At 44.3% G+C, this 144,179-nt stretch overlaps 1 protein-coding gene across 1 annotated transcript; it reads left to right on the forward strand.

The window, feature by feature from the left end:
- The first annotated feature begins 13,315 nt into the window (after positions 1-13,315).
- wnt11 (wingless-type MMTV integration site family, member 11) lies at positions 13,316-89,392 on the forward strand. Its single transcript, XM_063052975.1, has 6 exons — positions 13,316-13,482; positions 65,766-65,951; positions 70,505-70,740; positions 73,069-73,346; positions 75,508-75,800; positions 88,416-89,392. The coding sequence occupies exons 2-6, from the start codon at positions 65,869-65,871 to the stop codon at positions 88,588-88,590; spliced, it is 1,065 nt and encodes a 354-aa protein (XP_062909045.1). The 5' UTR covers positions 13,316-13,482; positions 65,766-65,868; the 3' UTR covers positions 88,591-89,392.
- The last annotated feature ends 54,787 nt before the right edge of the window (positions 89,393-144,179 follow it).

Consider the following 144,179-nt stretch of genomic DNA (forward strand, 5'->3'; position numbering starts at 1 on the left):
TGTACTGGCTGCCTATTCCCTTTCCCTCTTCTGACAGTCACCCAGCTACCTGCCTCCTGCAACATCAGGGTTACTATCCCCCTTAGTTCTGATCCATCACCTCCTCATTCTCCCGTATGAGCCAAAGGTCATCCAGCTGCAGCTCCAGTCCCTTAACACAGTCTCTAAGAAGTTGAAGCTCGATGTGCCTTGTGCAGATGTGGTTATCAGGGAGGCTGAAGGTCTCCTAGAGTTCCCACATCTGACACAAAGAAAATTCCACTAATCCAGGATCCATTTTCAATGTACTAATAGACAAAGAAAAAGAAAAAAAAAACTTGCTGGAAACCAATTTAGAGTTTCCACCGAAGCATTCTTCTAGGGTGCATCACAACCTGGTATGGAAGTTGTCCTGTCCAAGACCGAAAGAAGCTGCAGAAGATCGTGAACACGGCGCAGCACATCACACAAACCAATCTTCCGTCTGTGGACTCACTTTACACCGCACGCTGTCGGAGCAGTGCTGCCAGGATAATCAAGGACACAACCCACCCAACCAACACACTTTTCGTCCCTCTTCCCTCCGGGAGAAGGCTCAGGAGCTTGAAGACTTGTACGGCCAAATTTGGGAACAGCTTCTTTCCAACTGTGATAAGACTGCTGAACGGATCGTGACCCGGATCTGGGACGTACCCTCCAAATATCTGGACCTGCCTCTCGGTTTTTTTGCACTACCTTACTTTCCATTTTAATATTTTCTATTTATGATTTATAATTTAAATTTTACTAATTACTATCCATTTGTAATCCAGGGAGTGGGAAGCGCAGAATCAAAGATCACTATGATGATTGTACGTTCTAGTATCAATTGTTTGGCGACAATAAAGTATAAAGTATAAAGCCTGCTGAGCGAAAGCTTCCTACTCTAACCCTGGCCCACTCACACAATAACTGCTCCCACAATGGCCATTCTGCCTACACTTTGCTTGTTCTTATTGGCCTTTACTAACACCCACCATTTCCCGCTCCGCAGACTGGTCCCAACAGGCCCTACTCGCTTTTAAAAATTGGCGCGTAAATTCCACGAGGAACTGTCTCCTACTCTCTCTACGATCTTCTGCTCCACAGACAAGTTCCGACAGGCCCCGCTTACTTTTGAAAACTGGCGCGTACGCTCCACAAGGAACTGTCTCCAACCGTCTCTGCGAATTTCTGCTCCGCAGACAAGTCCCAACAGGCCCTACTGGCTTTTGAAAATTCAGAAGTTAACAGGAGCACGTGAACCACCTGAAGTGAATGACCCACTCTTCTGTTTGCTTGACGTTTTGCTGTGTATTCACTCACTATAACCCAGGATATGTGGTAGCCAAATTGTGTGCGGCAAGGTGTCACTGACAGCAATGTGATAATAGTGATAATGGTTCTCTGATATTGTGTGAATGATGAATATTATCCCAAGACACAAAGGAGCACTCTGTTGTTCCTCAAGAGTATGCTGAGGAATCTTTCTCAGATGGAACATCATTTAAGCCCAATTTATACTTCTGTGTCAAATGTACGCCGTAGGTATGGCGTAGCCACGTACCCTACGCTGTACTCTACGCCGTAGCCTAACGCGCACCTCTCCCAAAATGTAACTACGCGTTGCAGCGACGCAGACTGCAACAACTGTGATTGGTCTGCTTGGTAGCATCACGTTTCCTTCTACGCATTTCCGGTTGCTTCTTCGTCTCTGCCATTTCAGAATTGAGGGAGAAGAGAGAACAACGTGACTTGAGCGTGAAAATGAACCAAACTGAGGAGAGGTTAATTGAGGAAGTCCGAAAATTTGTACATTTGTATGACTCTTCGTATTTGAAGAGTCGTACAAATATCTGAAATATTTGAAATGCATTTCCTCGTCCATGTCTCTCAGTGGCCGGACAAGCACAGAAAATTCACCCTCCTTCTGCCTCAATCCGTTCAATGGTCGCACACACCATCTCCTCCGACGTCTTCTCTCTTCTCTGCCTTGCAGTAATTTCAATAAAAGTAACTCTTGTTCAACATTTATCAGCTCCAACTCCAACATGATGCGCTCAGTTTCAATTGCCATTGTTTGAAGTACAGGAAGAAACTCAACACAGTGGCATAGAAACCCCACCGCCAACTAGCGTTTTGGCGGTGAATTGCAGAGCGACGCAGACACACCAACACACAAGTGTAAATGCTCACAATGGTGTAGGCCACTTGCGTAGGCTACTACGCAGAAGTATAAGTCAGCCTTTAGCGTTTCGCCAAGATACCAGTGGGGCTGAAGGACCTGTTTCTGTGCTGTGCTGAATGACAAATGTTAGAGTTATATTGTACATGCATATTTGACAACAAAATGAACCTTTGAACTTCTAATTTTATAAACTTATGAATCTGTGTTCTGGTAAATAGGATTAGTATAGATGGGTGCAGAGTGGAGATAAGTCTCTACCAAAGGAGGTGTAAGGCTCTCCTTCCCTCCACTAGCCTGCGGGTCACCCTTCAGTAGCGCCTGCTTAGACCCCCGATCAGGGTCACGTCAAGCCTTGCGAGCAGATGGTGGATAGTCATATGAGCAGCTGGTGCAAAATCATGTCCTGGTTATGCGACCACTCAATCAGTCAGACAATCTCTAAGGGCGATTGAAAATGGCTAGGGTCACCCATCTTGTAAAGACACTGCCCAGAAGATTGCCCAGGGTGCAATGGAAAACCAGTTCTGTGGAAAAATTTGCCAAGAACAATCATGGTCATGGAAAGCCCATGATCACCTATGTCATACAACACAACACATAATGAATGAATGATAGATAGATACTTGATGTTCAGTATGGACACAATGGGCCGAAGGGCCTGGTCCTGTACTTTAAGACTTGACTGTGTGACACTGACACCACTTTAAAGGTTTTATTGGTTATACTTGTCAATCATCATATATATTTAAATCCAGAAATGATTTAAAGGGTATGAAATTTAAAGGATATTAAATCCAGAAATGATAAAAGGAATTGCGACAGTAACTTGCACAGAAAATTGCGACTTGATAGAGGTGTATGAGATGAGAAGAGGCATTGATTGAATGGGCAGCCAGAGGCTTTTTCCCAGGATAGAAATACCTAATATGAGGGATATAATTTTAAGGTGATTGGAGGAAAGCATAAGGGATGTCAGAGGTGAATTTTTTACACAGAGAGTGACAAGGGCATGGAATGCTCTTGAGTGGTGGCAGAGGTAGATACACTAGAGACATTTTAGAGATTCTTAAGTAGGCACGTAGATGAAAGAAAATAGAGGGCTATGTAGGAGGGAAGGGTTAGATTGATCTTAGTGAAGGTTAAAATCTTAGCACAACAATTTGGAATGAAGGACCTCTACTATGATGTACATCCTATATTATATGTTTTTTTTAAAAGCAGGATTTTCTTCAAAATAGAGTCATGAGGTCTTTAGAAACTCAAATTCCTGGAGGAACTCAACTGGTCAGGCAGCTTCTATGGAGGGAATAAGCAGCTGACGTTTTGGTCTGAGACCCTTCATCAGGACTGGAATGGAAGGGGAAAAAAGCCAGAATAAGAGAATGGAGAAGGTGAAGGAGTACATATTCATAGTGATAGTCATATTTTATTGATCCCAAGGGAAATTGTTTTTCGTTACAGTTGCACCATAAATAATTAAATAGTAATATGTAAATTATGCCAGGAAATAAGTCCAGGACCAGCCTATTGGCTCAGGGTGTCTGACCCTCCAAGGGAGGAGTTGTAAAGTTTGATGGCCACAGGCAGGAATGACTTCCTATGACGCTCTGTGTTGCATCTCGGTGGAATGAGTCTCTGGCTGAATGTGCTCCTGTGCCCACCCAGTACATTATGTAGTGGATGGGAGACATTGTCCAAGATGGCATGCAACTTAGATAGCATCCTCTTTTCAGATCCCACCGTCAGAGAGTCCAGTTCCATCCCCACAACATCACTGGCCTTACAAATGAGTTTGTTGATTCTGTTGGTGTCTGCTACCCTCAGCCTGCTGCCCCAGCACACAACAGCAAACATGATCGCACTAGCCACCACAGACTCGTAGAACATCCTCAGCATCGCCCGGCAGATGTTAAAGGACCTCAGTCTCCTCAGGAAATAGAGACGGCTCTGACCCTTCTTGTAGACAGCCTCAGTGTTCTTCGACCAGTCCAGTTTATTGTCAATTCGTATCCCCAGGTATTTGTAATCCCCTGGATGGAAACAGGGGTCGCCGGTACCTTCGCTCTCCTCAGGTCTACCACCAGCTCCTTAGTCTTTTTCACATTAAGCTGCAGATAATTCTGCTCACACCATGTGACAAAGTTTTCTACCGTAGCAAAGCTTGAAGGTGTGGACAGATGGAGAGCAGAATCCCTTTCAATAGATGCAGCCTGTCCTGCTGAGTTTCTCCAGCATCTTGTATGTGTTATCTATGGAGGAAAATACAGTAGATGGTCTATTTTTTGGGATGAGGGCCATCAACAAGACTGAAAAGAAATAGCCAGTATAAAAAGGTTCTGATAAGGATTGGGGCAAGAGCTGGCATGTGATAGGTGGACCCAGGTGAGAGGGCGGTGATGGGCAAATGAAGGAGGGAGGGAGGGAGATTGAGAATAATGTGAGAAGCTGGGAGGTGACAGGTGGAAGTGACAAAGAGCTGAAGAGGGTGGAATCTGACAGGAGGGAACAGGAGACCATGGAATAAAGGGAAGGAGGTGGAGCGGGGGATTGGCAAGTGGGGGGTAGTAGAAGGAATGTGAGGGTGATGGGCAAATGGAGAGTATCGGGGGGGTGCGTGGAGAGGAAAGAGATGGAATGAAATAGTAAGGGCCCATTTCTAGATAGTAATTTTATAGATTAATTTTTAAATGGTGGCACTATTTTCATTTCTGCCTGACGCTTTGGGTGGGGGAAGATTCAAGCTTATTTATCATGTGTACATCAAAACATTCAGTGAAATGTGTCATTTGTTTTAACAACCAACACACCCGAGGGTCGCCACACATTGCGGCACCAAAAGAGCATGCCCAGCGTGCTCGGCTGAGCAACACAGATCACAACAAACAACCGATCAAACTCCATTCCTCCCTCGCACCCATGTCCATGCACAGCACTTTAGCCCCAGGACAGGCCTGCAGCGGACTCAGACCTGCAAACACCGGGCTTCAAACTCGCCAGCAGACTGGCAGAGATCCTCAGATTCGCTTCAGCCAATTGGCCTCCACTTCTGGACTTCCAATTCATCCCTGGGCCTTGATCCTTGGCATCGATTCCAGGACACACTAACTACCGAGCACCAGGCCTCGAAATCCAGACTCGCTGATGGTGAAAATCCAAACTCCGGTCTGATCAATTCATATATCCATGGGGGGGTGGGCAGGGGTCATCGGAACTCCTTCCTCCTGCCCACATGGAAGTCTGACTCTGGAGCCCGCCGACAACTCGCTGACCTGGTGGGGCTCTCGTCCGCCCTCTGCTCATTCAACATCTGACATCCAACCACGGATGTCTCTTGTCTGTATCGCCGGTCTTTGAATGCAAAGCGGAGACTTAGACTCTTGTCTGACCTCTGATTCTCCACAACACTGTTCCTAAACCCTAATTCCCCTATAAAACTAAAAATTACTCGCTGGGGTTTACACGAATGAGGAGGGATCTCATTGAAACCTATCAATGTTAAAATGCCTCATTCGAATGGATGTGGAGAGAATGTTTCCCATTGTGGGAGAGTCTAGAACCAAAGAGCACAGCCTGAGAATAAAGGGACATCCCTTTAGGAAAGAGATGGGGAGGAATTTTGTTAGCCAGAGAGTGGTGTATCTGTGGAATTTATTGCTAAGGAAGACTGTGGTGGCCAAGTCATTGGGTATATTTAAAGTGGAGCTTGATAAGTTCTTGATTAGTAAGGATGTCAAAGGTTACAGCGAGAAGGCAGGAGAATGGAGTTGAGAGGGATAGTAAATCAGCCATGACAGAATTGTGGAGTAGACTCAATGGGCCAAATGGCCTGATTCTGCGCCTGTGTTTTATGGTTTTAAAGCAGTTAAGTCTGAGCTGTGATTCAATGGCAGTCAATACTCAGCGCCATCTTGGAACTGTATGGAAGTCTGGAACTCATCGCCTGATAGGAGAGGTGGACATAGAAAGTAGACGGGTAAGCTGTAACATGCAGGGCCACAGACCCAAAGCTGCGTTAACTATCACTGGCGTCGATAACGTAGGCCGAACATTTCTGTGATCCCGAGACTCTGTGATGGTAACCTGAATTAGCCAGACATATCAAATAACTCACAACGACAAGACTGTGAATGAGTTTAAGGGAGATATGTAAATCTAAAGCACTGTAGGATTCGGAGTACAACCAGAGGCTCAAATTCTGAAGCTTGCTTTGATGCGGAATAAATTTCAAAGATAAGTAATGTACCTGCATCATCAAAAACAGCAATTAAATCCTTCTATTTCATAAACATTCTTTGTGTGCCCTGGTATGATTACAGAAGCCAGATTCCTCGTATCATGAGCTTAAACTGCTTAATGAAAGGCAAAGAGAGTGGTATTACAAACTCAACAGTAAGTGCTTGCTTTTTATTAACATTCCCAGAACTCGTCTTTGTAGCTATTGTGCCAAAGAGCAAAGAGGAGGGAAAAGGCTGGGTAGGTATTCATAAGTCTGGGACCGCCAAGAAACTGCAGAGATTTCTGGACACAGATCAGCACATCACCGATATGCCACCATCCAGAATGTGCCCTCTTCTCATTCGGATACACAGGAGCCTGAAGAACAACTCTCCCTCTTTTAGGAACAGCTTCTTCCCCTCCAGCGTTGATTTACGAACAGTCCACGAACCTTTGAATGCTGCCTCACCTTTTACTTATTTTTTATATTTCTTATTGTAACTTGTAGTAATGTTTTGTGTCTTGCACTGCACCGCTGCCACAAAATAAATTTCACAGCACACGTCAGTGATAATAAACCTAATTCTAATTCTGATTCTGATTTTGAAACCAGCCTCCCTCCATGGATTCCGTCTACATTTCTTGCTGCTTCTGTAAAGCAGCCAGCATAGTTAAAGACCCCACCATCCCAAACATTCTCTGTTCTCCATCCCTCTCATCAAGCTCAAAAGGCAGATACCACCAGCCCTCAAGGACAGCTTCAGACTCCTGAACAGACCTCTTGTACAATAAGATGGACCCCTGACCTCACGATCTACCTTGTTACTCCTCAGCCATCAGGCTCCTGAACCAAGCAACGCACGCAAAATGCTGGAGGTACTCAGCAGGCCGGGCAGCATCTATGGAAAAGAGTAAACAGTCGACATTTCAGGCTGAAACCCTTCAGCAGTCCTGATGAAGGGTCTTGGCCCGAAACGTCGACTGTTTACTCTTTCCCATAGATGCCGTCTGGCCTGCCGAGTACCTCCAGCATTCTGTGTGTGTTGCTTGGATTTACTTTACTTTATTGTCACCAAACAATTGATACTAGAGCGTACAATCATCACAGCGATATGTGATTCTGTGCCTCGCGCTCCCTGGATTACAAATCGATAGTAAATATTAAAAATTTAAATTATAAATCATAAATAGAAAATAGAAAAGGGTGAGTAAGGTAGTGCAGTATCTGCGTTCTTTCTCTCATTTGTGATTAAGCTCCTGAACCAGAGTGAATAACCCAAACACAGAACTGATTCCTCAATTTATAGACTCATGTTCTCAATATTTATTGTTATTTTTTTATTTATTATTATTTCCCTTTTTTTGTATTTGCACAATTTGTTGTATTTTGCACGTTGGTGATTTGTCCATCTTTGTTCTGGGCAGTTTTTCTTTGATTCTATTGTGTTGCTTTGTGAATGCCTACAAGAAAATGAATCTCAGGGTGGTAATGGTGACATTTGTGTTCTTTGATAATAAATTTGATTTGAATTTGAATTTGTTATGATCTTGCACTTTATTACTTACCTGCATTGCACTTTCTCTGTAGATTTTCCACGTTATTCTGCGTTGTTATTATTTTACCTCGTTCTGCCTCAATGCACTGTGTAATGATTTGATTGTGTAATGAATAATCTTTTCACTCCACCATGGTACATGTGACAATAATAACCCAATTCCAATTCTAGTTCAATTATCACTGAGTATAAAAGATGGGAGGTGGTGGTTGTACAGAACACTGGTGAGGCTGCACTTGGAGTACTGGGTTCAGTTTTGGTCCCCTGCTGTATGAAAGATGTTATTAAACTAGAAATAATGCAGAAAAGATTACCAGGACTCGATGGACTGACTTATAGGGAGAAGTTGTGCAGGCTAAGACTTTATTCCTTAAGAGGTAGGATACTGAGGAGCGATCTGCGCTACTGGGGTCACGGTAGCGTAGTGGTTAACACAATGCTATTTCAACCTGGGCTGGCGGAGTTTGGAGTTCAATTCTGATGTCATCTGTAAGGATGCCCACTTCATGGAATGTGTGGATTTTCTCTGGGAGACACACACAAAATACTGGAAGAACTCAACAGGTCAGGCAGCATCTATGGAAAAAAGTACGGTTGACATTTCAGCAAACATAGATGCTGCCTGACCTGCTGAGTTCCTCCAGCATTTTGTGTGCGTTGCTCGGATTTCCAGCATTCCGCAGATTTTCTCTTGTTTGTGATTTTCTCCGGGTGCTTTGGCTTCCTCCCACAGTCCAAAGATGCATTGGTTAGTAGCTTAATTGGTCATTGTAAGTTGTCTCATGATTAGGCTAGGGTTAAATTGGGGGTTTGTGGGCGGTGCAGCTTGAAGGGCTGGAGGGGGCTATTGTGAGCTGTATCCCAATAAATAAATAAATTATAGAGGTGCATAAAATCATGAGGGACATAGCTAGGACGAATACACTCAATCTTTTCCCCAGAGTTCAGGAATCAAGTACCAGAGGGCACAAGTTTAAGGTGACAGGGGTAAGATTTAAGAGGAACTTTTTTACCAAAGTGCGCTATCTATGTGAAATGATCTGCCTGAGGAAGCGTTGAGGCGGATACAAGAACAACTTTTAGAAGACAGTTGGACAGCTGCATGATGAACACAAGAGATTCTGCAGATGCTGGAAATCTAGAGTAACACGCACAAAATGCTGGAGGAACTCAGCAGGTCAGGCAGCATCTATGGAGGGGAATGTACAGTCGATGTTTCGGGCTGAGACCCTTCAGATGGTGCAGCGGGTAGAAACCCAGTTACGGACAGAAAGTACAAATTTGTGTGTGTTTTGTGCCCTCAGCCTCTCTCCCAAAATCCAGTTGCCCTCGGAAGGATGCCGATGAAGCTGCTGTAGGAACAATGCCACCCTGGAAAGAGTGCAGAAGAGATTTATGAGGACGTGGCCAGAACTCAAGGGACTGTTATGGAGGGAGGGTGAGCAGGATGGCAGTGTTTTCTTCAGAGTGTATGTGACAGAGGTGAATTTATCAGGCTGCATACAGGGGCTTGATAGAGTGAATGCACAGTTTATTTTTTTCCTGGAATTGGGAAAGAGGAATTAAGGTGCAAGGGAAGAGAATAAACAGGAACTCGAGGGGCAGAGGGTGGTCAGTGAGTTCCCAGAGGAAGTGATTGAGGCTGATGCATTAACATTGAAAATGTACTTGGACAGGTACATAGTTCTGTTTGGACAGATTTAGAAGAGGGATATGTGGGCAAATTGGACTAGATCAAAATTCAAATTTCAGAGTAAATTTATTATCAAAGTACATATATTTCCGAAAAAGCCGGAAACTGGAACTAGATGGGAGAATAGTTTAGCTCATGGTGGAGTGGCGGAGCAGACTCGATGGGCTGAATGGCCTACTTCTGCTCCATTGTCTTGTGATGTATGTCACCATATACAACCCTGAGATTAATTTTCTTGTGGACATTCACAGTAAGTATAAGAAACACAAAAGAATCAAAGAAATACCATTCCCAACAGTATGGACAAACAACCAACATGCAAATGACAACAAATTGCAAATACAAAAGGAAAAATAATACTAATAAATCAATAACCAATAAATATCAAGAATGTGAGAAGAAGAGCCCATGAAAGTGACTCCATAGGCTGTGGGAGCAGTTCAGTGATGGGGTGAGGGAAGTTATCCCCTCTGGTTCAAGAGCCTGATGTTGAGGGTAATAACTGTTCCTGAACCTGGTTGTGTGGTCCTGAGTCTCCTGCAGTTTCTTCATGAGCACAGGCAGTTGGGCTGAGGGTTCTGCCAAAGGGTCTCAGCCTGCAATGTCGACTGTCCTTTTCTCCATAGACGCTGCCTGGCCTGCTGAGTTCCTCCAGCATTTTGTGTGTGTTGCTCGGATTTCCAGCATCTGCAGGTGTTCTCTTGTTTGTGGGCTGAAGGTCCTCCTGCCATCCCTTATTACTCCATGACTCTATTTCCCTTGCTCTCTCAAAGAGAGATAAAGCTGCCATGGAAACTTTGATGATCTCCTTTGGTGTCCCCTTGGCAATTTGTCATCTTTTGCACGTTGGTTGTCTGTCTTGGTTTGTGTGTGGTTTTTCATTGATTCCATTGTGTTTCTTGTATTTACTGTGAATGCCCACAAAGAAAATGAATCCCAGCTGGCATATCTGTAAGTTGGTAATAAATCTACTTTGAATTTTGGTATCCTGTGCCCAGTTATGTGTGACTCAAAATGAGGGGCAGAGTCTATTTATTTTTATTTAGGGTCATTGCAGGGGGAAACATTATGAATTGTCAACAATTCCTTCCCCTGTGTAAATGCTGAACAACCTGCCAACATCCAACATTACAGCATAGTACAGACCCTTCGGTCCGTAATATTGTGTTGACCTTCTGACCCGGGATTCTTAAAACTTTCTTATGCCATGGACCCCTTTGCAGTCCAGAGAAGCCTATGGACCCCCTTCTCAGAATTATATGTTTAAATATATAAAATAAAATACATAGTATTACAAAAGCAATCAATTACATTAAAATAAAGTTATCAAAATATTTTAAAAGCGATGAATTGAAAGAAATGCTAGATTGTAGTTAGAGGTTAGTGAAAATAAAGGCATTTTTCCATCCAAGTTCACGGAACCCCTTTAGTCTATCCATTGAACATAGAACATAGAACATAGTAAAGCACAGTACAGGCCCTTCAGCCCACAATGTTGTGCCGACCCGCAAACCCTCCCTCCCATATAAGCCCCCACCTTAAATTCCTCCATATACCTGTCTAGTAGTCTCTTAAACTTCACTAGTGTACCTGCCTCCACCACTGACTCAGGCAGTGCATTCCACGCACCAACCACTCTCTGAGTAAAAAACCTTCCTCTAATATCCCCCTTGAATTTTCCACCCCTTACCTTAAAGCCAAGTCCTCTTGTATTGAGCAGTGGTGCCCTGGGGAAGAGGTGCTGGCTATCCACTCTATCTATTCCTCTTATTATCTTGTACACCTCTATCATGTCTCCTCTCATCCTCCTTCTCTCCAAAGAGTAAAGCCCTAGCTCCCTTAATCTCTGATCATAATGCATACTCTCTAAACCAGGCAGCATCCTGGTAAATCTCCTCTGTACCCTTTCCAATGCTTCCACATCCTTCCTATAGTGAGGTGACCAGAACTGGACACAGTACTCCAAGTGTGGCCTAACCAGAGTTTTATAGAGCTGCATCATTACATTGCGACTCTTAAACTCTATCCCTCAACTTATGAAAGCTAACACCCCATAAACTTTCTTAACTACCCCTTGGGAATCTGTGAACCACAGTTTAGGAACGTCTGTTTTAACCTCCTCTAAGATCAATCTAATCCTTCCCTCTTGCATATCCTCCATTTTTCTATAATGTGCTATAATTTTTTTAAGTGTTTCTTAAATGTCCCTACTTTATCTGCCTCTAATGTAGCCACCCCTGGCAGCACGTTCCATGTACCCACCACTCTCTGTGTAAAGAACAATCCTCTGACATCCCACCTATATTTTCCTCCAATCACCTGAAAATTATGACCGTTTTTATTAGTTATTTCCACCCTGGGAAAAGTTCCTGGCTGTCCACTCGATCTATGCGTCCTATTCCTCTGTCAAGTCACCTCTTATCCCCATTAGCTCCAACAAAAAAGCCCTAGATACCTCAACATATCTCCACAAGACAAGCCCAGGCAGCACCCTGGTAAATCTCCGCACCGTCTCTAAAACTTTCACGTCTTCCCTATAACGAGGCGACAAGAGCCCGAGCAGATTCTTTATTGCTCCGGATTCCAGAGTCTGCATTCTCTGGTGTTGTATTATTGCGCGTGGGACCTTGCTGTGCCGTTTCTCCTGCTACTTTACCACAGCGCCTGAACTCCATCCATTCTGAGGTGGGTTGAGATGTACTGAGGGGCGCTATCCACATCTCGGAGTCCCGTTTACCAGCGTTGCAGTCATGGAAGTTTCTACGATGCGGATTATTTTAAGGGGGGGGGGAGGGGAAAAAGTTAGAGAGAGGGATGAGAGTGACCGGTACATATCCAGGCAGAAATTCATCACTTACCGGCTTCATACTCTCGTCGGTTAAAGGGGGGGGGGGCGGGTGACAAGAGGAGTTACAAACGACGAGAATGAACCTTGCAAGAGAGAGAAAAAAGGAGAGAGAGAAGGGGGAGGGAGTGAGGAGAGAGAGAGGGGGGAGAAAGAGAGAGAGAAAGAGGAAAAATAGAGGAGAGAGAAAAGGGGGAAGAGAGGGTGAATGAGAGGGAGAGACAGAGTGAGGGTAAAAGGGAGAGGGGGAGATAGCATGAGGGGAAATGGAGAAAGAGAGGAAGAAAACGAGAACAAGGGAAAAAGAGAGAAAGAGCAAGGAAAGGAGAGAGAGAGAGAGAGAGTTAGATGAAGGGTGATTTATGTGGCCGAAATTCCAAGTTTTCAAGAGGAAATATTCTAACAGGCAAATTCCACATTCATAAAGATAACTCTTGCATGAATTCCAACCCTGACCGAGGACCTCAGGTAGTTTGTTTCTCAACTGTGATGTCCTTCCAGAAGGTGGTATCTTTTTTTTAAAAAAATGTATTTAATTCAGCGAATTAACTGCGGCGAGTTTGCGGATGCCGGTGAGTTAGTGGCTGGATTCGGGCTAGCGCTCAGTCCCGAGCCGCCACCCGCCCGTGCGACAAACTAACTCCACCCAGAATTTGTGTTTAATTTTTTTTAAAAAAGCAGGGAAACGAACAGGGCTGGCGCTTTTTTAAACGCTAAAGCGCTTTGTTATGCTAATATCGCCTGACATCATCCACTTCAAAGGAATTTGTGTAGTCGATATAACCAGGATCTGGCACTGGAGAGAGAGAGAGGGAGAGAACGAGAGCCGAAGTGTAATGGTATTCAGTGTAAGTCACAGCGGAGAGAGAGAGGAGAACGCGGCTGTGGATTTCAACAATAATCCTCAATTGATGGACTAATTCGGGTTAGAATTGAGTCTTTGCGCCTTTCCGAACTTTTGCGAGACACGTTCCCTGGAACTTAACAGGTAAGGAGAAAAAAGTTAGAAAGAATTTGCAAAGATTTTATTTTCCGTCCGGCTAAGCTAATCAGATTGCCACATCTGTCTTTTATTGCGCCCGTATCGATCACTCGCCGCTCTCTTTGAGAGGGACAATCGATTACAGTTCCGGTGCGCTTGTCCGCACGGTGCCCGCGAGTTTGACTGTAATTGACCAGTGACCTGGCTGTACTGACCGAGAATGGGCAGGGGGTTGGGTGAAGGCTTGAGGAGAGAGTGGAGTCTCTTAGAAACCAAGACTCTCACAAATCCGGTGTTCCGAACCCGAAGGGTCCCGATATCCGACTCGGTTAGGCTTAAACCAGTAAACTGAGATCTTGAAGTTGCGGGGAAGTCTGCCTTGCTTGAGGTTACTGTGGTGTGCGGACACGGAGAACCCTCTCAATGTGTTCCCGTTACCCTGATGTCCAACGGCGCTGAGCCGTAGCGATACTTCTTAAAGAGGGACAAACTACTCATCAGGTGCTTAAAACGCAAGAGATTCTGCGGATCATAAACACGAGATTCGGCAGATGCAGGAAATCTAGAGTAAATCGCGCAAATGCTGGAGGAACTCGGCAGCAAACGTCTCGGCTCGAAACGACGACTCTTTATAGATGCTGCCTGACGCGCTGAATCCTTTCCAGCATTGTGTGTGTGTGTGTGTGTGTGTGTGTGTGTGTGTTGGTCAAATTCTTTCCCATTCATTTTGCAGTTGCGATTTTAATCTACTGATCTATTACGTACGTGAACTGAAAGCCCTCCATTAGAAACGCGGCAGGCAGAGGGACAATATATATCGAGCAACACGCACAAAGTGCTGGAGGAACTCAGTAAATCAGGCAGCATCTAAGGAAGGGGATAATCAGCCGACGTTTCGGGCCGAGACCCTGGGAAGTAACGGGGTAGAAGGATGTGGCTAGATGCTGCCTGATTTGCCGAGTTCCTCCAGTATTTTGTGGGTGTTGCTCCAGATTTCCAGCATCGGCAGAATCTCTTGCGTTTACGATTATATGTTGACATGACCGGGACGGTGAAATAACAGCACGGAGAGCTAGATTCGAGCACGTCGAACTATCGGAATCTCTCAGACTACTATATCCTTGCTGGGAGAGTTGGTGATGGTTTTGAAGCCGTAGTGGCAGGGACAGAGAGCGATTGCAGATGACGGGAAGTGTTCCATCTGCCCCGAGGGGAACGACGCGGGGATCCCGCTGAAATTTCAGAGCGGAATGGTCTCCTCGTTTCGTTGTGGGCTGTGAGCGAGGGGCAAGGGTAGATTCCGCCCGGGACGGATCTGTGCAACTCCGGGGAATGAGGGGCCGGCTTCATTCCAGAAATAGGTGCCAGTTCCCCGATTTCTCCGCTCCATAACACAAGCTGTGTTGTAACTAAATACTTCAAAAGTGCAACGCACTCAAAATGCTGGGGTGACCCTGTACTGTATGTCAGGCAGCACTCATGCCTGACATGGCCGAGACCTTCATCAGAACTTGTGCAGATGCTGGGAATCTGAAATAAAAACGGAAAGGGCTGATCAGGAGGAGTTTCACCACAGAAGCTGCCTCACCTGCTGAGTGTTCCAGTATTTTTCCCGCTCGTATAATCGGCATTTTAACCCGTTCGCTGTCCTTTAAAGGTCCAGTGCCGCACCGAGGAAGGCGCCGTCCTTACAGAGCTTATTGCTCTCTCTCTCTCTCTCCGTCTGTCTCTCTCTCTCCCTCCATCTCTCTCTTTCTCTCTCTCTCTCTTTCTTTCTCTCTCTCCGTCCGTCTCTCTCTGTCCCTCCATCTCTCCCTCTCTTTCTCTCTCCCTTCTTCTCTCTCTCTCTCTCTCTCTCTCTCTCTCCTTCCCTCCCCTCTTATCTCCCTCTCTTCCTCTCGCTCTCTCTGGTGGGACCGCAAAGTTGCGCTCCGACCGCGGCCAAAGACTCAATGGCTTCCCCGTTCGCCCGGGAATTACGGAAATCCCATGGGATTACTCCCAAGCGCAGGGTACTTCCCCTGGTGACCTGGCAGGTATTTACGCTAACGGGAGATTTCAGAAACAAAGTAAGGATCTGAAATAAAAGTAGAGAACGCAGGAAAATCTCCATTGAGCTGAAAGTCACAGAGTACTTCCTTGCGAGCATTTACAGGAAAATAAAGGAATACAATAGAATTTATGAATTTGAGGCTGTACAGTCCTGTAGTGGGTAGCACAACAGTATTACAGCGCCAGTGGCCCGGGTTCTAGTCACTTCGCTGTCTGTAAGGAGTTCAACCTTTCTCCCCGTGACCACGTAGGCTTCCTCCGGGTGCTTCGGTTTCCTCCCGCATTTCAAAGACATACAGATTAGTGGGTTTGTTATTCACATGGATGCAATTAGGTGGCCCAGGCTTGCTGGGCGGATAGGCCTGTTACTGTGCTGTATCTCGGAATTTAAAAATAAACTACATTTAAATAAAGACTGACAAACAACCAATGTGCAAAACAAAAAGACAAATCGTTCAAGTCAGTAAAAAAAAATACTGAGAACATGAGTTGTATGGTGCTTGAAATTAGGCTGTGGTTGTGGAATCAGGTCAGGGTCAAGGTGAATGAAGTTATCCACTCTGGTTCGGGAGCCTGATGGTTGTAGGGTAATAACTGCTCCTGAACCTGGTGGTGTGGGATCTACCAGGAAAGCTGGAGAGAGTACAGAAGAGAGTTGTGAGGATGTTGCTGGGACTGGAGGGAGGTTGAGCAGGGTGGGACCATTTCAATGGACATAGACAGGGTGAATGTGTGCAGTCTTTTATCCAGGGCTGCGGAATTAAGAGCTATTTATTGGTTTTAGTTTATAATTGTGTTCTTTACCTTACTGTGTTTTCTTTTGTGCTTCACTGGATTATGGAGTAACAATTACTTCATTCTCCTTTACATTTATGTACTGGAAATGACATTGAATAGTCTTGAACCTGGAGGTCACAGGTTTAGGGTGAGAAGCTTCAAAGTTTAAAATTTTGAAATAAATCTATGATCAAAGTACATATATGTCATCATAGGGGTGTGTAGGCACGTGGCCAAGTGGTTAAGGCATTGGACTAGCGACCTGAAGGTTGTGAGTTCGAGCTCCAGGAACGTGTTGTGTCCTTGAGCAAGGCACTTAATCACACAGTGCTCTGCAACGACACTGGTGCCAAGCTGTATGGGTCCTAATGCCCTTCCCTTGGACAACATTGGTGTCGTGGAGAGGGGAGACTTGCAGCATGGGCAACTGCCGATCTTCCATACAACCTTGCCCAAGAGAGTGAAGATTTTCCAGGCTCAGATCCATGGTCTCGCAAGACTAACTGATGCCTAAAAAAAAGGGTGAGTGAAGTTATTCCCTCTGGTTCAAGGGGCTGATGGGTGGGGGGAGAATAACTGTTCCTGAACATGGTGGTGTGGGATTTGAGCCCAACCTAGAGGCTTATGAATTCCTTTGCCTATGGTGTGCCAATGTTGTGCATGTATGCAGTGAGCACTGCACGACCAGATAGTATTATAGATGGGATATTAAATCAAGGCCCTGTCTATACTCTTTATTATATGGTTTTGGTTGTTCTTGTCTTATCATCGTGCATATTTGAACTAGTAAGGACGATGAAGGTAGTGGGGAGAAGGCAGGAGAATGGGAGAATGATGAAGTGGTGGAACAGAATCGATGGGCTGAATATCCTAATTCTGCTCCCGTGCTGACCCTCTTCACCTCTGGATCAGAGCTGGAAAGGATCAGCAACTTTAAATTCCTTGGTGTTATTATCTCAGAGGACCCGTTTTGGGCCCAGCACATATGTACAATTATGAAGAAAGCATAGCTACACCTCTGCCTCCTTTGGAGTTCGTGAAGGTGTGGCACACCTGTAAAACTTTGACAAATTTATATAGATATGTAGTGCAGAGTATATTGACTGGCTGCGTCATGGCCTGGTATGGAAACACCAATGCCACTGAATAGAAAATTCTACAAAAAGTAGTGGATACAGTCCAGTACATCACGGGTAAAGCCCTCCCTGCTGTTGAGCACATCTACACAAAGCATTGATGCAAGAAAGCAGCATCAGTCATCTGAGATCTTGACCACCCGGGCCATGCTCTCTTCTCACTGCAGCCATCAGGATGAAGATACAGGAGCCTCAGGACTCACACCAACAGGTTCAGGAACAGTCATCACCCCTCAACCATCAGGCTCTTGAACCAAAGGGGATAACTTCACTCAACTTGACTTGTCCCATCACTGAAATGTTCCCACAACCTATGGACTCGCTTTGAAGGACTCTTCATCTCATGTTCTCAATATTTATTACTTACTTATTATTATTGTTTCTTCTTTTTGTATTTGCACAGTTTGTTGGCTTTTGCACACTGATTGAATGCCCTATCGGTGCGGTCTTCCATTGATTGTATTTCCGTTATAGATTTATAGAGAATGCCTATTAATTATTATTCTGTTATAGATTTATAGAGCATGCCCACAAGAAAAAGAATCTCAGGGTTGTATATGATACATTATTTGTACTTTGATAATAAATTTATTTTGAACTTTGAACTTAAGGTTTTATGGTCATCATCATCATTATCTGCCGTGTCATATGACGTGGGCGATCATGGTCTTTCCATGACCATGATTGTTCTTGACAATTTTTTCTGCAGAACTGGTTTGCCATTGGCTTCTTCTGGGCAGTGTCTTCACAAGATGGCTGACCCCAGCCATGATCAATACTCTTCAGAGATTGTCCACCTGGCATCAGTGGTCACATAACCAGGACTTGTGATATGCACCAGTGGCTCATATGACCATCCACCACCTGCTTCATGTGACCTTGACTGGGGGCTAAGCAGGTGCTACACCTTGCCCAAGGGTGACTTGCAGGTTAGCAGAGGGAAGGAGAGCCTTACACCTCCTTTGGTAGAGACATATCTTCACCCCTTCACTCATGAAGGAGGATGAGAGGTGACAACAGAGGTGTATAAGAGACGTAGATAGAGTGGGTACCCAAAGACTTTCTTCCAAGGTGAAAATGGCTAATACCAGGGGGCATAACTTTAAGGTGCTTGGAGGGAAGTATTGGGAAGACACCTGAGGTGATTTTTACCCAGTGAGCAGTGGGTGTGTGAAATGTGCTGTCCGTGTTGGTGGTAGAGGCAGATACATTAGGGACATTTAAGGCATCATCCTCCATTCAAGTCTATGGATGATGCTGGCAGACTTGCTGATTTCCGCCAGTATTTTGTGTTTGTTGCTCAAGGTTTCCAGCATCTGCAGAATCTTGTTTCTGTTTTACTCCATCAGCGATGTTACCCAACATAGCAACACATCTCCTTGTACACAACTATAAAAGTCAAACCATATGTTCAAAGGATTGTTATCAAAAAAAAAACTGGCTTTAAGCCACATAGGTAGTTAATTGGGCAGACAACCAAAACCTCAGATAAAGAGATAAGTTTTAAGGAGGAAATGAAATGTATTTATACTACATTAACTTTCAAACCATGTGTGCGCAATGAAATGTATTTAAAAACTGTTCTGAATATAAAATAGAAGGCTACGCTTCAAGGCAGAGTTGAAGTAAATGGAACGTGACTGACTTGTTCAGGATAAGCCTTTGGATTCAGCTTAATGTACTTTTCTCTGTGTTATATGTTTTTTATGTATTTTTGTGCAAGTTGGACGAAGTACTTATTTATTTATGCACATTTTGTTCCATATCTATCTTTTGTTGGCTTTGAGGGTTCCGTGGCTCTTTGGCCTATATTTGCTGGAGTTTAGAAGAATGGTGGGGGAGCTCATTGAAACCTATCGAATTTTGAAAGGGCTTAGACAGAGTGGACGTGCCGAGGACATTTCCTTTAGTGGGATAGTCTAGGACCAGAAGGCACAGCCTCAGAATAGAAGGATGACCCTTTAGAACAGAGATGAGGAGGAATTTCTTTAGCTGGAGGGAGGTGAATCTGTGGAATTCATTGCTGTGGAGGTCAAGTCATTGGGTATACTTAAAGCGGAGGTTGATATGTTTTTGATTGGAAATGCTGTCAAAGTTATGGGGAGAAGGCAGGAGAATGGGGTTGAGAGAGATAATAAATCAGCTCTGATGGAATGGCAGAGTGGACTTGATGGACCAGATGTTCTGATTTTGCTCCTAAGTCTTATGGTCTTTACTGTCTAACTTTACCAGCTTTTATATATATATTTATACATAATTCTTTATAATTGTTGAATGTTCACAGCAAATTCACAATACATAATGTTGGTCCTTAACGGAATTATACAGTATCTTTACATTTGTTGCCAAAGATATGTAGAACTGGAAACCTTTTGTTGTTGATTCTGATATGGAGTTATCACTCCTCGTAGTCCTGATGCAGGGTTTGAAACCCTGAAATGTCAGCAGTATCTTTCTTTCCTTATAGATGCTGCTTATAACCATATAACCATATAACAATTACAGCAAGGAAACAGGCCATGCGGCCCTTCTAGTCCGTGCCGAACCCTTACTCTCACCTAGTCCCACCGACCTGCACTCAGCCCAATGCTTAACCCATTGAGTTCCTCTGGCTTTTTGTGTCTTGCTCCAGATTAATGACTCAATGTATTGAGTACAGGATGTTATGTTGAAGTTGTGTAAGTTCAAGTTCGAGTTTGATCATCGTTCAACATGTATACAGCTAAACAAAACAGCGTTTCACTGGTGCCAAGGTACAACACACAGTACATGCAATCACACCCAGCACATATGGTATCGATAGCACACACAGTCACAAGGTAATATTAGCACAAGTCCCTGAGTGGCAGGGCCTGAAGGTTGATGGTACATGGGATGTTGTTCTGGAGCCATGTTTCTGCAAGAACGAGCTTGCAGCAGTTCCTCATCTCGCAGTGGGTCAGCCACAGGCTAAGACAATGCAGCTTGTCTTCCAGGAATGACCACTGGAGAGAAGCCCAGACGGGAAAGCCGGCCTGCAGTGGCCAGCCCCTGGCCCAGCGCGGATTCCAGCACATCCGCCACACCTCTGCTCTCTCCCACACTGCCACACCGCCTCCGGCACCTCCTCCTTTGGTGGCCGCGGCGTTGAGGTCCTGGTCCATGCAGCTGCCCTGCCACCGGTCTCACCAATGAACTAAGCTTGCAGTATATTGTATTACCAACAGCATCTTGCAACCACAAGGAAGACATTTAAGGCAAACATTTGCACCATTTGTTGGACCCAGAGAGGCCAATGCAAGCAGGACGTATGATCATTGGCGAGGCCAGATTTAGAATATTGTGTGCAGTTCTGGTCAGCTACATGCAGAAAAGACATCAAGGTAACTGAAAGATGACAGAGAAAAACTTTAAAAGAGATTAACTTTATTTGTCAGAAGCACATTGAAACACAGTGAACTGCATCATTTTGTGTCAAATCAATTCAGCGAGGATTGTGCTGGGCAGCACATAAGTGTCTCCAGACTTCTGATACCCACGTAACATGCCCACAACTCACTGAGCCAAACCCCTACACCTTTGTAGTGTTGGAGGAAACCGGACCTGGAGGAAACTTGCAGAGAAACTTGGGGGGAACGTACAAACTCTTTAGAGGCAGCAGCAAGAACTGAACCTCGATTGTTTTGCCAGGACGTTGCTGGAAACCGAGAACCTGAGTTATAGGGAAAGGTTCAATAGGTTTGGAACTTACTCCCAGGAGCATAAAAGTACGAGGGGAGATTTGATAGAGGCATACAAAATTATGAGGGATTTAGATAGGGTAGATGCACGTAGGCTTTTTCCATTGAGGTTGGGTGACAGTAGACCCAGAGGTCATGGGTTAAGGGTGAAAGGTGACATATTTAAGGGGAACATGAGTGGGAACATCTTCACTCAGAGGGTGGTGAGAGTGTGGATCGAGCTGCCAGCAGAAATGTTGGATGTAGGTTCGATTCCAACATTTAAGCGAAGTTTGGATAGGTACATGGATGGGAGAGGTATAGGGGGTTATGATCTAGGTGTGGGTTGATGGGACTAGGCAGAACAATAGTTCAGCACAGACCAGATAGGTCAAAAGGCCTGTTTCTCTGCTGTACTGTTCTATGACTATGACTCTCCATAGTCACGACTGTTGGAATCTGGTGTTTAAAATCCAAAGTCCTTTTAGAAGTCAGGGACAAGGCACAAAACGTGTTGCTTCATGATCATTATATTAGGATTTGATAGAACTGAAGAAATTGAACATAGGGTGACAGGGAAAGCTAGGATCCAAGAACGGAAGGTGATACCTTGCACGAAACCCATAGGGACATTCTAATTTGTAGATACAGTAGTAATAATAATACAATTATAAAGTACCTAGTCAATACTGCAGTAAAAAAAAATGACCAATCACAAACAACTTTGTCACTTAAGGCAAAGTTTTCAGAGCTTTCCAGAATTATACTTTGGAGGCATATTGAACTGTTATGCATATTATAGCCACTAGGGGTCATGGTAGGCAGTTATTGTATATAAGTAATTATATAAAATATATAAAATATCAAGCCGTATCGGCCCTTGCCCTTCCCTTGGACAATATTGGTGTTGTGGAGAGGGGAGACTTGCAGCATGGGCAACTGCCGGTCTTCCATAGAACCTTGCCCAGGTCTGCGCCCTGGAGAGTGAAGACTTTCCAGGCGCAGATCCATGGTCTCACAAGACTAACCGATGCCTTAATTAATTAATATAAAATATAAGCAGACAATTAATTGTTAAACTACAAAGAAAATTATAATTAAACAGTTAGATCCAACACATAGACTGTTCCCAGTCCTGATGAAGTGTCTCGACCCAAACTGTCAGTACTATCCTTTCCATTGATGCTGCCTGACCTGCTGAGTTCCTCCACTGTTTTGTATGTGTTACTCTGGATTTCCAGCATCTCTTGTGTTTACATTTACCCTTTCTATAACCCTCATAATTCTGTATCCCTCTATTAAATCTCCCCTCATTCTCCTATGCTCTGGGGAATTAAGTCCTAATCATGAAACAATTACAAATTTACCTCTGTAACATCTTTATATTCATATTCTCCGTGACTGTGAGGGTATTCACAGTCTCGGAGAGTTCAAGATTATTGTTATCTGACTGTCCATACATACAACCAAATGAAACATAGTCATAGTCATACTTTATTGATCCCGAGGGAAATTGGGTACATTTCCCTCAAACAACGTTCCTCCAGACCCTGTTGCACCCACACATATATCACACACAGCACATAAACCAAAATGTTATCACATATAAGTTATAATACAATCCAAAATACATGCAGTGTGCAGCAAAGGTAAACAGTAAACAGCTCACTGTCCTAGTGACAAGACCTTGGTGGTAGCAGGGTATTCTTAGCCTGAGCGCCCAAGAGGAGCAGGGGTGAGCTGCCCTAATGACCATCCTCCAGTAGTATCCACATTTATGGTGATACAGTACTTTGAGAGGATGGTTATGGCTGGAATCAACACTTGACTGATCAAGGACCTGGACCCACTGCAATTTGCCAATCATCACAATAGGTCTTCAGTGGATGCAATCTTAGTGGCTCCTCACGTGGCCTTGGATCACCTGGACAATATTAATGTTACGTCAGGGTGCTGTTCATTGACCACAGCCCAGCATTTAACTCGATCATTCCTACAAGTCTGGTCAAGAAGCTCCAAAATCTGGGCATCGGTACCTCCCTTGGTATCTGGATCCTCAACTTCCTCACTGGAAGACCACAGTCTGCAGATTGGAAAAAAATATTTCCACCTTGCTGCTGAGCAACACACCTGCACCTCACCTGCCCATTGCTCTACTCTCTTTACACCCACGACTGTGTGTCTAGGCATAGTAAGACCAAGGAATTGATTGTGGACCAGAAAGGGTGAGGCAATGGCACCCACACCAGTTCTCATCGAGGGATAAATAGTGGAAAGCGCGAGCCATTTCAAGTTCCTAAATGTCAACAACTCTGATGATCCACCCTGGGCTTAACATATCGATGCAGTTACAAAGAAGGCACAGAGTGGCTATATTTCATTTGGAGTTTGAGGAGATCTGGTATGTCACCAAAGACACTCACAAATTTATACAGATGTACCATGGAGAACATTCTAACTGGCTGCATCACCGTCTGGTATGGGAAGACCACTGCACAGGATCGAAATAAGCTGCAGAGAGTTGTAAACCCTGTCAGTTCCATCATGGGTGCCAGCCTCCCCAGTATCCAGGGCATCTTCAAGGAGCCATGCCTCAGAAAGGAGGCGTCCATCATTAAGGACCCCCATCACCCAGGACATGTTCTCTTCTGATTGCTACCATCAGGGAGGAGGTACAGAAGCCTGAAGGCACACACTCAACAATTCAGGAACAGCATGTTCCCCTCTGCCATCAATTTCTGAATGGACATGGAACCCAAGAACACTATCTCACTCACAAAATAATCTGCAGATGCTGGGGTCAAAGCAACACTCACAACACGCTGGAGGAACTCAGCAGGTCGGGCAGCAACCGTGGAAACGATCAGTCGACGTTTCGGGCCGGAACCCTTCATCAGGACTGAAGAGGGAAGGGGCAGAGGCCCTATGAAGAAGGTGGGGGAAGGGTGGGAAGGAGAAGGCTGGTAGGTTCCAGGTGAAAAACCAGTAAGGGGTAAGATAAAGGAGTGGGGGAAGGGAGGCAGGGAGGTGATAGGCAGGAAAGGTGAAGAAGGAATAGGGGAAATCATAATGGGTAGAAGGAGGCGGAACCATGAGGGAGATGGTAGGCAGCTGGGGGAGGGGGCAGAGTGACATAGGGATAGAGGCAGGGAGGGGGAGGGAATTACTGGAAGTTGGAGAATTCTATGTTCATACCAAGGGGCTGGAGACTACCTAGACGGTATATGAGGTGTTGCTCCTCCAACCTGAGTTTAGCCTCATCATGGCAGTAGAGGAGGCCATGTATGGACACATCTGAATGGGAGTGGAAAGCAGAGTTGAAGTGGGTGGCTACCAGGAGATCCTGTCTGTTGTGGCGGACGGAACGGAGGTGCTCGACGCTATCTCGCTACTTTTTTTTTCTTTTTGCACTATTTATTTAATTGAATTTTTTTAACCTTCTGCAATTTAGTTTTTTTTTAAATTTTTATGCATTGTAATGTACTGCTGCCACATAACAAGAAACTTCATGACATTTGTCAGCGATATTAAACCTGATTGTGAAGAAGTTGTTTCCCCAGTCTGGGAGTCCGAGTCCTGATGCTCCAGTACCTCCGTCCTGGTGGTGGCCGGTCAGAGATCGTGGATCCTCAACAATCCCTCGAGTCCTCAGAAATGGGCCTTTCAGACCACAAAGTCTGTGCCATCCGCCTCCAATATCTCATTACATCAGGCAACTATATAAAGCTGTGACGTGGGTGCCATGCTTTTGTAGCCCGTGCTGACGTAATGTGAGAGGTTACCGAAGGAACTCGTTCCTGTTATGCTAACAAGACAATCCCTTCTTTTGTCCCTGCCCTGCATTTTTATTCAGTGGTGTTCATGTCCTCAGCAGGGAATGTGATCAGGATCTCCAATAAACAAACCATTGCTTTTTCTTAAAGGCAGGAAACTTTACACATCAGTAAGGTGATGAGCTGACAGATTGGCACATTAAATATTTCCTATCATGAATTGCAAAGCATCCAAACAATTTAATTCTCCTCTCCAATCAGATTTCTTCTTCTTCTGTCTCTTCCCTCTCCCACCTATCACCTCTCAGCTTCTTAGTTAATTCCCCCACCCCAACCGAAGCCACTCACCTGGTGTTATCTATCTCACCAAGTTAGTTTGTACAGTACTCGTTTCCCTCCTCCACCTGCTTATTCTGGCTTCATCCCCGTTTCTCCGGTCCTGATGAAGGGTATTAGCCCAAACCATCAACTATTTACAGTATTCCTCTCCCTAACAAACTGGAGGAACTCAGCAGGTCGGGCGGCATCCGTGGAAACGATGAGACCACAAACTGCCCGACCTGCTGAGTTCCTCCAGCGTGTTGTGAGTGTTGCTTTGATCCCAGCATCTGCAGAGTATTTTGTGTTTCCTCTCCATAAAGACTGCCTGATTTGTTGGATTCCTCCAGCATTTTGTGTATGTTACTCTGGTCTCCCAGCATCTGCACAATCTCTTCCGTTTAATTTGCTTCTCAGTTCTCATCAGTTTAAGTCTTGGCAAGCAAGAAATCAAGCTCATTATAACATCTTCATTGCTACTGCCTTTTAGAAGAGCCTTTCTCTTCCCCTGGTGTCTGTCAGGGGAAAAGATTCTGACTGTCTACCCTAGCATCTCATAATTTTAAAAAATCTCAGTCAGATCTCTCCTCAGCCTCCAGTGCTCTAGGGAGAATCGGAATCAGGTTTAATGTTACTGGCGTATGTCGTGAAATGCTTTGTGGCAGCAGTACATTGCAATACATAATTATAAAATCTATGAATTAATTGTAAGCATATATATTTAAAAAGTTAAATTAAATAAGAAGTGCAAAATAGAAATAAAAAAGTAAACACGAGGAATTCTGCAGATGCTGGAAATTCAAGCAACACACATCAAAGTTGCTGGTAAAAAAGTAGGTAGTGTTCATGGGTTCAATGAATTGAATTGACTTTATTTCTTACATCCTTCGCATACAGGAGGAGTAAAAATCTTTATGTTATGTCTCTGTCTAAATGTGCAATGTAGAGTAATTTGTCATAAATAGTATGTACAACATGACAGTCAATATAGCATAGAAATATAATTGTATCAGTGTGAATTAATCAGTCAGATTGCCTGGTGGAAGAAGCTGTCCTGGAGCCTGTTAGTCCTGTCTCTAATGCTGTGGTACCACTTCCTGGATTGTAGCAGCTGGAACAGTGTGTGGTTGGGATCCATTCAGAAATCTAATGGCAGGGGGAAAGAAGTTGTTCCTGAATCACTGAGTGTGTGCCATCAGGCTTCTGTACCTCCTCCCTGATGGTAACAATGAGAACAAGGTATCACCTAGGTCTTAGGGATCCTTAATGATGGATGTCACCTTTTTGAGCCATCGCTCCTTGAAGATGTCCTGGATACTATGGAGGCTAGTGCCCATGATGGAGCCGACTAATTTTACAACTCTCTGCACCTTATTTCGATCCTGTGCAGTAGCTCCCTCTCCTCATACCAGGCGGTGATGCAGCCAGTGAGAATAGTCATAGTCATACTTTATTGATCCCGGGGGAAATTGGTTTTCGTTACAGTTGCACCATAAATAATTAAATAGTACTAAAAGCATAAATAATTAAATAGTAATATGTAAATTATGTCAGGAAATAAGTCCAGGACCAGCCTATTGGCTCAGGGTGTCTGACCCTCCAAGGGAGGAGTTGTAAAGTTTGATGGCCACAGACAGGAATGACTTCCTATGACACTCTGTGTTGCATCTCGGTGGAATGAGTCTCTGGCTGAATGTAATCCTGTGCCCACCCAGTATATTATGTAGTGGATGGGAGACATTGTCCAAGATGGCATGCAACTTGGACAGCAACCTCTTTTCAGACACCACCGTCAGAGAGTCCAGTTCCATCCCCACAACATCACTGGCCTTACGAATGAGTTTGTTGATTCTGTTGGTGTCTGCTACCCTCAGCCTGCTGCCCCAGCACACAACAGCAAACATGATCGCACTGGCCACCACTGACTCATAGAACATCCCCAGCAACGTCCGGCAGATGTTAAAGGACCTCAGTCTCCTTAGGAAATAGAGATGGCTTTGAGCCTTCTTGTAGACAGCCTCAGTGTTCTTTGACCAGTCCAGTTTATTGTCAATTCATATCCCCAGGTATTTGTAATCCTCCACCATGTCCACACTGACCCCCTGGATGGAAACAGGGTTCACCGGTACCTTAGCTCTCCTCAGGTCTACCACCAGCTCCTTAGTCTTTTTCACATTAAGCTGCAGTGTGAAGCACATTAAGAACGCTCTCCATGGTACATTTGTAGAAATTTGCAAGTGCCTTTGGTGACATACCAAATCTCCTCAAACACCTAATATAGATATCATCCTGCCTTCTTTGTAACTGCATCGATATGTTGGGCCCAGAATGCAACAAACTGAGTTTGTCCAAACTTTGCTTATAGTTCATACCCTCTAATCCAGGCAGCATGTTTGGTGAACCACTTCTACACCCTCTCCATAGCTACCACATCCTTCCAGTAATGGTTGGTCATTTACATTAGCTTAACTTTGTCACGTGTACTTTGAATCATGAGGTGAAATGTGTCATTTGTGGCAATAACCAATGCCAGTCGAAGAATGCGCTGGGGGCAAATGTCACCACGATTTTGACGCCAATATATCATGCCAGCAACTGACTAAAGTACCAATTATGTTACCAATCTAAACTAATCTCATCTGCCGACATTCCCTCTAATTTTTTTATAGCTGTGTGGAACAACCATTGCTCTGAGCAGGAAATTTTTACATGGCTTGAAAACTGCACAGCACTTTAAATGCTTTATTTTATTGTTAAATACACATCAATCAAAGAAAAACCACAGCTCTCAACATATGTAAATGGTGTCTGACAGTCAAGATGACTGACAGGCACAATGGTAAAAGTAAAATATTTTGACTAGACAGCGTTGGCGTTCAGTGGGCTGACGGTTTATTGACAATGAACGCCAACATCCATTCTGTGTTCATTGTTACAATTTGTAACAGTGTTGTAACTGGAAACACTGACGATGTAACTATTTTGAAGCTCTAAAATGGCCTGCCAGTGGTGTAGTGGCATCGACACCAGACTTCAAGGCAGGTTCCCGGGTTCAAATCTGGCTGGCTCCTTGCATACGTTCCATTATGCTAGGTTGGGCACTGAGTTAGCAAATCGCCTTGTGAAAAAATACTAAAGAAATGTAAGGTTGCTGCCCAATGCACCACAAAGCACAGAAAGAAACAATAACTTTTATTATTAGAAAATTTATGGATAATATTCATGAACATAATTAAGTATTTGAGTACAGGCTATTTCACAATTATGTTAACAGACTTCAAAGTTCTCTTAACATAATATAAAATAAAATTCCAGCTGGGCGGCAACAAAGGCTATGTGCACGGGAGCTTTCCAGTTACTGACCAGTCACATACCCATACATCTTAGAGGAAACAGTGCTGACTGCTCTCTGCGTGGAAAACCTTGCCTCATAAATCTCCTCTCAACCCTCTCCTCCTCATCTTAACCCTATGGCCTTGAGTATTTAGATTAGATTAGCTTTGCTTGTCACATATATATCAATATCTATGTTGAAATGTGTCATTTTGTGCCAAATCAATTCAATGGGGATTGTGCCAAGAGTCTGCAGGTATTGCTATAGTTCTGGTGCCACTAAATCACCATGGTTTATCCTTATCAGTGATAAAGGATTAATGAGGTAGTAGATTATTGGGTCATTCAGAAATCTGACGGCAGGAGAGGAAGGAGCTGTTTCTAAATTGCTGAGCGTTTGTCTTCAGGCTCCCTGTACCTCCTCCCTGATGGTAGTGAGGTACAAGGACATTTGTTAGTGTATAAGGACACTGCCACTGTTGGACTGGATATGCTGTAGGTTGAGTACGAGTAAATCTACTGGAGGAACTCAGCAGGTCAGGCAGCGTCTGTGGAGATGAATAAACAGTCGACACAGCACTAGACTGAACTGAATTGAGCTGAAAAGAACATTGCCGGACTGTTAAAAAATGGCTTTGTGGTTTTATGTTTTATATTCTGCGTTTTCACTTTTCTTTGACATCTGTGTGATTTTTTTCCTGCATGTTTTTTTCGGGGAGGGGGTTGATATTTTTCTTCGAGCGGGTTCCATGGTGTTTCTTTGTCTTGTGGCTGTCGGTGGGAAGGCGGATCTCAGGGTTGTACGCTGCATAGATACTTTGATAATAAATGTACTTTGAATCTTTGAATTTCAGCCTGTGACCCTTCATCGGGGTAAACTGATGGAGGAAAGCAATGGGTCGAACAGTGTCTGCTGGAGGAGGGGATGTGTCGATGTCTTGGGTCAAAACCCTGCATCAGGACTGCTTCGTGTTCCAACATCAGTTTTATGGTCACTGACATACATTCTGAAATTTGTGGTTTTGTGGAAACTTTATAGTGCAAGATAGAAAAATAAATAAATCACAAAAATAGCTCCAGAGTGCAGAAAAAGGATTAATGAGGCAGTAGGCTCTTGGGTCATTCAGAAATCTGACGGCAGGAGAGGAAGGAGCTGTTTCTAAATTGCAGAGCGTTTGTCTTCAGGCTCCCTGTACCTCCTCCCTGATGGTAGTGAGGTACAAGGACATTTGTTAGTGTATAAGGACACTGCCACTGTTGGATTGGGTATGCTGTAGTTTCAGTACGACTAAATCCAAATGTAAGCATTGTGATTGTTGTTTTGTCCTACTCAGAGTGGTGATTTTAGAACATAGAATATAGAACAAAGGTGGCGTCCATCATTAAGGACCTCATCACCCAGGAGATGCCCTCTTCTCATTATTACAATCAGGAAGGAGGTACAGAAGCCTGAAGGCACACCCTCAGTGACTCAGGAACAGCTTCTTCCCCTCTGCCATCTGATTCCTAAATGGACATGAAACCCATGAACACTACCTTACTTTTATTATTTCTGTTTCTGCACTATTTTCAATTTAGCCGTTTAATACACATATACAGTGTGTATTAAAAGTATTCGACCCCCCCCTTGGAAGTTTTCATGTTTTATTGTTTTACAACGTTCCGTATTAAAGTGAAAACAAATTTTGACAATTGACTATTATTACATACAAGGTAATTGATTGCATAATGACTTACTCCACCCTTCAAGTCAGTATTTAGTAGATGCACCTTTGGCAGCAATTACAGCCTTGAGTCTGTGTGGATAGGTTTCTATCAGCTTTGCACATCTGCACACTGCAATTTTTCCTCATTCTTCTTTACAGAACTGCTCAAGCTCTGCCAGATTGCATGGGGATCGTGAGTGAACAGCCCTTTTCAAGTCCAGCCACAAAATCTCAGTTGGACTGAGGTCTGGACTCTGACCTGGCCACTCCAGGATATTAACTTTGTTGTTTTTAAGCCGTTCCTGTGTAGTTTTGGCTTTATGCTTGGGGTCATTGTCTTGCTGGAAAACAAACCTTCCCCCAAGTCGCAGTTCTCTTGCAGACTGCATCAGGTTTTCCTCCAGGATTTCCCCGTATTTTGCTACATTTATTTTACCCTCTAGCTTCACAAGCCTTCCAGGGCCTGCTGCTGTGAAACATCCCCACAGCCTGATGCAGCCACCACCATGCTTCACAGTACGGATTGTGTGTTTCTGATGATGTGTGGTGTTTGTCTTATGCCAAACATAGTGTTTAGTTTGATGGCCAAAAACTTCAATTTTGGTTTCATCAGACCATAGAACCTTCTTCCAGCTGACTTCAGGGTCTCCCATGTGCCTTCTGGCAAACTCTAGCCAAGATTTCATGTAATTGTTTTTTCCAACAGTAACTTTCTCTTTGCCAGTCTCCCATAAAGCTGTGACTGGTGAAACACCCAGGCAACAGTTGTATGTGCAGTCTCTCCCATCTCAGCCACTGAAGCTTGTAACTCCTCCTGAGTTGTCGTAGGTCTCTTGTTGGTCTCCCTCACTAGTCTCCTTGCACAGTCACTCAATTTTTGAGGACGGCCTGCTTTACACAGATTTACAGCTGTGCCATATTGTTTCCATTTCTTGATGACTGACTTAACTGTACTCCGAAGGGTATTCAGAGACCGAGAAATTTTCTTATATCCATCTCCTGACTTGTGCTTTTCAATAACCTTTTCATGGAGTTGTTTGGAGTGTTCTTTTATCTTCATGGTGTCAGTTTTACCAGGATACTGACTCACCAGCAGTTGGACCTTCCAGATACAGGTGTATTTTTACTACCATCAATTGAAACACCTTGACTGCATACAGGTCTCCAAAACCAGATCTTCAATTAACTAATTATGTGATTTCTAAAACCAGTTGGCTGCACCAGTGATGATTTGGTGTGTCATATAAGAGGGGGTGAATACTTATGCAATCAATAATTTTGTGTTTTATATTTGTAATTCATTTAGATCACTTTGCAGAGATCCATTTTCACTTTGACACAAAAAGAAGTATTTTTCTGTTGATCAGTATCAAAAAAGCCCCACTAAATCTACTGTGATTCAATGTTGTAAGACAACACAATAATATATGAAAACTTACGGGGGGGGGTGAATACTTTTTATAGCCTCTGTATGTATACTTACTGCAATTTATTTATCTATTTTCTTTCTATATTTATCATGTATTGCCTTGTACTGCTGCCACTGAGTTAACAAATATTAAACCTGATTCTTATTCTGAACATACATCACAGTTGCTGGTGAACGCAGCAGGCCAAGCAGCATCTATAGGAAGAGGCGCAGTCGACGTTTCAGGCCGAGACCCTTCGTCAGGAGTCTCGGCCTGAAACGTTGACTGCGCCTCTTCCTATAGATGCTGCTTGGCCTGCTGCGTTCACCAGCAACTTTGATGTATGTTGCTTGAATTTCCAGCATCTGCAGAATTCCTGTTGTTTTCTTATTCTGAACATTATTATTGTGTTCTTTATCTTATTGTGCTTTTTTTTGTGCTAAAGCAGATCTGGAGTAACAATTATTTTGTTCTTCTTTACACTTGAGTACTGGAAATGACATTAAACAATCTTGAATCCTCGAATCTTTGAAATGTTTTGGTTTGCAGCAGCAGCAGTACCAGGCCAAGACATGAAAATAACTTAAAATTCTAAAATAAATGTGAGGTAAAGGAATAGTGAGGTGGTGTTCACGAATTCATAGTCTGTTCAGAAATCTGATGGCAGAGAGGACAAAGCTGTTTCTAAAGCATTGAATGTGGATCTTCATGTTCCTGGATCTTCTCCCTGATGGAAGCAACAAGAAAAGGGTACATCTCAGGTGGTGAGGGTACTTTGTGATGGATACCATCTTGCTGAGGCTTTGCCTTTTGAAGATGCTCTTGTTGCTGGCGAGGTTTGTGCCTCTGAGGAAGCTGGCAGAGCCTACAGCCAGCCTCTTGCGACCCTGTGGATTGAAGCCTCCACGCCAGGACTTCAAATCATTTTTGTTGCTATCTTTAGCACAGAGTGTGACCAGTTTGCATTCATTCATGCCTGTGCTAATTTAACAGGTTGTTATCTCATTTACGCTAATGATTATGTTAACGATTGTATTAAAAGACTGTGAATGGGATCTTCTGTCAGAGTGGGTTAAAAATAGCACAGAGGAAGTAGAGATTGTTGTCTTTGTAAATGTCCAAACAATTGCATTCTCTATGGATATAATGAAAAGGACAGGAGGAAATGGGACCATTAATGGAGATGCAAGCAGCATATGGGCCTGTACTTGAAGTTCAAAAGTTGAAAGCTCAAAGTAAGTTTACTATCAAAATGCATATATGTCACCATATACAACCATGAGATGATTCTTCTTGTGGGCGTTCACAGTAAATACAGAAACGTAATAGAATCAATGAAAGACTGCGCACAACAAAGACTGACAAACAACCAATGTGCAAAAGCCAATAAACTGCATGCATACAGAAAAAGCAAAAAAAAACAAAATAATAGTAGTAAATAAATCACCACCACGATAGGTTCTTGATTAATAAAGGCGTCAAAGGTTACAGGAAGTAGGCAGGAGAACGGGGCTGAGAGGGATAGTAAATCATGATGGAATGGCAGAGCAGACACAATGGGCTGAATGGCCTAATTCTGGTTTTGGAACCTGCAGTAAAAAGCAAACAGCCGGAAGAACTGAGAATCAGAATCAGGTATATTATCATGGGCATATGTCATGAAATCGATTCAGTCCTGACGAAGGCTTCCGGCCCGAAATGTTAACTGATCTTTTCCACGGATGCTGCCTGACCTGCTGAGTTCCTCCAGCGTGTTGTGAGTGTTTTCATGAAATTGATTGCTTTGTGGCAGCAGTACAATGCAAGGCATAAGATATTCCACAAATTACAATAAGTATATACTCAGAATCAGAATTAGCTTTAACATTATTGCCATGTATTGTGAAATTTGTTATTATGAGGCAGAGGGACATTGCAATACATCATTATAAAAACTGTAAATCACAGCAAGAAGTATATGTGTACTTCGTAAGGCCAGTGATGTTGTGGGGATGGAACTGGACTTTCTGATGGTGGTGTCTGAAAAGAGGATGCTGTCCAAGTTGCATGCCATCTTGGTCAATGTCTCCCATCCACTACATAATGTACTGGGTGGGCACAGGAGTACATTCAGCCAGAGACTCATTCCACCGAGATGCAACACAGAGCGTCATAGGAAGTCATTCCTATCTGTGGCCATCAAACTTTACAACTCCTCCCTTGGAGGGTCAGACACCCTGAGCCAATAGGCTGGTCCTGGACTTATTTCACAATTTATTGACATAATTTACATATTACTATTTAACTATTTATTACTATTTTCTATTACTATTCTATTACTAGTTATTATTTCTATGACTATTACTATTTACTAATAGTAATATTACTATTACTATTTCTATGGCTATTTATTACTTATGGTGCAACTGTAACGAAAACCAATTTCTCCCAGGATCAATAAAGTATGACTATGACTATGTGTGTTAAATTAAACATGTAGAGAAAAATGAGAGGAAAAAGTAGTGAGGTAGTGTTGATAGGTTCAATGTTCCTTCAAAAATCTGATGGCAGAGGGGAGGAAGCTGCTCTTGAATCATTGAGAGTGTGTGTTCAGGCTTCTGTGCCTCCCCCCTGATGAGAGCAATGAAAGCCGGGCATTCCAGGGTGACGGAGGACCTTAATGATGGACGCTGCCTTTTTGAGGCATCACTCCTTGAAGATGTTCTGGATTCTGGGGAGGCCAGGGGCCTTGATGGACCCGACTGAGTTCACAGCTTTCTGTGGCCACTTTATTCCGGCAGAACGATACTGTAGTGGCTCCCACAACGCTTTACAGTACCAGCGACCCAGGTTCAATTCCTAACACTGCCTGTAAGGAGTTTGTAAGTTCTCCCTGTGACCATGTGGGTTTCCTCCGGGTGCTCAGGTTTCCTCCCACGGTCCAAAGACGTACTGGTAGGTTGGTTAATTGGTGATTATAAATTGCGCCATGATTAGGCCAGGGTTAAATTGGGGGATTGCTGGGCAGCGTGGCTCGAAGGGCCGGAAGAACCTACTCTGCGTTGTATCTCAATAAATAAACAAGAACATCCGTGCACCTTGTTAATGCAAGTATCTAATCAGCCAATCATGTGGCAGCACCTTGTTAATGCAAATATCTAATCAGCCAATCATGTGGCAGCACCTCAAGACAGGAGAGCATGCAGACATGGTCAAGAAGTCCAGTTGTTGTTCAGACCAAAGAAATGTGACTTTGAACATGGAATGATCACTGATTTTAGTATCTCTCCTGGGGTTTTCATGCAGAACAGTCTCTAGAGTTTGCAGAGAATGGTGCAAAGAGTGGGTAAAAATGCCTTGTTAATGAGAGAGGTCAGAGGAGAATGGCCTAACTGGTTCAAGCTGACAGGAAGACAGCAGTAACTCAAGTACCACGCGTTACAACAGTGGTGTGCAGAAGAGCGTCTATGAAAGCACAACGTGTCTAACCTTGAAGTGGATGGGCTACAGCTGCAGAAGGCGTGGTGTGCCTATTAAAGTTGCCACTGACTGTCTATAAAAAAATAATCCGTGCAAGAAGAGAGCAAAAGTAATGAGGTATTGTTCATGGGTTCATTGGTTAATGGTCAATGTTTCAAAACGCAGAAATATTGCTCATCCCTTTCCCTCCACAGATGTTGTTTGACCCCATGAAATCTCCCAGCTGTTTGTTATTATTCAGTTTAGTCTGTTCTCCCTGGAGAGTGGAGGTTAGGAGGGGATATAACTGAGGTATGTAAAAATATGTGGAGTATAGGTAGTGTTTTCAACAAGAAACTTTCTATAGATGTGTAGTGGAGAATATATTAACTTCGTGCATCACAACTTGGAATGGAAACACCCCAATGCCCTTGAATGAAAAATCCGACAAAGAAGTAGTAGATACTACTTAGCGCATCACTGGTAAAGCCCTTCCAACCTTTGAGCAAATCTACATGAAATGTTGTTTCAGGAAAGCAGTATCCATCGTCAGGGACCCCCACCACCCAGGGCATGCCCTCTACTCGCTACTGCCATCAGGAAGGAGGTACAGGAGACTCAGGACTCACACCACCAGGTTCAGGAGCAGTTATTACCCCTCAGCCACCAGGTTTTTCAACCAAAGGGGATAACTTCACTCAGCTTCACTCGCCCCATCACTGAAATGGTCCCACAAACTATAGACTCACTTTCAAGGACTCTTCACCTTATGTCCTCGATATTTATTAATTATTATTATTTCTTTCTTTTGTATTGCAGTTTGTTGTCTTCTGCAGTCTGATTGATTGTCCTAACTGGCAGTCTTACATTGATCCTGTTATGGTTATTATTATTACTCTATAGATTTATTGAGTATACCCACAAGAAAATTAATCTCAGGGTTGTATATGGTGACATATGTGCAGTTTGATAATAAATTTACTTTGAACTTTGTCATAGACAGATAAAACTAGAAGGCATAGACTTTTGTTAGTAAGTGTGGAGCACTTCCAGACTGAAAAATATTTTTTTCCCCAGAGCTATAATTGTTCTGAACCAATTGATCAAGCATCATCCATAAATTTGTTATACTGTATTGCTACCTTAATACTGGTTTTATGGTTGCTGGTTGGACTGGCTGGTTACTTGATTTTATTTATTGTTTATTTATTTTATTTGTTGTTTTATAGCATTGAGTACGAGAGTTACAAACTCATTTTCACTGTATTGGTGCATGACAAATTGTACTATGCAATGACAATGAAGATATTTCATTTTAATTTCATTTCATGTTGGGTTCCAGTGATCCCCATCCACCTCAAAGTTGGACGTTTTGAGCATTCAGAGATATCTTCTGCACACTACTGTTATAATGTGGTTATAACACATTCGACCACATTCCACCGTGATACAACACCTGGCGGCACAGGAGGTTGTTCCTGCCTGTGGCCATCGAACGTGCAGCTCCTCCCGTGGAGGGTTAGACACCCTGAGCCAATAGACTGGTCCTGGACTTATTTTCCATCTGGCATAGTTTGTATTTTGGTGTTTGATTGTTGGGGTTTTTTGTATTGCTATATTTACGCTCTATTCTTGGTTGGTGCGGCTGTAACGAAACCAAATTTCCCTCGGGATTAATAAAGTATATCTATCTATCTATCTATTTGAGTTACTCTCGTCTTCCTGTCAGTTTGAACATGTCTGGCCATTCTCCTCTGACCTTTCTCATTAACAAAGCATTTTGGATACCCTTAAGGTTAACCTCCAGGTTGAGTCGGTGGTGAAGAAGGTGAATGCAATGTTGGCATTCATTTCCAGAGGAATAGAGTATAGGAGCAGGGATGTGATGTTGAGGCTCTATAAGGCGCTGGTGAGACCTCACTTGGAGTACTGTGGGCAGTTTTGGTCTCCTTATTTAAAAAAGGATGTGCTGACATTGGAGAGGGTACAGAGAAGATTCACTAGAATGATTCCGGGAATGAGAGGGTTAACATATGAGGAACGTTTGTCCGCTCTTGGACTGTATTCCTTGGAGTTTAGAAGAATGAGAGAGATCTCATAGAAACATTCCGAATGTTGAAAGGCATGGACAGAGTGGATGTGGCAAAGTTGTTTCCTATGATGGGGGAGTCTAGTACGAGAGGCATTACTTAAGGATTGAAGGGCACCCATTCAGAACAAGATGTGAAGAAATTTTTTTAGTCAGAGGGTGGTGAATCTATGGAATTTGTTGCCATGGGCAGCAGTGGAGGCCAAGTCATTGGGTGTATTTAAGGCAGAGATTGATAGGTATCTGAGTAGCCAGGGCATCAAAGGTTATGGTGAGAAGGCAGGGGAGTGGGACTAAATGGGAGAAAATGGATCAGCTCATGATAAAATGGCGGAGCAGAGTTGATGGGCCGAATGGCCGACTTCTGCTCCTTTGTCTTATGGTTTTATGATCTTACGGACCCACAGAAGTGAAGTCGGTGCTGAAAATGTAGACCATAAGATATAGGAGTAGAGTGAGGCCATTTGGCCCATTGAGTCTGCTTCACCATTTCATCATGGTTGACACAATTTTCCCTTTCAGCCCCAATCTTTTGCCTTCTCCCCACATCCCTTCATGCCCTAATTAATCAACAATCTATAAAACTCTTCCTCAAATATACATAAAGAAGTAGCCTCCACAGCTGCCTGTAGCATCAAATTCCATAGATTCACCACTATCTGGCTGAAGAAATTCCTCCTCATCTTGGTTCTAAAAGGACACCCCTCTAGGTGTACTTTGGCCCTAGACTCCCCACCATAGGAAACATCTTCTCCACATCCGCTTTGTCAAGGCCTTTCAACTTTCAATAGGTTTCAATGAATTTCCCCTATTTCTTCTGAATTCCAGTGAGTACAGGTCCAGAGCCATCAAACTCTCCACGTATAAGCTTTTCAATCTTGGAATCATTTTCGTGAACCCCCTGCGAACCCTCTCCAATGTCAGCACATCCTTTCTTAGATAATGAAGGATCCCCGTGGTCAAGTACCGCAGCTGGCGGATCCAAGGACAGTGGTTGGTGACCCCTGGTGGGGGTGGAAGGTGTACGAAGTGTCTTGGCCTAAAATATCAGCGCTTCATTCCTTTCTACATATTCTGCCTGACCTGCTGGGTTCTGCCAGCATTTTGTGTGTGTTGTTTGTTTTGCTGTTGTCGTGTCTGTCTGGTAATCTGACTGCGTGTACTGGAAGCTGAGACATTTATATAATGGTACAATCGCACTATGGTTTGAGAGTAGAGAATTAGCAGGACAAGAGAATACAGGCTTGTCAGCCGAATACTGCGGACAGGCAACGCAAGAGATCCAGCAGATGATTGAAGCCCAGAGAAGCATCTAAAAAACGCTGCAGGAGCTCAACAGGTCAGATAGCACCTATGGAGAGGAATAAACAGTTAATGCTTTGGGTGGAGACCCTTCATCAGGACTGAAAATGAAGAGGGAAGAAACCAGAATAAGAAAGAGGCGGGGGGAATGGTAGGAGGACAAGTTGGAAAGTGATAGGTGAAGCCAGGTGAGGGGGAAGGTGGGTGTGGGAGGGGATGATGAAGTGAGAAGCTGGGAGTTGATAGGTGGGAAAAGGTAAAGGGCAAAAGAAAAATGAAGTGCCACCCACTTCAACTCTGCTTCCCACTCCCATTCAGATATGTCCATACATGGCCTCCTCTACTGCCATGATGAGGCTAAACTCAGGTTGGAGGAGCAACACCTCATATACTGTCTGGGTAGTCTCCAGCCCCTTGGTATGAATATCGAATTCTCCAACTTCTGGTAATTCCCTCCCTCTCCCTTCCCCATCCCTTTTTCACTCTGCCCCCTCCCCCAGCTGCCTATCACCTCCCTCATAGTTCTGCCTCCTTCTACTATCCATTGTGCTTTCCCCTATTCCTTCTTCACCTTTCCTGCCCATCACCTCCCTGCTTCCCTTCCCCCACCCCTTTATCTTTCCCCTTACTGGTTTTTCACCTGGAACCTACCAGCCCTCTCCTTCCCACCCTCCCTCCACCTTCTTTATAGGGCCTCTGCCCCTTCCCCCTACAGTCCTGACGAAGGGTTCCGGTCCGAAACGTCGACCGATCATTTCCACGGATGCTGCCCAACCTGCTGAGTTCCTCCAGCGTGTTGTGAATGTTGCAAAGAAAAATGAATCTGGCAGGAGAGGAGAGTGGACCGTGGGAGAAAGGGAAGGAGGAGGTCACAAGGTGAGAAGATAGGCAGGTGAGGAGAAGTGAAGAGAAGAGGTAAGAGGGTTGCCAGATTGGGGAAAGGAAGAAGAGGGAAGGGGGAGGAGGAGGAGGGGGAAAATGACAAGAAGTTTGAAAAATCGATATTCATCCCATCATCGTAAGGCAGTTCAGATGGAATATGAGGTGTTGCTTCTCAAGCCTGAGACTGGCATTATGCAGTAGAGGAGCCCATGGGCTGACGCATTGAAAAAACAGCAAATTATTAGATGTATTTCTTTAGGGCAGTATAAATGATTACCTGCCATTTGGTTATAAATCAGTACATTATCGTTACATAGAAACATAGAAACATAGAAAATAGGTGCAGGGGTAGGCCATTCGGCCCTTCGAGCCTGCACCGCCATTTAATTATGATCATGGCTGATCATCCAACTCAGAAGCCCGCCCCAGCCTTCCCTCCATACCCCCTGATCCCCGTAGCCACAAGGGCCATATCTAACTCCCTCTTAAACATAGCCAATGAACTGGCCTCAACTATTTCCTGTGGCAGAGAATTCCACAGATTCACCACTCTCTGTGTGAAGAAGTTTTTCCTAATCTCGGTCCTAAAAGGCTTCCCCTATACATATACAGAAGTTCAGTGAAAACTTCACTTTACAAGGTGTCTATACAGATCATTTTTATCACATCAGTACATCTGAGTTGTCAAAGGAAAACAATAACAGAATGCAGAATAGAGTGTTACAGTTACAGAGGAATTGCACTGTAGGCAGGCAGTAAGGTGCAAGACCATAACAAGGTAGATTGTGAGCTCAGATCTCCACTTTACTGTATAAGAGGTCCATTCTATACTGCGGTTTTGTAACAGCACGGTAGATGCTGTCCTCGAGCCTGGTGGGTGTCCATTCAAACTTTTGTATTTTCTGCCCAGTGGCACCAGGACTACACACGTCACCTCTAAAGCTTCTTTCTTGCAGCTATCCAGCTTCTCAACAAAACTCCCCCACGAGTAATACCCCGACTGTCCCTGCACAACATCCGTTAAAACGTCTTTCCTGCCCTCCTTGTTCTGTGAATAATTATTGAGCCGGTTCATGAGTTCACAATTATTTCAGTTTGATTATTGATGTTTGCGCACGTGACCACTCTGTTAATTGTAGACTGCTGCTGGCTGTTTGCACTATTGTCTTGTAAATAGTTGTTGCTATTGTGTTGTCTGTTATGGTATTGTCCTGTGTTTTATGCTTGCCACCAAACCACAATCAATTCAGGTATGTTTCACATCCTGGCAATAAAGGGATTCTGATTCAGAAGAGAGAATGTCCAAGGTAGGTAGGGTCTTTGATATACTGCCTGCTTTACCAAGTGTGAATGAAATATTTTAAAATTCATTGTGTGTTCTAGAAACATAGAAAACCTACAGCACAATACAGGCCCTTTGGCCCACAATGCTGTGTCGAACATGTACTTACTTTAGAAATTACCTAGGGTTACCCATAGCCCTCTATTTCTCTAAGCTCCATATACCTATCCAGGAGTCTCTTAAAAGACTCTATTGTATCCACCTTCACCACCGTCGCCGACAGCCCATTCCATGCACTCACCACTCTCTGCGTAAAAAATTTGTCCCTGACATCCCCTCTGCACCTACGTCCAAGCACCTTAAAACTGTGCCCTCTTGTGTTAGCCATTTCAGCCCTGGGAAAAAACCTCTGACTATCCACACGATCAATGCCTCTCATCATCTTATACACATCTATCAGGTCACCTCTCATCCTCGGTCGCTCCAAGGAGAAAAGGCCAAGTTCATTCAACCTATTCTCATAAGGCATGCTCCCCAATCCAGGCAACATCTTTGTAAGTCTCCTCTGCACCCTTTCTATAGTTTCTACATCCTTCCTGTAGTGAGGTGACCAGAACTGAGCATAGTATTTCAAGTGGGATCTGACCAGGGTCCTATACAGCTATAACGTTGCCTCTCAGCTCTTGAAATCAATCCCATGGTTGATGAAGGCCAACGCACCGTATACCTTCTTAACCACACAGTCAACCTGCACCACAGCTTTGAGTGTCCTATGGACTCAGACTCCAATATCCCTCTGATCCTCCACACTGCCAAGATTCTTACCATTAATACTATATTCTGCCATCATACTTGACCTACCAAAATGAACCACCTCACACTTATCTGGGTTGAACTCCATCTGCCACTTCTCAGCCCAGTTCTCTCCTGGTTCAGCTCAGGGTATTCGCAAACATAGGAGAAGACACACATGTTCAAGGCCACGGGAAGACACTATTAGAGCCAGTACAAATACAATACAGAAACAAAAACAAATCTCTATAGCAGTAGGTAGTTGGTTGGTATACCTGTTGCACCATTTTTTGCTGGCACTTAGGTCTCCTCATTGCTGTTTCCATAACAAATTTGTTTTACTAGTCAGGGTTGTTAGCCTTGAGCAGGACCCCCAAACCTGGAGGACAGGTGGACCACTCTTATTCTGGCCTCTACCCTTTGACCTGCTTGGCATGGGTGACCCTACCAAGAATCAAAGCACCAGCATAGCCCCCTGGGTCATTGAGGCACACAGGCCTCCAAACCCTACGACAAGGTTGTGGTCCTCTTGGAGGAGAGGTAAGCAGTAGCAGTACAAAGATCAAAATAATACTTTATTGTCGCCAAACAATTGGTACTAGAACATACAATCATCACAGCGATATTTGATTCTGCACTTCATACTTCCTGGACTAAAAATATTAAATATTAAAAATATTAAAAATAGTTAAAATTAGTAAATATTAAAAACATTAAATTATACATCATAAATAGAAAATAGAAAAATGGGAAGTGAGGTAGTGCAAAAAAACCGAGAGGCAGGTCCGGATATTTGGAGGGTACGGCCCAGATCCGGGTCAGGATCCGTTCAGCAGTCTTATAACAGTTGGAAAGAAGCTGTTCCCAAATCTGGTCGTATGAGTCTTCAAGCTCCTGAACCTTCTCCTGGAGGGAAGAGGGACGAAAAGTGTGTTGGCTGGGTGGGTTGTGTCCTTGATTATCCTGGCAGCACTGCTCCGACAGCGTGCAGTGTAAAGTGAGTCCACGGACAGAAGGTTGGTTTGTGTGATGTGCTGCGCCGTGTTCACGATCTTCTGCAGCTTCTTCCGGTCTTGGACAGGACAACTTCCATACCAGGTTGTGATGCACCCTAGAAGAATGCTTTCTACAGAATACTTACCATCCTCTAAATGAGCTGATCTGCAGAATGCTGACAGACTTTCATGTACCTTTCTCTTTCTCTCTCTGTCTAACTCTGACTCAACATACTGCCTTCCTAGCACCACTCACAGCTGTGAGCTAGACTGAGACAAAACTCTCTCCTTGCACCAAGAAGGTGTTCCTTTTGTACCCTTCAAAACCCCTTCACTGATATTTTTCCATGCATTTGGTACCTGCACCCGCACAATGAACTTGCTTTCCTCATAAAAACATGTTTTTCAACATTTTCCACTCTTTTGTGTAGACTTGTACTCCCTTAACTTTCTCCAAGCATTGTTTTATGTTTTCCAAAACGATCCCACTCCAAGCAAACAGCACTCTGGGTTCTGCAGTTTCCCCCACAATCTGAAGACATACAGGTTAGGTTTAATAAATGCTAGATCAGTACCGGAAATGTGGCAACACCTGTGGGCTGCCTCCAGCACTGTGTTGGTTGTTGACACAAATGACGCATTTCACTGTAGGCTTCAATGTACATGTGACAAACAAAACTAAGTATCAGAGTGGAGAACAGAGAGGAGGAGGAACTTAGCGCTGTGGAACTCTTCGGAGGCTAAGTCAATGCTATTTAAAATAGAGGTTGACAGGTTCTTGATTAGTAAGGGCGTCAAAGGTTAAAAGTTCAAGTTCAGGTTCGGTTTATTGTCATTAAATCGTATGCACGTACACAGCCAAACGAAGCAATGTTTCTCCGGACCAAGGTACATATAACTCACGCGAAACACACAAAGTGATATTACCACAAATAAGTTAACAAATAATGACATATATTCCAGAAAATTGACATTTAGCACAAGGGGCATTGTTGACACAAATTAAAAAGTAAAAGGTATATCGCTACTGGATCTTCATACGTGATGAGACCTGGGTGGTGGCAGGGAGTTCAGTAGCCTCACGGTCTGGGAGGGATAATGCTGTTTTCCACCCTTACTGTTTTTGTCCCAATGCTACGTTACCTCCTGTCTGATGGAAGGGGGGCCAGATGAAATTGTGGTACAGATGGGAGGGATCATTAACCATGCTAAGCTCCCTAGCTCCTGATGAGTATCTCGGATATTATGGGGAGAAAGAGGAGATTGAGGTTGAGAGGGGAAATAAATATGCCATAGAAAGCCTACAGGTTTTTTCACCCACTGTCAGAGTGAGTCTGGTATGGGAAAATCCATCACGGGTAAAGCCCTCCCAATTATTGAGCATATCTAATGGAATGTTGTCGCAGGAAAGCAGCATCCATCATCAGGGACCCCCACCACCCGGAACATGCTCTCTTCTTGCTGCTTCTATCAGGAAGGAGGTACAGGAGCCTCAGGACCTACACCACCAGGTTCAGGAACAGCTATTACCCCTCAACCATCACGCCTTGAGACAAAGGGGATAATTTCACTCAACTTCACTTGCCTCATCACTGAACCAATGAACTCACTTTCAAGGGCTCTTCATCTCATGTTCTCGATATTTATTGCTTATTTATTTATCATTATTATTTCTTCTTTTAGTATTGGCACAGATTGTTGTCTTCTGCACTATACTTGAACGCCCTAGTTGGGTGGTCTTTCATTGATTCTGGCATGGTTATTGTTCTATAGATTAATTGAGTATGCCTACAAGGAAGTTGATCTCAGGATTGTAGATGGTGACGTATATGTACTTTGATAATAAATTTACTTTGAACTTTTGAACTTTGAAAGTTGTTGAGGTAAAGTGGAGGTTTAAGTGAAATTGTTTCGGGAGGAATAATTGGAGTTCAGCATCTGTTTGACAATGTCACACATGGAAAGCAGTTTGCAAAAGTATAGAAACCATCAGACCCAGGAGAAATTGGTTAGCTGGATACAAAATTGGCCTCTTCGGAGGAATTGAGATTGCAATGTCAGCAAGTGATTCAGGGCTCAAAGCCAAATCTCTTTATGTAGCCAACGTGTCAATGATTGAGACACAAATGAAAGCGGAATGATATTTGCAGATGACACAACCTTGGCCATATGGCTAATAGGGAGCAACTTGTCAATGGAGGCATTAATAGAGCGGACAGAAAGTTGGCACATCAATGCACAAAGGCCCTTGGGGAGGACAAGCACATCGACCAAGTGCGTAATAAATGAAAGGATATTAAAGAAAATTATGGTGTTGGAGGGAAGGTAGGCTTCCTGGAATAGAGAACCTTGGAGAAACTGGTTAAGAAGCTGCACCTGCCCTTGTTGGCTGAGCAAATAGATGAGATCAGGAATGTCATACTAGGAATATTACCACCAGCACCCTTCTACCACAGAGGTCTCATCACAAGGGCAAGGGCAATTCACTGTTTGCTGTTTATCTGTGCTGCACAATTCACATGCATTTTGTGATATATTTTATGGTAATATTGTGGTATTATTTTGTTTTATGTTCTGCGTGTGATTCATGCATTGTGGTGCACTGCGGTCAGTCCCAACATGGTTGTATATAGTACAGTCAGATGACATTAAGCTTGAATATGAAATTGAACTTGTGAGGTAACGTTGCAACTCCATAAAACTCTGGTTAGACCACACTTGGGATACTGTATTCAGTGCTGGTCACCCCATTATAGGAAGGATGGGGAAGCTTTTGAGAGGGGGCAGGCAGAGGGGCAGAGACGCTGCCTGGATTAGAGAGTAAGTCTTATGAGGATATGTTGAGCAAGCTGGGGCTTTTCTCTCTGGAATGAAGGAGGACGAGAGGTGACCTGATAATGGCACAAGGTGATAAGAGGCATGGACCGAGTGGACAGCCAGAGACTTCTTCCCAGGGTGGAAATGGCGAATACGAGGTGGTGTAATTTTAAGGTGATTGGAGGAAAGTATAGGGAGAAAGGCAGAGGTAAGTTCTTTACAGTAGGTGCATGGAACACCCTGCCAGGGGTGGTGGTAAAGGTAGTTACATCAGGGGCATTTAAGAAACTCTTAGATAGGCACGCGGATGAATGAAAAATGTAAGGGCTATAAGGGGGGAAAGAGTTAAGTTGATCTTCCAGTAGGTTAAAAGGCTGAAACAGCATTGTGGCTGAAGGGTCTCTACTGTGCTGTAGTGTTCTATGTTCCATGATATAAAAAGGAAAGGAGGGCAGGTCGGTTTTCTGTATTAGAGAACCTTGGAGAAACTAGTTCAGAAGCTGCACCTGCCTTTGTTGTCTGAGGGAATAGATGAGATCAGAAACGTCATACCAGGTGTGCATTAAACACCAGTTAATGGTAAACTGAGGCTGCTCTAACCACCCCATCTAGGAAGGACATATCATCATCACAGATAGTCCAGATGCAGATTTCAGAATCACATTTAGATTTATTTGTAAGGCCATAAGACATACAGAAGGAGCAGAATTAGGCCATTCGGCCCATTGGGTCTGCTCCACCATTCCATCATGGCTGATTTATTATCCCTCTCAACCCCGTTCTCCTGCCTTCTCCCCATAACCTTTGACACCCTCACTAATCAAGAACCTGTCAGCCTCCACTTTAAATATACCAAATGTCCTGACCTCCACTGCCACTTGTAGCAATTAATTCCACAGACTCACTATCTTCCGGCTAAAGAAATTTCTCCTCGTCTCTTTTCCAAAGGGACATCCTTCTACTCTGAGGCTGTGTCCTCTGGTCCTTGACTCTCCTACAGGAAGCATCCTCTCCATGTCCTCTCTATCCAAGCCTTTTAATATTCGATAGGTTTTGATGAGATTCCCTCCCCCCATTCGTTTAAACTCCAGCAAGCGTAGGCCCACAGCCACCAAATGCTTCTCACACCTTAATACTTTCACTTCTGGGATCATTCTCATGACCTTCCTCTGGACCCTCTCCAGTGCCAGCACCCCCTTTCTTAAATAAGAGACCCCATACTCCAAGTGCAGTCTGACCAATGACTTGTAAAGCCTCAGCACTACATCCCAGCTTATCACAAGTACGTGGAAACGTCTGTCATTTGCGTTAACAAGCAACCCACCCAAGGACATACTGGGGGCAGCCCGCGAGTGTCAGCACACATTCCAGCGCCAGCATAGCTCGTCGACAGTGCTCAGCAGAATGACACAGAACACAACAGAACAGAACAACAAGAAGCAACAGAGAAAATCAGCAAAATAAGCCCTGTTCCTCCTTCGCACCCACTCACCTAGTCCTCTAACCCCAGGAAAACCATCTTCTTCAGCCGCCAGTGGATTCCGAGCCTCTGGGCCCTGACCTCCCCAGCGTACTTGCAGAGATTCACGGATCGGTCCTCGACTTCGGGACCTCTGATTGACTTTTGGGCTTTGATTTTCGGCAACGACCCAGGACACGCAGACGATGACAAATGTGGACCCTGGATGAGGTTCCGAAATCCAGGCCTCGAACGCTGGATTTGCCAATGAAAGGACTCTTAAAAACTAGGCCTCAAACTCCAATATAGGGGGATGAGATATAGGGGGATGTGGCTAGAACTGGAGAATTGTAGTTGGTAGGCGAGAGTGGCTGTTAGAACTCTCTCACTGCCATGGGTAGCGTAAACAGAGACCACCTTCCCATCCAAGAACGTTCTCCCTTCTCCAGTCTCCCATCAGGCATCCCACCCCACCTTCCTTTCCAGACCTGAAGAAGGGTCTCGACCCGAAGCATCAACTGTTTATTCATCTCCATCTATGCTGCCTGACCTGCTGAGTCCCTCCAGCATTTTGTGTGCGTTGCTCTGGATTTCCAGCATTTGCCCCATTTCTTGTTTAGAAGGTACAAAACCCTGAAAGCAAATACCACCATATTCAAGCACAGCTTCAATCCCACTGTTATAAAACTGAAAAACAGCTTCTTCCCGAGGACCGAATCATGCTACACCCCAGCTTGCCAATGGTCTCTGGGTGGGATGGTCTATCAGAGTCATTTGTTGCATGGAGATATGGAGAGTTTTAAAAAGTTACGCCATAGCGCACGCATTGTAAATATCTGATTTGTACAGACAGGAGCAGCAGCACAATCTCATTGTCTTGAGCAATGACAATAAAGTTTCATTTTATTCTATTCTTTTTACTTTAAACTATTATATATTAACTAGTGTTATCATCCCTCTGTTATGAAGAGATGGACTCTTGCCCTCACATCATACCTTTTTAAGACCTTTACTGTCTGCCTGCATTGCACTTTCTCAGTAACTGTAACACTTTATTCTGCTCTCTGTTATTGTTTTTCCCTTGTACTACCGCAAGGCGCTGATGTGATGAACTGATCTGTACGGATGCCACACAAAACAATTTTTTTCGGAGTAAATTGGTACATGTGACAATAATAAACCAATTTGCCAATTTAAATAGAAGTTAACATAAGACCATAAGCTATAGGTTCTGATCATTTCCCTCTCAGCCCCAATCTCCTGTCTTCTCCCCATATCCCTTCATGCCCTGACTAATCAAGAACCTATCAACCTCTGCCTTAAATATACCCCATGACTTGGCCTCCACAGCCACACATGGTACCAAATTCCACAGATCCACCATTCTCTGGCTAAAGAAATTGCTCCTCATATCCACTCTAAATGGACATCCCTCTATTCTCTGGTCTTAGACTCCCCCACTATAGGACACAAAATACTCAGCAGCTGCTGGGGTCAAAGCAACACTCATGGCCTCCTCTACCGCCATGATGAGGCTAAACTCATATTGGAGGAGCAACACCTCATATACCGTCTGGGTAGTCTCCAGCCCCTTGGCATGAACATTGAATTCTCCAACTTCTGGTAATTCTCTCCCTCTCCCTTCCCCTATCCCTATGTGACTCTGCCCCCTCCCCCAGCTGCCTATCACCTCCCTCATAGTTCCACCTCCTTCTACTACCCATTGTGTTTCCCCTATTTCTTCTTCACCTTTCCTGCCTGTCCCCTCCCTCCTTCGCCTCCCCCACCCCTTAATCTTTCCCCTTACTGGTTTTTCATCTGGAACCTTCCAGCCTTCTCCTTCCCACCCTCCCCCCACCTTCTTTATAGGGCCTCTGCCCCTTCCCCCTACAGTCCTGACGAAGGGTTCCGGCCCGAAACGTCGACCGATCGTTTCCTCGGATAATGTCCGACCTGCTGAGTTCCTCCAGCGTGTTGTGAGTGTTGCCCCGACTACAGGAAACATCCTCTCCAAATCTACCCTATTGAGACCTTTCAGCATTCGATAGGTCCCCTTCATTCTTCTGAATTCCAGTGAGGACAGGCCCAGAGCCAGCAAATGCTTCTCATATGATAAGCCTTTCAATCCCAGAATCATTTTCATGAATCTCCTCTGGACCCTCTCCAATGCCAGCACATCCTTTCTTAGATAAGGGACCCAAATCTGCTCACAATACTCCAAAATCAGAATCAGGTTTATTGTCACAAAAATGCCTTATGTTGTGAGATTTCTTGTTTTACTATAATTACAATAAGAAATGTATTAAAAAATACTCAGTACAAAACAATAGCAAAAAGTGAGATAGTGATTGGTTGGCAGGTGGAGATATGTCTCCACCAAAGGAGGTGTAAGGTACTCCTTCCCTCCACTAGCCTGCAGGTCACCCTTGGGCAAGGTGGAGCACCTGCTTAGTCCCCCCAGTCAGGGTCACGTGAAGCCATATGACCAGGTGGTGGATGGTCGTATGAGCAGCTGGTGCATACCACAAGCCCTGGTTATACGACCACTGCCACCAGGCAGACAATCTCTGAAGAGTATTGATAATGGAGGAGGATAGTGGATAATTGCAAAGGGAGGAGGAGAAGATGGCGGCACGACGGCAGCCACGCGGCCACTTCGGTGGTGATGTCTGTTATCTGTCAAGTAGGGGACCGTGCACAATTCTGATTTGCTGGAGACAGACGTGAGAGTACAGAGGAACATCCGGAGAAACTTCTGAAATGCCCGCTTCGCTGCCGCTGCTACTGTGTGGTAACCGGAATCTCCGGAGCAGAAGGCCCCGAAATCCTCAGCTTTGCATGTTTCAGCGGCCAGGGCAAGGTCGAAGGCGCTCGGCAGAGGATGGCGCTCGGGAGGCTGTATTGGAGAGGCTGGTCGGAAGCTCAGAGTTTTCGGACAGATGGACTCAGTGTCGGCTGTGGTCGGCTGCTTCCAAGGGATCGGCAAGTTGACGGTTCCTGGAGGTTTATGGCAGGGAGTTTTTCCCTTTTGCCGCCTGCTATCGGGGACTCAGGAGTCGATCGACTCAGGGACTTTTGAGACTTTATTTACCATGCTCATGGTTTGTTCTTCATCAAATTATGGTATTGCTTTGCACTGCTGTAACTATATGTTATAATTATGTGTTTCTGTCAGTGTTAGTCTTTGGTTTGTCCTGTTTTCTGTGATATCACTCCGGAGAAACATTGTATCATTTCTTAATGCATGTATGCATTTCTAAATGACAATAAAAGAGGACCGAGTGTTCTCATAATCTAGTGGCTGGGGTCACCTGTCTTGTAACTGCCAGAAGGCAATGGCAAACCACTTCTGTAGAAAAATTTGCCACGAGAAATCGCAGTCATGGAAAGACCCTTATTGCCCACGTCAAATGACACAGCACATGACGGTTCACAGTCCGTTCAGAAATTTAATGGAGGAGCGGAAAGCAGCTCCTGTACCTCTTCCCTTATGATAGCAATGAGGAAAGAGCATGCCTTGGAATGTGAGGGTCACAGTTCCCTCGAAGCGCGCGGCTTCGCAGTAACTGAAGTGCTCCCATGCACACGGCTGGAATAAAGGACAGATGAGGAAAAGTTTATGAAACAAGAAAGATTTTCTTTATTGTACTGTATTTTATTAAACCCTTCAGTTAATAAATAAGATCAAAAGTATGTGATTTTTCAGTTTTCATTCTAAATATTCATAGCTTTCATATTACAAAAAACACATTTAAAGTGTCCTGCAGCTTTTAGGCTGCGTAAAAATTACCTGCTCGGAGTAGTGGTTAGTCTGCGCAGTTGTTAAAAAAAAAGTAGAGGTAACCTGGTGAAGGTTCTTAATGATGGATTCCACCTTTCTGATTTACTGCCTTTTGAAGATGTCCTCTGTGGTGGGGAGACTTGTGTCCATGATTATTATGATTATGAGGACACGCAGTCCCCTCTTATTGTCATTTAGTAATGCATGCATTAAGAAATGATAAAATGATTTTCCAGAATGATATCATGAAAACACATGACAAACCGACTTAGAAAATAACAAAAACCACATAATTATAACATATAGTTACAACAGTGCAAAGCAATACCGTAATTTGATAGGAACAGGCCATGGCACAGTAAAAGTCTCAAAGTCTTTTGAAAGTCCCATCATCTCACGCAGACGGTAAACCTCCAGCGCCGCCAACTTGCCGATGCAGCATCCCGGAAGCATCCGACCACAGTCCGACTCCGAGTCCATCCGAAAACCCCGAGCCTCCGACCAGCTCTCCGACACCGAGCACCGAGCACCATCTCTGCCGAGCGTTTCGACCCCGGCCCCGGCAACAGGCGATACGCAAAGCCGAGGATTTCGGGCCTTCCCCTCCGGAGATTCTCGGTCACACAGTAGCAGCGGCAGCGAAGCGGGCATTTCAGAAGTTTCTCCAGATGTTCCTCTGCGCTTCTCACGGCTGTCTGCATCAAATCCGGATTGTGCACGGCCCCTAGTTACACATATGATGGAGCTGCCTGAGTTTACAACTTGGCTGCTTTCTACAGTGAACCAGGCTGAGCTCTTGTGTCACTAGAAGTTATTGTATGGAATCGAACTTTATATAATACCTCTCTAATGCCCTGTGGTGCTGTGGGGTTGGGGGGGAGGGGGTTACATACATGGACTGCAACTGCTTTATAATTGCCTGTAGTCATATGATTCGGGGCTTGTCATACGAGGAGCGTTTGATGGCTCTGGGTCTCTACTGACCAGAAGACGCAGCCTCAGAATAGATGGAAGACCTTTTAGAATGGAGATGAGGAGGAATTCTTTTAGCCAAAGAGTGGCGAATCTGTGGAATTCATGGCCACAGGTGGCTGTGGAGGCCAAATCATGAGCATATCTAAGAAAAAGGTTGATAGATTCTTGATTAGTTAGGGCATGGAGGGAGATTGGACCTGAGAGGGAAGATAGATCATCCATGATGAAATGTTGGAGTAGATTCAATGGGCCAAACGCCTGATTCTGCTCCTATATCTATAGTCTTATTGTCTTCCCTCCTACCAAACTGCACTACCCAACAACCCAGAGATTTAACTCTAGCCTAATCATAAGACAGTTTACAATAATCAATTGTCCTACTAACCGGTACGTCTTTGGACTGTGGGAGGAAACCAGAGCACCCGGAGGAAACACTCACACACACAGGAAGAACAAACAAGCTTTCTTACAGAGGACGCTGGAATTGAACTCCTAACTTCAACGACCCACTAACTGCTTCACTACCATGGCACCCACGCACACTCACTCCAGGTGGAAGTCTGTGCTGATAACACTGCTTCTGTTCTGAGCGAGAGAATCATACTAGTGATCGAAAAGCCGTCATCCAAGGTCCCTAACGTCCAGGCCGAGCCATCGTCTCACCGCGACCATCAGGCAGGAGGTACAGAAGCCAGAAGTCCCACAGCTGCAGGTTCAAGAACAGCTAATTCCCTTCAACCACTCAGTTCTTGAACCATCCAGAACAACCCCAATCACTACCTCAGATATGCAACACTGTGACCACAGACGTTTTGCGTTAATTGCATTTTTTTCTCTTGGAAGGATTGTGTATAATTCATGCTTAAGTTTTACTTGAGAATTCTCCCTACGTGATGCCCTGTACCTGTGATGCTCGTGCAGCAAGTTTTTCATTGAACCTGCGCATACAATACATTACTGTGCAAAAGTCTTAGGTAGAGAGTGGTGAATCTGTGGAATTCTTTGCCACAGGCAGTTATGGAGGCCAGGTCTCTGTGTATGTTTAAGGCAGAGGTTGATAGGTCAGGGAATGAAGGGATACAGGGAGAAAGCAGGTGACTGGGGCTGAGAGGAAAATTGGATCAGCCATGATGAAATGGCAGAGCAGACTCAGGCTAAATGGCCTAATTCTGCTCCTATATCTTATGGTCTTATGGTTTTAAGGTGCCAGTAATCCGCCTCTGCCCCTTCTCCTGTCAGTAGAAATGGTCCTGAGTGGAATGGACATTCAATCCCAGGCAACGGCACGAGAGACAAAAGGGATGGCCGTTGCTGAAATCTAGAGCAACAAGCAATCTGCTAGAGCTGGACTTGGTTGTCAGAGGCTGTTTGAGGTGCACATTGTTGGGAGCATCTAATAGGGAGTGGGAGCTTATCTCCACTACTCCCTCTCGCTGTAGCAAGCTTAAGGAACACCACTGTTAATATTGCCATTAAAATAAAGCAAAAAATCCAATCTCTGAATGTCAAACTACCAAGAGCTCAAGGTTTCAGTCTATTACACAAGTCAAAATATTAATTTAAGTCCGTTACGATCCACAAATAATATGTACAGGATTAGACCCATTCTAATCTCCACACAGCTCCAAGGGGCCACAACCTTGTCGCAGGGTATGGAGGCTTGTGTGCCTCAGCGACCCAGAGAGCTCTGTTGGCTGTAGTCAGGGCTTTGTGCTTAGGCTTTTGGTAGGGTCACCCATGCCAAATAGGTCAAAGGGTAGAGGTCAGGCTCAGAGTGACCCACCCATCCTCCAAGTTCAGGGGTTCAGCTCAGGGCTAATAACCCTGATTGGTAAAACAAAATTTTTACGGAAATAGCAATGAAGAATCCTTCTACATCTGAGTGTGATAGTATTCCTGAGTCTCCGCCCAGGACTTACATGACTGACTGTATTAAAATTCGAGCTTTTGACATGCTGAAGAAAGTTCTGGCCACCACCAGAGATGGATGACCTTCTTTGCTGCCCTAAATACCAGTGATGTAACAGACAGCAAATAGAGAGAGATCTCCACACAGCCCCATTAGAATCATCTCAGAATCTGAATCAAGGTTTATTATCTCTGACCTATGTCATGAAATTTGTTGCTTTGTGACAACAGTACAAGAAATAGATAAATAGTGGCAAAGAGGTATATTAAGGGAGTGCCCACGGGCCGCTTATAAATTTGATGGCAGAGGAGACGAAGTTGTTCCTAAAAGGTTGAATGTGCATCTTCAGGCTCCTGTAGCTCCTCCCTGATGGTAGTAATGAGAAGAGGTCATGTCCTGGACGGTGTGGGTACTTGATAATGAAACTTGAGGCATTATTTTTTAAAAAGATATCCCCGTTGGTGGGGATGGCGAGAATCATAGAGTCAGAGCGAAACATCACAGAAACAGCCGCTGCTAACCTGTTATTCGGCCTAGTCCTATTGACCCTCATCTGGACCACAGCTCTCCCTACCCCTCCAATCCATGTACCTATCCAAGCTTCTCTTAAATATTGAAATCAAACCCGCGTCCACCACTTCTACTGGCAGCTCGTTTCACACTCACACCACCCTCTGAGTGAAGAAGTTCCCCCCAATGCTCCCCTTAAATATTTCACCTTTCACCTTTCACCTATGACTTCTAGTCACACACAAGAGAAAATCTGCAGATTCTGGAAATCTGAGCAACACACAATATGCTGGAAGAACTCAGCAGGCCAGGCAGTGTCTAAAAAAAGAGTACGTCGCCATTTCGGCCCGAGATGCAGGCTGGCCTGCTGGGCTCCCCCAGCATTTTGTGTGTGTTACCACTAGTTCTAGTCTTAGTGAACCTCGATGGAAAAAGCCTGCTTACATTTACCCTAACTATACCCCACATAATTTTGATGGCTCCTTTGTCACCCCAATGAGAATCTCCCCAATCTCATGATCAGCTTCCAAACCAATCCTGAGCACCAGAATCTTCGGGATTTTATCGGGATGAAGAGCCCAAGCTTTCTAGGATCACTTGTGTGAAGAATTTTCTTTTTTAAATGGTTGCCCTCTCAGAGTCTTGAATCTTGCTGATCCCTGAATTATACTACTCTCCCCTTCCACCTGTGGCAGATACAATACTGAAACAGTAATTGGTCACTGGCGTTAACTGTACTCGGGGAGTGTCTATACAACGTTATTTGCTACATCTACAGAGCGCTGCCACAGGGAAGAAGCATCCCTCATCAAGGACCTCCACAATCCAGGCTATTCCTTCTTCTTGGTGCTGCCATTGGGCAAGAGGTACAGGAACACCGGTCCTACACCACCAGGCTCAGGAACCCTACAACCATCAGGCTCCTCAACCAGACCCGATAACTTCACTCACCTCAGCTCTGAACTGGTTCCACAACCTTGGGACTCAGTTTCAAAGACTCTACAACCCACGTTCCCTGTATTATTCAGTTTCTTATTTATTATTATTATTATTATCATTATGGTTTGTCTTTTTGAGTATTTGCACAGTGTTCGTTTGCACGTTCATTAGTAGTCAGTCTTCGTTTGGGTGTAGTTTTTCGTTGACTCTATTGTATTTTTTTGTTCTACTGTGAATGCCTGAAAGAAACTTAATCTCAGGGTAGTATGTGGTGATGTATACTTACCTTGAACTTTGAACAATAAGGTCGTTTTTCTTTGCTCTAGATTCCGGCATCTGCAGTCTTATGTCTGTGATTTTGATAGTAGCTTTTTCCAAGTTCTTGGGGAGAAGGGAGTTTTATCTTCCTCAGGATTACTACCTCCTTGAGGAGCTCAACAGAGCTTGGCCAATGTCCAGCAGGACAACGTCAAACACTATGAGCAGCCCACTCAGTTAGACGGCCCTTCGTCCCTTACAACTGCTTACTTTTATTTCCTTAGAGATACAGAGCAGAACAGGCTCTTCCAGCCCAGTGAGCCACATGGCCCATCAACCCTCTGTTTAACCCTAGCCTAATCACAGGACAATTTACAATGACCTACTAACTGCTACGTCTTTGGATTGTGGGAGGCAACCAGAGCAAGCTCACGCATTCCACAGAGAGATCGTAGACTCCTCACTGATGGGGTCAGAATTGAACTCTGAACTTCTGACGCCCCCAGCTGTAATAGCTGTAAAAGTAACATTAACAAATTTGCCGATGATACAAAGCTGGGTGGCAGTGTGAAATGTGAGGAGGATGTTATGAGAATGCAGGGTGGACTTGGACAGGCTGGGTGAGTGGGCAGATGCATGGCAGATGCAGTTTAATGTGGATAACTGTTAGGTTATCCACTTTGGTGGTAAGAATGGGAAGGCAGATTATTATCTAAATGGAGTCAAGTTAGGAAAAGGGGAAGCACAACGAGATCTAGGTGTTCTTGTACATCAGTCACTGAAAGCAAGCATGCAAGTACAGCAGGCAGTGAAGAAAGCTAATGGCATGCTGGCCTTCATAACAAGGGGAATTGAGTATAAGAGCAAAGAGGTCCTTCTGCAGCTGTACAGGGCCCTGGTGAGACCACACCTGGAGTACTGTGTACAGTTTTGGTCTCAAATTTGAGGAAGGACATTCTTGCTATTGAGGGAGTGCAGCGTAGGTTCACAAGGTTAATTCCCGGGATGGCGGGACTGTCATATATTGAAAGATTGGAGCGACTGGGCTTGTATACTCTGGAGTTTAGAAGGCTGAGAGGGGACCTGATTGAAACATATAAGATTATTAAGGGATTGGACACGCTGGAGGCAGGAAGCACGTTCCTGCTGATGGGTGAGTCCAGAACCAGAGGCCACAGTTTAAGAATTAGGGGTAGGCCATTTAGAACGGAGTTGAGGAGAAACTTTTTCACCCAGAGAGTGGTGGATATATGGAATGCTCTGCCCCAGAAGGCTGTGGAGGCCAAGTCTCTGGATGCTTTCAAAAAAGAGATGGATAGAGCTCTTAAAGATAGTGGAATCAAAGGTTATGGGGATAAGGCAGGAACTGGATACTGATTGTGGATGATCAGCCATGATCACAGTGAATGGCGGTGCTGGCTCGAAGGGCCGAATGGCCTACTCCTGCACCTATTGTCTATTGTCTATTGTCTATAGCATCGCGATACCGTTTAGTTCCATATGCATGGCTGTTATAGAAATTAGTTTTACTTGTCACATCTACATCGGAACGTGTCATTTTGTGTCAACGGCCAGCACAGTCTGAGGACTGGGCTGGGAGAAGCTCGCGTGTCGTCACGCTTCCAGCGCCAACAGGGCATGTGATCTTACACCTTATCGTCTACCTGCACACCCTTTCTCTGCAGCTGTTACACTTCATTCTGCATTCTGTTATTGTTTTACCTTGTTCTACCCCAATGCACTGTGTAATGAAGTATCTGTATGAATAGTAGGCAAGACAAGCTTTTCACTGTATCTCGGTATGTGACACTTAAAGGCCATAAGACCATAACATGTGGGAGCAGAATGAGGCCATTTGGCCCTTCGAGTCTGCTCTGCCATTTCATCATGGCTGATCCATTTCCCTCTCAGCCCCAGTCTCCTGCTTTCTCCCCATAGCCCTTCATACCCTGACCAATCAAGAATCTACCAACTTCTGCCTTAAATATACATAAAGACTTGGCCTGCACAGCTGCCTGTGGCAAAGAATTCCACAGATTCACCTCCTTCTGGCTAAAGAAATTCCACTTCATCTCCATTGTAAAAGGACACCCCTCTACTTTGAGGATGTGTCCTTTGGTCTTAGACTCTCCCACCATCGGAAACATCCTCTCTACATCCGTTCTATCTAGGCCTTTCAACATTTGACAGGTTTCAATGAGATTACCCCCTCATTCTTCTGAATTCCAGCAAGTACAGGCTCAGAGCTATCAAACACTCATCATACGATAAGCCTTTCAACCCCAGAATCATTTGTGTGAACCTCCTTCAAACCCTCTCCAACGTCAGCACAACTTTTCTGAGATAAGGGGCCTAAAACTTCTCATAATACTCAAAGTGAGGCCTCGCCAATGCTTGATACAGTCCTAGCATTTCATCCTTGCTCTTATATTTTATGAGGAGATCCTGTTATGTGCAATATCTCTATATAAGAAATGATACAAGATCCAAACTTTGACTCACAAGGTGAATCTGCTCTGACATGGTTCAGTGCCTGACCTGCTCGCTCATAGCTGTTGACATCCCTTTAATCCTGTGCAGGTACTAATCACCAAACAGTAGTTTTAGTCACTATTACTGCAGCCTCTATGCCACCAGTAACACTTTATGGAGTCCATGGACCTCTTGCTTAATTGTATTAATTCACAGCATAAAAAAGGTCAGCAGCCCCTGCTCTGTGCTGACGTGGTGATCGAGAGAAGCGATAAGTGGAAGTCACCCCTTTCTTCCATGGTCCACTGTCCTCTCCTAGCAGATCCCTTCTTCTTCAGCCCTTTACCTCTTCCACCTATCTACTCCCAGTTTCTTACCACCCCACTTCCCATGGACGATCAAGTGCACGCATCCATTAACATGTAGGATGAGAGATGAGGATGTTGGGGATCTGAAGGTTATGTTTAAACCTGAAAGTAAAGATGGCTTACGTTGGAACAGCCCTTCTCCTCCACAGAACTGGACCGAGTATAACAGATTTAGCGACACACACAAAACGCTGGAGGAACTCAGCAGGTCAGGCAGCATCTATGGTTGTTCTCTGGCAAAGATGTGATTGGTAGGGGGGAAGCCTTCAAAGGGGAAATTTTGAGAGTGCAGAGTTTGTATGTTCCTGTCAGGATTAAAGGCAAATTGAATAGGAATAAGGAACCTTGGTTCTCAAGGGATATTGCAACTCTGATAAAGAAGAAGAGGGAGTTGTATGAAATGTATAGGAAACGGGGTAAATCAGGCGCTTGAGGAGTATAAGAAGTGCAAGAAAATACTTAAGAAAGAAATCAGGAGGGCAAAAAGAAGACATGAGGTTGCCTTGGCAGTCAAAGTGAAGGATAATCCAAAGAGCTTTTACAAGTATATTAAGAGCAAAAGGATTGTAAGGGATAAAATTGGTCCTCTTGAAGATCAGAGTGGTCGGCTTTGTGCGAAACCAAAGGAAATGGAGGAGATCTTAAATAGGTTTTTTGCGTCTGTATTTACTAAGGAAGCTGGCATGAAATCTATGGAATTGAGGGAATCAAGTAGTGAGACCATGGAAACTGTACAGACTGAAAAGGAGGAGGTGCTTGCTGTCTTGAGGAAAATTAAAGTGGATAAATCCCCGGGACCTGACAGAGTGTTCCCTCGGACCTTGAAGGAGACTAGTGTTGAAATTGCGGGGGCCCTGGCAGAAATATTTAAAATGTCGCTGTCTACGGGTGAAGTGCCGGAGGATTGGAGAGTGGCTCATGTTGTTCCGTTGTTTAAAAAAGGATCGAAAAGTAATCCGGGAAATTATAGGCCGGTGAGTTTAACGTCAGTAGTAGGTAAGTTATTGGAGGGAGTACTAAGAGACAGAATCTACAAGCATTTGGATAGACAGGGGCTTATTAGGGAGAGTCAACATGGCTTTGTGTGTGGTAGGTCATGTTTGACCAATCTGTTGGAGTTTTTTGAGGAGGTTACCAGGAAAGTGGATGAAGGGAAAGCAGTAGATATTGTCTACATGGACTTCAGTAAGGCCTTTGACAAGGTCCCACATGGGAGTTTAGTTAGGAAAATTCAGTCGCTAGGTATACATGGAGAGGTGGTAAATTGGATTAGACATTGGCTCGATGGAAGAAGCCAGAGAGTGGTGGTAGAGAGTTGCTTCTCTGAGTGGAGGCCTGTGACTAGTGGTGTGCCACAGGGATCAGTGCTGGGTCCATTGTTATTTGTCATCTATATGAATGATCTGGATGATAATGTGGTAAATTGGATCAGCAAGTTTGCTGATGATACAAAGATGGAGGTGTAGTAGACAGTGAGGAAGGTTTTCAGAGTCTGCAGAGGGACTTGGACCATCTGGAAAAATGGGCTGAAAAATGGCAGATGGAAGGACAAACCAAGGTAGAACATACAGGGTTAATGGTAAGGCACTGAGGAGTGCAGTGGAACAGAGGGATCTGGGAATACAGATACAAAATTCCCTAAAAGTGTCGTCACAGGTAGATAGGGTCGTAAAGAGAGCTTTTGGTACATTGGCCTTTATTAATCGAAGTATTGAGTATAAGAGCTGGAATGTTATGATGAGGTTATATAAGGCATTGGTGAGGCCGAATCTGGAGTATTGTGTTCAGTTTTGGTCACCAAATTACAGGAAGGATATAAATAAGGTTGAAAGAGTGCAGAGAAGGTTTACAAGGATGTTGCCGGGACTTGAGAAACTCAGTTACAGAGAAAGGTTGAATAGGTTAGGACTTTATTCCCTAGAGCGTAGAAGAATGAGGGGAGATTTGATAGAGGTATATAAAATTATGATGGGTATAGATAGAGTGAATGCAAGCAGGCTTTTTCCACTGAGGCAAGGGGAGAAAAAAACCAGAGGACATGGGTTAAGAGTGAGGGGGGGAAAGTTTAAAGGGAACATTAGTGGGGGCTTCTTCACACAGAGAGTGGTGGGAGTATGGAATGAGCTGCCAGACGAGGTGGTAAATGCGGGTTCTTTTGTAACATTTAAGAATAAATTGGACAGATACATGGATGGGAGGTGTATGGAGGGATACGGTCCGTGTGCAGGTCAGTGGGACTAGGCAGAAAATGGTTTGGCACAGCCAAGAAGGGCCAAAGGGCCTGTTACTGTGCTGTAGTTTCTATGGTTCTATGAATAAACAACCGACATTTTAGTCCGTGTTCCTTCATCAGGACTGGAAAGGAAGAAGCCAAGATAAGAAGTTGGGGGGAGGGGGGATGAGTACAAACTGGCAGGTGATAGGTGAGACCAGGAGAGGGAAAAGGTAGTTGGGTGGGGGATGGGGAGCAGGGTGAAGTAAGAAGCTGGGAGGTGATAGGTGGAAGAGGTAAAAGGCTGAAGAAGAAGGGATCTGATAGGAGAGGATAGTGGACCCTGGGAGAAAGGGATGACTTCCTATCGCTTTTCTTGATCACCGCATCAGTACAGAGTGGGGATTCCCAACCTTTTTTATGCTGTGAATTAATACAATTAAGCAAGAGGTCCATGGACTCCATAAAGTGTTACTGGTGGCATAGAGGCTGCAGTAATAGTGACTAAAGCTACTAGTTGGTGATAAGTACCTGAACAGGATTAAAGTCTACACGGACATGTTTCAGGTGGTTGTAGAACTTCACGCTGACTATACACACTGGATGGCGTGGTAGTGTAGCGTCAACTATAAGATCTTGATTCAACTTCCTCTGCTGTCTGTACAGAGTTTGTGAAACCCATGACCATGTGGGTTTCCTCCAAGTGCTCTGGTTTCCACCCACATTACAAAGATGTACAGGTTGGTGCGCTAACTGGTCACACCGTTGTAATTGGGTTGTGCAGGCTTATTGGGCTGGAAGGGCCCAGTATCGTGCCGTATAGAACATAGAATAGTACAGCACAGTACAGGCCCTTCAGCCCACGATGTTGTTCCGACCTTCAAACCATGCCTCCCATATAACCCCCCACCTTAAATTCCTCCATATACCTGTCTCATAGTCTCTTAAACTTCACTAGTGTATCTGCCTCCACCACTGACTCAGGCAGTGCATTCCACATACCAACCACTCTCTGAGTAAAAAACCTTCCTCTAATATCCCCCTTGAACTTCCCACCCCTTACCTTAAAGCCATTGTCCTCTTGTATTGAGCAGTGGTGCCCTGGGGAAGAGGCGCTGGCTGTCCACTCTATCTATTCCTCTTGTATACCTCTATCATGTCTCCTCTCATCCTCCTTCTCTCCAAAGAGTAAAGCCCTAGCTACCTTAATCACTGATCATAATCCATATTCTCTAAACCAGGCAGCATCCGGTAAATCTCCTCTGTACCCTTTCCAATGCTTCCACATCCTTCCTATAGTGAGGCGACCAGAACTGGACACAGTACTCCAAGTGTGGCCTAACCAGAGTTTTATAGAGCTGCATCATTATCCTGCGACTCTTAAACTCTATCCCTCGACTTATGAAAGCTAACACCCCATAAGCTTTCTTAACTACCCCATCGACCTGTGAGGCAACTTTCAGGGATCTGTGGACATGTACCCCCAGATCCCTGAACGATCTAAGAAAAGATGTGTTGGCATTGGAGCAGGGCCAGAGGAAATTCACAAGAATGAAAGGTATGAGGTGTGTTTGATGGCTCTGGACTTGTACTCAGTGGAGTTTAGAAGAATGAGGAGGGATCTCATTGAAAACTACTGATTATTGAAGGGCCTAAATAGAGTGACATGTTGAGGATATTTCAAACAGTGGAGGAGTCTAGCACTAGAGGGTACAGCCTCAGAAATTTATCTTCATCTCTGTTTGAAAGGGCCGTCCTGATGAAGGGTTCCGGCCCGAAATGTTGACTGATCATTTCCACGGATGCTGCCCGGCCTGCTGAGTTCCTCCAGCGTGTTGTGCATGAACAGGATCACAAGAGTCTGCAGAGGGTTGTAGACACAACCAGCTCCAGCACAGGCACAGGAGGGTTGTAGACACAACCAGCTCCAGCACAGGCGCAGGAGGGTTGTAGACACAACCAGCTCCAGCACAGGCACAGGAGGGTTGTAGACACAACCAGCTCCAGCACAGGCACAGGAGGGTTGTAGACACAACCAGCTCCAGCACAGGCACAGGAGGGTTGTTGACACAACCAGCTCCAGCACAGGCACAGGCCAGCCACCAACAAGGACATCTACCAAAGGTGGTTCCTCAAGAGAGCAGCATCTATCTTAAAGACCCTCACCATCCAGGAAACACCCTCTTCTCATTACTACTTTCAGGGAGATTACAGGAGTTTAAAGAGCCATACTCAACAACTTAGGATCAGCTTCTGTCATCAGTTTTCTGAATGGACCACGAACTATCTTCGCTATTCCTATTTATTTATCTATGTTTATTGTAACAAGTAATTTGTCACACCCGCCTTGTACTGCTGCCACAAAACAATAAATTTCACAACTTTACAGTATGATACACAAGTCTTAGGCACATATACCATATATACAGTAGCTAGGGGACAGGGAGAGGGGAATCATGGTTGAGAAAAGGGAAAGGGAGAGGGGAGGGAGCAGGAAGCACCAGAGAGACATTCTGTAATGATCAATAAACCAATTGTTTGGAATCAGATGACCTTGCCTGGTGTCTCAGGGCTGGGTGTGTCTGCAACTCTGCCCCAACGCTCCTTCTCTGCCACCTACCCCACACCCCTCCCATGGCAATCCACTCTCACCATTCCAACATCCTTTGCTCCCCCCCCGGATTTACAAGCTTGCTGCCTGCTCCAGGTTGACAGGTACAGTACTGTGCAAAACTCTTGGACAGCCTACTCATATAAATGTGTCTAGGACTTTTGCATAACACTGTATGCCTGTAACAATAAACCTGATTCTGGTCAAAGCTGGCCTTCAGTTAAACATTAGTGTTTAATATTCACTTCCTGTGCTCACAGGGTCAGTAAAGAACAAAAATATATTTATTTTGTTCTCCATTTCACCAAGAATACCTTAGAAAAAGGTGTTTTTAATTGAATAATACATTCTGGCTTAGAAGACCAAGGGAGGTTGTGTTCCAATTCAGGTTCTTTGACCTGAATCACTAGGTCTATTTCTCTCCCTACAGATGCTGCCTAGTTTGTTGAGCGTTTGCAGTGTTTTCAGCTTTGATGTCAGAATTCCAGCTCCTGCAGCCTTTAATTCTTTCAATTTCCACCAGGGATATTTCCAGCTCCCCAGGAGCAGTCATGATCCTTCTGTTTCTAAATTACAGAGATAAATAGTGCAGAAAGGATGAATGAGGGTGTGTTCATGGATTCATGGACCATTCAGAAATCTAAAGGCAGAGGGTAAGGAGCGGTCCTAAAGTGTTGAGTGTGGGCCTTCATGCTCCTGACAGTAGCAGTGATTAGGGAAAATATCCCGGACGATGAGGGTCCTTGATGGATGCTTCCTTCCTGAGGAACCACCTCTTGAGGGTGTCCCTAATAATAGGGAGGATGTGCCTGTCATGGGGCTAGCTGATTCTGCGACCATCTTCAGCCTTCATTCCAGGCTGTGATGCAACCAATGGGAATGCTCTCCACAGTACCCTCTTTAGAGATTTGCTAGCCTTTGGTGACATATCAAATCTCAAAATCTTAACGAAGTAAAGCGACACTAGCATTTCCTTTACATGCTCCCATCAGTATGTTGGACCCAGAACAGATTCTCTGAGATGTTGATGCTCAGGTACTTGGAACGTCTCACCCTTTCCACCGCTAACCTCTTGATGAGGGCAGATGTTTGTGTGTTCTTCCGATTTCCCCTTCCCGAAGTCCGCAATCAATTCTTTGTTCTTGCTGATGTTGAGTGAGAGGTTGTTGTTGTTGAGACAACTCTCAGCCAGCCAATCTAGTTCAATCCTGTCAGCCTCATCGTTGCCACCTGAGATTCTGCCAGCAACAGTTGTGTTATTGGTGAATTTATAGTTGGTAGAGCATCCCAATCTGGGGTCCACAAGCCCCTCAGTTTCTGGTAGGGGTCCATGGCATGAGAATGGTTGGGAACCCCTTGTGTAGAGAAAGTAGAGCAGAGGGATAAGCATGTATCCTTGAGGTGTGTCATTGTTGATCGTCAGTGAGGAGGACATGTTATTTCTGATCTGCACTGACACTATCCATTGACCCCTGATGATTTCAAGTCCCAATTCAGAGGTATTTGTACATGAGCTCACTGATTTGGCCAACATGATCACTTCGGGTTGTAAATTATCATGTTTGCCAAATCAGTGAGTTTGTGCTCAACCTTTGGAATGATAGAACATAGAACAGTTATAGGACACTACAGACCTTTTGGCCTATGATGTTGTGCTGACCTCTTAACCTACTCCAAGATCAATCTAACACTTCCATCCCACATAGCCCCCCCTCCCCCTTCTCTCTTTTTTCCATTTCCCATTCTGGCTCCCCTCTTACCTCTTCTCCTCTCCTGCCCAGCATGTACCTCCTCCTTCCCTCTCTCCCACAGTCCACTCTCCTACCAGGTTCCTTCTTCTTCAGCCCTTTACCTCCTCCACCTACTAAATCCCAGCTTCCTATTTCATCCCCTCTCCCCCACCCACCCACCCTCACCTGGTCTCGCCTATCACTTGCCAGCTTGGACTCTTTCGCCTCCCCGCCACATTCTTATTATGGCTTCTTCCCCCTTCCTTTCAAAGTTCAAAGTAAATTTTATTATCAAAGTACATATATGTCACCATATACAACTCCGAGATTCATTTTCCTGCGGGCATACTCAGTAAATCTATGGAATTGTAACTATAACAGGATGAATGAAATATCAACCAGAATGCAGAAGACAACAAACTGTGGAAATGAAAATATAAGTAAATAGCAATAAATAATAGAACATGAAATAACAAGATCAAGAGTCCTTAAAGTGAGATCATTGGTTGAGGGAACATCTCAATGGATGGGCAAGTGAGTGTAGTTATCCCCTTTTGTTCAAGAGCCTGATGGTTGAGGAGTAGTAACTGTTCTTGAACCTGGTGGTGTGAGTCCTGAGGCTCCTGTACCTTCTACTCGATGGCAGCAGTGAGAAGAGAGCATGACTTGTGCGGTGGGGATCTCTGATGATGGATGCTGTTTTCCTACGACAGCATTTCACATAGATGTGCTCAATGGTTGGGAGGGCTTTACCCGTGATGGACTGGGCCTAATCCACTACCTTTTGTGGGATTTTCCATTCAAAGGCACTTGTGTTTCCGTACCAGGCAGAGATGCAGTCAGTTAATACACTCTCTAGTACAAACCAATAAAAGTTTGTCGAAGTTTTAGATGTCATGCCAAATCTCCACAGACTGCTAAGGAACTTCAGGTTCTCAGCCCGAAACATCAACTGTTAATTCTTCTCCATTGAAGCTGATCTTTGGCATTTTGTGTGTGTAGGCCTCCACTTTTCTTTCATCCATGTGCCCTTTGAAGAGTCTCTGAAATATCTGTATGTTTGATGTGTGGCTCATGCTTGAATATATAAGTGAATCTCAGAAATGTTCCTGTGGTGTGCATGTCTCTACATCTGCACTGGGATATAGAATTGGACCAGGACTGTGCTTAAAGATAAAAAAAAACAGGAATTCATCCTTTTTTAACACAGCACATGAGTACTTTCCTCCAACTTCTGGTTGCTTATTATTTCAATTCCCTCCACAGATTCATCCCGTCATTTCTGGCACTGGGCACCGAGTGGATAAGGGATTGGTTCAGACTTGTGACGATTCATCTTCTGTTCGTTGGTTCAAACAGTATCAGAGGAATGAGACTGGCTGTTGGCTGCATTCTTGCCTCCGTCTGCGCCCTGCTGCTCAACTCGAGGTTCTGTCATGCCATTCGATGGCTGTGAGTATTGTTGTGTGCATGCATGCATCTCGCATATGTCACGTGTGAACATGTATGTTCAAAAGGTATGCATCCTGCATGAAGCATGTGTGTGATGTGTGTGTGCATAGTTCTATTTGTGTGGCTTAAGTCTGAATATAGAGTAATAGAATCATAGAACACTACATCTCAGAAAAAGGTGATTTGGCCCATCTAGTCCATGCTGAGCCATTCATCCGCCTAGTCCCATTGTCCTGCACCCGGACCATAGCCGTCCATACCCCTCTCATCATGTACCCATTCTAACTTCTATGTTGCAATCAAAATTACATCCACCACTTATGCTGGTCCCTCGTTCTACACTCTCACCACCCTCTGTGAAGAAATTCCCTCTTATGTTCCCTTTAAACATTTCACCTTTCACCCTTTATCTATGACCTCTAGTTATAGTCACAGCCAACCTCATTGAAAAAAGCTTGTTTGCAATTACCCTATCAGTACCCCTCATAAATTTGTCTACCCATGTATTAAAGAAATTTTGAAGATTTATTTGTCATATGTGTTTGCACATAAAAGGCAGAAGGAGCATTTTCTACCTGGAGAAGCTGTAGATGAAGTATTGTAGATGGATTGTTTTTGGCCTGTAAATTGGTGACCAATGGTGTTCTGCAAGGATCCGTTCTGAGACCCCATATCTTAGTGGTTTTTATATGTAGCTTGGGTGAGGAAGTGGAAGAGTGGGTAGTAACTCTACAGATGACATGAAGGTTGGTGGAGTTTTGGATGACATAGAAGGTTGTCATAGGTTACAATGGGACATTGAGAGGATGCAGAGCTGGACTGAGAATAGCAGATGGAGTTCAATCCGGAAAAGTTTGAAGTGATTCACTTTGGGAGATCAAACGTGAAGGCAGAGTACAGTTTTACTGGCAGGATTCTTAGCAGTGTGGAGGAACAGAGGGTTCTTGGGGCCCACGTCCATTGATCCTTCACAATTGCCATGCAAGTTGATAGGGTGGATCAGAAGACATATGGTGTGCTGACCTTCATTGGTCGGGGGACTGAATTCAAGAGACACGAGATAATGCAGCTCTATAAAACCTGGTTAGACCACACTTGGTGTATTGTGTTCAGATCTTGTCAACTCATTATAGGAAGGATGTGGAAGTTTTAGAAAGGGTGCAGAGGAGATTTACTAGGATGCTGCCTGGACTAGATAGTACATCCTATGAGGTTAGTTTGAGCAAGCTAGAGCTTTATATTTGGAGCAAAGAAGGATGAGAGGCAACTTCACAGAGGTGCACAAGTTGTTAAGAGGTATAGATCGAATGGATAGCCAGAGACTTTTTCCCAGGGTGGAAATGGCTAAAACCAGGGATCATCAAGGTGATTGGAGGGAAGTATAGGGAGGATGACAGAGTTAAGTTTTTCACAGTTTATGGTGGGTGTGTGGACAACCTGCTGGGTGTGGTGGTAGAGGAAGATACATTAGCGACATTGACGAGATTCCTAGATAGGCATGTCATTCATTTGCACCTGTACCTGGACCATGGACCATGGCTCTCCATACCCCTCCCATCCAAGCACCTATTCAAATTTCTTGAAAATGTTGAAATTGAACCTTCAATCACCACTTGTGCTGGGCACATGGCCAAGTGGTTAAGGCATTCGACTAGCGACCTGAAGGTCATGAGTTCTAGCCCCAGCCAAGGCAGCGGGTTGTGTCCTTGAGCAAGGCACTTAACCACACAGTGCTCCGTGACGACACTGGTGCCAAGCTGTATTGGCCCTTGCCCTTCCCTTGGACAACATTGGTGTCGTGGAGAGGGGAGACTTGCAGCATGAGCAACTGCTGGTTTTCCATACAACCTTGCCCAGGCCTGCGCCCTGGAGAGTGAAGACTTTCCAGGTGCAGATCCATGGTCTCGCAAGACTAACGGATGTGCTGGTAGCTCATTCCACACTCTCACCAACTTCTGAGTGAAGAAATTCCCACTTATGTTCCTCTAAAACATTTTACCTTTCACCCTCAACCTATGACCTCCAGCTCTAGTCTCTCCCAAGCTCAGTGGAAAAAACCCACTTCCATTTACCCCATTTATACTCCTCAAAATTTTGTATACCTTTATCAAACCTCCCCTCATTCTCCTATGCTCTGGGGAGAAAAGTCCTAACCTATTCAAACTTTCCCTAGTCCGGCAAATTTCTCTGTGCTCTTTCAAAGGATAGTAGGTGCCTCATCCAATGTCTTCCACTGCATTAATATAATATTCCACTCCTGTACTTTGATTTGTGATAGCCAATATGTCAAAAGGATTGGGGTTGATTGGTTAATGGTCTGGCCTGTGTAAGTAAGTGATCCCTAGTGTGTAGCTGAGTGTAGAATCCAAGGGGTTGTTGATGGGAATATGGAGAATATAAAATGGGAATCGTGTAAATGAGTGTCTGGTGGTCAGCATGAACTTGATGGGCACTCCATTAGATACACATGTACACCTGCTCATTAATGCAAGTATCAAATCAGCCAATCATGAGGCAGCAACTCAATGCATAAAAGCATGCAGATGTGGTCAAGAGGTTCAGTTGTTGTTCGGGCCAAACATCAGAATGGGGAAGACATGTGGTCTAAGTGACTTTGATTGTGGAATGATTGTCGGTGCCAGACAGGGTTTGACTGTCTCAGAAACTGGTGAACTCCTGGGAATTTCATGTACAATAGTCTCTAGAGTTAGAACATAGAACATAGAAGTTTACAGCACATCACAGGCCCTTCGGCCCACGATGTTGTGCTGACCATGTAACCTATTCTAGAGACTGCCTAGAATTTCCCTAGCCCATAACTCTGTATTTTTCTAAGCTCCATGTACCTATCTAAGAGGCTCTTAAAAGACCCTATCGTATCCAATAGAGAGAGAAAAAAAAATCCAGCAAGTGGCAGTTCTGTGGGCAGAGTGTTTTGTTAATGAGACAGTTCAGAGGAGAATGGCCAGGCTGGTTCGAGCTGACAGGAGGATGACAGTAACTCAAATAACCATGCGTTACAACAGTGGTGTGTAGAAGAGCATCTCTGAATACACAACACATCGAACCTTGAATTGGATTGGCTACACCAGCAAAACACCATGAAAGTACACTCTGTGGCCACTTTATTGGGTACACTAATAAAGTGGTAATGGGGTATACCAGCTCATATTTTCTGACCTCTCTTTACATCCGTCTCTGCTGTTCACACAACTAATCCCTCTAATATCCAGTTTCATACGCTCATTATGCTGGATAAATACGTTTATCTCAAGTTTCCTGTGGGATTTATTAATGACCATTTATTAATGGCCTTGTCTTTAGTGTTTGGCATAAAGCCAAAGAGTTTTGTATTTAATGTTTGGTCAGGTCCCACTTGCAGTATTGTGTGCTGTTCCAGTCTTCCCTTTACAGGAAAGAGGTTGAGGCTTTAGAAAGGATGCAGAAGAGGTTCACCCATCAGCCAGGACTTACCCCCTTCTCATGACCGCCATCAGGGAGGAGGTGCCTGGGGACACACATTCAACGTTTCAGGAACAGCTTCTTCCCCTTCGCCATCAGATTTCTGAATGGGCCATGAACCCATGAATACTACCTGGATTTTTGTTTAATGCTTTGCTCAATACGACTGCCGCACAGTGTAGTGCCTTACAGTACCAGCAACCCGGGTTCAATCCCCACCACTGCTTGTACGTTCTGTCCCTAACCATGTGGGTTTCCTCCTGGTGCTCCGGTTTCCTCCCACAGTCCAAAGACGTACCAGTTGGTAGGTTAACTAGTCCTGTGACTGGGCTATGGCTAAATTGCGGGTATTGCTGGGCAGCAAGGCTCGAAGGGCCAGAAGGCCTATTCAATAAATAAATATACAGCCAACAAATTTCATGATATATGCCGGTGATGCTAAACCTGACTCTGATTCGGGATTAGAGGGCATCACCTAGAAGGAGAAGCTGGACAAACTCGGGTTATTTTCTCCGGAGCATCAGAGGCTGAAGATTCGGAGACCCGACAGAAGTTCATAAAATCACAGGAGGTGTCGATAGGACTGATGGAGTCTTTTCCCCAATGTGAAATACTCGAGGATACGGCTTTAAAGTGAGAGGGGGAAAATGTAAAGGAGATGTGCAGGGCAAGATTTTTCCATGGACAGTGGTGGTGTTGGTAGCAGGTATGATAGTGGCACTTAAGAGACTTCTATATGTCGGCAGAGTAACGTAGGGAGGCTGGAGGGATATAGACCAGGTGAAGGCAGTTACATTTAATTTAATTTGGCATCATGTTCAGCACAGACATTGTGGGTCGAAGGGCCAGTTCATGTGCTGTACTATTCTAAGTTCTTTGTTCAATATTCTGTGTACTTTGTTCTTATTAAGGACATCAAAAGTTATGGGGAGAAGGCAGAAGGATGGGGTTTTGAGAGGGAAAAGAAATCAGCCATAATGGAATGGTGGAGCAGACTTGATGGACTGAAAGGCCTAATTCTGCCCCTATGTCTCATTGTACTCTATATGTTATGTTCTATGTTTTGTGTTAAATGTTCTGTTTCCATATAGGGCTCTGGCCAGGACTGGCTCCTCAATTCCCTTCAATCAGACACAGAACTGTAAGCACCTGGAGGGACTGGTCTCTGCGCAGCAGCAGCTTTGCCGAAGTAACCTGGACCTCATGCAGAGCATTGTCCAGGCAGCTAGAGAGGTCCAAAAGACCTGCCGGAAAACTTTCTCCGATATGAGGTGGAACTGTTCTTCCATTGAACTGGCTCCCTACTTCTCACCGGACCTGGAGAGGGGTAAGAATAATTGCTGAATTAGCTGAAGGACGTCGTGGAATCATTCAGCACGGAAACAGAGTCAACCATCCATCTATGCCAATCCAATACTAATCCCGATTTATTCTCCCCATGTTCCCGTCAGCTCTTCCCGGATGTTACTATTCTCCCGTGCTTAACCTACCAACCCGAATAACTTTAGGATGTGGGAGGAAGCTGGAGCCCCAGAGGAAACCCACATGGTCAATGGTAGAGCATGCAATCTCCACATAGACAGCATCAGAGATTAGTATTGAACCCAGATCACTGGAGATGTGAGGCAGCTAAGGTGACATCCTTCTATTCTGAAGCTATGCCTTTTGGTCATAGACTCTCCTACCATTGGAAACATCCTCTGTGCATTCATTCTATCTAGGTCTTTCAATATTCTATATGTGTCAATGACATTTCCCCTCATTCTTCTAAATTCCAGCGAGCACAGGCACAGAACCATCAAGTTAACCTCATGTGTAAACCCTTTCATTCCCAGGATAATTCTCATAGACCTTTTCTTGACCCTCTCCAATGCCAGCACATCCTTTCTTAAATAAGTGGCCCAAAACTGCTCACAATACTCCAAGTATGGTCTGACCAATGCCTTATAAACCATCTTATGTTACATCTATTAACCAATTGTTAAATACATCCATCAGTAACATCAACTCTCCCTCAATCATACCACCATTAACCCTTCCAAATGGCATCTCCACCATCTTTTCACAACCTCTTTACCAACCCTTCAAACATCCTCTCATCTACCCTTCAATTAGCCAACACATTCACCCTTCCATCAATTACATGTTGTTACTGGGATGCCATGTACTTGGATTTGCAGAAGGCCTTTGACAAGTTGTCATATGTGAGACTACTTAACAAGATAGGAGCCCATCGTGCCATCGTCTGCTCCACCATTTCTTCATGGCCAATTTATTGTCCATCTCAACTTCATTCTCCTGCCTTGTATCCTTTGACGCCCTGATTAATACACCTCTGACTTAAATATACCCAATGACTTGACCTGTACAACTGTCTGTGGCAATGAAATCTACAGATTCACCACTTTCTGAGATTTTCCTCATTTCAGATCTAAATGGACGTCCCCCTATTCTCAGGTTGTACCTTCTGGTCCTAGACTCCCCCACTATAGGAACCATCCTCTCCAAGTCCACTCTATCTTTCAGTATTCGATAGGTTTCTATGCAATTCCCCCCTATTCTTCTGCACTCCAGTGAGTACAGGCCTGGAGCCATCAAACACGTGGATAAGAGGCACTAAGACCCACAAACAGGTAGGGAATGTGTGGATGTAGGTAGATCACATACAGGCAGTATCCATGATCTCATGGTCAGCATAGCCATCAATGAATGGGAGTTACTGCACTGTGACGTTCTATTTTACTTCTTTACTTAGAGACACAGCATAGTTACAGGCCCTTCCAGCCCAAAGAGTCTGCACCATCCAATGACACGCATGTGACCGACTAACCTATACGTCTTTGGAATGTGGGTGGAAACCCACACGGTCACGGGGAGAACATATGAACTCCTCACACTGAGTGACGGGAATTGGTCCAAGGTCGCTGGCGCTGCTGCTTGCTCTTTGCTCGAACAGGAGAACTCCTCTCAGAGGGCGGAGCAAGCGTGCAACGAGCTGCCCAGAGGCAGACGCGGGTTCAGTGGCATGGGCGCATGGATGGGAGGTGTTTTTAGGGGATTTACAAGGATGTTGCCGGGACTTGAGAAACTCAGTTACAGAGAAAGGTTGAATAGGTTAGGACTTTATTCCCTGGAGCGTAGAAGAATGAGGGGAGATTTGATAGAGGTATATAAAATTATGATGGGTATAGATAGAGTGAATGCAAGCAGGCTTTTTCCATTGAGGCAAGGGGAGAAAAAAACCAGAGGACATGGGTTAAGGGTGAGGGGGGAAAAGTTTAAAGGGAACATTAGTGGGGGGCTTCTTCACACAGAGAGTGGTGGGAGTATGGAATGAGCTGCCAGACGAGGTGGTAAATGCAGGTTCTTTTTTAACATTTAAGAATAAATTGGACAGATACATGGATGGGAGGTGTATGGAGGGATATGGTCCGTGTGCAGGTCAGTGGGACTAGGCAGAAAATGGTTCAGCACAGCCAAGAAGGGCCAAAGGGCCTGTTTCTGTGCTGTAGTTTCTATGGTTCTAAGTTCCAGGTCTAGGTAGATGGGACTAGACAGAAGATCGGGTTTCATGGACTAGATGGGCTGAAGGGCCTGCTTCTGTGCTGCAGTACTCTGTGACTCTGTAAGTGATTACCTGAGCTTCTCACCCCAGGTACCAGGGAGTCAGCATTCGTCCATGCTTTGTCCGCGGCTGCCATCAGCCACACGATAGCCAGGGCCTGTACATCAGGGGACCTCCCAGGCTGCTCCTGTGGGCCAGTTGCCTCTGAGGCCGCGGGGCCCGGATTCCGATGGGGCGGGTGCAATGACAACCTCAACTACGGGATCCTGCTGGGGTCCAAGTTTTCTGACTCGCCGATGAAAATGAAGAAAAGCAGGTCACAGGCAAACAAGCTGATGAACCTACACAACAGCGAGGTTGGACGGCAGGTAAAACTGGACAAGAAAAGTTTTCAAAAGCGTTGCTTTCTCAGAAATTTATTTATGATTATGATAGAACACTTGAAGCTGAACACAAGTATAATTTCAGACTACTTGTATCATGTAGAAATTTAGAGAAACAAGGAATTAACTTTTGTGGAATATAATGCATTTAATTCCGTAACGGTGCTGATGCTAAGCTAAAAATGTTTTGTTCATGATTTTCATTTGTACTTGATGTTTAAGGCTTCTCATTTAAGTGTCCCAACAATAATCAGCCAGCTTTGATGGATTCCAGTTGCCCTGATACTGTTTCTTCATGATTGTGATGCCCTGGTGAAACCTTTCACCTGCTCCTCAATGACAGTGCCAAGATTTGCAGGGAAGAGGTCAAAATGGGAATGCAGAAAATGAATCTTTAGTGACATGTTGCACTTCATGGATTTTTTAATGCTTAAAGCACGTTGACAATCAGTTGCACATAATCTGGTGCTCTGAGGATGCCAGGAAAGCCTTCCATGTGATTTTCTCTGGCCCCACTAGAAGTTCTTCAAATTGCCTGTCACCGATGACCTGTTTGATTGGTGGAACAACAAAAATGCCTTCCTTAACCTTGGCAAGGGATATTCTGACTTGAAATATGAATTGAGATAACAAATATAGGTGACTTAAAAAATAGTGCATGATGGGGAAATTTCAAGGTGATTTTCATGATCAGCAGCCCAAAATCCATAAGATACACCCAAAAGTATTCAGGAAGCAAAATCTTTGTTATTCAGTGTAACTAATGAAGGACGTAGTTATTGGTGCAGCATTTCTACATTTTTTTTAGATTATGAGACCACTCGGTCCTCTTTTATTGTCATTTAGAAATGCATACATGCATTAAGAAATGATACAATGTTTCTCCGGAGTGATATCACAGAAAATGGGACAAACCAAAGACTAACACTGACAGAAACACATAATTATAACATATAGTTACAGCAATGCAAAGCAATACCATAATTTGATGAAGAACAAACCATGGGCACGGTAAATAAAGACTTTAAAGTCCCTGAGTCGATTGACTCCCGAGTCCCCGATAGCAGGCAGCAAAAGGGAGAAACTCCCTGCCATAAACCTCCAGGCACCGTCAACTTGCCGATGCCTTGGAAGCAGCCGACCACAGCCGACACTGAGTCCATCCGTCCGAAAACTCCAAGCTTCCAAACAGCCTCTCGAGCGCCATCCTCTGCCGAGCGCCTTCGACCTCTCCCCGGCCGCTGAAACACACAAAGCCGAGGATTTCAGGGCCTTCTGCTCCGGAGATTCCAGTTACCACACAGTAGCAGCGGCAGCGAAGCGGACATTTCAGAAGTTTTCCAGATGTTCCTCCGTGCTCTCACGTCTGTCTCCATCAAAACAGAATTGTGCACGGTCCCCTACTTGACAGATAACAGACATCACCATCGAAGTGGCTGCGCGCACTGCTGTCGCACTGCCATCTTCTCCTCCATTAAACCATTTGAGAAATATTACAAAGTATGTTCATTTCTGTCACGTAATGATGCTGAAAAAAGAATTCAGCCTTTATATTGAATAGACTTTACTGCAATACACTTGTTACTGGTCTTCTAAAGCAATTAATTGACAAACTTAAACCCATTCAGAACGCCACTGCTAAACTTTTAACCAAAACCAGGATGAGGGAGCATATTACTCCATCTTAACTCCTCTTCACTGGCTTCCTGTATCTTTTAGAATGATTTTAAAGTTTTGTTACTCGTTTTAAAGCTCTTAATGGCCTGGGACCGGAGAACATCACAGAATCACTTTTGTTTTATAATCCTGCTCAAGATCTCAAGTCTTCTTCCGCTGGTCTCTTAAATTTAAACAGTCCCCCTCAAAAGATATTTGGCAGCTCAGCTTTTTTTGAACTATGCTCCTAAACTGTGGAATTCAATATCCAAAACTAGAAAGGATGCAAACTCAGTTGACACTTTTAAACACCAGCTCAAGCCTATTTATTTAACCTTGCTTTTAATTAACATCTTTTTATCTTTAACTTTCATGTTTGTACCGTATCCCATTGTAAAGCGCTCTGAACTGCACTGTCTGCATGAAAAGCGCTCTGTAAATAAAGTTATATTATTGTTATTATTAATCTTTTTTATTCTGCCACTTCCAGGCCCTCAGGGCATCGGTGGAGGTGAAGTGCAAGTGTCATGGAGTTTCAGGCTCCTGCTCGGTTAAGACCTGCTGGAAAGGGCTGCAAGAGCTCAGCAGCATCGCCCAGGACCTGAAGCTGAAGTATCTGTCGGCCACCAGGGTGGTGCACCGACCCGTGGGCACGCGGAAGCAGCTCGTCCCCAAGGACATTGACATCCGGCCCATCCGGGAGAACGAGCTGGTGTACCTGCAGAGCTCGCCAGACTTCTGCACCAAGAACGTGAAGCTGGGCTCCAACGGGACGCAGGAGAGGTGAGGCGATGAACTTAATTTCATTTAAGTGATACGGCGCAGAACAGGCCTCTCTGGTCCAGTGAGCTGTGTCGCCCTGCAACCATCAGGAGAGGGAAGGGAGATAGGCAGCCAGTGCAGAGTACTCCTGTGGCCGCTCCCTATCAAAAATAAGCACACTGTTTCGGATACTGTTGGGAAGGACAAACTACCGAGGAAGCCGCCGTGACTAAGTCTCTGGCACTGAGTTTGGCTTGAGGCTCAGAAGGGAAGGGAGGAGAGCAGGGGTGATAGGGGATTCCATAATTAAAGGAGCCGAAAGGAGATTCTGTGGATGTGAAAGAGACACCAGGGTGGTATGTGGCCTCCCAGGTACCAGGGTCAGAGATGTCTCGGATCGCGCCCATGGCTTTCTGAACAGTCAGACGTCTTGGTACACATTGATACCAACAACATAGGGGAAAAGGGAGGAGGTCTTGAAGAGAGGATATAGCAAGTTAGGCACTAAGCTGAGAAGCAGGATCTCCAGGTTAGTAATCTCTGGATTGCTGCCCGTGCCTCATGCTAGTGAGGGTAAGAATAGGATGATCTGGCAGGTGAATCTGTGCCTGAGAAAGTGGTACAGGCGGCAGAGGTTCAGATTTATGGATCGTTGGGATCACTTCTGGGGAAGGTATGACCTGTACAAGAGGGACAGGATACACCTGAACCTGAGGGGAATTAATATCCTTGTGAGCAGGTTTGGTAGGGTTGTTGGAAAGGGTTTAAACTAATTTGGCAGTGGAATGGGAACCGGAGTGTTAGGACTGAGGGTGGTGTACAATTAGATGCAGTGTGCAGTGAGACTGGAAAAAGAACAGGCAGATGACAGGGAAAAACTACAGTCAATGGGATGAGTTACAGTGTAACAGGGGGCCAAAATCAAAAAGGGTGAAGAATACAAGAGTGAAGGTGTTATATTTGAATGCACGCAGTACATGGAATAAGGCTGATGATATTGTAGTGCAGTTAGAGATTGCTAATTGTCTGTGGGCAGCTCTGATTCGTGGCTGAAAGAAAGTGTAGTTGGGAGCTTAACATCCAGGAATTCACATTGGATCAAAAGGACAGGCAGGTAGGCAAAGGGGATGGAGTGGCTATATTGGTAAAAAATGAAATCGAATCCTTATAAGTTAGGTCTTTACTCTTTGGAGCGTAGAAGGTTCAGAGGAGACTTAATAGAGGTGTTTAAAATTATGAGGGGGATTGATAGAGTTGACGTGGTTAGACTTTTTCCATTGAGAGTGGGGAAGATTCAAACAAGCGGGCATGGGTTGAGAATTAGAGGACAAAAGTTTCGGGGTAACATGAGGCTGTGTGGAATGAGCTTCCAGCAGAAGTGGTTGAGGCAGGTTCGATGTTGTCGTTTAAAGTTAAATTGGATAGATATATGGACAGGAAAGGAATGGAGGGTTAGGGGCTGAGTGCAGGTTGGTGGGATTAGGTGAGAGTAAGAGTTCGGCATGGACTAGAAGGGCCGAGATGGCCTGTTTCCGTGCTGTAATTGTTATATGGTTATATGGTTATGTGACAAAAGATCGGAAGATGTAAAATCCTTGTGGGTAGAGTTAAGAAACTGCAAGGATAAAAATACTCTGATTGGAGTTTTGTACTGTATAGACTTCTGAACAGTAGCAAAGATGTGGCCTACAAATTACAATGGGAGATAGAAATTGTATGGCAAAAGGGGAACGTTATGTTAGTCACGCGGGATTTCAATATGCAGGTAGATTGGGAAAATTCTGTTGGTACTGGACCCCAAGGGAGGGAATTTAAAGAATGGCTATGAGATGGGTTTTTAGAGCAGCTTGTGATTGAGCCCACTAGGGGGAAAGGCAGTTTTGTTTTGGGCGTTGTATAGTGAACTAAATTTGATTAGGAAGCTTAAGATAAAGGAACCCTTAGGAGACAATGATCATAACATGATAGGATTCATCCTGCATTTTGAGAAGGAGAAGATAAAATCAAATATGTCAGTATTACAGTGGAGTATAGGGAATTACAGAGACATGAGAGAGGAGCTGGCCAAAATTGATTGGAAGGGAACACTAGCAGTGATGATGGAAGAACAGCTTCTGGGGGAAATTCAGAAGTGAATGTCCTATTGGATGGACTCTCAACCACCCACCTTCCCCGTCACCTGGCTTCACCTATCACCTGCAAGCTTGTACTCCCCCCTTCCCCTTCCCCAATTTCTTATTCTGGCTTCTTCCCTCTTCCTTTCCAGTCCTCATGAAGGCTCTTGGCTCAAAATATTTAGTGTTTATTCCTCGCCATGGATCTGCCTGCTTCTCCAGAATTTGTATGTGTTGCTCTACATTTCCAGTATCTCTTGTGTTTACACTGAGTTAATAGTTTTCATAGCCTTTTTAAGCCTTCTAAACACTTCTTTGGTGTCCAAGTCAAATTGAGTTTATTCTTATATGGACATATGGACAGGACAGCTCTACAATGGCCAGTCAAAACTGCCCAACACATCTCCAGGACAAGCCTACCCGCCATCAAGGACATACATACAGAAAGGTGCCGGAAAAGGGCCAGTAGCATCATGAAGGCTCCCACCCACCCTGCTCATGGACTGTTTCTCCCACTCCCATCAGGGAGGAGGCTACGTAACATCCACACCAGGACCACCAGACTCAAAAACAGTTACTTTCCCCAAGCAGTAAAGCTGATCAACACCTCCACCACCACTACTTTATCATTTCGTGTCAGTCACCTTATGTACAGACACTCCTGTACCTAGTGTCACTTTATGGACATACAATCAATCTGTGTATATAAGCTACCTTATATATTTATATTTTTTTTGTATTGTGTTCTCCATCTTACTGTGTTTTTTTTGCGCTGTATCGGATCTGGAGTAACAATTATTTCATTCTCCTTTACACTTGTGTATGGGAAATGACATTAAGCAATCTTGACCTTAACCTTGACCTTGAAGATAAGGGAGGTACAAGGGCAAAGAGAAGACTTGCAGTGTGTCTCGGAAATGTAGATTCAGAGAACACAGAGCACATAAAGTATACATGTGTTAGACAAGACAATAAATGAAATACTGTAGGTTATAGTGAATTGGCTGGAACTGAACACAATACTTGAAGGGATATCTGGAGCGGTAATTGATGACCCTCATTAGACCAGGTGAAGGATCTCATCCCAAAACATTGTCCATTTCTTTCCATAGGCATTTCTCTTCAGCATCAAGGATATGCTCTCTCTCACTGCTACTGAGGGAAGGAGGTACAGGGGTCTCAGGACACACACCATCAGGTTCAGGAACAGTTATTGCCCCATTATCATCTTGCACAGATGGGATAACTTCACTCACCCCAACATTGAACTGTTCACACAAACTATGGACTCACTTTCAAGCACTTCTCATCTCACGTTCTCAATATTTATTGCTTATTTAGATCATAGACCATAAGACCATAAGACATAGGAGAAGAATTAGGCCATCAGACCCATCATGTCTGCTCCACCATTCAATCGTGGCTGATCCTATTTTCTGTCCTCCTCAGCCCCAGTTCCTGGCCTTTTCCCCGTAACCTTTGATGCCAGGTCCAATTAAGAACCTATGAATCTCTGCCTTAAATATACCCAACAACCTGGCCTCCACAGCTACATGTGGCAACAAATTCCCCAAATTCCCCACCCTTTGGCTAAAGAAATTTCTCTGCATCTCTGTTTTGAAAGGGCGCCCCTCTATCCTGCGGCTGTGCCCTCTTGTCCCAGACTCTCCCACCATGGGAACATCCTTTCCACATCTACTCTTTCAACATTCAAAAGGTTTCAATGAGATCCCCCCTCACCCTTCTGAATTCCAGCGAGTACAGACCCAGAGCCATCAAACATTCCTCGTATGATAACCCTTTCATTGCTGGAATCATTCTTGTGAACCTTCTCTGGACCCTCTCCAATGCCAGCACATCTATTCTGAGATGAGGGGCCCAAAACTGTTCACAATACTCAAGGTGAGGCCTCACCAGTGCCTTATAAAGCCTCAGCATCACATCCTTGCTCTTGTATTCTAGACCTCTTGAAATGAATGCTAACCTGGCATTTGCCTTCTTCACCACCAACTCAACCTGCAAGTTAACCTTTAGGCTGTTCTGCACAAGGACTCCCTAGTCCCATTGCTCTCAGATTTTTGATTTTCTCCCCGTTTAGAAAATAGACCACACAATTATTTCTACTACCAAAGTGTATGACCATGCAATTTCCAACATTGTATTTCATTTACTTATTTATTCATTTCATTGTATTTCATTTATTCTTCTTATCATTTATATTTTTTGTTTCTTTCTATTTACTATGAATGCCCACAGGAAAATGAATCTCAATGTAGTATTGAACTGAATTGACTTTTCTACTTATATCCCTCATATACATGAGGAGTAAAAATATTTATGTTAAGTCTCTGTCTAAATATGCAATGTGCAATTTATAATGAATATTATGTACAACAGGATAGTCAATATAACACAGAAATACAGTTGTGTCAGCATGAATTAAGCAGTCTGGTGGCATGGTGGATATGGTGTCATATCTGTACCTTGATAATAAATTTACTTTGAACTTTGGCTCTGATGGTGTCTGAACCACTGAGTCCCTCCAGCATCTTGTGCATTCTTCCAGATTCCTGCATCTGCATCTCTCTTCTGTCTCCTGAACTAGCACTGCCAGCCACGGTGGTAGAGGGGGATACAATAGGGTCTCTTATGAGACTCTTAAATAGGTACATTGAGCTTAGAAGAATAGACTAGGGAAATTCTAGGCAGCTTCTAGAGTAGGTTACATGGTCGGCACAACATTGTGGGCCGAAGGGCCTTTAATGTGCTGTAGATTTCTATTTTTCTATGTTTCTAAAATGCTGGAGGAACTCAGCAGGCCAGGCAACATCAGTGGAAAAGAGTAAACAGTCAACGTTTCGGGCCAAGATGGATCTTCAGGACCCTCTTGGCCTCGTTTCTTTGTTGGAACAACTGTATACCTCTTTGTAAATAAACTCAGAGTGCAAACAGGAAAAAAACAGTTCGCAAGAAGGGTTTTTTTGTGTGAAGAGGCCATTAGCAACTCTTTGTCACTTAGTCGTAATTTTACAGCGATACCCAGTGGCTGCTAAATCACTCACTGGAAATAATGCATTAGTTAAAGCTTTTGTGTGATTAACAAGAGACTTCTCTAAGTGCTGATGGATATCCTGTTCCTTACTTTGTCAGAGGAGAAACCTATATGACTTTAAAATGCTGTCAGATCTTTGTCTGTTGACAGCAACTGAGCATTTCACTTTTCAGCACCTAGATAGCTCACCTTCTCAATCAGAATCAGGTTTAATATCTCCGGCATACATCGTGAAATTTGTTTCGTATATAGTTAAATTAGTAGTGCAAAATTAAAAATAAATTAATATGTCCATTCAGAAATCTGATGGCAGAGGGGAAGAAGCTGTTCCTAAAGCATAGAGTGTGTGCCTTCAGGCTCCTGTACATCTTCCCTGATGGTAGCAGTGAGGACAGGGGATGGCTTGGTTGATGGGGGTCTTTAATGATGGATGCGTCTTTTTGAGACATCGCTCCTTGAAGATGCTCTGGATACCATGGGGCCTTCCTGATACCTTCCCCCGACCCCCCATAGAATATAGAATATAGAACAGCCTAGCACAGCACAGGCCCCTCGGCCCAGAATTTCGTGCCGACCTTTCAACCTTCTCCAACATCAGTCTGACACTTCCGTCCCACTTAGCACATTTTTCTATCACCCATGTGCCTGTCTAAAAGTTTCTCAAATGCCCCTAGTGTACCTGCCTCTACCACCACCCCTGACAGAGCATTTGTGTACTCACTACTCTCTGTGTAAAGACTCTGTGTCTCCCCTATACTTTCCTCCAATCACCTTAAGATTATGCTCCTTGTATTAGCCATTTCTACCCTGGGAAAAAGGTGATTGCTGGCCACTCAATCTCTGCTTTTACCATCATGTACACGTCCATCAAGTCACCTCTCATTCCCCTTCACTCCAAGAGAAAAGTCCTAACTTGTTCAACCTGTCCTCATAAGACATGCTCTCTAATCCAGACAGTTTTCTGGTAAATCTCCTCTGCACCCTCCCTAAAGAGGGTCCAATTAGAGACACATTAAATCACACCAGTCACCACACACTTGGCTGGAAATTGGCTTTGAGGGTCTTCCTGAAGGAAGAGAGGTAGAAGGGTTTAGAAAAGAAATTCCAGACCTTCAGGTGTTGAACATTAAAATGATGCCCCTTCCAGTCCCTGAGGGATGGAACGTATGAGAACTCAGTTGAAGGAACACTGATATCTCACAGAGTTGTACAGGTGGACTGGGTTACAGAAAAAGAGAGAGTCAATATATACCACGGGTTCGGTTATATTCAGTTCTGGTCACCTCATTATTGAACGAAGTGGAAGGTTTAGCCTGTAAGACCATTAGATATAGGAGCAGAATTAGGCTATTTGGCCCATCGAGTCTGCTCCTCCATTTCAACCCTCTCAGCCCCAATCGCCTGCCTTCTCCCCGTATCCCTTTATGCCCTGACTAATCAAGAATCTATCAACTTCTACCTTAAATATATCCAATGACTTGGCTTCCACAGCTGCCTCTGGCAACAAATTCCACAGATTTTCCACTCTATGTCTGGCTAAAAAAATTCCTCCTCAACTCTGTTCTAAAATCTGAGGTGCGAAGGGACTTGGGAGTCATTCTGCAGGATTCTCTAAAGGTATACTTGCAAGTTGAGTCAGTGGTGAGGACATCAACTGCAATGTTAGTGTTCATTTCAAGAGGACTAAAATATAAGGGAAAGGATATAATGCTGAGGCTTTATAAGGCATTGGTCAGAACACACAGAGTATTGTGAGTAGTTGTGGGCCTCTTTTCTAAGAAAGAATCTGCTGATATTGGAGAGGGTCCAGAGGAGGTTCACAAGAATTATCCAGGAATGAAACGGTTGATGTACAACAAGTATTTGATGGCTCTGGGCCTGTACTGGCTGGAATTTAGTAGAATGAAAGGGCATCTCATTGAAACCTATCAAATATTGAAAGTCCTAGAAAGAATAGATGTGGAGAGGATGTTTCCTAAAGTGGGTAAGTCTAGAACTTGAGGTCACAGTCTCAGAATAGAGGAACTTCTATTTAGAATAGAAATGAGAAGGAATTTCTTTACGCAGAAGGTAGTGAATCTGTGGAATTCATTGCCACAGATGGCAGTGGAGGCCAAGTTATTGTGTATATTTAAAGTGGAGGTGGATAGGTTCTTGATTAGCAAGAGGGTTAAAGATTACAGGGAGAAGATATGAGAAAGGTCTTCTGATAGTGAAACTGCATCAAGAATTTATAGGTGACAATTCAAGGAAATCTTGCAACCCAAGGGGCATTAAGAGAGGATAGGATAAAAGACTATTCACTAGCACATATGTTGGAGGCTAAGAAGGAGGCTCCACCATCCAGACCATGCTCTCTTCTTACTGCTGCCATCGGGCAGGAGGTACAGGAGCCTTAGATCCCACACCAGCAGGTTCAGGAATAGTTATTACCCTTCAACCATCAGGCGTCTGAACCAATGTGGACAACTTCTCTCACCTCATCTCTGAACTGATTCCACAACCTATGGACTTACTTTCAAGGACTCTACAACTAATGTTCTCAGTATTATTGATTTACTTTTTAAATTTATGATTATTAATATATTTTTTATTTGCACAGTCTGTCTTTTGCACATTGGTTGCTTGTCCGTCTTTGTGTGTAGTTTTTCATTGACTTCATTGTATTTCTTTGTCCTTCTGTGAGTGCCTGCAAGAAAATGAATCATGGGGTTGTATATGGCGACATGTACACACTTTCATAGTGAATTTATTTTGGACTTTGAACTCCATGAACACTAGCAGGACAACTCCTTCTTGTGTCTGGATCAGTAGTGTTGCCGCGTGTGGGTCTTTGGAAGGCATATGACATGCCTGCCTTTATTTTGGGTTCAAGAGTCAGGAAGAAATGTTGCAGCCTTGTAAAACTCTAGTCAGACCACATCTGGAGTATTGCCATACAGTTCTGGCCGCTCCATTAGATGAAGGATGTCGAGGCTTTGGAGGAGGTACAGAAGAGGGTTACCAGGATGTTGCCTCTTGGATTAGAGGGCACGTGCTATAAAACAAGAGGGTGGAGAAACCTGGGCTGTTTTCTCTGGAGCAGTGGAGCTGAGAGGAGATCTGATGGAGTTTTATAAGATTATGAGATGCATAGAGAAGTAGACAGGCAGTATCTTTTTCCCAGGGTTGAAATGTCTAATACCAGATGGCATGAATTAAAGGTCAGAGGGGGTAATTTCTAAAGAGATGTGAGGGGCAAGTTTTTTTTTTACAGAGAATGGTAGGTGGTTGGAATATTTTGCCCTACTTATTTAATTATTTATATACATTTCTCACTGTAATTTACAGTTTTTATTATTATATATAGCACTGTCCTGCCGCTGCATAACAACAAATTTCACGACAAATCCTGACGATATTAAATACGATTTTGATTCTAATTCTCAGTCTTTTAAGCTAAGCACTGTATAGATAGACACATGAATGTGAGGAGAGTGGAAAGATATGGACATTGTGTAGGCAGAAGGGATTAGTTTCGTTGGCCATTTGATCACTAATGTAATTGGTTAGGCACAACATTGTGGGCCGAAGGGCCTATTCCTGTGTACTATTCTGCGTTCTATCTCATATAATGATGAGCTGGAGTACAGGAAGGAGCGAGAGCTTAGTGACATAGTGTCGTGAAAACATGGTTTCAATGTGAAGAAACAAAAGAGCTGGTCATTGAGGTCAGAAAGGGACGCGGTGAACACACTGCGTCTTCTTTTTCAGTACCTTATCCTGCATTGCTATTCCTTTACATTGTTCTATCTTAATGATCTGATCTGTATGCAAGACAAGCTCTTCACTGTATCTCAGTACACATGACAATAATAAACCAATACCAAGAACTAAGAACTGCAAGAACCCCATCTTGTCTGATTATCAGCCACATATAGAAACTAGCACATTTTTTCATAGACTCCAAAACAATTACTTTCCCCAAGCAGTAAGGCTGATCAACACCTCCACCCACTAACCCAACCAACCACACCCCCAACCACCACTACTTTACCATTTCCTGTTAATATCACCATATGTAAGAGTCTCCTGTGCCTAGGGTCACAGGGACACCTTATGGACATACAGTGCCTATAAGGAATATTCACCACCCCCCCCCCCGGAAGTTTTCATGTTTTTTTGTTTTACAACATTGAATCACAGTGGATTTAATTTGGCTTTTTTGACACTGATCAACAGAAAAGACACTTTCACGTCAAAGTGAAAACAAATCTCATCAAAGTGATCTAAATTAATAACAAATAGAAAACACAGAATAATTGATTACAACAGTATTCACCCCCTTCAAACCAGTGTTTAGTAGATGCGCCTTTGGCAGCAATTACAGCCTTGCGTCTGTGTGGATAGGTCTCTATCAGCTTTGCACATCTGGACACTGCAATTTTTCTCCATTCTTCTTTACAAAACTGCTCATGCTCTGTCAGATTGCATGGGGATTGTGAGCTATGTCCCCTCTAAGCTGTGTGCGTGTGCGCGCACACACACGTTTTCAACCAGCGCACAAATTAATGTTTGCACAAAGGGTTAGTTACCTAAAATAATGTAATAATTAATAATTATACTTATAGAAAATAATCTTTTAGCTAAATGTTTCTGTTAACTAGTTAGTCAGTTTTTCAAATGCCACAATGCACGTCACTAATTTACGTCACCTCACCTTTCCTGTTCCGGTTTGTACAGCTGCATCACGGCGGCAGCCATCTTTGGCAGACAGTGTTCATATCGTAAAGTTTACAAAGATCTGTTTCAAATCCTGTAGATAGCTTACTAAGTTTTCATTGAAAAAAATATTGATTCACTATGTCGAATTCAAAAGAAGCAAAGGGTGTGAAGTGCAAAAGAACTGCAAATTTGTTTAAAGTTGAATGGCTTAACAAAATAGTAGAAACTGCTACACCAAAAGCTCATGAGGTCATGAACGTTCAGCTAGGAGAAATATTTATGTATGATTCGGAAACTGGAGTTACCTGTTTGTATTGTTGTGATGCGAAAGTTGCTGGAGAACTTGCTAGTGGAAAGAAGTGGGATGATATTTGGAAACTTGACTTTTTGAAGCGACATTTGGCAAGTAAATCACAAGTATTTATAAATAGTCTTTGTGTTCATCTAGAAGAAAGGTTTCCTGAAGATGAGGTACAAGAATGGTCAGCTTTTGATTTCTCCGCAATTGCAGATTGTGACTTCACATTTGGTGATGAACAAGTTAATGCCTTTTGTCTAAAATATCATGATTTTCTAGCTGAAAATACTTTAATAGTTAGACAGTTTAATGATTTCAAATTTTCCGTGCAAGAAAAAATTAAATCCAAACTGATTTCAAACTTTGCTCAAATGGTGGCATTTGTACTTCAAAATGAACAGTTTTGCGACCTTGCACAGTGGTTGGACATTGGGGGAACCTTTCTTGTGTCCAGTGCGGACTGTGAGCGAGGTTTTAGCCTAATGAATCAACTCTAAAACAGGCTGAGAAACTGTTTAGGTGAATGTCATTTGGATATGTTAATGAGAATCAAAAGCTATCAATTGGATGGCAGTTCTATTAGTCTAGATAGAGTTTACAAAGAATGGGTAAATGCCAAAGACAGGAGAGAGTAAAAACAACTGAGTGACCTAAATATATATGTTATTTTGTTGTTATTCTGTGCAGTTTTATGTCAAATATTTTGTAAACCTACATAAACTGTGCCATGTGTGCATCCAGTGTGCACATACTTTTGTCACAGGAAAAGATTTGTACAACATAAGATTTTTGCACACACTGTCTACTAAAAATTAGAGGGAACGTTGATTGTGAGTGAACAGCCCCTTTCAAGTCCAGCCACAAATTCTCAATTGGATTGAGGTCTGGACTCTGACTTGGCCACTCCAGGACATTAATTTTGTTGTTTTCAAGCTATTTCTGTGTAGCTTTGGCTTTATGCTTGGGTTCATTGCCTTGCTGGAAAACAAATCTTCTCCCAAATTGCAGTTCTCTTGCAGACTGCATTGGGTTCTTCTCCAGGATTTCCCTGTATTTTTCTGCATTCATTTTACCCTCTACCTTCACAAGTCTTCCAGGGCCCACTGTAGTGAAGCATCCCCACAGCATGATGCAGCCACCACCATGCTTCACGGTAGAGATGGTGTGTTTTTGATGATGTGTGGTATTTGGCTTATGCCAAAAATTCAATTTTGGCTTCATCAGACCATAGAACCTTCTTCCAGCTGACTTCAGAGTCTCCCACATGCCTTCTGGCAAACTCTAGCCAAGATTTCATGTGAGTTTTTTTCAACAGTGGCTTTCTCTTTGCCATTCTCCCAAAAAAGCTGCGACTGGTGAAACTCCTGGGCAACAGTTGTCACATATGCAGCCTCTCCCATCTCAGCCACTGAAGCTTGTAACTCCTCCAGAGTTGTCATAGGTTTCTTGGGGACCTCTCTCACTAGTCCCCTTCTTGCACGGTCACTCAGTTTTCAAGGACAGCCTGCTCTAGGCAGATTTACAGCTGTGCCATATTCTTTCCAATTCTTGATGATTGACTTAGGATATTCCAAGGGATATTCAGTGACATGGAAATTTTCTTGTCCTCACTTGTGCTTTTCAATAACCTTTTGCAGAGTTGCTTGAAGTGTTCCTTTCTCTTCATGGTGTAGTTTTTGCTAGGATCCAGATACAGGGGTATTTTTACTACAATCAATTGAACCACCTTAACTGCATACAGGTGATCTCAATTTAACTAATTATGTGACTTCTAAAACCAATTGGCTGCACCAGTGACAAATTGGTGTGTCATATTAAAGGGGGTGAACACTTAACGCAATCAATTATTTTATCTTTTATATTTCTAATTAACTTAGATCACTTTGTAGAGATCTGTTTTCACTTTGACATGAAAAAGTCTTTTTTCTGTTGATCAGTGTCACAAAAGCCAAATTTTATCCACTGTGATTCAATGTTGTAAAACAATAAGCTACGAAAACTTCCAAGGTGGTTGAATACTTTTTATAGGTACTGTTATGTATTTAAATATATTGCGTTCTTTATCTTAATTGTGTTTTTTTTTGTGCTGTATTGGATACGGTGTAGCCTTTATTTCATTCTCCTTTACACTTGTACAGGAAATGTTATTAAAGAAGGTGAATCTTGAATGAGTTTTGTTAAATTCGGTGATTAATTAAAACAACCAAGAGGTTAATGTATTCCTGTGCTGACTCGGTGTCGTTGTAATGCATGTCTGCAGTGAGCATTACACTACCCGAGAAGCTTAAAGATCAGAAGTTAAGTCAAGGCACTGACTATTCTTTTCTTTTTGGTATTTTTGGTCCTTATTATTGTCACATCATTAAAGCGGTACTTAATTAGTCAGGTCGTCAAAGGTGATGGGGAGAAGGCTGGAGAATGGGGTTGAGAAAAATAATAAATCTTTCTCTGCTTGATCCGCTCCGCAGACAATGCAACAAAACGTCGAACGGCAGCGACAGCTGTACCCTGATGTGCTGCGGCCGCGGTTACAACCCATACACAGAGAAGGTGGTCGAGCGTTGCCACTGCAAGTACCACTGGTGCTGCTATGTGACCTGCAAGAAATGCGAGAGGATGGTGGAGAGGTACGTCTGCAAGTGAGCCTGCCCCCTCCCCACATCCTACAACCCCCTCCCCTCTCCCCCCCCCCAACTCCCCACCACCCCTTGAGAACAACCCTCGGCGATACTGGCAGAACCAAAGAAGGGCACTCAGTCCACCTTTGACGGCTCAGCGTGCATCAGCTTCCAATGCCACCTCTGCAATGTGTGCACGTATGGAGATACTTGTGCTCCCCCAAGGATGGGTATCTCTCCTTCGAACATCTACTTGCACAACTCACTGGATTTTCAAGAGAACTATAGAGGAGGTGACTTTTATCGATCATCATTTGTCCTTCTATGGTGAGTCCCCCACTTCCTGCATGTTTCCGCCTACTCACTCTCCCTCTTGAGAAGACCACCTTTCCGATCCAAAATCCCAAATGCTGTTGCTTTTCCCGAAGAAATGAGTGAGTAGTCGCATCTGATTGCTGAGAGACAGAAGGTATTGACATTTGGGATTGGCGTGGGCGAAACTTGGGGGAGATACACGTTCCTGACCCCCATTGGCAAACTTATGCCTAACATCAGGAAAAGGAAAATGGGAATTTAATTCCATGCTGCCTTCTGTTTCCATGGAGACTTTCCCAAATGCAGGAATTGGAAGTCCACAAACAGGTATTGGATGAGCTTCTAGACTTTGGCAATATGTTGTTTGGGATTTCCCACATCCCCCGTGACAAATATACTGTATATATTTTTTGTATTACTGGCTACAAAATAATTTTTTCAAAATCTGAAAAAAATTACTATTTATGAAACTTTAGAATTGTACTTTTTGAGACTTTAAAAACAGAAGCGTTTGTGAAAGCAATGTCCTATTTTTTTTCAAAAGACTTTTAAATAAATAAATAAATCTTTAAAAATATTTCACATTATTCCTCCTCTTAATACTCAAAACTAATTGTTGCATCAAAGTTTACTTTAATAAGCAAACCTATTCTCTTTAATCTTTCTGCATTGTTCTTCGTTGCAGTGGGACCTCCAGTAGCAGACCCACATGAATACTCTTTGACAGAGAGGAAATTCTAACTAAGCCCAGCTCTAAAGTCAAAGTAAATTTATTATCAAAGTACATGTATGTCACTAAATACTACCTTGAGATTTATTTTATTGTGGGCATTCACAGTAAAGACAAAGAGACACAATAGGATCAGTGAAAAATGACATAATGTATTTATTTATTTTTATTTATTGCGATATAATGTGGAATAGACTCCTTGAGCCACACCACCCAGCAACCCACCGATTTATTCCTAATCACGGGAAGATTTACAATGAACAATTAACCTACTAACCAGTATGTCTTTGGGATGTGGGAGGGAATTGGAGCACCTGGAAGAAACCCACGTGGTCATGGAGAGAACGTACGAACTCCTTATAGACAGCAGCGGGAATTGAACCCGGGTCGCTGGTACTGTAAAGCGTTGTGCTGGCCACTACACTACCATGCCGCCCAAAGACGGACAACCAAGCAACGTGCAAAAGACAACAAAGAGTTCAAATACAAAAAGAAAAACAAAGTAATCATAATAAATTAATGTGTCCTCAAAGTTATTTATAACTTGAGTTGTAGAGTCCTTGAAAGTGGGTCCATAGGTTATGGAATCAGTTCATTGTTGGGGTGAGTGAATTCACCCACTCTGGTTCAATGACTTAGTTCTATTCTGGCCAAGTCAAGTCAAAGTGAAGTTTATTGTCACATGGACCAGTGCACAGACACAGTGAAAATCATACATGGGCAACATCACAGGCACACATCATCTTATAAGCAGCATTCACAAGGAAAATATGAATTACACATAAATTATACATAATTTTTACAATAATGGATAGAATTAGAACAAAATATAATGAACACAAGAGGTTTAGCAGATGCTGGAGATATTGAGATCCTCCTTGGCCTGAAGTTCCCCTCTGTTACATACGTGGGTTATGACCAAAGGAAAAGTGGCTGGAGTCGCTTAGCACTTTCCTGCAAGAGTGTTTATTAGGTGTGTCAAATATCAGGCTTACAAAAATTTGTGAAAGTTAGTGAAAAGAAAACTGCCAATATTTACAAAAAGATATCTACCAGAGAACGCAATAATAGCTCCATATTTATACTTGGCCAATGTGAACTCCTGACATGCCCGATCTCTCTCTCCTACCGAGAGCAACCACCCCTGTTTATTTGGCACCAGGACATACCATGTTTAATTACCACAAAGTTAACTTAAGACTACACATGAATTAGAAAATGATGCACCCCACAATGTAGTTACAATCATATTACAAAATGAACCGAACTGTCTACCTTAAATACAGTATTCATAAGAACATAAGAAATAGGAGCAGGAGTCGGCCACCTGACCCGTCGAGCCTGCTCTGCCATTCAATAAGTAAGATCATGGCTGCTCTGGCCATGGACTCATCTCCACCTACCTGCCTTTTCCCCATAACCCTTAATTCCCCTACTATGCAAAAATCTATCCAACTTTGTCTTAAGTACATTTACTGAGGTAGCCTCCACTGCTTCATTGGGCATAGATTCACCACTCCTTGGGAAAAGCAGTTCCTCCTCATCTCTGTCCTAAATTTACTCTCCCAAATCTTGAGGCTATGTCCCCTAGTTCTAGTAACATATTCATACAACATATACCCATTTACACATCCCCATTACCAAACAAATGGAATATTCTGCTGTGTGTGGTGGTGGGAATGGAACCTTGAAGCCAACCCGAGTTCATCAGCTCGGTTTAGGACCCATTATGAGAACGTACCGGGGAAGACAATGAAGTGCGCACACTCAGCGCAAGGACAGCAGGATAACAAGGCAATGATTGTGTGTGTGTGTGTGTGTGTGTAAGGCGTGTGTTTACTGAGTGCTCTCTGATACATTACCACCCTCCACAGGTGCTGCATGACTTGTCGAGTGGAATGTTTGAAGGAAAGTAGCTGTTTTTGAAACAGGTAGTGTGGGGCTTCAGGCTCCTGTACCTCCTGCTCACTTTTTAAAAATTTATCATGGAATAGGCCCTTCCTCCCCTTTGAGCCGCGCCACCCAGCAATCCCCCAATTTAACCCTATAGCCTATTCCCAGGACAATTTACAATGACCAATTAACCCACCAACCGGTAAGTCTTTGGACTGTGGGAGGAAACCAGGGGACCTGGAGGAAGCCCATGCGGTCTGAAGGAGAACATACAGACCCCTTACGGACAACAGCCGCGGGTGCCGGTACTGTAAAGCATTGTGCTATCCATTATGCTACTATGCCACCCCAGTGATGGCAGCTACGAGAGGAGAGCAGGACCTGGACATTCCTCACATTCGAATTGCCATACCAGACTATGATGCAACTAGTCACGATATTTTCAAGATGAATTTGCTGTCGTGTGCACAAGTGCGATGAGATACAAGTACAATGAAAAACTTGCAGCAGCATTGCAGGCATGTAGGGACAGATAACACACAGAATATGAATTGTACATATATTCTATAGGTCAGTAGTAGCTTGCTCTCCATATTGTACAGCCCTGGCTTGCATATCTAGACAGATAGGATGCAACATCCATATTTGACCCTGATCAAGGAGGCCTTCATATACAAGTTAGTGAAGAGAAAAAAAGACAATCTCATTCTAGTTCAGAATACTGTTGGATTGCCTCTATTGTTTGCATGATTTGTGTTTCTTTTCCTCTCTTTCTCTGCACAGTGTTGGTTGGTCTTTCTTTTTTTAATTGGGTTATTTGGGTTTCTTGCTTTATGGCTGCCTGTAAACAGACAAATCTCAAGGTGTACAATTTATACATTCTTTGACAATAAGTGTGTTTTGAATACCTCAGTGCAAAAAGCAAAGACACAAACAGCGACAAGTCTTTTGTAGTGCAAGTGGTGGTCCGTAGTGTTCTGTTGCAGAGGTACAATGAACATTGTGCAGTTCGATTCAGCAGCCGAATGGTTGAAGGGAAGTAGTTGTTCCTGAACTTGGTGCAGTGGGACGTCTCCTTCAGTACCTCCCGCCCAGTAGTCGCATTGAGAAGAGGGCATGACCCAGATGGTGGGGATCTTTGACGATAGATGCTGCCTTCTTGAGGCAGCACCCACTGTAGATGTTGTCAGTAGTGGGGAGAGTGCAAGAAACTGCAGAGAGTAGTGGACACAGCTCATCTCATTATGGAAACCAGCCTCCCCTCCATGGACTCTGACTACCCTTCCTGCTGCCTTGGGTAAAGTGCCAGCATAATAAAGGACCCATCTCCTCTCTTCTCCCCTCTCCCATCAGGCGAAGATACGAAAGCTTGAGAACATCAAGAACAGCTTCTACCCCACTGTTGTCAGACACAGATAGACCTCTTGTACGTAAAAGATGAACTTTTGACCAGACAATCTACCTTATCATGATCCTTGTACCTTATTGTCTACTTGCTCTGCAATTACCCTGTGACTGCAGTAATGTGCAAAAGTCTTCAGCATTATACATAGCCAGAGTGCCTAAGGCTTTTGCACAGTGCTGTAATTGCATTAATGAGCAGCTCTACAGGTGTACCTAATAAAGCGGCCACTGAGTGTTTTTTTTTGGGTCAGGTGATGCTCTTTTTTGTAAAAAGTGTATAATTTACAGTACTGTGCAAAAGTCTTAATCACATACATATAGATAGATAGATATACTTTATTGATCCTGAGGGAAGTTGGGTTTCGTTACAGCCGCACCAACCAAGAATAGAGAGTAAATATAGCAATACAAAAACCACAAACAATCAAACAACAAAATGCAAACTATGCCAGATGGAAAATAAGTCCAGGACCAGCCTATTGGCTCAGGGTGTCTGACCCTCCACGGGAGGAGCTGCAAGTTTGATGGCCACAGGCAGGAACGACCTCCCGTGACGCCCAGTGTTGTATCTCGGTGGAATGTGGCCGAAGTCCAACAGCAAAAAGTTCAATATCCGATCTTCAAACATGTTCCTCGATCGTAATATGACCCGGATAGCTAGTGTGCTAGCTTTGCTCAGAACTTAACACTGTAACACTATTTGTAGAGGTCAATTCTCTGAGTCTAATCACATATTCAAAGCTAGTGTGCTAGCTTTGCTCAGAACCTAACACTGTAACATTATTCGTAGAGGTTGATTCTCTGATTGGAGATCTAGTGATGTGTCGCAGGGACTGGTCCTGGGTCTGTTGTTGTTTATAATCTATATTAAAGATTCCGGTGATAATGTTGTAAACTGAATCTGCAAATTTACACATGACACCAAGATCGAGGGCATAGTGGATAGTGAGGAAGGCTATCAAAACTTGCAGTGGGACGTGGACCAGCTGGGAAAATGGACTGAAAAAAAAAATGGCAAGTGGAATTTAATGCAAACAAGTGTGAGGTGTAGTTTGGGAGGACAAACCAGGACAGGGCGTACTCCTCAGAGTTGGGGCATTGATGAGCGTGGTAGAATAAAGGGACCTGGGAATTCATTATCCATTATTCCTTGAAGGTGGCGTCACAGGTAGATAGAGTCATAGAGAGAGCTTTTAGTACATTGGCCTTCAGAAATCAGGGCACTGGGAACAGGAGTTGGGATGTTATGCTGAAGTTGTATAAGACATTGGTGAGGCCTAATCTGGAGTATTGTGTCCAGTCTTATTGACGGATTTCAATAAGACTGAAAGAATTCAGAGAAAATTTATCAGGATGTTGTTGGATCCTGTGGACCTGAGTTAAAAGGAAAGGCTGAATAAGTTAGGACTTTCTAACCTGAAGCACAGGAGAATGAGGGGAGATATCCAAAATTATGAGGGGTATAGGTGAATGCATGCAGGCTTTTTTCTCTCAGGGTGGGTGAGACTAGGACTAGAGGTCAAAGGGTTTAGGGTGAAAGGTGAAATATTGAAGGGAAATCTGAGGGAATTCTACTTCACTCAGAGGGTGGTACGACTGTGGAACAAGCTGCCAGTGGACATGGTAGATGGGGGGGGGGGGTTGAATTGTAACATTTAAAAGAAGTTTGGATATGGATGGAGGACTATGGTCCAGGTACAGGAAGATGGAAGTAGGCCCAGGAATCCAGTGGCCCGGATGGACTAGATGGGCTGAAGGTTCTGCTTTTGCGCTGTAGTGCTCCATGACTCCATAACTATCCTCTGCATTCTGCTACTGCTCTTCCTTTTGCACCAGCTCCATTTTGAAAGGATATCAAGCAAACATCCAAGGTGTTTCACTCTACCTCGGCACCTGCGACAATAATAAACAGATTTACCAAATACCAATTTACATACATGGCGCACTTGGAGTATTGTCAACAGTTTTGGGCCCCATTTCTCAGAAAGGATATGTTGTCATTGGAGAGAATCGAGAGGAAGTTCATGAGGATGATTCCAGGAATGAAGAGGTTAACATATGAGGAGCGTTTGGCGGCTTTGGGCCTGTACTCACTGGAATTTAGAGGATTCGGGGAGGATCTCATTGAAACTTACCGAATGTTGAAAGGACTAGGTAGGCTGGATGTAAAGAGGGTGATTCCTATGATGGGGGTATCCAGAACTAGAGGGAACAGCCTCAAAATCGAGGGGCGACCCTTTAGAACGGAGGTAAGGAGGATTTTTTTTAGCCAGAGAGTAGTAAATCCGTGGAGGCCAAGTACATAGGTATTTTTAAGGCAGAAGTTGATTGTTTCCTGATCAGTCAGGGCATCAAAGGATATGGCGAGAAATTAGGTGCATGGGGTTGAGTGGGATCCAGGATCAGCCATGATGGAATGATGGAGCAGACTCGATGGGCTGAATGGCCTAATTCTGCTCCTATGTCTTATGGTCCTAGGGTCTTAAGATTGAACCTGGGTCATTGGAGCCATAAGCTAGCAGCACTACCTGCTACAACACTAGGGCACCACGGCAGCGTAGTGGTTAGCACAACACCACTACGGCTCAGAGTCAGAGTTCAAAGTTCATTCCCAGCATCCTCTGTAAGAAAGTTTGTACATTCTTTCCATGGGTGGGTTTCTTCCCACAGTCCAAAGACGTACCGGTTAGTAGGTGAATTGTTCATTGTAAATTGTCCTGTGATTAGACTAGGTTTAAAATAGGTGGGTTGCTGGGTGGTGTGGCTCATTGGGGCAGAAAGGCCTGTTCTGTACCGTATTCAAAATAAAAGTAAAAATCAATAGTTTCAATCTGAATCAAATTTAGAGGGAACTGTCCTGAACTATGTAGAATTGCAATGGATTGATGAATTACTCCTCAGTTCCAAACTGTGTGGAATCCCAGCTCCACCAGACCATAGTTAGCAGTAAACAGTTAACAGTTAACCATTTCCTATACTGGGAGAGTCTAGGACCAGAGGGCACAGCCTCAGAATATAAGGACTTCTCTTTAGGAAAAAGTTGAGGACGAATTTCTTTAGCCAGACGGTGGTGAATCTGTGGAATTCATTGCCACAGATGCTGTGGAGGCCAAATTATTGGGTATATTTAAAGCAAAGGTTGATAGATTCTTGATTAGTATGGGCATCAAAGGTTATAGGGAGAAGATGGGAGAATGGGGTTGAGAGGGATAGTAAATCAGCCACGATAGAACAGCAGAACAGACTCGATGGGCTGATTGGCCTAATTTGCTCCAGTGTTTTATGGTCTTAAACATTGGCAAAGTTATTCAAATTTCCCTTTGCAGAAGCTGTTTTTGAAATGTAATTAGGAGAGGAACTTGGGAGTTGGAGAGACCAGGAAGGCGCAAGCCAATGTCAACAGATGAAGAAGGGTTAAAAAAGCAAAAACTGGATGGAATGAGTGACGCAAGGATGGTGTGTCTGAAGAATCAAAAAGAATAATTATTTGAAAAGCAGGGTGAAGATCAATGTGCAGACAGCTGTGAGACCCACTGTGGGAGGGTAAATACTCTCATTGTAGAGTCATACCGTTGTAGAGAAAAACAGCATGGATACAGGCCCCTCGGCCCAACCAGTGCATGCTAACCATGGTAGCCACTCAGCTAGTCCCAATTTCCTGCCTTCTGTCCATATCCTTACAAATTCCATCCCCTCCATGTACCTATTGCTTCTTAAGTACATAGACAAAGGAGAATTGGTTGATGTTGTGTACTTGGATTTTCAGAAGGCCTTTGACAAGGTGCCACACATGAGGCTGCTGAACAAGTTAAGACCCCAAGGTATTACTGGAAAGATCCTAGCACGGATAAAGCAGTGGCTGATTGGCAGGAGGCGGAGAGTGGGAATAAAAGGAGCCTTTTCTGGTTGGCTGCTGGTGACTAGTGTTCCACAGAGGTCTGTGTTGGAACAGATTTGTTTTACGTTATATGTCAATGATTTAGATGATGGAATTGATGGCTTTGTTGCAAAGTTTGCAGACAATACGAAGGTAGTCAGGGAGGGGCAGGTAGCCTTGAGGAAGTAGTGAGGCTACAGAAGGACTTAGATTAGGAGAAAGGGAAAAGAAATGGCAAATGGAATACATGTTGGGAAGTGTATGGTCATGCACTTTAGCAGAAGAAATGAAAGAGCTGACTATTTTCTAAATGGAGAGAAAATACAAAAAAACTGAAGGGCAAAGGGACTTGGGAATCCTTGTGCAGGATTCCCTAAAGATTAATTTGCAGGTTGTGTCTGTGTTGAGGAAGGCAAATGCGATGTTAGCATTCATTTTGTGTGAACTAGAATATAAAAGCAAGGATGCAACGCTAAGGCTTTATAAGGTATTGGTCAGATCACACTTGATGTGTTGTGAACAGTTTTGGACCCCCTATCTAAGAAAGACTGTGCTGACATTGGAGAGGGTCCGGAGGAGGTACACAAAGATGATTCTGAGAACAAAAGGATTATCGTATTAATGAGGAGCATTTGATGGCGCTGGGTCTTTCCCTGCTGGAGTTTAGAGGAATGAGGGAGATCTTGAACGTTGAAAGGCCTCGGTAGAGTGGATGTGAAGAGGATGTGGAGAGGATGTTTCCTATAATGGGGTAGTCTAGGACCAGAGGATACAGCCTCAGAATCGAGGGACATCCATTTAGAATGTAGATGATGAGGAATTTCTTTAGCCAGAGGTGATGAATCTGTGGAATTCAGTTCCGCAGGCATCTTTGGAGGCCAAGTTATTGGACGTATTTAAGGCAGAGGTTGATAGGTTCTTGATTAGTCAGGGCCTGAAAGGATACAGGCAGAAGGCATGAGGTTGGGGTTGAGAAGGAAAGTGGATCAGCCATGATGATTGAGTGATTAGCTGAATGGCCTAACTCTGCTTCTATCTGTTATAGTCTCATGCGCCTTAGTTTTGGACACCCCTACCATGGGGAAAAGACTGGTACTGTCCATCTCATTGAGATTGAGAGTGAGTAAATGGTGTAGGTTTAATATTTTCACCAAAAGGTACATTTCTTCACTGAAGATCTCAGAATGAGAATCAGAATCAGAAATTTGTTTTCACTGAAAAATAGTACTGTGCAATAGTCTTAGGCACCCTAGCTATATACATGTGCCTTGGACTTTTGCGCTGTACGGTATGTCGTGAAATTTGTTGTTTTGTGACTGCAATACTGTGCAATACATTTTTTTTAAATGCTATAATTTACAATAGGAAAGTGCAAATAGAGAGGGAAAATAGTGAGGTAGTGTTCATGGGTTCATGGACCATTCAGAATTCTGATGGTGGACTGGAAGAAGCGGTTCCTAAGACATCCATTGTGCATTTTCAGGGCCTCCCCCCACCCGACAGCAGAGAGAAGAGGGCATGCCCTGGATGGTGAGGGTCCTTAATAATGAATGCTGCCTTCTTGAGTCTTTTGAAGATGTCCTCGATGGTGGGGAGGGTTGTACCTGTGATAGAACTGGCTGTGTCTACAACCCTCTGACACTTCTTGCAATCCTGTGCATTGGAGATCCCTCACCAGTTGGTGATGCAACCAATCAGAATGCTCTTCACCATACATCTGTGAAAATTTGCTAAGGCCTTTGGTGACATACCAAATCTCCTCAAACTCCTAGTGAGGTACGGCCACTGGCATGCCTTTTTCGTGATTGCATCCATATGTTGGGCCAGGGATAGATACTCTGAGGTCCCTCGATGAAGACTGGAGCATATTCTCCCAACTTCCCCTTCCTGAAGTCCATATTCATTTCCTTGGCTGTGCTGATACTGATTGCAAGGTTGTCGTTGAGACATCACTCAATCAGCTGATCTATCCCAGTCCTGTAGACCTTCTCATTACCATCTGAGATTCTGCCAACAACAGTTGTGTCAATGGCAAATTTATAGATGGTGTTTGAGCCGTGCTTGGCCACACAGTCGCGAGTGTAGCGACAGCAGAGGAGCGGGCTAAGCACGTATCCTTGATTGTTAGCGGGGGGATGTTATTACTGATCCACACTGTCTGGATATGACTGGAGGGAATGTCTGAATGGTCTAATTCTGCTCTTATGTCTTATGGTCTGATGATATGGTGTCTCGATGAGGAAGTCAAAGATCCAGTTGTTGAGGGAGGTACAGAGGCCCAGGTCTTGGAGCTTGTTGACTAGAACGAAGGGGATGACAGCATTGACTGCTGATCTGTAATCAATAAACTGCAGCCTGACATAGGTATTGCTGTTGTCCACATGGTCCAAGGCCAAGCAGAGAGCCAGTGAGTGAATGCATCTGAATGCACCTGAGGACACATACTCAATGTCTCAGGATCAACTTCTTCCTCTCCGTCAGCAGATTTCTGAATGGTCATTAAACCCATGAACTTGACCTTACTATTTCTTATTGTAATTTATAGCTTTTATTATTATGTATTACAATGTACCGCTGCCACAAAACAACAAGTTTCACGCAATACAATTTTGGTTGTCCACCGTATCCGACGATGACAGGAGACCTGTGCGGGAGAGCTTTTAAACTGGAAAAGCCGTTGCACTGGGACAGTGCCACTCTCTTGACTCAGATGTCCAGGTCCAGTGGTACAGGCAAGTGGTACAAACTGGGGTCTTCCTTGGCTGCAGTGGATGATCACGAGACCTTCTGTGCCTGGTCATGCCCTTCGCTCTCCACGGAGAACCGCCTTCCTAGCCATTGGATCTCACTGTAGATCTCATCGACCCATTCTAGAATAGACATGTCCCTAACTCACTGGGATATGAGGCCTGCAGCTACCCTCACCTGGTTTAGCCCACCTGTCAAAGCGGTGTACAGGGCTTGGTCACTGTCACATGCAAACAGCTACTTGGAGCCACAGGAGTCTGGTGGGGACCAATGGTGAGTGAGCTGCCCCAGAATGGACAGGACAAGCCCCTTCACCAGAGGTGCTACCCCTCCCTGGACATACAGTATACCAGTGATATTAACCCTGATTCCGAGGTGGTGCAAGATACAAATTAGCCAGAGAAAGTGGCTCACCTGAGGACTGGGAGAAATTCAGAGTTCAGCAGAGGAGGACAAAGGGCTCAATTAGGAAGGGGAAAAAAGATTATGAGAGAAAACTGGCAGAGAACATAAAAACGGACTGTAAAAGCTTTTATAGATATGTAAAAAGGAAAAGACTGGTAAAGACAAATGTAGGTCCCCTGCAGACAGAAACAGGTGAATTGATTATGGGGAGCAAGGACATGGCAGACCAATTGAATAATTACTTTGGTTCTGTCTTCACTAAGGAGGACATAAATAATCTTCCAGAAATAGTAAGGGACAGAGGGTCCAGTGAGATGGAGGAACTGAGTGAAATACATGTTAGTAGGGAAGTGGTGTTAGGTAAATTGAAGGGATTGAAGGCAGATAAATCCCCAGGGCCAGATGGTCTGCATCCTAGAGTGCTTAAGGAAGTAGCCCAAGAAATAGTGGATGCATTAGTGATAATTTTTCAAAACTCGTTAGATTCTGGACTAGTTCCTGAGGATTGGAGGGTGGCTAATGTAACCCCAATTTTTAAAAAAGGAGGGAGAGAGAAACCGGGGAATTATAGACCGGTTAGCCTAACGTCGGTGGTGGGGAAACTGCTGGAGTCAGTTATCAAGGATGTGATAACAGCACATTTGGAAAGCGGTGAAATGATCAGACAAAGTCAGCATGGATTTGTGAAAGGATAATCATGTCTGACGAATCTCATAGAATCTTTTGAGGATGTAACTAGTAGAGTGGATAGGGGAGAACCAGTGGATGTGGTATATTTGGATTTTCAAAAGGCTTTTGACAAGGTCCCACATAGGAGATTAGTGTGCAAACTTAAAGCACACGGTATTGGGGGTAAGGTATTGGTGTGGGTGGAGAATTGGTTAGCAGACAGGAAGCAAAGAGTGGGAATAAACGGGACCTTTTCAGAATGGCAGGCGGTGACTAGTGGGGTACCGCAAGGCTCAGTGCTGGGACCCCAGTTGTTTACAATATATATTAATGACTTGGATGAGAGAATTAAATGCAGCATCTCCAAGTTTGCGGATGACACGAAGCTGGGCGGCAGTGTTAGCAGTGAGGAGGATGCTAAGAGGATGCAGGGTGACTTGGATAGGTTGGGTGAGTGGGCAAACTCATGGCAGATGCAATTTAATGTGGATAAATGTGAAGTTATCCACTTTGGTGGCAAAAATAGGAAAACAGATTATTATCTGAATGGTGGCCGATTAGGAAAAGGGGAGGTGCAACGAGACCTGGGTGTCATTATACACCAGTCATTGAAAGTGGGCATGCAGGTACAGCAGGCGGTGAAAAAGGCGAATGGTATGCTGGCATTTATAGTGAGAGGATTCGAGTACAGGAGCAGGGAGGTACTACTGCAGTTGTACAAGGCCTTGGTGAGATCACACCTGGAGTATCGTGTGCAGTTTTGGTCCCCTAATCTGAGGAAAGACATCTTTGCCATAGAGGGAGTACAAAGAAGGTTCACCAGATTGATTCCTGGGATGGCAGGACTTTCATATGATGAAAGACTGGATCGACTAGGCTTATACTCGCTGGAATTTAGAAGATTGAGGGGGGATCTTATTGAAACGTATAAAATCCTAAAGGGATTGGACAGGCTAGATGCAAGAAGATTGTTCCCGATGTTGGGGAAGTCCAGAACGAGGGGTCACAGTTTGAGGACAGAGGGGAAGCCTTTTAGGACCGAGATTAGGAAAAACTTCTTCACACAGAGAGTGGTGAATCTGTGGAATTCTCTGCCACAGGAAACTGTTGAGGCCAGTTCATTGACTATGTTTAAGAGGGAGTTAGATATGGCCCTTGTGGCTACAGGAGTCAGGGGGTATGGAGGGAAGGCTGGGGCGGGGTTCTGAGTTGGATGATCAGCCATGATCATAATAAATGGCGGTGCAGGCTCGAAGGGCCGAATGGCCTACTCCTGCACCTATTTTCTATGTTTCTATGTTTCTAAATCAGGGCTCTTGAATTAGAAGGGGACAGGCACCGTGCAGAGATTAATCTGTTGGGCTGTCGGAGAAGTGTGAGGTGGTACACTTTGGAAGGATAAACTCCAAGGCAGAGTGCAAAGTAACTGGCAGGATACTTGGTAGTGTGGAGGAGCAGAGGGATCTGGGGGTACATGTCCACAGATCCCTGAAAGTTGCCTCACAGGTGGATAGGATAGTTAAGAAAGCTTATGGGGTGTTAGCTTTCATAAGTCGAGGGATAGAGTTTAAGAGGCGCGATGTAATGATGCAGCTCTATAAAACTCTGGTTAGGCCACACTTGGAGTACTGTGTCCAGTTCTGTTCGCCTCACTATAGGAAGGATGTGGAAGCATTGGAAAGAGTACAGAGGAGATTTACCAGGATGCTGCCTGGTTTAGAGAGTATGCATTATGATCAGAGATTAAGGGAGCTAGGGCTTTATTCTTTGGAAAGAAGGAGGATGAGAGGAGACATGATAGAGGTGTACAAGATATTAAGAGGAATAGATAGAGTGGACAGCCAGCGCCTCTTCCCCAGGGCACCACTGTTCAATACAAGAGGACATGGCTTTAAGGTAAGGGGTGGGAAGTTCAAGGGCGATATTAGAGGAAGGTTTTTTACTCAGAGAGTGGTTGGTGCGTGGAATGCACTGCCTGAGTCAGTGGTGGAGGCAGATACACTAGTGAAGTTTAAGAGGCTATGAGACAGGTATATGGAGGAATTTAAGGTGGGGGGTTATATGGGAGGCAAGGTTTGAGGGTCGGCACAACATTGTGGGCCGAAGGGCCTGTACTGTGCTGTACTATTCTATGTTCTATGTTCCATCTGAAGTATTGGGAGTGCTCCCTACTAGAATTGGTAGAGCAGCTGATATCAAAGAGTTCAAACAGAGCCAAGGAGGGAACATGCCTCAGGGAAGCCCAGAGTGAAAGAGCAAGTAATGTACAAGTTCCTCCCAACCCAAAGGTGCAGACGTCACACGGGTGATCAGTAGTAGTGAGATCACTTGTACCGAGTATGATGTTTGTTTTATTTATTTATTTAGAGAACAGTGCGGAACAGGTCCTGCAGGCCCAAAGAACCATGCTGCCCACTGACCCACCAATCTAACCCGAGGTTAGTCACAGGACAATTTACAATGTCCAATTAACGTACTAACCAGTACATCTCTGGACTGTTGGCAGAAACCGGAGCATGTGGAGGAAACCCACACGCTCACGGGAAGGACATACAATCTCATTACAGAAGACGCCGGAATTGAACTCCGAACTCCAGAATTCTCTGAGTTGTAATAGCGTCGTGCTAACTGTGGCGCCCTAAAGGGCTGTCTGTCGGTGTGCCCTCAGGTGGCTGTAGAGGCCAATGTGGGATCCACATAACCAGGATGTTAGGGTGGATGACCTTAAGAACATAAGAACATAAGAAATAGGAGGAGTAGGCCACCTGGCCTGTCGAGCCTGCCCCACCATTCAATAAGATCATGGCTGATCTGCCCGTAAACTCAGCTCCATCTACCTGCCTTTTCCCCATAACCCTTAATTTCCCTACTATGTAAAAATCTATCTAACTGTATCTTAAATATATCTAGTGAAGAAGCCTCAACTGCTTCCCTGGGCAGAGAATTCCACAGATTCACCACTCTCTGGGAAAAACAGTTTCTCCTCATCTCTGTCCTAAATCTTCTCCCCTGAATCTTGAGGCAATGTCCCCTAGTTCTAGTCTCACCTACCAATGGAAACAACTTTCCCACTTCTATCTTATCTATCCCTTTCAAAATTTTGTATGTTTCTATAAGATCCCCTCTCATTCTTCTGAACTCCAGAGAGTATAGTCCCAGGTGACTCAATCTCTCCTCGTAGGTTAACCCCTTCATCCCTGGAATAAACCTGGTGAACCTCCTCTGCACTGCCTCTGAAGCCAGTATATCCTTCCTCAAGTATGGAGACCAGAACTGCACACAGTACTCCAGGTGTGGCCTCACCAGTACCCTGTACAGTTGCAGTGTGACCTCCCTGCTCTTGAATTCAATCCCTCTAGCAATGAAGGCCAACATTCTGTTTGCCTTCTTAATAACTTTTTGTGATTCATGCACCGTAAGTTCAAGTTCAAGTTTAATTGTCGTTCAACCATACACGTGGATATACCCAAATGAAACAGCGTTCCTCCAAAGTACAAAACACAGTACTGACAGGCATACACAGCACAAGGCACATATGGTATACATAGGCACACAAGGCACATATAGTATATATAGCTAGGGTGCCTAAGACTTTTGCACAATACTGTATATGCACGTATAATTATAACAGAAGTAAAACTTACAGTCACAAAAGCTAATATAGCCCAAGTCCCTGAGGTCATGACCTGCCAATTGATGGTGCATTGGATGTTCTGGAGCCACTGATCCAGGGAGAACACCTGTGTGCCTTTGTTTAATGAGGGGAGATAGATGCATGGGCAGCCACCGCACGTAGTCCTTGACAGATTGGGGGTCAGGGCACGGAATGCAAGATGGCTGGAGAACTCCATTGCTGCAGCCTTCCTCCGCCTTCACTGCGGTTGTGATGTGTCATCATCTGCCGCCCGCTTCACCACTGAATTCTTGGTTGGATCGCTCTTTGTGTGTAACCTCCCTCTTGACCTTCCTGCTGTGGGTGACCCCACCAGCAGCTATGTGCCAGATGGTTAACCTGAAGACGGCAGTTTTCGCGGGATCTCAGGAACTCACCAGCCTCTCCACCACGACAATATGTGGAGAAGGTAATCCAAAAAAAAAATGAAATTAATCAAAGGCATAATGGTAAAGTACTTTAACACTGGAAGTTGGAATAACTTTGACATCTTAATCAAGTGGTACATTTCAAACTGAAAGATTAAAGATCTTAAAGATGACCTTAATTTGTCACATGTACATCGAAATACTGAACACAGAGAAATGCATTGTTTTTGTATCAACAACCAACACTGTCCAAGGATTGTGTTGGGGGCAGTCTGCGAGAGTTGCCATGCTCCTAACACCAACATAGAATGTCCACGACAAACAGTGCAAATACAAAGAGAGAAAAATAATAATAATGAATAAATAAATAAGCAATAAACATCGAGACCACGAGTTGTAAAATCCTTGAAAGCGAGTCCTTAGGTTGTGGGATCAGTTCAGTGTCGCCACTTCATTTCTAATTCGTGGTCATCTCTTAGTTCCTTTGCCCCATTTTTGGTATCTGTGATGTCAGCTAGTTGCATCTCATTACTTCTACGTGAAAACCTCTTTGTCGCTCCATGGGAGTTCCTCCAGCATAGTCCAATATGATGCTGCAGGGTTCAAGCCAAGTTCAAGTTTATTGTAGTCATAGGCAACGCAGACACAGAGTATGAAGTTGCATTTTTCACCAGCAGTACAGTACATACAAGACAAGAGCAAACTTAACATAAACTTAAATTAACATAGGTGAATTGTACATGTTTTGACAAAGGTGGCAGGATGGAGATACGTCTCTGCCAAAGGAGGTGTAAGGCACTCCTTCCCTCCACTAGCCTGCAGGTCACCCTGGGCAACGTGTAGCTTCTGCTAGAGCCCCAGTCAGGGTCACATGAAGCCATGGGAGCAGGTGGTAGATGGTCGTATGAGCAGCTGGTGCACATCACAAGTTCTGGTTATGTGACCACTGACAGAGGGAGACAATTTCTGAAAACAACAGGAATTCTGCAGATGCTGGAAATTCAAGCAACACACATCAAAGTTGCTGGTGAACGCAGCAGGCCAGGCAGCATCTCTAGGAAGAGGTGCAGTCGACGTTTCAGGCCGAGACCCTTCGTCAGGACTAACTGAAGGAAGAGTGAGTAAGGGATTTGAAAGTTGGAGGGGGAGGGGGAGATCCAAAATGATAGGAGAAGACAGGAGGGGGAGGGATAGAGCCAAGAACTGGACAGGTGATTGGCAAAAGGGGATACGAGAGGATCATGGGACAGGAGGTCCGGGAAGAAAGACAAGGGGGGGGGAACCCCGAGGATGGGCAAGAGGTATATTCAGAGGGACAGAGGGAGAAAAAGGAGAGTGAGAGAAAGAATGTGTGCATAAAAATAAGTAACAGATGGGGTACGAGGGGGAGGTGGGGCATTAGCGGAAGTTAGAGAAGTCGATGTTCATGCCATCAGGTTGGAGGCTACCCAGGCGGAATATAAGGTGTTGTTCCTCCAACCTGAGTGTGGCTTCATCTTTACAGTAGAGGAGGCCGTAGATAGACATGTCAGAATTGGAATGGGATGTGGAATTAAAATGTGTGGCCACTGGGAGATCCTGCTTTCTCTGGCGGACAGAGCGTAGATGTTCAGCAAAGCGGTCTCCCAGCCTGCGTCGGGTCTCGTCAATATATAAAAGGCCACATAGGGAGCACCGGACGCAGTATATCACCCCAGTCGACTAATCAGACCTAATCAGTTCCCCTCTACCACCACTCTGCTCTGTCTAGTGGAATTAGTCCTTACTCTTAATAATTTCTCCTTTGGCTCCTCCCACTTCCTCCAAACTAAAGGTGTAGCTATGGGCACCCGTATGGGTCCTAGCTATGCCTGCCTTTTTGTTGGCTTTGTGGAACAATCTATGTTCCGTGCCTATTCTGGTATCTGTCCCACACTTTTCCTTCGCTACATCGACGACTGCATTGGCGCTGCTTCCTGCACGCATGCAGAACTCGTTGACTTTATTAACTTTGCCTCCAACTTTCACTCTGCCCTCAAGTTTACCTGGTCCATTTCCGACACCTCCCTCCCCTTTCTAGGTCTTCCTGTCTCTGTCTCTGGAGACAGCTTATCCACTGATGTCTACTATAAGCCTACTGACTCTCACAGCTATCTGGACTATTCCTCTTCTCACCCCATCTCTTGCAAAAACGCCATCCCCTTCTCGCAATTCCTCCGTCTCCGCCGCATCTGCTCTCAGGATGAGGCTTTTCATTCTAGGACGAGGGAGATGTCTTCCTTTTTTAAAGAAAGGGGCTTCCCTTCCTCCACTATCAACTCTGCTCTTAAACGCATCTCCCCCATTTCACGTACATCTGCTCTCACTCCATCCTCCCACCACCCCACTAGGAATATAGTTCCCCTGGTCCTCACCTACCACCCCACCAGCCTCCGAGTCGAACATATTATTCTCCGTAACTTCCACCACCTCCAACGGGATCCCACCACTAAGCACATCTTTCCCTCCTCCCCTCTCTCTGCATTCCGCAGGGATCGCTCCCTACGCAACTCCCTTGTCCATTCGTCCCCCCCATCCCTCCCCACTGATCTCCCTCCTGGCACTTATCCGTGTAAGCGGAACAAGTGCTACACATGCCCTTACACTTCCTCCCTTACCACCATTCAGGGCCCCAAACAGTCCTTCCAGGTGAGGCAACACTTCACCTGTGAGTCGACTGGGGTGATATACTGCGTCCAGTTCTCCCGATGTGGCCTTTTATATATTGGCGAGACCCGACGCAGACTGGGAGACCGCTTTACTGAACATCTACGCTCTGTCTTCCAGAGAAAGCAGGATCTCCCAGCGGCCACACATTTTAATTCCACATCCCATTCCCATTCTGACATGTCTATCCACGGCCTCCTCTACTGTAAAGATGAAGCCACACTCAGGTTGGAGGAACAACACCTTATATTCCGTCTGTGTAGCCTCCAACCTGATGGCATGAACATCGACTTCTCTAACTTCCGCTAGGGCCACCTCCCCCTCGTACCCCATCTGTTACTTATTTTTATGCACACATTCTTTCTCTCACTCTCCTTTTTCTCCCTCTGTCCCTCTGAATATACCTCTTGCCCATCCTCTGGGTCCCCCCTCTCTTGTCTTTCTTCCCGGACCTCCTGTCCCATGATCCTCTCGTATCCCCTTTTGCCAACCACCTGTCCAGCTCTCGGCTCCATCCCTCCCCCTCCTGTCTTCTCCTATCATTTTGGATCTCCCCCTCCCCCTCCAACTTTCAAATCCCTTACTCACTCTTCCTTCAGTTAGTCCTGACGAAGGGTCTCGGCCTGAAACGTCGACTGCACCTCTTCCTAGAGATGCTGCCTGGCCTGCTGCGTTCACCAGCAACTTTGATGTGTGTTGCTTGAGACAATCTCTGAAGAGTATTCATAATGGCTGGGGTCACCCTTCTAGTAAAGACACTGCTCAGAAGAAGGCAACGGCAAACCACTTCTGTAGAAAAATTCGCCAAGAACAATCATGGTCGTGACAGATGGAAGACAATAATCACCTGTGTTATATGAGATGGCACATAATGATGATGGCATGTAATGACAGCGGAAAAGCAGAACAGAGGAAGAGAAACGGGCCTTTCTCTTTGGAGTGAAGGACAATGAGAGCTGTATGAAATAATAAGAGACATAGAAAGAGTGGACAGCCAGAGACTTCCCCCCACAGGGCAGAAATGGCTAACACATGGGGTCATAATTTTAAGCTGATTGGAGGAAAGTGTAGGAAAAGTGTAGTTTTTTACACGGAGATAGAGACATTTAAGAGACTCTTAGAGAGGCACATGGACGATTGAAAATGGAGGGAATTGTGGGAGGGAAGAGTTAGATTGACCTTGGAGTAGGTCAAAAGACACGGTGATCTGAAGAGCAGTACTGTAATGTACATTCTTTGTTATGCTCCATCACGGGCACAACCCTCCCCACCATCGAGGACATCTTCAAAAGGCTGTGGCTCAGGAAGTTGGCTTCATTTTCCTCATCACTGAACTGTTCCCACAACCTATGGACTTACTTTCAAGGACTCTTCATCTCACGTTCTCGATAACTATTGCTGATTTATTTATTGTTATTATTTCTTTCTCTTTGTATTTGCGCAGTTTGTTGTCTTTTGCACTCCAATTGAATGCTCAGGTTGGAGCGATCTTTCACAAGAAAATGTTTATGGTGACATATATGAACTTTGATAATAAATTTACTTTGAACTTAAGGACCCTCACCATCCGGAACATGCTTTCTTTTAGGAACAGCTTCTTCCCTCGCCACCATCAGAACAGGCAGGATGAATGCATGAATACTACCTCATGTTTCCCATGATGGGGGAGTCTAGTACGAGAGGGCATGACTTAAAGATTGAAGGGCACCCATTCAGAACAGAAATGCAAAGAAATTTTTTTAGTCAGAGGGTGGTGAATCTATGGAGTTTGTTGCCACGGGCAGCAGTGGAGGCCAAGTCATTGGGTGTATTTAAGGCAGAGATTGATAGGTATCTGAGTAGCCAGGGCATCAAAGGTTATGGTGAGAAGGTGGGGGAGTGGGACTAAATGGGAGAATGGAGCAGCTCATGATAAAATGGCGGAGCAGACTCGATGGGCCAAATGGTCGACTTCTGCTCCTTTGTCTTTATGGTCTTATGGTCTTTATTCCTCTCTTGGATTAGATTAGATCTTGCACAGTTTATTTAATTTTGTTACTTATAGCAATGCAAAGTTGGCATTATTTAGATAGAACTGAAATATAAAAGCAAGAATGTAATGATGAGGCTTTATAAGGCATTGGTCAGACCTCATTTGGAGTATTGTGAGCAATCCTGGGCTTCTGGTCTAAGAAAGGATGTGCTGGCATTGGAGATACTCCGGGGGAAGTTCACGAGAAGGACCCCAGGAATGAAAGGGCTGGCGCATGAAGAGCATTTGATTGCTCTTTCCTGTACTCACTGGAATTGAGAAGAATGATGAGCGACCTCATTGAATCCATACAAAAATTTGGCCGTACAAGTCTTCAAGCCTTCTCCCGGAGGGAAGAGGGATGAAAAGTCTGTTGGCTGGGTGGGTCGTGTCCTTGATTATCCTGGCAGCACTGCTCCGACAGCGTGTGGTGTAAAGTGAGTCCAAGGTCGGAAGATTGGTTTGTGTGATGTGCTGCACCGTGTTTACGATCTTCTGCAGCTTCTTCCGGTCTTGGACAGGACAACTTCCATACCAGGTTGTGATGCACATTTGCCGCTTTCTTAAACAAATAAATCCCATTGTGGCAGAGAACCCTCAGCAGAGCCAGTTCAGTAACTCTCGCCCACCAGGCAAGTCTCAGGTCGAGATCCCAGAGACCATTAAATCATGAAAACGATCAGAATAATCACTTCACAACATTCACAACATTTATGCCCAGAGGAAAGGACTGTTTGTAATGTTTTTCTTGGCGTTAATCAAGACCATTGGAAGAATGTTAAATAATCATTCGTTCATTTAGAGTTGTGTCCACTTCTATATTAGCAAGAATCAATACTGAGGAACAAAGATCAACTCCATTCACAATCTCCAGTATAGTGCAAAAGTCTTAGGCACAGTACTGTAGTAATTGTATGTACTGCTACCGCAAAAAAAAAATTTCATGACTTATGTAAGAAAAAGAATTTCAGGATGTATGTTGTATACATTAAATATACGTATTGAAACCTATTGATAAACCTGATTCTGATCTGGGTCTCTATTGTGGACTGAGAGTGGGAAGGGGGCAGGGAGAGGGGAATTATGGTTGGGAAAAGGGAAAGGGAGAGGAGAGGGAGTGGGAAACATTAGTATCCTGCTTGATACTATCGGCTAGTTTGTTCTCATATTTCATCTTTTTCCTTCTTATAGCTGTTTTAGTTGCCTTTTTTTGGATTTTAGAAGCTTCCCAAACGTCCAACTTCCCACTCACTTTTGCTACCTTACATGCCCTTTCCTAGGCTCTTACACAGTCCTTAACTTTCTTTGTCAGCCTCGGCTGCCTACTCCTGCCATTTGAGAACTACTAATTCTGTGGGACGTATCTATCCTGCACCTTGTGAACTATTCCCAGAAACTTCAGCCATCTCTGCTCTGCCGTCATCCCCGCCAGTATCCTCCTCCAATCCACCTGCGCAAGCTCCTCTCTCATGCCTCTGTAATTCCCTTTATTCCATCGCAATACTGATACATGTGACTTCTGCTTCTCCCTCTCAAATTGCACTATGAATTCAGTCATATTACAATCAATGGCTACTTAGGGTTCCTTTATGTTAAGCTCCCTAATAAGATCTGGGTTATTACACAACACCCAATCTAAGATAGCCTTTCCCCGAGTAGGCTCAAGCACAAGCTGCTCTAAAAAGCCATCTCAAAGGCATTCAACAAATTCCCTCTCTTGCGATCCGACACTGACCTGAATTTCCCAATCCTCTTGCATATTGAAGTCCCCCATTACAATTGTGACATCATCTTTATGACGCCTTTTCTAGCTCCCTTTGCAATCTCAACCCCACATCTTGCCTACTATTTGGAGGCCTATATATGATTCCCAGAACACTTATTTTTTAACCTTGCAGTTTCTTAACTCCACCCACAAAGATTTGATATTCTCTGACCCTATGGCACCCCTTTCGAAAGATGTAATTCCATCTCTTACCAATAGAGCCACACCATCACCTAGCCTTCCTGTCTGTCCTTTGATATTAAACTCCCAACTACGGCCTTCTTTCAGCCGCGACCCAGTGATGCCCACAAGGTCATACTAACTGATTTCTAATTGCGTCTCGAGTTTGTCCACCTTATTCCGAATACTATGTGCATTTGAAGACAGCAATTCATTCCTGCATTCTTCGGCCTTTTCAATTTTGCCTCTGTGGTACAATTTAACTCTTTGCTCTGTCTGCAGTTGTACCCAGTCATTGGCTTGTCCTTCCTTACGTTCATATTACACCCATCACCTACTTGTAAACCTGCTGGCTCATCCTCAGCTCTATCATACGGGTTCCCATCCCACTACCATATTAGATTAAACCACTCCCAACAGATCTAGCAAAGCTGCCCGCAAGAATATTGGTCCCCCTTAGATTCAAGTGCAACTCATCCCTCTTGTACAGGTCATACCTACCCAGAAGAGTTCCTAATGACCCAGAAATCTGAATCCCTGCCCCCTGCTCCAATTCTTCAGCCCTGCATTTACCCATCTCCTCATTCTATTCCTATCCTCACTGTCACGTGGCACAGGCAGCAATCCTGAGATTACTACCATTGGGGTCCTTCTTCTCAGCTTCCTTCCGAGCACCCTGTACTCTGTTTTCAGGACCTCCTCCCTTTTCTATGTCATTGGTACCAATATGTATGACTTTTGGCTGCTCACCCTCCCTGTTCAGAATATTGTGGATGCGTTCGGAAGCATCGTTGACCTTGGCACCAGGGAGACAAACTACCATCCATGTTTCCCTTCCGCGTCCACAGAATCATCCGTCTGTTCCCCTTTTACTGCTACCCTCCTGAGCCACGGGACCAGACTCAATGCCAGAGCCAGGGCTGCTGTTGCGCACCGCAGGTAGGTTGTACCCACCCCCCGCCCCAGCAGTAATCAAAATGGAGTACTTATTGTTGAGGGGATGGCCACAGGGGTGCTCTCCACTACCTGATGTTCCTCCTTCCCTCTCTTTTTTATCTGTTACCCAGTACAAGGCAGCCCACTTGATTGGTACCCCTTCCACAAGCATCCAATCCCTCCACCATCGATGAACAGTCGGAGCAGTGTGTACTATCTACAAGGTGCACTGCAACAACGCACCTAAGTTCCTTAGTCAGGAGCTTCCAGACCCACGACCACTACCACTTAAAAGGACGAGAACAGCAGATACCTGGGAACATCATCACTTGGAGATCCCCCTCCAAGTCACTCACCATCCTGACTTGGAAACATATCACCATTCCTTCCTTGTCACTAGGTCAGAATCATGGAATTCCCTCCCTAACAGCAGTGTGGGTGTACCTACACCTCGGGGACTGCCGCGGTTCAAGAAGGCAGCTCATCACCACCTTCTCAAGGGCAACTAGGGATGGGCAGTAAATGCTGGCTTAGCTGGTGACGTCCATATCCTGCAAATGAATAAATAAAATTTATCTGTCTCCTGTAGCCTTGGGGTAACTACCTCTCTGTAGTTCCTGACTACCACTGCTTCACTTTCCCTAACAAGCCTTAAAGACAATCGCTCAGTTAGCACTCACATCTACAGTGATGAAATGTTTCGAGAGGTTGGTCGTGGCTAGAATGAACTCCTGTCTCAGGAATGACCTGGACCCACTGCAATTTGCCTATCACCACAATAGGTCTACAGCAGATGCAATCTCAATGGCTCTTCACATGGCCTTAGACCGCCTAGATAATGTAAACGCCTATATCAGGATGCTGTTCATTGACTATAGCTCAGCATTTAACACCGTCATTCCTATAGTCCTGATTGAAAAGCTACAGAACCTGGGCTTCTGTACCTCCCTCTGCAACTGGATCCTGAACTTCCTAACCAGAAGTCCACAACCTGTGCGGATCAGTAATGACATCTTCACTTTGCTGACAATCAACACTGGTGCACCTCAGAGATGTGTGCTTAGCCCATTGCTCTACCCTCTCTACACCCTGACTGTGTGGATAGGCATAGCTCAAATGCCATCTATAAATTTGCTGATGATACAACCATTGTTGACAGAATCTCAGATAAAGATGAGAGGGCGTACAGGAGCGAAATAGTTGAGTGTTATAGCAGCTGTAGCCTTGCACTCAACATCATATAACCTTATAACAATTACAGCACGGAAACAGGCCATCTCGGCCCTTCTAGTCTGTGCCAAATGCTTACTCTCACCTAGTCCCACCGACCTGCACTCAGCCCATAACCCTCCATTCCTTTCCTGTCCATATAGCTATCCAATTTTATTTTAAATGACAATATCGAACCTGCCTCAACCACTTCTGCTGGAAGCTCGTCCCACACAGCTACCACTCTCTGAGTGAAGAAGTTCCCCCTCATGTTACCCCTAAACTTTTGCCCTTTAAGTCTCAACTTATGTCCTCTTGTTTGAATCTCCCCTACTCTCAATGGAAAAAGCCTATCCACGTCAACTCTATCAATCCCCCTCATAATTTTAAACACCTCTATCAAGCTCCCCCTCAACCTTCTACGCTCCAAAGAATAAAGACCCAACTTGTTCAACCTTTCTCTGTAACTTAGGAGATGAAACCCAGGTAACATTCTAGTAAATCTTCTCTGTACTTTCTCTATTTTGTTGACATCTTTCCTATAATTCGGTGACCAGAACTGTACACAATACTCCAAATTTGGCCTTACCAATGCCTTGTACAATTTTAATATTACATCCCAACTCCTATACTCAATGCTCTGATTTTTAAAGGCCAGCATACCAAAAGCTTTCTTCACCACCCTATGCACATGAGATTCCACCTTCAGGGAACTATGCACCATTATTCCTAGATCCCTCCGTTCTACTGCATTCTTCAATGCCCTACCATTTACCATGTATGTCCTATTTTGATTAGTCCTACCAAAATGTAGCACCTCACATTTATCAGCACTAAACTCCATCTGCCATCTTTCAGCCCACTCTTCTAACTGGCTCTCAAGAACAGCTTCTTTACCTCTGCCATCAGATTTCTAAATGGATATTGAGCCAATGAACACCACCTCACTACATTTTATTCCTATATTTTTGCACTACTTATTTAATTTAACTATTTAACATAATATATACACCTGCAATAATTCATTTTTTCCTTTATATTTCTCACATATTGTACTGCTGACACAATGTTAACAAATTTCGTATCATATGCTGGTGATACTAAGCCTGATTCTGATTCTGATTCTGTGATGATCAATAAACCAATTGTTTGGAATCAAATATGGTGTCAGGGCTGGGTTTCCCTGCCCCCACATTACCCCTCTGTCCCTGACACTCCTTCTCTGCCACCCGTCCCACACCCTTCCCATGGCACTCCACTCTCACCATTCCCAACATCCCTTGCCCCTGCCAGAGTTACAAACTCGCTCTCCGCTCTACATTGACAAACACAGTACTGTATTGTTTTTCAGCGCAGTATCCTTGCTGTTCCTAGTAGTGCACTCTCCTGGACCGAGATCTCAGATGTTGTTCCCGGGATTTGTTGGAGCCACTCTCCTAATCCAGGTGTCAAAGCTCCAAATGCTCACGTCACCGCCAGGATTACTCTGGCTTTAACCTTGCACATCCTCTCTATCTGCTCTTTCAAGCCCTGGAATTTCTCCAGCCTCTCATATTCTTTCTTCCTGATGCTACTCTCGTTGGGAATTCCCTCATCTATTACTATTGCTTTCTTCTGTTCCTTGTCCAGTCTCACTATGTCTGGTTGGTTGGCTGGTACCTGCTTATCAGTCTGTATTTGGAAGTCCCACAGGATCTTAGCTTTGTCATTCTCCACTCCTCTCTCGAGTGTTTCCCACTTGGACTTGGGGGTGTCCGATCCATACTCAGCACAGATGTTCCTGTACACAATTCCTGCAACTTAGCTGTGCTGTCCCTGCCTGCATCTTGCTCCATGCTACTATGTGCTGGATGGTTTCAGTGGTTTCCTTGCACAGTCTGCATCTTGAATCTCGTCTGGGGTGATAGACACCTGCTTCTATTGCTCTTGTGCTCAGCGGCTGTCTTGTGCAGCCATGAGCAGCGCCTCTGTGCTGTCCCTCAGCCCTGCCATTTCCAGCCATTGGGAGGACTTTCTTATATCAGCCGCCTCTGATATCTGGCTGTGTGATACATCCCGTGCAGTGGCTTGTCCTGCCATGGCCTCTGGGCCCCAGCTCTTCCTCACCAACTTCCATTTCCATGTCCCCTGCCTGCTGTCTGAGGTATTCTTCTGGCAGGTCATCACTAGGGCCCATCTTCCTGACATACACATGAATGTTTTGCATTTCTTCCAGGACTGTGGCCTTGTCATTTCCAAGTCCCTATCCTCCTCTATTCCAGAGGGTGTACAGTGGCTCAACATTGGACTTTGGATGTATAGTTAACACAAAATACTCTGCAGATGCTGGGGTCAAAGCAACACTCACAACACGCTGGAGGAACTCAGCAGGTCGGGCAGCATCCGTGGAAACGATCAGTCAATGATTTGGGCCGGAACCCCTTTGTCAGGACCCGAGAACTTCTGAGGACTTCCTGACGAAGGGTTCCGGCCCAAAACATTGACTGATCGTTTCCATGGATGCTGCCCAACCTACTGAGTTCCTCCAGCGTGTTGTGAGTGTTTGATGTATAGTTAGTAGTTTCTGGGTCCTGATGTCAGCGGCTTCCAGTTCGTTCCTTTGCCAGCATGCTATTGTGGCCAGGTATCTGATGACTGGTAGGGTAAATGTGTTGATGGCTCTTATATCATAATAAAGGTGGCTCTGAACTACATATACAGCATATATATATGTGTGTGTGTGTGTGTGTGTGTGTATATAGATCATACATACACACACACACACATATATATAATCTATAAGATCATGGCTGATCTGACCACAGACTCATCTTCACCTACCTGCCTTCTCCCTATAGCCCTTAATTCCCCTACATCTGAGATCTCGGTCTGGGAGAGTGCAGTAGCAGGAAGAGCGAGGATACACTGCCAAATCCTCAAGCTCCCAAGCCTCTGGTAGAGGACCCGAGATTGAGGGAAAAATACACATACACACCACCCATAACGGGTGGGGGAAAATATATTCTCTGGAGTGGCCAAGTCAGAGTCCAGACCTCAATCCAATTGAGAATTTGTGGCTGGACTTGAAAAAGGCTGTTCACTCACAATCCCCATGCAATCTGACAGAGCTTGAGCAGTTTTGTAAAGAAGAATGGAGAAAAATTGCAGTGTCCAGATGTGCAAAGCTGATAGAGACCGATCCACACAGTCTCAAAGCTGTAATTGCTGCCAAAGGTGCATCTACTGAATACTGACTTGAAGGGCGTGAGTAATTATGCAATCAATTATTTGTGTCAATAATTCAAATAAATTTACACCAATTTGTAGAACCTTGTTTTCACTTTGGCACGAAAGGATCTTTTCTGTTGATACATTTAACTAATTATGTGATATCTAAAACCAATTGGCTGCACCAGTGATGATTTGGTGTGTCATATTAAAGGGAGGAATAATTTTGTGTTTTATATTTGTAATTAATTTAGATCACTTTGTAGAGATCTGTTTTCACTTTGACACAATTAGTCTTTTTCTGTTGATTAGTGTCAAAAAAGCCAAATTAAACCCATTGTGATTCAATGTTGTAAAACAATAAAGAATGAGAACTTCCAAGGGGGTGAATATTTTTCATAGGCACTGTATATGTGCCCAAGACTTTTGCACAGTACTGTGCATTTATATGCATTAGAAATTTGTTGTGGTGTGTTGGTGTGACATGCAACATAAAAACAACAGTCAACGATTATAAAGAGTAAAGAATTATATAAAAATTGAGATTTGATTAGATTAGATTATGAGGACACTCAGTCCTCGTTTATTGTCATTTAGTAATGCATGCATTAAGAAATAATACAATGTTTCTCCAGTATGATATCACAGAAACACAAGACAGACCAAGACTAAAACTGACAAAACCACATAATTATAACATATAGTTACAGCAGTGCAAAACAATACCGTAATTTGATAAAGGCTGCCTTCAGGAAGGTGAACCCATGAAAAGCATCTGGACTGGACGGGATACCTGGCTGATATGTTCATTGAGATCTTTAACCTCTCGCTTTGGCAGTGTGTGGTATCCACCTGCTTCAAGTAGGCTTCAATTATACCAGTGCCCAAGGAGAGCATGGCAAGCTGCTTCAATGACTGTCGCCCAGTTACTCTCATATCCACAGTGATGAAGTGTTTTGAGAGGTTGGTGATGAAACATATCGGCACCTAACTGAAGAGGCACCTTGGATCTGCTCCAATTTGCCTTCCAAAGCAACAAGTCCACAGCAGATGGCATTCCATTGGCTCTTCGCTCAATCCTGGTACATCTGGACAGCAAAGATGCATACATCAGGATGTGCTTTATCAATTACAGCTCAGCATTCAATACTATCATCCCCTCAAAATTAATCAATAAGCTCCGAGACCTTGGCCTCAATGCCTCTTTGTGCAACTGGATCCTGGATTTCCTCACTTGTAGACTCTGGTCAGTTCAGGTTAGCAACAACATCCACTTCAGAATCACCATCAGCACAGGTGCACCAGGAGGCTGCGTGTTTAGCCCTGCTCTACTCAGTTTACACTTAAGTGTGGCTAAGCACAGCTCCAATCCCATATGGCCAAGTAGTTAAAGCGTTCGTCTAGTGATCTGAAGGTCGCTAGTTTGATCCTCAGCTGAGGCAGCGTGTTGTGTCCTTGAGCAAGGCGCTTAACCACACATTGCTCTGTGACGACACCGGTGCCAACCTGTATGGGTCCTAATGCCCTTCCCTTGGACAACGTTGGTGTCGTGGAGAGGGGAGACTTGCAGCATGGGCAACTGCTGGTCTTCCATACAACCTTGCCCAGGCCTGCGCCCTGGAGAGTGAAGACTTTGGTCTCGCAAGACTAACAGATGCCTTTAAACTACCCTTTGCCTTTAAAACTGCACCAATTCTCTTAGGTACACTTTTGTGTAGTTTTGTAAGCAAACCCGTTGTTCCAAGTATCTTGGAGAATTTGCTGCAGGCTTTTGCTGACACACTTGCTTCTGTGTCTCCAGGTAATCCCAGCCAGCCTCAATGATGTTGAGATCAGGGCTCTGTGGAGACCATTCCATCTGAAGCTGTATAAAATGTATGCCTTTTGCATAGTACTGTAGAACTTCAGGACAATTGCTGTTCTGTGCGCTCTCTGTCCCTATGTGCCTGTGATTGTGTTGCAAGTAAGCTTTTCATTCTACCTGTGCTTCAACACACTTGTGCATATAAGAATGAACTTGATTTAAAGATCTAAAGATCTTAAAGATTAGCTTTATAAAGATTAGATTTATTTGTCACATGTACATCAAAACAGTGTGGGCATGTGGCCAAGTGGTTAAGGCATTGGACTAGCAATCTGAAGGTTGTGAGTTCGATCCCCAGCCGAGGCAGCGTGTTGTGTCCTTGAGCAAGGCACTTAATCACACATTGCTCTGTGACGACACCGGTGCCAAGCTGTATCGGTCCTTGCCCTTCCCTTGGACAACATTGGTGTTGTGGAGAGGGGACACTTGCAGCATGGGCAACTGCTGGTCTTCCATACAACCTTGCCCAGGCCCGCACCCTGGAGAGTGAAGACTTTCCAGGTCCAGATCCATGGTCTCACAAGACTAATGAATGCCTACATAAAGATCAAAACATTGAAACATACAGTGCAATGCGTTATTGCATCAACAGCCAACACAGTCCGAGGATGTGCTGGTGGCAGCCCACAAGTGTCGCCATGCCAACGTAATGTGCCCACTACTTATTGATCTTAACCAGCATGTCTTTAGAACGTGGGAGGAAATAAGAGCGCCTGGGGGAAATCCATGTAGTCACAGGGAGAACGTACAAACTCCTTACAGACAGTGACAGGAATTGAACCCATGTCACTAGCTCTGTAAAGCGTTACGCTAACCATGCCACCTGAGCTGTAAAAAATTCTCTCTGTATTTTGTATTTGGCAGATTGAAGCCAATTTTAACATGGGTTAGATGAAAAGTCTTTATACTATATCCACGTCAGTAGACGGGTTTGGCAATTCCAACACATGGGGATACAAGAGGCTGCAGAGAGTAATGGACACAGTCCAGTCCACCACCAGCACATCCCTCCCCACCACTGACAGCATTCGTTGGAGGCACTGCCTCAAAAAGGTGGCACTGTTATCAGAGATCCCCACTCCCCGGATGCCATCATTTCGCTGCTACCATCGGGCAGGCAGTACAGAAGCCTGGAGTCTCACAATACCAGGTCCAGGAACAGCTAGTACTTCCCTTCAACCATTTGGTTTCTGAACCCACCTGCATAATCTTAACCCGACGTCAGCAACGGAACATACATCGTGTGAATGTATGTATGCCCACAACAATAAACTTAGAGTCATAGAATGCATAGGCAGGCCCTTCGGCCCAATAACCCGTGCTGACCATGAGGCTCACCCAGTTAGTCCCAATTTCCCGCTTTCAGCCGATATTCCACAAAGCGCTGCCCCTCCATGTATCTATCCAAATGCTTCTTAAATTATACTATTGTAAGTACCTGCATCCATCATTTTTTCTGGCACCTCATTCGACACTTGCATCATCCCTGAGTGAAGAAGATCCCCTTTAGGTTTCCCTTAAATATTTCATCTTTCACTCTTAACCCATGACCTTTAGTTCTAGTCTTACCCTACTTCAGTGGAAAAAGCCTGCATTTCCCCCATCTATACCCCTCATAATTTTGTGTACCTCTATCAAATCTCCCCTCATTCTCAAGTGTTATAGGTGCCCCCAAAGGATGTGAGACTGGGAAGATGAAGAAATGGATAACTGGATTTAGAGCAATGTGGAAGTGAATTTGAGTGTGGGAGTGGGGAAAGGGCTGATAACTTGGTAAGTTATCAAAAGTGACATTTTGAGAGTACAAAGCTTGCATGTGACTGTCAGAATAAAAGGTAAAGGTACAGGTGTAGGGAAGCTTGATTTTCAAAAGACATTGAGGCCCTGCTTACGAGAACAAAAGGAGGTGCATTGCAAGTATAGGCAAGTAGGAATAACCGAGGTGCTTATGGAGTATAAGAAACTCAAGAGAACATTTGAGAAAGAAATCAGGAGGGCTAAAAGAAGGCATGGGTTTGCCTTAGCAGACAAGGTGAAGGAGAATCCTAAGGGATTCTACAGATATTTTCAGAGCAAAAGGATTGCAAGGGACAAAATTGATCCTTTGCAAAATCAGAATAGTAATCCATGCATGGAGCCAAAAGAGACGGGGGAGATCTTAAATGGATTTTTTGCATCTATGTTTACTCAGGAGACTATTGGCACAGAATCTGTAGAATTGAGGCAAACCAACATCAACTTCATGGACTCTATACAGATTACAGAGGAGGAGGTGTTTGCTGTCTTGAGGCAAATTAGGGTGGATAAATCCCCAGGGCCTGACAAGGTGCTCCCTCAGACCCTGCGAGAGTCAAGAGCAGAAATCACCAGGGCCCTAGCAGAGATATTTAAATCATCCTTTGCAACAGGAGAGGTACCAGAGGACTGGCGGATAGCCAATGTTGTTCTGCTGTTCAAGAAAGGCTCTAAACATAAACCAGGAAATTATAGGCTGGTGAGCCTGACATCAGTAGTGGGAAAGTTATTGGAAGGTATTAGAGATTCTTAGAGATAGGATCTATAGGCATTTAGAGAATCATGGTCTGATCAGGGACAGTCAGCAAGGCTTTGTGAAGGGCAGATCATGTCTAACAAGCCTGAGTTCTTTGAGGAGGTAACCAAGCATATAGATGAGGGTAGTGCAGTAGATGTGATCTATATGGATTTTGGTAAGGCATTTGACAAGGTTCCACAAGGTAGGCTTATTCAGAAAGTTAGAAGGCATGGGATCCAGGGAAGTTTGGCCAGGTGGATTCAGAATTGGCTTGCCTGCAGAAGGCAAGAGGGTGGTGGTGGTGGGAGTACATTCAGATTGGAGAATTGTGACTAGTGGTGTTCCACAAGGATCTGTTCTGGGACCTCTACTTTTCGTGATTTTTATTAACGACCTGGATGTGGGGGTAGAAGGGTGGGTTGGCAAGTTTGCAGACGACACAAAGGTTGGTGGTGTTGTAGATAGTGTAGAGGATTGTCAAAGATTGCAGAGAGACATTGATAGGATGCAGAAGTGGGCTGAGAAGTGGCAGATGGAGTTCAATCCGGAGAAGTGTGAGGTGGTACACTTTGGAAGGACAAACTCCAAGGCAGAGTACAGAGTAAATGGCAGGATACTTGGTAGTGTGGAGGAGCAGAGGGATCTCGGGGTACATGTCCACAGATCCCTGAAAGTTGCCTCACAGGTGGTAGGGTAGTTAAGAAAGCTTATGGGGTGTTAGCTTTCATAAGTCGAGGAATAGAGTTTAAGAGTCACGAGGTAATGATGCAGCTCTATAAAACTCTGGTTAGGCCACACTTGGAGTATTGTGTCCAGTTCTGGTCACCTCACTATAGGAAGGATGTGGAAGCATTGGAAAGGGTACAGAGGAGATTTACCAGGATGCTGCCTGGTTTAGAAAGTATGCAATATGATCAGAGATTAAGGGAGCTAGGGCTTTACTCTTTGGAGAGAAGAAGGATGAGAGGAGACATGATAGAGGTGTACAAGATAAGAGGAATAGATAGAGTGGATAACCAGCGCCTCTTCCCCAGGGCACCACTGCTCAATACAAGAGGACATGGCTTTAAGGTAAGGAGTGGGAAGTTCAAGGGGGATATTAGAGGAAGGTTTTTTACTCAGAGAGTGGTCGGTGCGTGGAATGTACTGCCTGAGACAGTGGTGGAGGCAGATACACTAGTGAAGTTTAAGAGACTACTAGACAGGTATATGGAGGAATCTAAGGTGAGGGCTTATATGGGAGGCAGGGTTTGAGGGTTGGCACAACATTGTGGGCCGAAGGGCCTGTACTGTGCTGTACTATTCTATGTTCTATGTTCTATGTTAGGTATTCAGAAGGACTGGATATATGAGTATTTGAATAGACATGGACTGATCAAGGGTAGTCAGCATGGTTTCGTGCATTATAGGTCATGTCTAACCAATATTATACGTTTTTTTTGAGGAAGTTACCTGGAAAATGGATGAAGGGAAGCCAGTGGATGTCTGCATGGACCTTAGTAAGGCATCTGACAAGGTCCCGCATGGGAGATTGGTCAAGAAGATTCAGTCATTTGGCATTCAAAATGTGATAGTAAATTGGATTAGACTTCGGCTTTGTGGAAGAAGACAGAGAGTGGTAGTAGATGGTTGGCTCTTTGTCTAGAGGCCTGTGACTAGTGGTATGCCACAGGGATCGGTGCTGGGTGCATTGCTGTTTGTCATCTATATCAAAGATCGAGATGATAATGTGGTTAACTGGATCAACAAATTTGCGGATGACACCAAAATTGTGGGTGTAGTGGACAACGAGGAAGACTATCAGATCTTGCAGCGGGATTTGAACCAGCTGGAAAAATGGGCTGATAAATGGAAGGTGGAATTTATTTGCAGAGAAGTGAGAGGTGTTGCATTTCAGTAGGACCCACCAGGATAGGTCTTACACAGTGACCAGTAGGGCACTGAGGAGTGTGGTAGAACAAGGGGATCTGGGAATACAGACACATAATTCATTCAAAGTGATGTCACAGGTAGATAGGGTCGTACAGAAAGCTTTTGGCACATTGGCCTTCATACTGAGTACAAGAGATGGGATGTTATGTTGAAATTGTATAAGACATTGGTGAGGCCTAATTTGAAGTATTGTTTGCAGTTTTGGTCACCTATCTACAGGGAAGACGTAAACAAGGTTGAAAAAGTACAGGAAACATTTACAAGGATGTTGCGGGACTGGAAGACCTGAGTTATGAGGAAAGATTGAATAGGTTAGAACTGTATTCCTATGAACATTAAAGACTGAGAGGAGATTTGATAGAGATATTCAAAATTATGAGGCGTATAGACAGGGTAAATGCAAGCAGGCTTTTTCCACTGAGGTTGGGTGGGGCTACAGCTAGAGGTACATGGGTTAAGGGTGAAAGGTTAAAAGTTTAAGGGGAACATGAGGGGATAGTTCTTCAGTAAGAGGGTTGTGACAGTGTGAAATGAGCTGCCAGCACAAGTGGTGTATAATTCAGCATTTAACAGAAGTTTGGATAGGTACATGGATGGTAGGGACATGGAGGGATATGGTCCCAGTGGAGGTTGATGGCAGTAGGCAGTTTAAATGGATCAGCTCAAGCTACTTGGGCTGGAAGGCCCGTTTCTGTGCTCTATGATCCTATGACTCAACATCATATATATCTCCTTCCAATCACCTTAAGATTATGCCCTCTCATATTAGCAATTTCTGCCCTGGGAAAAAATACTCAGCGTGTGCCTCTTATCATCTCCTACCTCTTTCAAGGTGCCTCTCATCTTCCTTCGCTCCAAAGAGAAAATCCCTCACATGCTCAACTTATCCTCATAAAACAGCTCTCTAGTCCAGTCAGCATCCTGATAAATCTCCTCTGCACCCCCTCTAAAGGTTCCACATCCTTCCTAAAATGAAGCAATCAGAATGAACACGATATTCCAAGTGTGGTCTAGAGTCTTGAGGGGATAATGCAGAGTTTTTTTTTGCAATAGTGTTAAGAAAGTTGCTGGATCTCTCCATCAACGTCTGGCAATTAAACACATGCCAAGGACTGCAGTCATGGATATTAGCAAGACGATGTCGATTTATTTTGCATGTGCCTTTGAATCCCTCTCTCTCTCTCTCTCTTGCACATTGGCCACAACACAGCTGGGGACTGTTTATTAGCAGGAAGTTTGTTCATAAAACAGAAATCACAGCAAAGAACCCAGCACATTGGGAAAGGCTTGGAAGAGCAGCCAGGGCTTAGAAATTCTAACACATAGTTGAACATTTATGAGGATTTTATGAGGATTTCCCTGTAGAGTTTAATCTGTAAACCAATTGGCAGTGAAAGCCAGGGACATAGAGTTACATCAGAACTTTTCCTTGATTTGTAAAGACTTTCATAATCAAATCATAAATGATTGCTATTAAACCCTTCCGATAAGGAGTTAAACCTAAAATTTATTCCGTGATATCAAATGGATATGAAGTTGGAAATGTAAGTAGCTTAGTATTTAAAAAGTTTCTAATTTGTAAATATCTGAAAAAATGAAAATAAGTTCAGGTATATCTGATAAAATTAAGACTGAATGGGAAAGGGAACTTCAACTTCGTTTACCTACAGAAAAATGGGAAAAAAATTTTCAATTCGTTAACCTGTCCTCTATGTGCTAAACATACATTGATACGATTTAAGTGGTACAAAGGACTCATATGTCTAGAGATAAATTAGCTCATTTTTATTCACATATAAGCCCTATTTGTGATAGATGTCATTCTGAAGTTGCTTCCTTGGATCATATGTTCCAGTCTTGCCCTTTTTTGGATAAATATTGGAAAGATATCTTTGATATTATTTCTACAGTTTTGTGTATTGATTTACAACCTCACCACATTACTGCAATTTTTGGGTTACCAATAATGGAAAATACTTATCCCCTTCAGCCTGCCGGATGATTGCATTCCTTACATTAATGGTTACAAGATCTATCTTATTGAATTGGAAAGAGGTCAATCCTCCTACTACATTTCAATGGTTTTCTCAAACTATATCTTGCTTAAATTTAGAGAAAATCAGAAGTGGTGTCTCTGATCCTCTGGTTAAATTTGAAGAAACTTGGAGACCATTTATTCAACATTTTCATATGATGTAGTTTGACCTTTTTTGAATCCTTTTTTTAAAACTAAAAATATATGGATAGAGGAGTGGAGTTAACGACATTAATGATCGTATCCAATGTAATATGTTAGCCCGACTTTGTTTTAGTTTTGTTAAGTTTAGTTTAGTTTTGCTTAGATCAATTTAATGTGTTTTTTTTTCTAGTTTGGGTTTTTTTTTAAAGTTTCTTTTCCATTTATCATTTACCATGTTCAATTATATTTAGAGTCGGGGAGATCTAATATACTTGTACTATCAGCAATTTTATATTTGCAAATGTTAGCTATTAATAATGTAATCCCATTCTCTGTTTATCAATATTATTGTTATGTTTATAATTTTGAAAATTAATAAAAAGACTCAAAAAGAAAGATTTGCAACGATTGATGTTTCTGTCAAGGTCACTGCCTATTGTTCTTCCCTTATCTGCCGCTCTCAAAATGGACTGTCTTCTCAGGGAACCTCAGAGGGCAGTTTAGTCAACTACATTAATGCATCTGTAGTCATATATATATATGCTGATAAATGAGTTGATTTTGTTCATTAAATGTTAATTATTTTATGCAGGACACACAGAGGAACTCAGCAGGTCAGGCAGCATCTATGAAAAAGGCACAACAGAGCCTCTTTCACCTCAGACAGTTGAAGAAGTTTGGTATGGCCCCCAAATTCTAAGAACTTTCTATAGGGGCACAATTGAGAGCATCCTGACTGGCTGCATCACTGCCTGATATGGGAACTGTACTCCCCTCAATCGCAGGACTCTGCAGAGAGTGGTGCGGACAGCCCAGCACATCTGTAGATGTGAACTTCCCACTATTCAAGCCATTTTCAGAGACAGGTGTATAAAAAGGGCTTGAAGCATCATTCGGGACCCAAGTCATCCCAACCACAAACTGTTACCATTGGGAAACAGTACCGCAGCATAAAAGCCAGAACCAATAGGCTCCGGGACAGCTTCTTCCACCAGGCTATCAGACTAATTAATTCCTGCTGATGCAACTGTATATTGACTATCCTGATGTACATAATATTTATTATAAATTACTATAATAGTGCATTACACATTTGAATGGAGACATAACGTGAAGATTTTCGCTCCTCATGTATTTGAAGGACATAAGAAATAAAGTCAATTCAATTTCAAATTCAAATTCAAGAGTAAACAGTTGAGGTTTCAGGCCGAGACCCTTCATCAGGACTGAGGGGGAAGGGGGGAAGATGTCTGAATTAAAAGGTGAGGGGAGGGGAAAAGAGGTTAGCAGGAAGGTGATAGGTGAAGCCAGGTAGGTGGAAAAGGTCGAGGACTGGAGAAGAAAGAATCTGAAGGGCGAGGAGAGTGGGCAATAGGAGAAAAGGAAAGGAAGGAGGGGACCCAGGGGGAAGTAATAGGCAAGTAACAGAAGTAAATGGTCAGAGAGGGGAATAAGGGAAGGGTGGGGGCAGAATTTTGTTCATCGGAAGGAGAATTAGATATAAATACCATTAGGTTGGCGGGTACCCAGATGGAACATAAGGTGTTGCTCCTCCAACATGAGGGTGGCCTCATTTTGGCTCAAGAGAAGGCTATGGAACAACATGTCAAAATGAGAATGGGATTCAGAATTAAAATGTTTGGTCACTGGGAAATCAACTAGTGTGTAGGTGCTCGATGAAGTGACCCCAGCAGATTCGCAGGTGAAGTACTGCCTCACCTGGGAGGACTGCTTGGGACCCTGAGTGGAGGCGAACGGGCACTGAGGCTGCCTGCAGGGATGAGTGACAGGACGGAGATTAGTGGGGAGGAATGGGCGGACAAGGGACTTGCGAAGAGAGTGAACCCAGTGGAAAGTTGGGGGGAGGGGGGATGGAGGGAGGTAAAGACGTGTTTAGTGGTGGGATCCCTTTGGAGATGGCGGAAGTTGCGGATGACAATGTGTTGGATATGGTGGCTGATGGGATGGTAGTTAAGGACAAAATATCTATCAATATTTAATAGTGGGAAATGGAGGAGATGCTGGTGAGGGCAGCATCATTAGTGGAGAGAAGGAATTCCACTTCTTTAAAGAAGGTGGACATTTCTGATGTCCTGGAATGGAAACTGCATCCTGAGAACAGGTGCAGCAGAGGTGAGGAAACTGAGAAAAGAGAATAATTTTTTTTTTACAGGAGATAGGGTGGGAAGAGGTATAGTTGAGATAACTTTGGAAATCAGTAGATTTATAAAAGATGTCAGTTGACAGTTTGTCTCCAAAGAAGGAGATAGAGAGATCAAGAAGGGGGAGGGAGGTGTCAGAGAAAGACCAAGTGAATTTAAGGGTAGGGTTGAAGTTAGAGACAAAGTTGATAAAATTGACAAGCTCAGTATTGGTGCATGAAGCAGTGCCAATGCAGTCCTCAATGTAGCGGAGGAAGAATTGGGGAGTATAACTGGGCTAGACTGTCAAACATAGACTGTTCTACATAGCCAATGAAGAGGTACGCACAACATGGGCCCATGTGAGTGCCCCTGGCTACCCCTTGGGAGTGGAGGAAGCGGGAGGCGCTGAAGGAAAAATTGTTCAGGGTGACGCCCAGTTTTGCCAGACAAGGGAGGGTGATGGTGGAGGGGCATTGGTTGGTTTTTCTGTTAAGAAAGAAGTGGAGAGCTTTGGGGCCTTCCTGATGGGGGATAGAAGTGGATAAGGGCTAAACATCCATGGTGAAGGTAAGGTGGTCAGGGCCAGGGAATTGAAAGCTACTGAGAAGACCAAGGGCACGAGAAGCATCATGGACGTGGGTGGGAAGGGACTGAATCAAGGGGGATAGATTGGCATCGAGATACAAGGACATGAGCTCAGTGGGGCAGGAGCAGGCAGAGACACAGCACGGTAACAAATTCTTCCAGCCCAATGATCCTATGTCGCCCAAGTACATCCAAATGACCAAATATCCTACCATCAAGATGTCTTTGGAATGTGGGAGGAAACCCATGTGGTCACGGGGAGAATGTACAGACTCCTTACAGACAGTAGTGAACCCGGGTCGCTGGCGCAGAAAAGTGTTGCGCTAACCACTACACTACCGAACCACCCACAAGTCCAACGTGGCTGTGATAGAGTGGAGGGATAGGTAAATACCAAAGAATGATTAGGTAATGATCAATCACCTTATGAACACTTCAGCTTACTGTTGTTGGACAGGTCAGAAAGAAACCCTACCCAGCAACAGGTGACGTATTGGATATTGTCCTCTATCTGGCCATATGGAAGGAACATCTCAAGGTATAACTAAATATGGGAAGGATAGCGTAGGGGATAAAATATTCGAGAGAAAGGGGAAGGTGGCAATATAAGGAACTAATGTCGTATCCAGGCTAGCTTTGGCAGAAAATAATTATAACTAACCAATGATGATTTTACATCTAATAGTATATTAACATGTGATCAAAACTATTCTAGAACTGTCTTAACTCGAGTAATCGTAAGATTTCCTGTGGACGTAATGATCAATATTATAAATTGTGAAGAATTGTGATTCGGGGGAGCGTAGTGTCTGGACTGGCTCTTTGGGAGATCAGTCTGTAACTTCCCCCATAGCATGCTATGAATAAAGAGTAAAGTTTGAGAAAGGATTTATTGTGTGATTGTGTTTGTGGTATCTGCGCTCTTGCATCGGGTCGATCCGCCTTGATAGTTGGACTTCAGGAAGGGAAAGTCTGGAGAACACACACCAGTCCTTATTGAGAAGTCAGCAGTGGAAAGGGTGAGCAGTTCAAGGTCCTCTTCTCAAAGGATCGATCCTGCACCCAACACATTTATACAATCAGGCAGAAGACATGCCAGGGGCTTTAGAAGGCCATTAGACCATCAGATATTGGAGCAGAAATAGGTCATTCATCCCATCGAGTTGCTCTGCCACTTGATCATGGCTGATCCATTTCCCTCTCAACCCCAGACTCCTGCCTTCTCTCCATCACCTCTCAAGCCCCAGTTTATCAAGAATCTATCAACCTCTGCTTTAAATACACTCAATGACTTGGCCTCCACAGCCACATGTAGCAACAAGTTCCACAGATTCACCACCATATGGTTAAAAAAACTCTTCATCTCCATTTTAAATGGACGTTCCTCTATTTTGAGGCTGTGCCCGCCAGTCCTAGACTCCCCTATTGTAGGAAACATCCTCTCCACATCCACTTCTTCTAGGCTTTTCAAAATTGGAAGGTTTCAATGAGATCCCCCCCCCCCATTCTTCTAATTTCCAGTCAGTACAGGTCCAAAACAATCATATGACAAGCCTTGCAATCCCAGAATCATTCTCATGAACCTCCTTTAAACCCTCTCCAATGTCAACATATCCATTCTTAGATGAGGGTGCTAAAACTGCTCACAGTACTCCAAATGAGGCCTCACCAGTGCCTTATAAAGCCTCAGCATTATATCTTTACTTTTATTTTCTAGACTTCTGGTAATGAGTGCAAACATCACATTTGCCTTATACACCATCAACTCAACATGCAAGTTACCTTTAGGGTTAAACCAACACTAATACAAGCCATTACCAATTCTTTCCTGTACACCAACTCTACCTGACCATCTATTTATTGGGATACAACGCGGAGTAGGTCCTTCGAGGTGTGCCGCTCAGCAAATCCCTGGTTTAACATTAGCCTAATCACAGGACAATTTACAATGACCAATTAACTTACTAACTGGTACGTCTTTTGGCCTGTGCGAGGAAACCCAAGCACCCAGAGGAAACCTACACGGTCAAGGGGAGAACGTACAAACTGCTTACAGACAGCGGTGGGAATTGAACTGGGATCGTTTGTTCCGTAAAGTGCTGCGCTAACCACCACGCGACAGTTCCACCACAACTTTTTGAACTTTCTCCCATTTAGAGAATAGTCTGTGCTTTTATTTCTTCTACCAAAGTGCATGGCCATACACTTCCCGACACTGTACTCCATTTGCCACTTCTGTGCTCATTCTCCCAATCCATCTAAGTCCTTCTGCAGACTCCCTGCTTCCTCAACACTACACACCCCTCCACCTATCTTCGTATTGTCTGCCCGCTTGGCCACAAAGCCAACTGTTCCGTTATCCAAGTCAATGACATAAAATGAAAGAAAAACCCTGAGGAAATCCTCTACCTCTTTAGAAGTATGAGGAGGAATGACATATCACCAAAGACTTACACTATTCTATAGATATACTATGGAGAGCATTTGGACTGGTTGCATCACCACCTGGTATGGGGGCTCCGATGCAGTGTGGCATCTTGAAGGTACGTGCCCTCTACTAGGGAGGAGATAGTGAAACCTGAAGACACACTCTATCATTCAGGAACAGACCACCATCAGACTATTGAACGATCCATGAACATATAAACAGTACCTTCTTATTCCTTCTTTCACAATATTTACTTATCTTGTAATGTATAGCAATTGTACATCTTTGTTCTGTACTGTTGCTGCAAAACAACACATTTCACCTCATTGCAGTACTGTGCAAAAGTCTTGGGCACATAATAGCTAGAGTGCATAAGACTTTTGCACAGTTCTATAGTACTTTTATTACTGTACTGTCCTGCTACCACACAAAAAAACTATTTCATGACGTATGTGAGAGTCAGGACACTGAAGCAGGGATCTAATCACAGACCCAGTATCATGCACACAGTAATATTAATTGAGTAACAAATCTCAAGGTGCAAACAAAGTCAGCATCAAAGTTCAGGCAGAGATCAAAACATCCAGAGAAATCCAAAAACCAGAATCAGGAAACAGGCAGAGTTGATATACAGACAGACAGAGTACAGATACAAATGTTGGAAAGACTCAGGAAAATTCACTGGCACAATCTGGCAACAAACAGGTCTGTCTATCTGTCTGTATCTTGTTTTACGGCGGTTGGCATCCAGCTTAATGGTGTATTACCGCCACCCTCTGCTCCAGAATGTGCACTAGACATACATTCTAAATCCCTTCACCCAGTCTCACATACACACACACACACACACAAACCTACACTTCACCCTCCCATCTTTGACCATCCTAGTATCCTATTCCTGTTTATTCGTCATATTCTATAAAAAACCCCTGTACCCCTTAAAAACGCTAAAAATACCTGGACTTGTGCTCTCTCACCCATGCCCAGCAACCCTTTTAATGTGAATTCCTGCACCCCCAACTCCCTTAGTTTAATTCTCATCATCTCTCTCTGTATCCCATACTTCCTGCAACTCAGAACTACATGTTCTACTGACTCCTCTTCCTGACATTCCTCACACAATCCTGTCTGGTGTTTCCCTATCATTTTCAATGTTTTGTTTAATGCACAATGCCCCAGCCTTAACCTAGTCCACACAGTCTCCTCTCTTCTGTTTCCATTACCTACCCTAGTAACTGCAACACTCTTTTGTATTTGATATAGATGCCTCCCTTTCCCCTCCCTGTCCCATCTTTCTTGCCACATTCGGTTGACTTTTTCCCAGATTACACACTTAACCTCTGCTTTACTGATACTAATGTGCATTTCCACATTTTCTTTCTTTAATGCCCTCTTTGCCAACTCATCCACCCTCTCATTCCCCTTCACCCCTACATGTGCTGGAACCCATAGAAATTTTACCTGACCTCCCTGATCTGCAATTCTTGTAACTAACTGAAGGACTTCATAAAGTACATCTTGCCAACTGTTTGTGTGAAAAGACCTTAAACTTGCTAGAACTGAGGATGAATCTGAACATATCAATGCTTTGGATGGTCTGGCTTTCTGCACCCATGCAACAAACAGGTGAAAACACAGGACTGAACTACACTGAGCAATAAACAGAGAGGCAGGTGATAGGTGGAGCACAATGAGACACAGGGGGGAGCAATACAGGTAATCATGAGAAACAGATGAGAGACGCAGTACTCAGTAATACAGGGGCCGGAGTAGAGCAGGAGCGGGGACAGGAGCACATGGGGCATGAAGACAAACAAGAGCACATGGCAATACAAAACCACAGACTGACAGCTAGGGGGAAAACACACAAAAAGACAGAGTTCAACTGGAGGTACTGACAGTGAGTGATGATAAACCTGATTCAGATGTGGGTCTCTGTTGTGGACTAAGAGTGGGAAGGGGACACGGAGGGGGGAATCATGGTTGGGGAAAGGGGAAGGGAGAGGGGAGGGTGTGGGAAGCACCAGAGAGACATTCTGTAACAATCAATAAACCAATTGTTTGGAATCAAATGGGCTCGCCTGGTGTCTCAGGGCTGGGTGTGTCTGCACCTGGGCCATATCCCACCCCCTGCATTCCTTCTCTGCCACCTGTCCCACATCCCTCACACAGTGCTCCACCCTCACTATCCCCAACATCCTTTGCTCCTGCCAGATTTTAGAACTTGCTCTCCACTGTATGTTCACAAATACAGTACTGCGGAAAAAGTCTTAGTCACCCTAGCTAAATACTGTCAATGTGCCTAAGACTTTTGTACAGTTCTGTATGTCAGTGATAAGTGTTGTAATGTGAGCATTATTAAAAGTAAGTTAATACTAATTAGGATAATGGGAGAGGGTTTACTTCCATTCTTTTACTTCCGGTGTGATTTGAATATAGTGTTCCTGCCACGCTGTACGGGTTCTGAAAGCCTCTGTACATACATAACAGTTTTGACGTTCGAGATAAAGCTGTTTCTTTGGACATGAAGTTGTCGAGTGTGCCTTTTCAAAGCAGAAGTTAGCACAATGAGAAACCTGATTCTGATTCTGAAAAGGATTGAGTACTGTGATAATCTGATGGTTTTCTGGTGGCCAGGAATAATGGTAGCTTTTGAAACTGTAAGGACTGCTGAAAAGGCTCATGGGGATGTTGCCAAGTCAAATCAGCGAGGATTGAACTGGGCAAGTGTTGCCAAGCTTCCAGTGCCAACATTGAATGCCATAACTCACTAACCCTAACCATATGTCTTTGGAAAGTGGGAGGAAAATGGAGCAGATGGAGGAATAGGGAGAACATACAAACTCTTGACAGTTAGCAGCGGGTATTGAACAGTAAATGATGAAAGTTGGCTCTGTGAAGTGATTGCCACCCTGTGTTATGTGCTGTTGAACTGAAAGTCTCCTGATTGAGAGGCCAGGGAGATTATCCACAGCTGAAACCTGCCCAGCACGCTGGTGAATCTCAACATCACCACTTCACAAACCTCTGGAAATTACTTCACAGGATTCCTGGGATGTGTCAGAAGGAATGTGCTGGCATTTATTAGCCCTGGGTCTGTGCTTTTAAGTGATAAGCAGTTCTGATGGCAGCAGAGAATATTCCAAGCTCATGTGTGTGTTTCAAACAAGAAACATGTACTGGCAGGAATAATACCTTCATTCTTGTGGTTTCTACAGCAATTAAATATGTTTCCAAAGAACCCAACATGAAGCACGCACCACAAAGTTCCAGGACAGCTTCTATCTTGCTGTTATAAGACAATAAGCTGAACTCATTATTTTTAATAGATCAGTCGTAATACTGACTCTGACTCCAAAGCCGGATCAGGCTTGTATTTATAGTAAGGAACGGTGTCTTTTATGAGTTTGTATTTTAAAGCAAGATATTGGTGAATGATGGTTGCCGTTTGAATGTGCCTAAATAATCAGACTGAATTAAATTGCTGCAGGACCCTGTAAGGTGTTGGGTTGCTTCTGGTTTCCATTGGCATTTCCTGCATTTATCATTGCGAATTTGTTGGTCTTTTATTACGTATTCTTGATAATTTTTTGTTAACCACTTGACCCCAAAATCTACCCCTTGCACCTTCTCGTTAGCCTGCACTGCACTTTCTCTGTAACTGCAACATCATGCTCAGGGACCACTTTATTCATTAACCCCTGTGCTGCTGCAGAGCGTCCACTTCAAGGACGTGTCATGTGTTCAGAGAAGCATCACTGTCACAACGTGTGGTTACTGGATTTGCTGCTACCTTCCTGTCAGCTTGAACCAGTCTGGCCATTCTCCTCCGACTCCGCTCATTAACAAAGCATTTTCACCCACAGAACTGCTGCTCACTGAATTTTTGTTTTGTTTCTCACACCATTCTCTGTAAACTCTAGAGACTGTTGTGCCTGGAAATCCCAGGAAGTCAGCAGTTTCTAAGATACTCAAACCACCCCTTCTGGCACCAACAACTGGTCCACGGTCAAAATCACTTAGGTCACATTTCTTCCTCATTCTGATGTTTGAGCTGAACAACAACTGAGTCTCTTGACCATAGAGTCACAGAGTCATAGAGAAGTACAGCACAGAAACAGGCCCTTCTGCCCATCTAGTCCATGCCAAAGCCAGTTAAACTGCTTACTCCCATCGACCTGCAGCGGGATCATAGCCCTCTATACCTCTTCCATCCATGTACCTATCCCAGATTCTCTTAAACATTGAAATTGAACTTGCATGAACCTCCTGTGCTGGCAGCTCATTTCACACTCTCACCACCCTCTCAGTGAAGAACCTTCCCCTCATGATCCCCTTAAACTTCTCACCTTTCACACTTAATCCACGAGTTCTGCTTGTGGTCCCACCTAACATCAGCTTGCATTTACCCTATCTATACCCCCCATAATTTTGTATACCTTGTCTGCATGCTTTTATGCATTGAGCTGCTGCCACATGATTGGCTGATTAGATATTTGTATTAACAAGCAGGCGTACAGGTGTACAGGTGTTCCTAATAACCTGAGTGTATATTCTGCATTCTGTTATTGTTTTCCCCTGTATTACCTCAGTGCACTGACATGATGAAATGATCTGTACAGACAGTACACAAAGGATGGGTTTCATTGTACCTTGGTACATGTGACAATAATAAAATAATTGGCCAATTTGCAACATTTTACCAATTAACCCAAGAAGCATTTGTAACCAACAGGAATTCTGCAGATGCTGGAAATTCAAGCAACATACATCAAAGTTGCTGGTGAACGCAGCAGGCCAAGCAGCATCTATAGGAAGAGGCGCAGTCGACGTTTCAGGCCGAGACGAGGACGTCCTGACGAAGGGTCTCGGCCTGAAACGTCGACTGCGCCTCTTCCTATAGATGCTGCTTGGCCTGCTGCGTTCACCAGCAACTTTGATGTATGTTGCAAGCATTTGTAACATAGTGATTCTCAGCCAATGGGAAATTAAGACACATTGATATACTGTTTGTAAGATCTTGAGGTGGTATTGGAACAAAGTTTGCTGAAGCTGGGGTTGAGTTGTTCTCCAGTCTTTATTCATCGGAGCGCAGAAGGTTGAGGGGGGACTTGATAGAGGTGTTTAAAATTATGAGGGGGATTGATAGTGTTGACGTGGATAGGCTTTTTCCATTGAGAGTGGGGGAGATTCAAACAAGAGGACATGAGTTGAGGGTTAAAGGGCAAAAGTTTAGGGGTAACATGAGGGGGAACTTCTTTACTCAGAGAGTGGTAGCTATGTGGAATGAGCTTCCAGCAGAAGTGGTTGAGGCAGGTTCAATGTTGTCATTTAAAGTTAAATTGGATAGCTATATGGACAGGAAAGGAATGGAGGGTTATGGACCGAGTGCAGGTCGGTGGGACTAGGTGAGAGTAGGAGTTCAGCACGGACTCGAAGGGCCGAGATGGCCTGTTTCCGTGCTGTAATTGTTATATGGTTATATAAGGAGACATTGTCAGTGCGCTGTTGGTTGTGGCGTGTCCTCTGAATGCTTGGCCTTTATATTGATCGCTACATTGGAAGATCAACTGTGATGCGGGGAGAAAACCTCCTCACTGGTTGGTTGTGTGGCGAACTTTGTGTGTTGTGGTCTGGAATTTTGCCCGCATTGGCTCATAAGTAGGATCGAGGTCCATTTGTTCGTTTACAGAATTGTTTGTGGATAAACACACTTCTAGGAAATCCCTTGCGCCATGAATTTCACTGCTTCCCAGTCAATTTTGTGCCCCTCTTGATCTTCATGGGTAGAGACTAGGAAGAGTTGGTCATGTCAGGTGATGTTCGTGTTGCTAAGACTTTAGCATAGTTCTGTATCTGTGAGGGGTAGAAAGTTGTGGGCATGTTGTATTGATGCTGGAAGTGTGGTACTTGGGGGTTGCCTGTCCCCTCCCTGGCACATTCTCAGACTGTGTTGGTCGTTGACTCAAACGACACATTTCACTGTCTGTTTTGATGTACATTCGACAATTTAAAAAAAAGCTAAAGCTAATACTTTCGTGGGGTTATGAGATGTGGTCAGAGAATCCTGGGCAAGTAATTACAGTGCTTAGGTAGGTGTGGGGGGGGGCGCACAGTGTTGGCTCTGTGCTAATGTTTGAGAGAATTGGTGTTTAGAGGAACACACACGAAGAGCTGGAGGAACTTGACACGTCAGGCAGCATCTGTGAGCAGGAGTAAACAGTCAACGTTTCAGGCTGAGATCCTTCATCAGGATCTGACCCCAGCGCTCCTCGGTGCATTGGCTGCTATCACAAACTATACATCTCACTGAATGTTTCCACTTATGTGTAATAAATAAACCCTAATCTGATCTGATCCAACTTGCCGACTTCCTCCAGCATTCTCCGTGTGTCGCACAAGATTTCCAGCATCTGCAGATTCTCTGGTGTTTATAGTGTTTAGAGGAAGTGGGCTCTGATTAATGGGGCATTTGTTAAGCAGCCTCTTTGTCCTGAATAGTGTTGAGTGTCTTGAGAATTGTCCAAGCTGGAAAATTACTAAGACATAAAATTATTAAAAAAAGATGCCCTGTTGACTAAAGGAGACTCCTTTGAGAAGTGCGTCACATAGAGTTATAGAATAATATAACTCTCCAACCCACCTCATCTATGCCAAACAAATTGTCCATCTAATCTAGCCTATTTGTCCCTGTTTAGTCATTATTCTTCCAAGCCTTTCCTATCTCTTTGGAGAGAAGGAGGATGAGAGGAGACATGATAGAGGTATACAAGATAATAAGAGGAATAGATAGAGTGGATAGCCAGCGCCTCTTCCCCAGGGCACCACTGCTCAATACAAGAGGACATGGCTTTAAGGTAAGGGGTGGGAAGTTCAAGGGGGATATTAGAGGAAGGTTTTTTACTCAGAGAGTGGTTGGTGCGTGGAATGCACTGCCTGAGTCAGTGGTGGAGGCAGATACACTAGTGAAGTTTAAGAGACTACTAGACAGGTATATGGAGGAATTTAAGGTGGGGGGTTATATGGGAGGCAGGGTTTGAGGGCTGGCACAACATTGTGGGCTGAAGGGCCTGTAATGTGCTGTACTATTCTATGTTCTTTGTTCTATGTTCTACCCATGTACTTATGATGGCATGAATATTAATTTCTCCTTACAGTATGTTTTTTGCTCCCCCTTCCCTCTTCTTCTATTCCCTCCCTGGCCTCCTATCTCTTCTCCTCATCTACCTGTCGCCTTCCCCTGATACCCCTCCTTCTTCCCTTTCTCCCATGGTCCACTTTCCTCTCCTATCAGATTCCTTTTTCTTCACCCCTTTTTCTTTTCCACCTATTACCTCCCAGCTTCTTACTTCATCCCCCCTCCCCCACCCACTTGGCTTCACCTATCACCTTTTAGCTTGTCCTCTTTCCCCTTCCCTCAACTTTTTACACTGGCACCTTTCCCCCTTCCTTTCCAATCCCGATGAAGGGTCTTGGCCCAAAATGTTGACTGTTTATTCATTTCCATAGGTGCTGCCCGACTTGCTCAATTCTGCCAGCCTTAAGATAGAGGAGCAGCATTAGGCCATTTGCCCCATCAAATCTGCTCTGCCATTTTGTCATGGCTGATCCATTTCCCCTTCCACTCCTGCCTTCTCCTACATCCCTTCATGCTCTTGATTAAGAATATATCAATCCCTGCCTTAAATATACCCAATGACTTGGCCTATACAGCAACATGTGGCAACAAATTCCACAGATTTCTCACCCTCTGGCTGAAGAAATTCCTCCTCATCGCCATTCTAAATGGATGTCCTTCTATTCTGAGGCTGTGTCCTCTGGTCTTAGACTCTCCCATCTTAGGAAACATCATCTCCCCATCCACTCTACCTAGGCCTTTCAACATTTGACAGGTTTCAATGAGATCCTTCTTCATTCTTTTGAATTCCAGTGAGTACAGACCCAGAGCCATCAAAAACTCCTCACATAAGTCTTTCAATTCCGGAATCATATTCATGAACCTCCTTTGAACCCTCAAGTATGTCAGCACATCCTTTCCTAGATTTGAGGGGCCCAAAACTGCTCACAATGCTCCATGAGACTTCAGCAGTGCCCTGCCTTAAATAAGCCTAATTATTTGGCTTTCACAGCTGCCTGTGACAACAAATTCCATAGATTTGCCACTCTCTCTTCCTCATCTCTGTTTTAAATAGATGTCCCTCCAATCTCTCCACAGACTTTTCAATATTCAATGTTTCAATGAGATCCACATTATTCAAATCCAGAGCAACACACACACACACACACACACACACACACACACACACACACCTTTTGTGTTCGATACTCTGGATTTCCAGAATCTGCAGAATCTCCTGTGTTTATCACTAAGCAGGTTTTAAACCTTGTCTCCATTGATGATGCCCGACCTGCAGAGTTCCTCCTGCATTTCGTTGTGTTACATTTTACCTGCTTCGATCACTTCCTCTGGCAGCTCATTCCATCTACCCACCAGTCCCTACGTGAGTAAGTTATCCCTCAGGTCCCTTCCCCTTCCATGTTTTACCTGCTTCAATCACTTCTTCTGACAGCTCGTTCCATCTACCCACCAATCTCTACGTGAATAAGTTGCCCATCAGGTCCCCCCTCCTCTCACTTTAAATCTGTGTCCACTATTTTAATTTATTAATTTTATTTAGAGATCTGCACAAAACAGCCCCCTCCACCACACCAACAAGCCTCACCACCCAGCAAACCAGCTATTTAACCCTTGCCTCACCACAGGACAATTTACAATGACCAATTAACCTACTAACCGGTACGTCTTTGGACTGTGGGAGGAATGGGATCCTGAACATCAATGCCCCTAGCTGTAGTAGCATTGTGCTAACCACTACACTATGATGGCTCGAGCTTTTAGTTCCCTTTCCTCGAGGAAAAAAAAGTGTTTATTCACTCTATCCATGCCCCTCCAATCTGAGCAGGGCCTCATTGTGGCAGTAGAGGAGGCTGTGGACTAACATCTCAGAATGGGAATGTTGACTTGGAGATATATCACTGTTCCTTTGCTGTCACTGGGTCAAAATGACCGAACTCCCTCCTCACCAGCCCTCGGAGCACCTTCACCAGAGGACAGCAGCACATCTCAGCCCTATATTCTCAGGGCCAGTTGGGGATGAGCGATAAATGCTGACTTTTCCGTTGTTGTCAAAACATTCCGAAAACTCAATTAAACAAAATTAATGAAGTTTAATCTATCAAAAGTCCTTGTAAACCAATACAAGCTTCAAGAATGAAGATTTTTTTTCTTGCCATTCTTCAGTACACGAATGTAAAGGAGAACAAAATGTTTGTTACTCTGGATCTGATGCAGCCCAAAAAACCAAATGCCTTGACTCTGGTTGTCCTATACAATAAAATCCACACAGTGCAGTCATGAACACTAGAGATTCTGCAGAAGCTGGAAATCAGATGATTAAGACCATAAGTTCTTGTGTAACACACACAAAGTGCTGGAGGAACAGTCAACTGTTTACTTCTCGCCATAGGTGCTGCCTTACTTGCTGAGTTCATCCGAACTATGTGGTATTCTTTGAAGTCCTTTACATCACAGTCTCCAGTCTACAGTGTTTAGTAAATGGCTGTTCTTCATGAAACATACCACTTCCGGTAGCAGATAGACCACCCTAATGTTCAAAATCAGAATCAGGTTTATTATCACATACATATGTCATGAAATTTGTTGTTTTGTGGCAGCAGTACAGAGTAATACATGATAAAGTATAAATTGCAATAAGAAATATACCATACATGTATACAGTATAGATAGATACAGTACCATGTAAAAGTCTACGGCACATACTGTTAATGTGTGGCGCGTGGCCAAGTGGTTAGGGCATTGGACTAGTGATCTGAAGGTCGTGGGTTCGAGCCTCGGCCGAGGCAGCGTGTTGTGTCTTTGAGCAAGGCACTTAACCACACAGTGCTCCAGTCTACCCAGCTGAGAATGGGTATCAGCAAAAATGCTGGGGGTTAACCTCACGATAGACTGGCATCCTATCCGGGGGGAGGGTGGGGTGGGGGGGGGGGAGTCTTGTACTCTCAGTTGCTTCACGCCACGGAAACCAGCATAGGCACCAGCCTGTTGGGCCACAAGGCTCGTGACAGGCTTTAATCTTTAATAAACATACTGTATATATAGCTAGGGTGCCTACACTTCTGCACACTACTATATTTGTCTACTTGGAGTGGAGAGTGAGTTTGTAAATCTGGCAGGACCAGAGGATGTTAGGAGTGGCGAGGGTGATGTGCTGCAGGAGGGGTGTGGGACAGGTGGCAGGGAAAGAGTGCCAGGGCGGGGTCACCAGGCAAGGTCATTTGATTCCAAGCAATTGGTTTATTGATCATTACAGAATATCTCTCTGGTGCTTCCCGCTCCCTCCCCTCTCCTTTCCCCTTTTCCCAACCATGATTCCCCTCTCCCTGTCCCCTTCCCACTCTCAGTCCACAATAGATACCCATATCAGAATCAGGTTTATCATCACTCACATATGTCTTGAAATTAGTTTTTTTTGTGGCAGCAGTACAGTGCAATACATAAATTTATGACAGTACTGTGCAAAAATTTTAGGCACCCTAGCTATAGAAATATACATACACCTAAAAATTTGCTGAGTTCTGTGTATGGACATATAAAAACTAAATAAATTAAATTAAATGAGTAATACAAAAAGGGGGAAGAAAATACTGAGGTAGTATCCATTGGTTCATTGCCCATTCAGAATTCTGATGACAGAGGGGAAGAAGCCGTTCCTAAAGCATTAAGTGTGTGTCTTCAATCTCCTGTACCTCTGCCCTGATGGTAGCAATGAGAAGAGGTGATGGGCCTCTTAATGGTGGATGCTGCCTTTTTTGAGGCTTTGCCTTTTGAAGATGTCCTTGATGCTGGCCTGTGCCATGAGTAAATCCATCCAGTCTCACTGTGTCAGGGGAGTTTGCCGGGCAGGAAGCCGGGACCACTCAGATATGGCATTTGCTTCTGAAAGCCCTTCTATCCCTGAAACGGTTAAATATATATAACCCTCTTCACTGCGTGTTGCTGGATGACGTCGCCAAGTTCTCACTCTATCTTGTGAAATCTACAGCTGGTCTATAAAACTTCCCACAGAGCTCTGGATTGTAAAAAGAGCGAAAATATACAACTTATCTGTTTTGCTTACAAACCAGGTTCCTGTGGAAAGCTTTACACTACAGCCACAGAATGTAGGTTAAGATGCTATCACTGAGTTGCAAAACAGAATGATCTCATCTTAACATACTTTCTGTGGCTAGAGTACAGATCTTTCATGTCTCTTCCTACCATGACATCCTACAGGCTTTCATAGACCTGATGGAAGATCAGAATGAAATAAAATGACATGAAGATGAAACCACAAGGAAGGAGAAGACCGGGGGCTTCATCAACAGTCATGTCCTCCTGTACCAAGCACAGGCAGGGGTGATACAATGCTTCATGCTCCCATTCAACATCAAGTTTTTATCAATTCCTGTCCACCCTTACCAGGTTTTGTATAGAAAACAACCTATCTGGGTTCATCAAGATTTGGTACAGTGATTGCTCTGCTTGAGTTGGCAAGAAACAGCAGGGAGTTGTGGACACAGTTCAGCTTATCACTTAAACCAGCCTCCACCCTACGGAGTCTGTCTGTGCTTCCCAGGGCCTTGGTAAAGTAGCCAGAATAGTCAAAGACCCAACCCACCTCGGACGTTCTCTCTCCTTCCCTCTCATGTCGGGCAGAAGATACAAAAGCCAGAAGGCATGTACCAGCAGGCTCCAGGGCAGCTTCTATCCCACTGTGATAACACTATTGAACAATAATCCTTAGTTTGATAAGATGGACAGTTGGCCTCACAATCTACCTTGTCACGCCCCTTGCAACTTATTGACTGCCTGCACTGCTCTTTCTCTGTAGCTATAACATTTCATTCGACATTCTGTTATTGATTTCCCTCAATGCTCTGTTGTGATGAAATGATCTGTATGGATGGCATGTAAAACAAAGTTTTCGACTATTCCTCCGTACACTTGACAAACCTACAATGGGATCCCACCACCAAGCACATCCTTCCCTCCCCCCACTTCCTGCTTTCCGCAGGGATCGCTCCCTACGCGACTCCCCCCACTGATCTCCCTCCTGGCACTTATCCTTGCAAGCAGAACAAGTGCTACACCTGCCCCTACACCTCCTCCCTCACTACCATCCAGGGCCCCAGACAGTCCTTCCAGGTGAAATGACTCTTCACTGGTGAGTCTACTGTTGGGGTTATCTACTGTATCTGGTGCTCCCGGTGTGGCTTCCTGTATATTGGTGAGACCGGATGCAGATTGGGAGACCACTATGCTCGGCCCGCCAGAAAAAGTGGGATCTCCCGGTAGCCACCCATTTTGGTTCTACTTCCCATTCCCATTCTGACATGTCAGTCCACGGCCTCCTCTACTGCTGCGATGAGGCCACACTCAGGTCAGAGAAGCAACACCTTATATTCCATCTGGGTAACCTCCAATCTGATGTCATGAACATAGATTTCTCGAACTTCTAATTGCACCCCCCCTTCACCATTCCCCATTCCTGTTTCCCTCTCTCACCTCATCTCCTTACCTGCCCATCACCTCCCTCTGGTGCTCCTCCTCCTCCTCCTCACCTTTTTTCCAGTCCTGCTGAAGGGCAGCTGGAAACATCGACTGTGTTGATGGGGATCCCTCATGATGGATGCTGGCTTTTGAAGATGTCCTTTCCGTAGATGCTGCCTGACCTGCTGAGCTCTTCCAGCATCTTGGGCCTGTTCTCATGTGACAATTTATTTACTTGGAGATACAGTGTGGAAGAGGCTCTTCCAGCCCAACCAGCACCCACCTATTTCTCTCCAGCCTCATCACAGGACATTTTACAATGACTAGTTAACCTACTGACTGTTACTTCTTTGGACTGTGGGAGGAAATGGAAGCACCCGGTGCAAACCCACATGTTTATGGGAAGCATGTATAAACTCCTTACAGACGGCCCCAGAACTGAACTCTGAGGTCCCGCAAGTTGTAAGAGCACTGCTCTAACCACTACACTACCAGGGCACCGTACAATAATAAACCAATTTACCCAACACATACCTCAAGAATTATGACCTCCAAGACCAACAGATGATTGAGGTTGCCACCATTTCCACCTGCCCCTGCGGACTACCCTCTGGTCTTTCCCCAGTGCAGCTTCTAAATCCTGGAACTCCCCCTCGACCACTCTGTGGGAGCACCTTCACCAGAAGGGCCACACAGTTCAAGGAGGCAGCTCCGAATCGAGTTGAATATCACTGGCATATGTTGTGAAATTTGTTGTTTTGTGGCAGCAGTACTTTGCAATACATAATAAAAAATCTATAATCTAAAAACTATAAATTATAATTAAGAAATATATTTAAGGAGAGCAAAAAGAAAGAGAAAAAGTAGTGAGGTTTTGTACATGGATTCATTGTCTGTTCAGAAATCTGATGATGGAGGGGAAAAAGCTGTTCCTAAAACATTGAGGGTGTGTCCTCAGGCTCCTGCACCTCCTCCTTGATGGTAGCAATAAGAAGAGGGCATGCCCTGGCTGATGGGGGTCCTTCGTGATGGAAGCCGTCTTTTGAAGGTGTCCTGGATGCTGGGGAGGTTAGTGCAAATGATGGATCTGGACGAGTTTTCAACCTTCCATAGCTTTTTCCAATCCTGTGCCATGGACACTCCCGATCAGACAGTGATGCAATCAGTTAGAATGCTCTCCACAGCACATCAGTAGAAATTTGTTACCTTGTCAAGGGGAGCTGGGAGAGCCAAGAAGCCTCTTCCCTAATCCGTAATATGGAAA

This window comes from Mobula hypostoma, chromosome 7 (assembly GCF_963921235.1).
Source record: "Mobula hypostoma chromosome 7, sMobHyp1.1, whole genome shotgun sequence".
Classification (NCBI taxonomy): Eukaryota; Metazoa; Chordata; class Chondrichthyes; order Myliobatiformes; family Myliobatidae; genus Mobula; species Mobula hypostoma.

What these genes read in the sequence shown, in the direction of transcription:
- wnt11 (XM_063052975.1), top strand. Translation starts at nt 65,869, where the DNA reads ATGAGACTGGCTGTTGGCTGCATTCTTGCCTCCGTCTGCGCCCTGCTG. An exon ending in TGTCATGCCATTCGATGGCT is followed by an intron (nt 65,952 to 70,504) that starts GTGAGTATTGTT and finishes GTTTCCATATAG; the next exon opens with GGCTCTGGCCAGGACTGGCT. An exon ending in ACAGCGAGGTTGGACGGCAG is followed by an intron (nt 73,347 to 75,507) that starts GTAAAACTGGAC and finishes TGCCACTTCCAG; the next exon opens with GCCCTCAGGGCATCGGTGGA.